Source organism: Rhinatrema bivittatum, chromosome 3, assembly GCF_901001135.1.
Source record: "Rhinatrema bivittatum chromosome 3, aRhiBiv1.1, whole genome shotgun sequence".
Classification (NCBI taxonomy): Eukaryota; Metazoa; Chordata; class Amphibia; order Gymnophiona; family Rhinatrematidae; genus Rhinatrema; species Rhinatrema bivittatum.
The window spans coordinates 260,679,455-260,823,633 of NC_042617.1; the positions used below are offsets into that span (position 1 = coordinate 260,679,455).

Below are 144,179 nucleotides of genomic sequence, written 5' to 3' on the forward strand. Positions count from 1 at the left end.
GTGCATGTTCAATGCATGTTCACTACCAGCTATGCATGTTCACTACCAGCTGTTCATGTTCAATGCATGTTCACTACCAGCTGTGCATGTTCACTACCAGCTGTGCATGTTCAATGCATGTTCACTACCAGCTGTGGCCCGTGGGAACGCATGAAATCACTACCGCAGTTTAGGGAATCTCGTGGGAAATAAAAGTGTGTTAAAGGGGTGCATTAATATGCCATTTTATCGCATTTTGGTAAATAGTGCCCTAACGGACTCAGATCAAATATCTGCTGGATGCAGACAATCTGGTCATTTTATCTCCTACCTCAGCGGGTTTGTGAATGAACCTAAACTGCTAGATAGCTATGGCAGCTCATGGGCCCTACAAATGAATACAGAGAAGACAAAAATTATGACTTTCCAGAATAAAAATATCTCCAACAAAAATAATAATTTTACTTAAATAAATAAGAACTAGAGCATACTTTAGGCTGTGTATATCTTGGCCTGACGCTGCATCTGGAAGCGTTACATTGGCTATAAAGATGCTACGACAAAAAGCAAAGAGGGCCTTATGTGCAAAAAAGAGTTCCTTGGCCAGCTTCAATCCTTTTTTTTTTTTTTTTTTAAACAAACTACTATTATTCAAAAGCATAATTTGACCAATTCTTGTATGGAAGTGAATTCTGGGCTGTCATTTACTCAGAACTGTACAGAACAGGACAGAACCTCCTCAGAAATCTTGCACCTCTAGTTCGGGAAACAGACCCTCCCCTAACAATGGGTTCAGAGGAGGCTCTTCCCCTTACTACTCACTACAGAGGCAGCTCAAGGCAATCTGCTGCTTGAGATGAGGGATGAGAAGGTGCTCCCCTTCCCGGCCAACTCTCCCTCAAGGCCCAGTACAGGTCACATTATCATGAAGGGCAAAGGGGTCTCTTTGTAGTCTGGCCCTTTTGGTGAGGTCAAATGCTGCGGAAGGGGAAAAGCAGGGGTCAGAGTTTCCAGAGGAGTGGCGGATAGAGTGCTAGTGATATTTCTAGGAAGCTGGCAACCCTCTCATACTCCCAGGAATCTTAAGACCTACCTCCCACTTTTACCCCAGCATTTTCTCGTGGAGAAGTGGAAAATGGGTGAATGGTGGGGATCTTTGTGTAGCACACTCTATCCAGGCTGGTGCAAGGGTATTAGGGCCCCCTAATTGAAAGTATAGTCTTCTGATGTAAATATATCACAAAATATCATAAATACTGTGTTCAATTTCACACACACACACACTCATTCTCTGTCATACTTAATCATATGCACGCTTGCTCTCCGCCATGCTCAATCACACACACACATGCTCTCTGCCATGCTCACAGACACACGCTTTCTGTCATGTTATATCACACACATATACACACACACACACAGACACACACACCTCTCTCTGCCCTATTCAGTCACACACTCAAATGCTCTCTCTGTGCCATGTTCAATCACACATTGCCACAGACCTCTCGCTCTCATTCCCCCCTCTGAAGCTCAAGGAGCAGCAGTAGCAGTCTCCAGTCCCAGGGCCCATAAGACCCTCTTCCTAGCCTCAAGTCGGCACTGCTCCTGCTCTTGACTGCAGTTGCATGTTTTGGCCAGCAGGCCATGCTGCTCCTCCTGCTTCTGACTTCGGGGGAAGAGTGGAAATCTTAATTCTTCTGGTGGCACTGTGGGTAATACTGCTCCTTCTGCTGCTGAGTGCCGGATGTGAGAGGCATGTGACTGAATGCAGAGGGAGGCATGTCCTGTGCAGGCCACCTCGGCTGAGTGACAGCGCTTGTATTTTTGTTCTGATTGTGTTTTCCTGCTTCTCTCTTCAAAGAGGATGCTGAAGAAAAGGGAAACACCATGAGCAGGCAGTAGTTCTGGAGCCTTCTCCCAGAATTTGGTGGATAGGATAATATTTTCCCAATTTGGGTACTTAAGTAAAATCCCATTTTTCATACCTTAGTCCAGTTGTTCAGCCCGGGAGGGTACCTCCATGCTCCTTTCTTTAACATCTTGATGATATAAATGTTGTTAACACCAGATTGGTGCTACAAATCTTCTGCACACTCGCCTCTCTCTCCAAAAATGAACCCAGACCCATTCCTCCAACAGGACTTCCAAGAGTCCACCCAGGTTCTCCGGTTGAGAGACACTGCTCCTCTAAATGGCATGCACTGAGACCCTGGTCCCTAGGGTACTCAGGCATGTGGACAAAACAAAAATCTTAATAAAGGAAACCAAAAAAATAAAGAAAGGAAGGGTGGAACAATTTCCTCCTCCAAAAATAAAAGGTTTCCAAAAGGACATACATTTATGAAAAGGCACCCTTTCTTCATGTCCTTACCCCAAGCCTCATTCTAAGAGGCCCAAAGGCCCTTTCCTATGTAAAGCAAGCAAACCCAGGAGACAGCATAGGGACATACTACCGCCCACAGGGAATAACTAAAAGGTGTGCACCCTAACAAGGTGGCAGGGGTTTATATACTCTGAGAGCCCAGCATCTCTGGCTCCCACATGAGGGAGCTAAAACCCAATAATAACACGACTTTTGTTCCCCCTCTTGTCAATGAAACAATCTTCCTTAGTAGAGATCCTTTAGGAAGCCAGCAGGAGGAAACTGTAGCAATAGGTAAGACGTGTTGCTCACCAACTCCTCTAGCCCAGCAATTCTCAACCAGCGAGTGTTGCGGCACACCAGAATGTCCCCCAAGCACTGCCAGGTGTGTTGCGCACTCCCGCTGGCCTGGCTGCTCTTCTCTCACTCTCCTTTCACACCAGCGAGAGAGGCAGACATCCTTCTATTGCTGCCGTTGCTGCCTGGGTAGTCAGCATGCTCAAGCCCAGACGGGAACGGGCACCAGTGTTAGAAGCAGCTGGCAACAGCATCATAGTCTTTTCTTCTTCCCACCCTTGCGCACCAGAAGAGGAAGTGATGTGTAGTGGGGGGCATGGGAAGAAGAAAGGGCCATGCTGCATTCAAAAGTAGTGGCAGCGTCAGCCCGAGGACTAGCGCAGGTACGGAGAAAAACAGAACATCAACTGATGATCTGCAAAGGGAGACAGCAGCTTTAGTCCCCACAGCCGATGTGATTATTTTTTGGACCATGAGGCTGGAGGAGGCGGCAGCTGCAGCTCTCATTTGTGCTTTGGGGGGGGGGGGGGTGTTGGCGGTGGGGAGAGTGATATTGAGAGTGAGCCACCATGTGTGTAAGTGAGGGAGTGAAAGAGAGAATGTGTGTGACCTAGAGCTTGAATGTAAGTGAGAGCAAGATCATGTGTGTGTGTGTGTGTGAGGGAGATAAAGCATATGTAAGAGAGAGAGTGAGCATGTGTGTGATTGAGAGTGTGTGTGTAAGTAAAAGAGAATGAACACATGTATGTGATTGAGAGAGGAAGACTGGTCAAGGAGGTGACTGCATGTGAGAGAGACAGACTGGTCATGGAGGTGAGTGTGTGTGTGTGAGAGTGTGAGTGACGGATCAGGGAGGAGACTGATGTGTGAGAGACAGAGAGATACTAGTCAGGGAGGTGACTTGTGTGTGTGAGAATGAGAGACTGGTCAGGAAGGTAACTGTGTGTGTGAGGGAGACACTGGTCAGGGAGGTGGCTGTGTGTGAGCGTGAGAGACTGGTCAGAAGGTGACTGATTTGTGAGAGACAGAGAGAGAATGGTTAGGGAGGTGACTGGTATGTGTGTGAGACAGATACTGGTCAGGGAAGTGACTGGTGGGCGTGTGTGTGTGCAAGAGTGAGAGACTATTTGGGGAGATAACTGGTATGTGAGTGACAGAAATTGGTCATGGGGGTGTGACTGGTGTGTGTGTTTGTGAAAGAGACAGAGAGACTGCTCGTGGGTCCTAAGGAAGAGGACCGTGAGGACAGAGCTTCAGCAGCCACTACTGCTTCTAGTGTGTGCTACTGGCTTGCAAGAAAAAGAAGTAGGAGAGTTGCCGGAGAGGGTAAGTTAAGGTGGCTTTTTTAAATTATTTTCTCTTGCCCAACTTTCATTTTAATTATTGGGTATTATGTAATGTCTGCTGTCTGAAATATTTTATTGGTTTTTAGAGAATTTTAAATAATTTTTATGAGTTTTTAATTACTGGATGTTCTCCTAGGACAGGCAGAATGGTAGTCCTCACACATGAGTGACATCATCGGAAGGAGCCCAGCACAGAAAACTTATGCCAAAGTTTCTAGAACTTTGACTAGGCATATTGAGCATGCCCAGCATGCCCTATACCATGCGTCCATGCGGGGTCCCTCTTCAGTCTCTTTTTTTTCTGCAGAGCTTTCGCTTCATGGTTACTGAGCTCATGAGCTTTTTCTCAGTGCGACAGTTCGGTAAGTTTTCTTTCACTTCCATCCCCCATGGCGGTGGGGGATGGAAGTGAAAGTGCCACTGGTGTCGATTGCATGCCGCCACCTCCATTGTCATTTTTGCCCCTTCAGTTCGTATCGTCATGGCCTCATTGGGTTTTCGGTGATGCCCTCAGTGCCCGAGGACTATGACCATCACAGACCCACAGGGTGTGAGTATCCTCTGCCTGAGGGCATCACACGACGTTCAGGGGTGCTGCCTGTGCGACCAGATGACCTTGAAGGGACATCGCGCTCACTTTGACAAGATGGAGAAGGTCTTTGGAGCAAGAAAGTCTGAGCCATCGACATTGGTGGCATTGACGCCGAAGGATCGTGGAGCCACACCGATGGACACCCGGAGAGCGCCTGCCACCAGAGGCAGAGCACAGGAGGAGACAGAGGCTAGCTGGAGCTTCGCCAATAGCAACCTGGGGTTTCCTCAGGTTAAGCCCTTGGTTACCTGGGCTACCTGGTCTTAGGTGAGCCTCACAGGGTCTCCTAGAGAGGAAACGCAGGGGAGTGCCCACCACAAACAAAGGTGCACGGTCAGTGTTCAGGAAGGAGTGTCCAGAGGTCGCAGGAGTCCAGAAGACAGTGTCCGAGTGGATAGCGAGGATCAAGGCCAGAGTATCAGTCTAGAATGGTCAGCCAAAGCAGGGGTCAGTACCTGTAGTCAGTCTGGGAGTAGTCAGGCCAGGCAGAGGTCAGGTTCCAGGCAGCAATCAGAAGCAGTCAGTGGACAGGCAGAGGTCGGTTCCAGGCAGCGATCAGGAGTAGTCAGAGAACAGGCAGAGGTCAGTACCGTGAGATCAGTCTGAAGGGTACTACAAGGGATGGAGAGACGAAGGAACAAGAGTCGCTGGAACAGGAGGAACAGGAGACGCTGGAACAGGAGACACCGGAATAGGCAAACTAGAGACACCAGAGTGTACGACCCGATTGCCAAGACAAGGAAGTGGTGTCTGACTACTTCCTTATATCCGGGAATCAATCAGGGCATGCGGGAAGCTGGGAGCCGCCCTTGGCCCTTTTAAGAGGCTGGGCGGTCCGTGAGCGCACGCCTAGGAGCGGTCTGACGCCACGGAGGATGCTGCGCCCTGCTGTGAGGCCTGGTGAGAGTAGAAGGCCTGGTGGGACGCCACTACGGGATGCTGCGGCCAAGCAGAGCTGGCAGCAGCAGCGGGGGAGGATAACCCGGGACCCGCCGGAGCAGGGACGAGGTGAGCAGGCTCAGGGGTGGGCCGAGTGTGGACAGGATGCACAACAGTTTAGAGTCAGTTTCAGTTGAGAAAGTTTTTGTTGTATTTCCTTCATGTATGTAGACAGAGACAACATAGGTTTTCTTTCAACTGTTTTGTCAAACGGGGTGTAGAACTGTCTGTCGTCTGCATATAGGAAGAAGTTGATACCTAGATTTGCTAGTAGTGCGCAAATAGGCAGCAAATATATGTTGAATAGAGTGTCCAAGAGTGCTGAACCTTGGGGGATACCTGCATTGATTGGGAAGGTGTCAAACATTTGGTTACCCAGCTTGACTTGGAATGTAAAAAGGAAGAGAACCATTTGTTAACATTTCCATCTATTCCAATTTCTCTTAGTTGGTGACATAGCAGGGTATGGTCAACTGTGTCAAATGCTGCTGTTAGGTCGATTATTACCAAGATATATGATTCATTGTTATTAAACCCTTGTGTTAGGTTTTGTAGGTTTCGTGGACCCTTGGCCTGAGGTGGGGGTTGACACTACCTGAGGGATTGGGTCCCACAGGTCCCCACCGTCGGGAGGCGAGGTTGACTGGAAACAAAGGCAACAGGACCAGGGCTGTGGCCCAGGAGAGAGGAGGTGTAGAAGAACTGCCTGCGTCACAGCCACATGATCACAGGCGCCTGCACGGTAGCAGTACTGCGGGGTGCCCTGCAGAGCAGGGACGGAGAGAGTCAGTTCAATGATATCGCAATGCTGAGCAGGTCCGGAGAGAGGATATACTAGAGGAAGGATCTCCAATGCAGAAGCGGGCAGGGCAGGCCCCAAGGAACAGGGAGCGTGGAGACAGGACCCCTGATGTAGTAGTGTAGAGATTGCCCGGAGGAGCAGGGAAGCGTAGAGACAGGATCTCCGGTGTAGTAACGCTGAGGTGACCCCGAGGAGCGGGAAAGTGTGGAGGCAGGATCTCTGGTGTAATAGCGCAGCAGCTACCCCGAGGAGCGGGGAAGTGCAGAGACAGAGTTCCAGGAATGGAAGCGCAGAGCAGGCCCCCGAGGAGCGCGTACCCAAAGCCAGGAAGCAGATATCCAAGGCAGGAACCACAGGTCTGGAGAACAGGAACAAGCACCAGAGGAGCTCAGGGAATTCATTCCAAGTCGGTTAGTGTAGGCCAAAGGAGGTGCTTAAATATCTCAGGCTTGTGATGTCATCAACTGGGGACGACCCTGGAGTTCCCGCCACATTAAAGGGAGGACTGATGTTGCGCGCGTGCCTAAGGAGGCCCGGAGTCGGAGCGTTGGTTGGCGGCGTCCCAGCCACCACATGGGGCATGGAGAATCAGGAAGGAATGCGGCGGGGGTAGCGGCTGGCCACAGCCGCGAGTGCACCAGGAGCGGAGAGCCAAGCATGATATGACATGAGGCTGGGTCGGCTGCGGATGGCTGCAGTCGATGTCATAACAGTATCCCCATTCCTAAGGTCCTCCCCCAGGGGTTGGGTTTCAGAGGATGTGTTGCATGAAATTGCTTGATGAGATCCTTATCAAGAATAACCTAGCAGGTTCCCAGCTGTTTTCTTCCCGGTCTGAAGCCTTCCCAAGACAGGAGGTACTCCCATTTCTTTCCATGTTTTCGCACATCAAGGATATCTTGGACTTGGTATATCACATCTGCTTCAGATGACAATGGTTGAGGATCCGGTGTCTTCCTGGAGAATCCAGACAATACTAAAGGTTTAGTAAGGATACATGAAGGCGTTGTGGATCTAGAGAGAGGAGGGAAGCCAGAGTTTGTAGGTGACTGGACCCAAACAGCGGAGCACCGGAAAGGGACCAATGTACGTGGAAGCAAAGCGAGACTAAGGACGTTTGAGACGGGTAAACTGGGTGCTGAGCCACATCTTGTCGCTTGGTTTAAACTGGGGAGCTTCACGGTGATGAGCATCAAAGAACTTTTTAGCCCTTTGGACTGCCTTCTGTAGCAACTGTACCAGAGTTGGTGTAACTCCTTGGCTGTTGACTGGGCCGCTGGTGAGGGAACAGATAATAGAAGCCGTAGTGGAGGAAGAGGCTGATGTCCGTAGACATCCGTAGACTAACTGAAACGGTGATGAACCGGTGGATGAAAATGGATGTGAATTCAAGGCGAACTCAGCCAACAGTGGCCTGGTTTGGCATGTTCTTATGTTCTTAGGGAAGGAGATTGGACCAATCATTTTGCCGGAGGTTAACACAGGCCCAAAGAAATTGTTTAAGAGTCCTGTTAATTCTCTCTACTTGCCCATTGGCTTGAGGGTGATAAGAGGAGGTGAAATCTAGAGAGATGTTTGGGACGTTTTTGCAGAGACCTCCAGAATCGGGCAGTAAACTGGACTCCGCGGTCCAAAAGGATATGTTTTGGAAGACCATGGAGCCGGATAAACAATTGTGCGAGTTGAGGTGCCGAAGACCAGGCAGAGCCACGAAGGGGCCATTTTGGAAAAGTGGTCTACTGTGACCCAAATGGTGTTGTTGCCCCTGGAGGGAGGAAGGTCCACATTAAAATCAGTCGCAATATGGGTCCACAGCTCACTAGGAATAGGCAGAGGTTGCAAGAGTCCCCAAGGGCGTCCCACTGGAGGCTTGTGGCGTGCGCAAGTGGGATAAGTCTCCACATAGGCCTGTGCATCCTTCTTCATGGTAGGCCACCAATAAAACCGTTGGAGAGTGGCGGGAGGTCCTGGACTGCCCAGGGTGTCTGCGGTAAGGGAGTCGTGAGCTAAACGGAGGACCCTCCGGCGTAGCTGACGTGGAACCACCATCTTCCCAGGTGGGACTGGAAAGGTGGCAGTCAGGATGACCTCAGCAGAGTCAATTAAATGCCGTGGAGCGTCTGGAACATCCTCTGGAACGAAGGGCTGGAGAGGGCATCAGAGCGGCAATTCTTGTTGGCCGGTTGGTAGCGCAGCAGGAAGTCAAATTGGGTAAAAAAGAGGGCCCAGCGGGCCTGATGGTGATTCAAGCATTGAGCATGGTGTAAGTACTCGAGGTTTTTGTGGCCGGTATACACTGTGATCTGATGCTGGGCTCCCTCAAGCCAGGAACGCCATTCCTCAAAGGCTAACTTATTAGCCAGCAGCTCCTTATCCCCTATAATGTAGTTCTGCTCCATGGGGGAGAAGCTTCGGGAAAAAAAGGAGCATGGATGTAGCATATGGGTAGTCGAGTACTGGCTTAGGACAGTCCCTACTCCCATGTCAGAGGCATCGACCTCAACAATGATCCAGATGACGGAGACATGGCTCGCAGAGAAAAACTGTCTTGAGGTCCTGAAAGGCAGTCATGGCCTCATGTGACCACTGAGATGGATTAGCCCCCTTGCGAGTCATGGCCATGAGGAGTGCGGTCTGAGTGGAGTAATGATGGATGAAGGACCGGTAGTAATTGACAAAGCCAAGGAATCCTTGTAAGGACCGAAGGCCCGTAGGCTGAGACCAATCTCGAATGCTTTTCAGCTTCTGAGGATCCATTCTGAAACCTTGACTGGATACTATGTAGCCAAGAAAGGGGACAATCTCCTGCTTGAAAGAACACTGTTCGAGTTTGGTATAGAGCTATTTGTCTCGGAATCGCTGGAGGACGCGAGAGACATCGTGGCGGTGGCTCTGTAGGTCTTTGGAGAACACTAAAATGTCATCGAGATACACCGCAACACATTGGTATAACATATCCCTGAAGACCTCGTTCATTAAGTTCTGGAAGACAACTGGGGCATTGTGAAGGCCAAACGGCATCACAAGGTATTCAAAGTGGCCGTCTCAAGTATTATAAGCTGTCTTTCATTCATCTCCTTTACGGATTCAAATTAAATTATAGGCTCCCCTGAGATCCAATTTGGAGATTTTAGCTCCCTGGAGCCTGTCAAAAAGTTCAGAAATTAAAGGTAGAGGATAGCAGTCTTTCAGGGTGATCTCGTTCAAACCCCAGTAGTCAATGCAGGGACGGAACGATCCATCTTTTTTCCCACAAAGAAAAAACCTGCTCCAGCGGGAGACATGGAGGGGTAGAATGAAACCCCTTAGCCGGGTTCCTCGCGGATGTACTCCAATATGGCCCGAGTCTCTGTGAGCGACAATGGATAGATTCTACCCTGAGGAGGCTCCGTGTTAGGTAACAAGTTGATTGCGCAATTGAAGGCACGAAGTAGAGGCAGAGTGTCCGCGGCGTTTTTGGAGAACACATCTGCATAAACTGAGTATTGAGGAGGAAGGCCAGGAAGTAAAAGTGAAGTACTAAGGCAAGGCAGAGGTGAGACAGGCTCCAGACAGTTGACGTGGCAGGAGGAACCCCAGCGAGAAAAGTTGTAAGGTGGCCCAGTCAAACTGAGGGGTGTGCTGTTGTAGCCATGGCAGGCCTAAGACTACAGGATGTATGGCCTTGTCCAGAATGTGGAAGGAGATGGACTCCACATGCAGGGACCCAGTGCAGAGAAGAATAGGAGCTGTGGTATGGGTAACCTGCCCAGGCAGTGGCTCTCCGTGGATGGAAGAAAGGAGTAGAGGTACCGGGGAGCGGATGGTGGGAATCCATACATGTTCCGTCAATTGTTTTAAAATAAAATTTCCCGCAGCACCAGAGTCCACAAGAGCCAGGGTATGGAACTCTTGATTGTCCAGCTTGATAGAGACAGGCAGAGTCAATGGAGGAGAAGGTGAAGTCAGGCCTAGGAGCAGTCCTCCTGCTGAACCTAGGCCTGGAAGTTTCCTGGACAGATGGGGCATGTGGCTAAGACGTGTCCGGACTTGCCACAATATAACCAGAGGCCTGTTTGCTGGCGGCGGCATCGTTGTTCCTTAGGCGAAAACTTGCTCCGACCCATTTGCATAGGTTCTTCCTCAAGCCTTGTTGTGAGCCGAGTCCAGCCTGGGGGAAGAAGAGCATTGAATGTGGGACGAGCTTGGCGTACATCTTCTGGAAGCTCGGGTCTCCTGTGAACACTCCTGGAGACGGAGGTCAATCCACCCAGTAAGAACTATTAAAGAGTCCAAGGATGCAGGCAATTTGTGGGCCGCCAACTCATCTTTGATTTGAGAGCTGAATCCCTCGAGAAAAATGGATTGAAGACAGTCAGGGTCAAAATGGAGTTCTGATGCCAGGGGCTGGAATTCTATGATGTAATCTGCCAAGGACCTGGTGCCCTATTGGAGATGGAGAAGCATGGATCCAGAAGGCAGGTTGGAAATAGGTCAGTAAATGTCCCAATCATCGAGTCTGCCAGTTTTATTTTTTAGGATTGGTTTAATCACAGCTTGTTTTACTTTATCGGGGACTAATTGGGGTTTATTATGGTTGTGAATATCGGAATTATTACGCTGTTTACTGTTTTCAGGGTACTTGTGGGAATAGGGTCCAGTGGGTGGGTAGCAGTTTTCATTTTTGTGATTATTTGGTTTATTTCAAGTTTAGATACTGGGTCGAATGAGCTCCATTTTACTTGTCCAAATTTTTCTAGTTTTACTAGCCCTCGTTGCCCTTAGGTTAAGCCCTCAGGTGCTGGGGTGGGCAGGGCTTAGGTGTGGGACTCTGACGAGATAGTAGTCTATGAAGCCGGTCGGGTCACAGGCCAGGGTCCAGGGCAGGCTGGATTCAGCCTTGGTAGGAAATGGGCAGTGGTCAAGGCAGGCAGCATTCGGGCGTGGTCCAGAATCAGGCAGATGTCAAGGCAGGCTGAATTCAGGTGTGGTTGTTAAACAGGCAGTAGTTGGAGGCAGGCGGAGTACAAGCATGGTCATAGGACAAGCTGCAGTCAGTGGCAAGTGGAGGTCAGGCATAGTCATGTCAAGCAAGCAGAGGTCAAAACCAGAGATCTGTCCGAGCAGAGACAGGAGGGAAGGTAGGCAGGGAGGCACAGAGTAGCACAGATGGGCAGGAGACACAGAAGACATCAAGACACTGAAGACTGATCAAAACGAGGACCTGACAAAAAAATGAAGACAGACTACACACTGAAGGCAAGGACCAGGATTCCAGGAACTCAGGAACACTGGAATGGACACTGGAAGACAAGAACAGATGCTGGAACACAGGAATAGATGCGGAGGCAACTCACTTTACTTAGAAAGTAGCGGACCTATTGCTGAGGCCCCTAGGAGCTGCTGAAGTGGCCTTTTATAGGCCTTAGCTGGCTGATGTCATTGATAGGAGCCACGGAGGCTCCCACAGCGGTCCCTTTAAATTTGAAGCTGAGGCACGTGTGCATGCCTAAGGGGGCCTGTGCTGTACAAGAGTCAGCAGTGGCGTTGGTTGCAAAAAGGGTAGTGATGGTGGTCGAAGGCCTGGCAGTTTCAGGCCAGCAGCCTTCCGCCTGATAGAGATGGTGGCAAACAAATAAAGAGAAAGTCTGGGCAGGAAGTGAGGATGGCGGTTCGCGGCTTTAGCCCGTGAACCTTCAAATGGAACAGTATGAATGGGAGGCTGCTGAGCAGGAGTGAGAATGGGATCCTGCCTATGAGTGGGGGGATGTGAGAATGGGAACCTGCCTGGGGGTGTATGTGTGTATATGAGAGAGAACATGTGGGAGAAGGGAAGCTGTGTGTGTTTCTAAGAGAGAGTATGTGGGTGTGAGAGCCTGTGTGTAAGAGAGAGCGCATGTGGGAGTGAAACACTGTGTGTGTGTAAGGGAGCATATGTGTGTGAAAGTGGGAACCTACATGTGAGAGAGTACATGAGAGTGGGACCTCTGTGTGAGTGTGAATGGCAGCCTACTAGTGAGAGAGCCTGTGGGTGTGGGTGTGTGTGAGCATGCATATGAGAGACACAGCATGTGAGAGCCTGTGTATGAGAGAGAATGTAAGAGTGAGAGCTTTTGTGTATATCTGTGAGGGGAAATGGGAGCGTGTGTGTGTGTGTGTGAGTGGGAATATGCATGTGAGAGAGAGAATTTGAGAATGAGAGCCTGCATGTGAGAAAGAACATATGAGAGTGGGAGCCTGATTGAGAGAGAGAGAGTATGGGAGTGGGAGCCTGTATATGTGAGTGAGAGCATGCAAGAGTGGGAGCCTGTATGAGAGAAAGTGTGTGTGTGAGAGAGCACATGTGAGAAAGAGTCTGTGTGTATGAAAGGAGGAAGGAAAGAAGCAAAAGGGGAGAGAAGAAACAGAAAGAATTAAAGAGACTCTGTAAAAGGAATTAGGAAAATATAGACAAGGTAAACAAAGAGACTGGGTCCAACTGATTAGAAAAATAAGATCAGATAAAGGTAAAAAAAAATATTTTGACTTTCAGTATGTTAGAGACCAGCTCCCCAAAGGGGAGGAGTTAGCAATCTGTTAGAGACCAGCTCCCCAGAGGGGAGGAGTTGGCAATCTGTTATAGATTTGTTCCCCCAGAGGGGAGGAGTTAATATACTGCTATGAATCTGGATGCTGGATACTTCCGTAGAAGGAGGAGTTAACAAGCTAAGGGGCGAAGTAGCATTCTGTACGGCTCTTACTAAGGAGTAGCAATCTGTTAGTGCTCTGCTCTTCCAGAGGGAAGGAGTAGCAACTATTATGCCTTGTTCCTGTAGAAGATGAACCAGCAACCTGTATGATTCCCACTGGGAGATAGCTATCTGATATGGGTCAGCTTCCGCAGAGAGAGGAGTGATGGTCTGATGAGGGTTGGCTCCCACAGAGTGGTAGATGATGATACCGCTCTTATTAGTGTAGGAATAACACTTAGTAGAAATAGTGAATCCCTGGGCCAATGGCACTTGACAGCGCCCTCAAGTGGAGATCCTGAGAGGGACCACCGGCTAGGCTGGAGTATTGAGACAAACACAGATAGTTCTTTATTAGACTGGAAGTAGAACCACCAGAGGTGGCAGTAGTGAGTTGATATGCCCGGCAGGGCTGAATTCACTCTGATATTGGAACCACGATCTCTGAGTTGTTGAGCTGAAAGGAGAGACTATAGGTAGTGAGTAGACAGGGTATGCAGGACATAACCAATGATAGATGATACACTCACAAATGTAGATCTCCATAGTGTCTTCTTTATTTATTTATTTATTTAAGGTTTTTTTATACCGGCATTCATGAACTCGTTCACATCATGTCGGTTTACAGAAAACAGGGGTGCGGATAATACAACCAAAAAACATAAATAACGTGATGAAGAGAAGCAGAGAGTCTTCAGTATTCAGGAACAGGAGCCGCAGGCGAGTACTGGTTCTTGTAAGCAGTCTGAAATAGAACTCACAATAACCTTGTATGGAATGGCTTCTGGAATAGAAGAGAGGATAGGAGAGATTTAGGAACGTAGGCCCTTGTGGAGCGAGTACTGGTTCCTATCTGTTAATCTGTAATAATAATCCATAGGATATAGGCGGCATATGATATCTTCTGAGGAAGAAGAGAGTATGTGAAAGGAATTAGGAACATAGGCCCTCATGGAGCGAGTACCGATTCCTATCTGCAATCTGTAATGATAACTCACAATCTCCGTACCTGCGACAATGTCTTAGATTGAAGGGAGCCTTAGCGATTAGGAACAATGGCCCTCGAGGAGCGCATACAGGTTCCTGTCTGCAATCGCCTCCAGGCAGCAGGAGTCTTCTGAGTCTTCGGGAATGTAGGCCCTCGAGGAGCGAGTACCCAACTCCATCCAAATCTGAAATCAAGAATAGAGAGAGCAGAGCCCCCGAGGAGCGGATACTCCTGGTAAGTTTGAAAAGGCCGAGCAGTGGAGAAGAATTCCCCTTGCTGACTCAGAACGTGGTTGCAAGTAGCGTGGACTGCCGAAGCAAGTCCCGTTGGAGTTCCTTGCTAACTCGTTTGTAGTTAGCAAACAAAGACCTTTTAAATTGAAAATGGATGACAACAGTACGAGGGGACATCCCCGAGGTTCGCGCCCTTGCTGGTACAAAGTCTGGAGTGCGCACGCCCTTACATCATCAGGAACATGGCAGATTCGTAGCGTCAAGCCAGCCCGGGGGCACCGGGACCAAGAGGCGGAGAGAAGCCGCGGCTGCATCTGTCCATCTGAGCAGAAGGGAGTCGCCACAAAGGTAGAGCGGGTGGAGCGAGGGCGAGAATAGGCACGAACACAACACAGTATTGAAATATGCCTTCTTTGGGAATGTGCATTTCTTATATATTTACATTTTGTTGTTTCTTTAGTATTCCAGAGTTCATAGAGTCTGGTTTCTTAGGCTTTCTATTTCAGTTTTGTCTGCATGTTTGTTACTAATTTGAAGTTCCTTATTCTGTATTGGGTAAGGGTCTGTCTGTGTTGTGCATGTGTGACAGAAGTGCAGTATTTTGGCTGCATATAGTTTCTCTGTAGGTATTCATATTAATTCGGCTTGTTCTGTTTGCCCACTAGGTGGTGTGTTAGTGTTCTAGGACTTGATGTAATGTTTGTCCTTGCTTCCTTTTTGTAGATAAGGTTGCTACTGTTTGAGTCCTAAGAGTTACTGCTGTTATGGTATGGCATGGCAAGTTTCTAGGCCTTTTTTTTTTTTTTTAATAGGTATTTGTCTTACTTCACAAACTGGTAGATTTAAAAGCCCTACGTGTGCCAAAGCAGAGAGATGTGTGTCTTGGGCCGGTGCATGATGAATAGATTTTAAGAAGCGCTCGTGTACGTGCATGTCTCCCGATACACACACAAATAAAAAAGTTCAAAAAGGATCAGGGTCTGGGCATATTGGGGAAGACCAAGAGATGTGTACTTAACTACTTATGCACACAAGCACATACCAGGGGTTTCCACAGCCTGACTTCAGTGCCAGGAAAAATAGTGGAAACTATTCTAAAGATCAAAATCACAGAGCATATAGAAAGACATGGTTTAATGGAACAAAGTCAGCATGGATTTACCCAAGGGAAGTCTTGCCTCACAAATCTGTTTCATTTTTGTGAAGGGGTTAATAAACATGTGGATAAAGGTGAACCAGTAGATTTGGATTTTCAGAAGGCATTTGACAATGTCCTTCATGAGAGGCTCCTAAGGAAACTAAAAAGTCATGGGATAGGAGGCGGTGTCTGTTCATGGATCACAAAATGGTTAAAAGACAAGAAACAGAGAGTAGGATAAAATGGTCAATTTTCTCAGTGGAAAAGTGTAAACAGTGGAGTGGCTCAGGGATCTGTATTTGGACCGGTGCTTTTCAATATATTTATAAATGATCTGGAAAGGAATACGATGAGTGAGGTACTCAAATTTGCAGATGATACAAAATTATTCAGAGTAGTTAAATCAGAAGTGGATTGTAATAAATTGCAAGAGGACCTTGCAAAGCTGAAAGATTGGGCATCTAAATGGCAGATGAAATTTAATGTGGATAAGTGCAAGGTGATGCATATAGGGAAAAATAACCCATGCTGTAGTTACACTATGTTAGGTTCCATATTAGGAGCCACCACCCAGGGAAGAGATCTAGGCGTCTAGATTGAAATCATCGGCTCAGTGTGCTGAGGCAGTCAAAAAAGAAAACAATGTTCGGAATTATTATGAAGGAAATGATGAATAAAACGGAAAATGTCATAATGCCTCTGTATCGCTCCATGATGAGACAGCACCTTGAGTACTGTGTAGAATTATAGTTACCGCATCTCAAAAAAGATATAGTTGCACTGGACAAGGTGCAGAGAAGGGCAACCAAAATGATAAAGGGAATGGAACAGTTCCCCTATGATGAAAGGCTGAAGAGGTTAGGACTGTTCAGCTTGGAGAAGAGACGGCTGTGGGGGGATATGATAGAGGTGTTTAAAATCATGAGAGGTCTAGAACAGGTAAATGTGAATTGGTTATTTACTCTTTCGGATAATAGAAGGTCTAGGGGGCACTCCATGAAGTTAGCAAGTAGCACGTTTAAAACTAATCGGAGACAATTATTTTTCATCCATTCACAATTAAACTCTGGAATTTATTGCCAGAGTATGTGGTTAGTGCAGTTAGTGTAGATGGGTTTAAAAAAGGTTTGGATAAGTTCTTGGAGGAGAATTCCATTAACTGTTATTAATCAAGGGGACTTAGAGAATAGCCACTGCTATTACTGGCATCAGTAGCATGGGATCTACTTAATGTTTGGGTACTTGCCAGGTACTTGTAACCTGGAATGGCCACTGTTGGTGTTAGGGTTTGTGGGTATGTGGGCCCTGGGCCAAGGTGAGAGATGGTATCGCCCACGGGGAGGAGCCCCGTAAGCCTCACCATTGGGAAGCGAAGTCTCAGTAGCTGGGTGTGTAGAACAGCAGGTACTAGTGAGAGAGAGAGAGAGCAGAGAGAAGTAGAGTGACACTGCCCACGGAGCAGGGAGTGTATCAGGAAAGTAACACAGACACAGAGGTGACATGGAGTCTGCGAAGTGGGGTATACCCAAAGAGGATTCTTCTGTAGAGATGATATGGCACTGGTCCGCAGAGCGGGGTACATCGATGAGGATTCCTCAGTAGAGATGATACGGCAGTGGTCCGCAGGGTGGGGTACACCGATGAGGATTCCTCAGTAGAGATGATATGGCAATGTTCCGCAGAGCGGGGTACACCGATGAGGATTCCTCAGTAGAGATGATACGGCAATGGTCCGCAGGGCAGGGTACAACGATGAGGATTCCTCAGTAGAGATGATACGGCAGTGGTCCGCAGGGTGGGGTACACCAATGAGGATTCCTCTGTAGAGATGATACGGTAATGGTCCGCAAGCAGAGTACTCACTGTAGAAGTAGCAATGGTTCCAGAGGAAACCCCAGGGAACAGGGCAGGCAGCGGTCCTAGGCACAAGGCCCTCCGAGGAGCGGATAGCCAGAGACGAGGAAAGGGCCCCCGAGGAGTGGGTACCCGGGACATCTCACGCCGAGGAAGCAGGGATTTCAAGAATATGGTCTAACAGGGGAGAAGGGAGTCTTTAAAATTAGGGGGGTTAGGAAGTCCTATCCCTACCCTGGGTGAACTGGGAAAAGGGTAAGTAGCCCTGGCATGCACCTCTTATAAAATTCCCCCCACTTACACAGTGGAAGTAGCATTTGTACGCACATGCACTGAGAGGAGAGGATTACCTTGCTGGTGGCTGAAAGGAATCAGTAAGTTTTTGCTTGGGACATTGTCTTTTTTAAAAGTATTGGGGCACAGTTAACTATTTGGGAATATTATTTAGTATGTTTGTGTGTTGTGCTTTTAATAGTCAGTAAGGCAGTGAATAAACAAGTTAGACTGTGTATTTTTAAATAGTCAGTCAATAAGGCAGCTAGTAAGCAGTAGGTAGTGTTTTTATTTTTAAAAGTCTGTAAGGCAGCTAGTAAGCAGAACTGAGTGTTTGTATTAAAAAAACAAAACAAAAAAAAAAACCAAAAGAAAACCCCCCCCACAAAAGTAGCCATAAGCTAGAAATAAGCTAGGCGCAGTGTATACCTAAGTAAAAAGGTTGAAAAGTTCAGCTCAGTTACTCTCCTTGGAAAGGTGTTGAGGTAGTGTGATTTGGTTTGAATAGGTACCAATATTTGTTAATCAAGAGAGCAGTGAGTCACTCTGGCTGACTAACTGAAGTTAGACTGTTTGTATTTCCCAACCCTCCCACCCCTTGCCCACCCACCCCTAGCTCATCCTTTAATTTATAGGCAGGTGCCACTTTCACAAAAAAAACAAAAAACAAAAAACCCAACAACAAAAACTTTATTGAGAGTTTGATCAGACCCCGGTAGGCCACTACCAGACATATAGTGAATTCACTAATACATTTAAAGGACGTTAGACACATTCCTACTCCCATAGCAACCTAAAACTTAACTAGGAACTGATCAAAATTGAGATGAAAGCAGCAGTCCAGCAGCAAGAGGGGGGCTTTCCAGTCTTTTGCATCGAGTGTCACGTGTATGATTTTTTACCCACCGGTGAGAAATTGTACATGTGCATGCGATGCAAAGAGCTCCTGGCTCTCAGAGAACGAGTCCAATCTCTGGAGGCTAGAGTGGCAGACCTGGAGGAGCTGAGGCAGATAGAGAGGTACATAGATAAGACCTTCAGGGACATAGTAGCCAAGTCCCAACTTCAGACTGGCAGTCCTGGTGCTGCCTTGGAGCAAGAAGGTCTCATGATTGGAGAGCATCAACCTGGTACAGCAGGAAAGGATCCTGTAGCAAGGACCTGCTCTCCAGGTGATGCATTGTCCTTTCGCACTGAGGATATCTCCCCAAGGCCTACTGCCCAGGAGGGAAAGGTTAGGTTGGCGGTCATAGTTGGTGATTCGATTATTAGGAATGTAGACAGCTGGGTGGCTGGTGGGCATGAGGATCGCCTGGTAACATGCCTACCTGGTGCGAAGGTGGCGGACCTCACGCATCACCTAGATAGGATTTTAGACAGTGCTGAGGAGGAGCTGGCTGTCGTGGTACATGTGGGCACCAACGACATAGGAAAATGTGGGAGGGAGGTTCTGGAAGCCAAATTTAGGCTCTTAAGTAGAAAGCTTAAACCCAGAACTTCCAGGGTAGCATTCTCGGACTGAATCAAATCACGGTGAACCTAGAAGATGTGGTAGTCCTGATTGACAAACTTAAGAGTAGTAAATCACCTGGACTGGATGGTATACACCCCAGAGTTCTGAAGAACTAAAAAATGAAATTTCAGACCTATTAGTAAAAATATGTAACCTATCATTAAAATCATCCATTGTACCTGAAGACTGGAGGACAGCTAATGTAACCCCAATATTTAAAAAGGGCTCCAGGGGAGATCCAGGAAACTACAGACCGGTTAGCCTGACTTCAGTGCCAGGAAAAGTAATGGAAAGTGTTCTAAACATCAAAATCACAGCACATATAGAAAGACATGGTTTAATGGAACAAAGTCAGCATGGCTTTACCCAGGGCAAGTCTTGCCTCACAAATCTGCTTCACTTTTTTGAAGGAGTTAATAAACATGTGGATAAAGGTGAACCGGTAGATGTAGTATACTTGGATTTTCAGAAGGCGTTTGACAAAGTTCCTCATGAGAGGCTTCTAGGAAAAGTAAAAAGTCATGGGATAGGTGGCGATGTCCTTTCGTGGATTGCAAACTGGCTAAAAGACAGGAAAATGAGAGTAGGATTAAATGGACAATTTTCTCAGTGGAAGGGAGTGGGATCTGTATTGGGACCCTTACTCAGTGGAGTGCCTCAGGGATCTGTATTTGGACCCTTACTTTTCAATCTTTGCGCAGTAGAGACCAGCTCTACCGCGCATGTGCGGGCGAGCACGTCGGTCTGAGCCAGCGTCAGAAAGAAAAAAAATGGCGGCGTCCAGTGGCAGCAGCGGGCGGCGACGGCGGTAGCGAGCGGCGGCGGTACCGGCAGCGGGCGGCGGCGGCGGTAGCGAGTGGCGGCGACGGCGGTAGCGGGCGGCGTCCAGTGGCAGCAGCGGGCGGCGACGGCGGTAGCGAGCGGCGGCGGTACCGGCAGCGGGCTGTAGCGAGCGGCGGCGGCGGCAGCGGGCGGCGGCGGTAGCGGGCGGCGGTAGCGGCCAGTAGCGAGGGAGGGAGAAGAGAGAGAGAGGGAGGGACGGACTGAGTGGGAGGGAGGGACGGAGAGAGAGAGTGGGAGGGAGTGACTGAGTGAGAGGGAGGGACTGAGTGGGAGGGAGGGATTGAGTGAGGGGGAGGGACTGAGGGGGAGGGACTGAGTGAGAGGGAGGGAGTGGGACTGAGTGAGAGGGAGAGGGGGACTGAGTGAGAGGGAGTGGGACTGAGGGAGGGAGTGGGACTGGGAGAGAGAGGGAGGGAGTGGGACTGAGGGAGAGTGAGTGGGACTAGGAGTGAGAGGGAGGGAGAGAGGGGGAGGGAGTGACTGAGTGGGAGGGAGGGATTGAGTGAGGGGGAGGGACTGGGGGGGAGGGACTGAGTGAGAGGGAGGGGGGACTGAGTGAGAGGGAGTGAGTGGGACTGAGGGAGGGAGAGAGAGGGAGGGAGGGAGAGGACGGAGGGAGTGGGACTGAGTGAGAGTGAGTGGGACTGAGTGAGAGGGAGGGAGAGAGGGGGGAGGGAGTGAGTGAGACTGAGTGGGAGGGAGGGACTGAGTGAGAGGAGAGGGAGGGTGGGGAGGAGTGGGTGAGGGAGGGAGGGAGGTAGGGGGTGGTAAAGAGTGAGGGGAGAGAGAATGAGGGGGAGGTGAGAGACAGAGGGATGTAGCCCGTTTTAACGGGCTTAACGGCTTGTATATTTATAAATGATCTGGAAAGAAATACGACGAGTGAGATAATCAAATTTGCAGATGATACAAAATTGTTCAGAGTAGTTAAATCACAAGCAGATTGTGAGACTGGAAAATTGGGCATCAAAATGGCAGATAAAATGTAATGTGGATAAGTGCAAGGTGATGCATATAGGGAAAAATAACCCATGCTATAGTTACACAATGTTAGGTTCCATATTAGGTGCTACAACCCAAGAAAGAGATCCAGGCGTGATAGTGGATAACACATTGAAATCGTCGGTTCAGTGTGCTGCGGCAGTCAAAAAGCAAACAATGTTGGGAATTATTAGAAAGGGAATGGTGAATAAAACAGAAAATGTCATAATGCCTCTGTATCGCTCCATGGTGAGACCGCACCTTGAATACTGTGTACAATTCTGGTCGCCGCATCTCAAAAAAGATATAATTGCGATGGAGAAGGTGCAGAGAAGGGCTACCAAAATGATAAGGGGAATGGAACAGCTTCCCTATGAGGAAAGACTAAAGAGGTTAGGACTTTTCAGCTTGGAGAAGAGACGGCTGAGGGGGGATATGATAGAGGTACTTAAAATCATGAGAGGTCTAGAATGGGTAGATGTGAATCGGTTATTTACTCTTTCGGATAATAGAAAGACTAGGGGGCACTCCATGAAGTTAGCATGTGGCACATTTAAAACTAATCGCAGAAACTTCTTTTTTACTCAACACACAATTAAACTCTGGAATTTGTATTTCTCGTCTTTGTCGCTTTTTGATGTGAGTGACATGATCATCTATGGTGATGGTGTGACGATGATCCTGTGTGGGTTCCATCTCCAGACAATGATGTCTGATTCGTCTTGACTTCACCTCTGTAGGATTAGAGTCTGAAGAGGTGGAATAAGGTACATCTGGAGATTGATGTCTTTGTTTTACCTCATGTGATATTGAATAAGGTGTTTGTTTGGACTTTTGTAGTCCACTGTGCGTCGATTTGTATGTTGTCGAGTGCAACAATGTCTTCGATGCCATGTGCGCCAATATTTGTTGTAAGCTGTGTGCATATACCGACTTGTGCGCATAAGTCATTGACGCCGTGCGCGCAGATGGTGTCGGCGCCGTTGTTTTCGGCGCTGAGCACACAGAAGTCTCCGGCGATGTGCGTTCAGACGGCTCCGGCGCCATGCGCGCAGACATCTTCGGCACAGTGCGCAGATGTCTTCGGCGCCTTATGTGCATATGTTTCCTGCGCTGTGCGCGCCAGTATCTTGTGCGCCGATGTTGATTCGGGCGCAGAAGTGTTATGCGCCAATGGTGATTTGGGCGCAGAAGGTTCTTCAGGCACACAAGTCGTCGGCGCCAAAGATTTAGGCGCCGTTGTTTCCTGCGCTGATCGCCGAGGCTCTTTCGGTCCTCTCGGATCCGCAAGCCTATGTCAGCTCGGTAAGTCCTTACCTCCAAGCCTGGAGGATTGAGGATCCCACGATGACGCTCTTTTTTGTGACGGAGCCGTCGTCGAGTGACCTGGTGAAGAATGAGCCTCCGATGGCTCGGAAAAAGTGAAAAGTTCAAATATCTTGTAGGCCCATTGTTTTTGGGTTCTTGGGGTCATCCGAGCACAAAAATCACAAATTTGTAAGTTATGCTCTGGTCCCAGGCATAGGTAACATCGGTCATGGCCATCCGTGACCGACATTACCTTGCCTCAGGCACAGAGTTTAAACCCCGGCTTTTTTGACATTTCAAGAAAATAAGAAAACGCTGAGAAGTCAGCCCTGCGTGCGATCCCGCTCGCGGAAAAAAACAGACTGAGGAGAATCTGTTACTTTCCTGCGCGGGAACACACGTGCAGCTGCAAAGAGCTAAAATCTAAATCTCTGCTTTGTAAAGCTCCGCCTCCCGGACCTGACTGACAGATCCCATGACAGCATGGCTAATTCAGCCCTGCTATTGACGGGAAAAACCATACTAACAAAAAGAACAGATTCTTTCAAAATAGCTGATGAATGGAATATCCAATAATTAAAAGCTATCAGAAATTTCTAGATTCCAATAAAATATTTCAAACTAGCAGACACAAAGACCCAATAATGAAAATAATAAGGATAAAAATAATGCTTTGCTCTGCATACCTGAGAACTTTTGATATCCAGGTGCCCTGAGATTGTTTTGAATTAGCAGGAGGAATCCTTTGCTTGCAACTTTCTCCTCTCTCTCACTCACACACAAGCTCTCTCGCTCACACTGGTTCTCAATCATACACATACACACACACATGCCTTCTCACTTACATAAGCTCTCAATCGTTCACATATACACATGCCGTTTCTCTCTTATATAATTTCTTAATCACATATTTAAACACATGCTGTCTGTCTTTTCACACTTACGCACACAGGCTTTCAGTCACACACTTACACACTTGCTCTCTCTCTCTCACTTACACACAGGCTCTCAATTACATACTCACATGCTCTTTACCTACACCAGCTCTCAATCACACACAGACACATATGCTCTCTGTTTTATTTATTCACATGGGCTCTTAATCATACATACACACACAAAGGAACTCAATCACACACACATACTCTCACACAAACAGGTTTTCAATAACACTTACACATACAGGTTCTCAATCATACATTCATTCATGCTATCTCTCTTACACACAGGCTCTCAATGACACACTTATCTACATCTGTCTCACACACACACACAATCTCAAACACATATGCTTGCTCACTCACTCTCTCCCCCCACTGAACTAGCGGCAGCAGCAGCCTCCTACACTTTCAACCCTAACAGCAGCAGCCTCCTCCTCCATTTTCATCCCTGAGAAAGGAGACTCATTGGCCGCGGGGGCTAATGTTGCTCCCCACCACGCATTCTTCAGGCCATGCTTGCTTCTCTTCTTCGGACCGATGCTGCCGGACTAGCATGGTCTCTTCTTCCCCCGCACGTGGCCGCTGCATACCACTTCCTCTTCTGGGCCGCGGGAAGAAGAGACCATGCTGGTGCCACTGACTCCATCTCTCCTTCTACATTCCGCCTAGCTATCAGCATTTAAAATGGGCGGAGGAGCAGCTGGGCCAGCAGGGGACGGGGAAGTGCGGTAACACCCCTGCGTGTGCTTGGTGACAAACTGGTGTAGTGCGACACACCGGTTGAGAACCACTGCTGTAAGGCATTATTTATTGATTAGAGTACAACTAGTAGGGCCTAGACCTGTATGTCATCTGCCCACCCATGTTAGCCTTGGGCCCCCCCCCAAAAAAAATCATTTCTCTATGTCCTGGTTTGCACTGGTTTCGAAAAGCTTAACAGAGTGTAATCCAGTTTATTTATTTATTTTTTTAATATTTAAAGTTGAAAGGGTACGTTTGGAAAGACGTTTAGCCACTGCCCATTATGCCTTGAAAGATCAAAGGACGAAACAGAGCAGCGCCCACGGGAGCTCCTCCGCCCCCTGCTACCGGCTGCCCGCGCGGACTGCGACGCACCCACGTCACGTGCGGGGTGACGCAGTGACGGCTGTGGCGTTGGCGGCGGTTCCTGGAGCTGCAGTCGCTGCTGCTGAGTGAGGGAGGAAGCGCAGCGGCGGAGACGGGAGCAGAAGCTGGGAGCAGTCGCCGCCGCCGGAGGAGAAAGGGCTCGAGGCGGCCTAGCTGGTGAGTGGGCAGGAGGCGTGCTGGATCGTGCGGCCGTTGGTGTCTTGGAGCGTTGCCCTCGGGACTGGCAGCGGCGGTCGCCGCCATGGGAGGGAAGGGGGTGTTTCGGTCGGTCCGTTCGCCCGTCTCTCTGTTTGTTGGGGGGAGGGAAAGGCCATGAGCCGTAGCTAATTCTTGTTGGACACCGTGGAGGCTTGTATTTTTTTTTCTTAGGGTATGGGGTGGGGAAAAGCTCTGTCGCTTTATGCCAGGGGGCAGGGTCCTAGGCCGGCCGGTAGGGAGGGGAGAGTGAGAGAGAGAGAGAGGTTTTCTCCCTACTGCAGGTGGTGGGGCGAGGCGTGAGTTGGCAGATCCGGCGGATGATATATGCAGATCTTGTATGAAATCTCTTTACCTAGTGCAGGATAATCCATGCGCGATATCCTGCTTCGAGTTTGGGCCCAAAGTGCCAGAGGCCTGTGTGTATGACACCTGCCCTGGGGGGGAGGCACACAGATCCTTCTCTCTCATCCGACACTGGGGAAACCTGAAATTTTGAAGTCTAAATGAGATAACGAAATATTGTTATAAAGATCAGAATGCAGGCAAAGAGCAAAAAAAAAATCAATGTAGCTTGGGCTTCAGTCTAAATGTTACATTGTCACATAACTGGGATTCATTAACCAAATTGATGGATCATGTTGGTCTTTCAGGCAAACTCCAATTTAGGGCTCATAATCAAGCTCTAGAGTTCTGTATGCCAGTTTTGTAAAATTGAGGGATAGAGGGGAGGTGAGAGAGACTAGCAGTACTAGTCTACACAACCCTGGGTCCTGATAGCTCTGGTAACCTGGTGAGATGCATTTACAGCAGGAATAATATAATGGGTATTTGTGTCCAAAAGATGCAGTTGGGCTAAAAAAATGTTTTGTAAACCCATGTAAAGACTGGTATGGGGAAAGGAAAAATAGCTGCATCTGGCTAAGATGATGCATGTTAGAAGCATTTTTCTCACCATGTTCTCACTTTTTGCTTCTGAGACTTGGAATTTTCTTGCTGGCATCTGTCTTATCCTCACTTTATTGTTGTTTTTGTGCATGATCCCCTTACTTTAAGGGTTCTCATTAGGGAGTTGAAATACTATTATTTTCACTATTTATTCAGCTTTTTATGCAGAAAGATTTTTATTTTTAGTAGAGATCAGTTTAGCTAGTAACAAATTGTCAAAATTGACAGGATGCTGTGACCAAAAGTCAGGTATATCTCTTTTCTCTCCTCTCTTCTTCCTTCTCCAAGTTCGGCTACCCTTGTTAAATGTAACTATACTTTCGGACACCACAGTTCTAGTTTTTGTTTATAATGCACTCCTGTTCGATGTAAACCAGCAAGATATGTTTTCATGATTGCCGGTATATAAAAACTCTAAATAAATAAATAAAATAAATAAATAAAAATCATAACAGTAGATGGTGTCAGAAATAGAGTAATTGGGGGGGTCTGGTTGTGGAGTGGAGGGACACTGAGCCGCCCTAGTTTGAGTCTCAGGAGAGAGAACGCCTGCTAAAATACCAGCTGCAGGGAGACGCGAGGAGCGGAAAGAAACAGCAATTAAAATTAGCTGATCCTGAGGCCTACGTCATCACCAGGTGACCGGGATAAAACCCGAGAGACGCCGGCGCGCGCAGCTTAGACCGGCTTTGACTGGGCTTTGACTGCACGACTGGACTCATTGGAAGTTTGATGGGGCGAAAAAGAAAAGCGAGGTTCACTACATCGTCGCCTACCACAACCAGAATAGGACCCATGGATGCCCACGTGAGTCGGCAGGGACCGCCTGTAATAGACATTGTGCGAGACTCATCTGAAGCCTCGCTCAGTCCAGGCAATCAGCCTACTCCCCCTCAGCCGCAAAGGAATCCGAGTGGAGCCCTACAGGATGGAAAAGTTTCGACAAACGTGAGTGCAAAAGATGCGCAAGAATCGTTGGCTGATTCTGAACTCTCTTCCAGCCTCAAAGTTTTTACAGCCGAGGCGTGTGAAGAGAACCTTGTAGTGACTATTGGTAATACTCAGATTAACTCTGTTGACCCTGCCAATGTGACTCTCTCGGACCTTTGGAGGGTTCTGGTAAAGCTAGTCATGAATCTAATCCAAGTTAATTCGTCTCTTTCATCGTTAGCGAATGCTAATAGATTATCTTTATTGGAACAGGGTAAAAGATTGAGTGCTGTTGAAGTTATGTTTAATGAAGTGTCAGAGAAAATTGGTAGCATGCAGAACTTGGAAAATGTGTTAATTAAAAACTTAAGATTGGTTAACTTTCCAATGACTAGATTATTATCCCCAACAGAAATGTTGGTAAAATATCTGAAAGAAGTTTTAATGTATGTGGATAAAGAAATTCCAGCTATTTCCAAGATTTATTATTTTACTTCTCGTTATAAGGATAGAAAGACGAATGAAGAAAATAGTATAGGGATTACCATTTTTTTAGAGGAATCAACTGACATTATTAATAGTAGAGCAACTCTCTTTGTATCCTTTATGGCAGAGAGAGACAAGGAGTATATGCTTGAGAAATTCTTTAAGAACAAAGATATTCAGTTCTGTGGCCAAAAAATTTATATATTCCCAGATGTTTCAAGAAAGACACAGGTCCATAGAAAGCAGTTCCTGAATCTGAAAAGTAAGACCCTTGAGATTGGTGCAACTTTTTATTTGCGATATCCTTCTAGATGTTTTATAAATTTCAAGGGAAAGAAATTCAGTTTCAATGAACCACTACAATTAGAGAATTTTTTGAAAGATAAAACATGTCAGGCCGTTAACCAAGATTTGATCCAAGGAGAGGCACTAGAAAATATAGAAGAAAATGTCCCTCCACTTGAGGAATAATTATATAATATGTATATGGATTTGTTTTCTTTTTGGACACAGACCCCTCTCATTATTAGATCCAACGTGGAAAATATGAGTATGTAAAAGTTTGTTTGCTGTATGATGTATAAGATTATGTATCCAACGCTGGGATTTTCCTGATTTATGAATGTAATAAGTTTATATAGAAAGTTTGAATAAGCTAATAAAGATATAATTATAAAAAAAAAAAAAAGAAATAGAGTAATTGGCCCATCCAGCCTGTCCACATTTTTAAAGATACACTCTAGGACTGGTAGCTGGAATATATGTAAGATATTTCTTTGCATTCAGGATGGTTGTGTTTTTTAAATCATCTTTCTTATCTGTAGTCTACTGTCAGGCAGATGAACATACAAAAACTTCCACTTCACACCCAGCATGTCTCCATTTCTATATCTAATCACAAAGCCTTGTAATAATCTAAATAGTCACCAGTATTCAAGCAATGGGCACATTAATATCGGTTCCCTTAGGTCCCTTGGCTCGCCTGCAGGACAGACCTGGCTACATGAGCACATACTATTCCACTAGAACTTCTAGATATTGCTGTTCTTGCAGCATACCAACCAGAATTAACTAGCAGCTGGGTCTGTCATCACATTTTAATCTATATAGCTACCCATTGTAATGTGGCTTTTGCCAGAATATCCAGACTCCTAGGTTCCCTTTGTAGCCTACCTGACAAGACCCAGCTATGTGAACATCTAATTTCCTGCTAAGACTTGTAATGTTTCATTTTATCAACTTTGCCAGTCATTCTTGCAATGCAATATGTGCTGCTAAGGGGTGTTGTACTGCTATTTCTTTACTTTTTTTGAAACTAAGTATCCTCTTTGCTTATTCCTTTCCTTAAAAGTTTGTTACCAGTTTAGTCTTCATCACCCACTCTGGAAGAGTATTCCATGAAAACAATTTCCTGGAATTGCTCCTGAGTCTGATCTCATGTTCTAGAGCAGTGGTTCCCAACCCTGTCCAGGGTACCCCCCAGCCAGTGTCAGGTTTTCAGGATATCCACAATGAATATGCATGAGACAGGGTTGGGAACCACTGTTCTAGAGCTTCCTTACCATTGAAAAAAGGTTTTCTACTTGTGCAGTATTAATACCTTTCATGTATTTGAATGTCTGTCATATCCCCTGCTTCTCTTCTAAGTTGTGTGTGTTTAGATCCTTATGACTCATCTTATGGTGCTTTAGGTGCAGATACTGCACATTTTGGTAGCCCTTCTCTGGACTGCCTTCATCCTCTCTGTCTTTTTAGAGTTATGGCTGCAAGAACTACACAGTACTGCAGGTGAGGTCTCGCCAATGACCTGTACAACAGCATAATTGCTTCCTTTTTTTTTTTTTTTTTTTTTTTTTTACACTAGTTATGCCTCTCCCTTTGCACCCTAGAATTCCTCCAGCTCTGGTCACCACTTTATCGCACGGTTTTGCTACCTTGAAATCACCCTATGGTCTCTTTCCTGCTTTGTGAAGATCAGCAGCTCACTCCCATTCTGTGCTGCTCTTGGATTGTTGCACCCCAAATGCATTACTCAAGCAGTTGACTACTAAAGCTTTCTGAGATAGCTTGTTATTCTATTTACTCTTTGATGTGTCCACTGTGTTGCTAATCTTTGTGTCCTTCACAAAAAGTCAAACTTTTTCTCCTAACTGTTCTGCTTACAAAAATATTGAACAGAATCAGCCCTGGGACTGAACCATGAGGACCCTTCACTCATTATCTTTCTTCAAAGAAAACTCCATTACCATCATTCTCGGCTGTCAGTCTCTCAAACAGTTTTCCAGGCCACCACTTTAGGACCCATTCTTAGATCATTCAGTTTATTTATCGGTTTCCTGTACAAGTAAAAATATTTTAGATGTTAGACAAGAAAAAAATTCTATTACTAACAAGTAGCTGTGTTTTTCCTATCCCTGTTTTCTAAAATCTGCATTGTCAGGAGTCCTGTGTTTCTGAAAGCCAAGGCAAGTGGTAGAGGGCAACCCAGAATTCAGAACATAGAACACGGTTTGCTTCCATTTTAAAAATTCTCTAGGAGTGTATAAAGGCTAAACAGCCACAGATATGCTCGTCAGCATAACCTAGTTATGGTTAATTCTATCTAAAACAGTGGTTCTCTTAAAACAGTGGTTCTCAACAGGTGGTCGGGACACACTAGCGTTTCACGAAGTCCTGGGAGGTGTGTTGCTGAGCAAGCAGAAGACGGATCTTTCCTCCTCAGTCTGGGTTGAAGTTGGCCGCCTTCTCTTTTATTGGGTATGACCTGCTTCGCCAAGATCAGAGCACGATATCACCAACTCCTGTTCATATGGGCCCAGCAGGACACCAGCTTAATCTCCCTCTGCCTGGCCTGGCAGTGAGGCTGCTGATGCTGCTCTCTTCACCCCATGGAGCCTGGATGTGAAAGCAGGAGCATAAGGGAGAAAAGTGATTGCTCTGTAGATTTCGCTGTTGCAGCTTCATCTTTCTCTCTTCAGTGCTTCTTGCCCTCATCTGCTGCTGATAAAGAGGGAGGGAGACTCTGGATTGGATTGAAATCTTTTCTGCTGGCTGGGAGCCAGGAGGAGGGGGAAATCTACTGGGCAGGAAGGTGTGGGAAGATAGGGTAGGGGGGAAAGGCAGTTAGGGTTGTTGGGTAGAGAGAGGCGGAGGGAGGGATTGGGGGCTGCTGGGCAAAGAAGAGATGGAGGTGGGTGGGGGTGGGGGTTGCTGAGCAGGAAGGGGTCGGAAAAGAGGTGGTCAGAGGTATTTTGGGTAGGAAAGAGAGGGAAGGGCAGAAAGTTGAACAGGGGAGAGAGGGAGCACGGGGAAGAGGATGAAGGATGGGAGTGTCAGGAATGTTGGACAGGGATATGAGCATGTGAATGGATGATTGAGTAGTTGGGACAAGTGAGGGGTGATGGGGACATGGAGGGAGTGACTGGGCACACGGGCCATACTACGTCAGTTTTGAGAATATGCATTTCTTCTCTCTGAGCTTTGCTTAGTGTAGGAGGAAATATATTTCTGTTTCTAGTCTCCAGTTTTGTACTGCATGCAGAAGGTCTTGGGTTTCCACTTCAGGTTTTTTTCCACATTTGTAATTTGTGGTCTTTTATTCTATATTTGGTGAAGGCAGGTCCGTCTTTGTGTATGTGAGTGAGATGAGGTACTTTACTAGAGTTTTGTATCAGCCTTATTGTATTTTCTCAATATTATATCGCACTGGTGGTGAACTGCTGCCTTTTCATGGGAAGGGCTATTGCTGTTTCCTTTCTTGGAGTTAGTGCTGCTGAGGTATGGCAGGTACAGAGAAGGGCTACCAAAATAAGGGGAATGGAACAACTCCCCTATGAGGAAAGACTAAAGAGGTTAGGGCTGTTCAGCTTTGAGAAGAGACAGCTGAGGGGGGATATGATAGAGATGTTTAAAATCATGAGAGGTCTAGAACGGGTAGATGTGAATCGGTTATTTACTCTTTCGCATAATAGACTAGGGGGCACTCCATGAAGTTAGCATGGGGCACATTTAAAACTAATTGGAGAAAGTTCTATTTTACTCAACGCACAATTATCCTCTGGCAACAAATTCCAGAGTTTGTGGTTAGTGCAGTTAGTATAGCTGTGTTTAAAAAAGGATTGGATAAGTTCTTGGAGGAAAAGTCCATTACCTGCTATTAAGTTCACTTAGAGAATAGCCACTGCAACATGGAATAGACTTAGTTTTTGGGTACTTGCCAGGTTCTTATGGCCTGGATTGGCCACTGTTGGAAACAGGATGCTGGGCTTGATGGACCCTTGGTCTGACCCAGTATGGCATGTTCTTATGTTCTAGAGTGGGGTTTGTTTGTATTATTTTACAATGCACCTAGTAGTAGAGGGAGTTTGTGATGCTGTTATTAAGATGACACCCGAATCAGAATATTTTTTTTTTTTTGTATGATGAGTTGTACAGGGAAACATCAGTTCTGCTCAGCACTCATTGTTAGGAAGCAGGGGACTCCTGTAGAAGAAGAGCATATGCTTATATTTAGTCCCATGATGGTCATGTGTGTGTTCAGTGTGTCACGCATGTGAGCATCATCTGTCAGGTGTGTCTTGATAGAAAAAAGGTTGAGAACCACTGCTCTCAGAGAAGCATGGAGGAGTAGCCTAATGCTTAGAGCAGTGGGCTGCAAAACAGGGAAGCCAGAATTCAAATCGCACTGCTGCTCCTTGTGACCTTGGGCAAGTCACTTCTTCTTCCATTGCCTCAGGTTCAAACTTAGATGGTCATTTGCTAGGCATTTTCCCTATAAAGATAGAATGGGGAAAAACTTTTAGTAAAGGGGAGGGAGGGAGCACGGCCTGTATAGTAAATACAGGTCTTAGATTGTAAGACCTTTGGGGGATAGGTAAATACCTAAGGTACCTATAATCTGTTTTGAAGTGCCAAAAGGCAGAATATAAATCAAATAAAGAAAGGTAAAAGGGGCATGGGGAAAGGAGTTTGGATTCAGGATTTTGAATGGTTTTAAGAACGTGCAGTGATTCCCTGTTCTACCAGTGATTTACAATCCACCAGAAGTTGGTGGCCCTGTGGCATTACAGCATAGTTTTCTATAGAGCCACCTTACATGCCATCACTCTTTCAACAGCTCTTCAAAATAAAAGGGAGCTGGGCGTTTGCTTTCTGGGCCTTTTTTTTTTTTTTCAGAGCAGTGGTACCCTTTTGTAAAATAACCTCTGTATTTTATTAACCCAAGCATACTTTTTTCTCATGAAATTTTATAAGTTGTTTGCATTTCCCAAACAAGGTTATTAGAAGTAAGTAGGCTGCTTTTAGTGTGACTCAATAAGGCTTTTCCTTTGAGACATCCAACACCCCCATTGAGTACATTTTCTATTTATCAGTTTTAGACATTTATACAAATATACATTATATGCATTAAGTCAGAAAACACAATAAGTGCCAATAAATCTCAAACAATATAAAGAAAAAATAAAAACTGACTCAAGTTCATTATAGATGGAGGAGTAGGAGAAGCCTTGATCAAAAGAGTAGATGAACACAGCATTAATCTAAAACAATAAACAAGAAAACTGGGTAGACAGTACAAACTTGTGGAACATGTCAAGGCAAATAAAAATACAAAAGCAACAAGCATTTATAATAGGTTTGTTCAAGCAAAATAGAAGATTACTGAGATGAAATATTTGAAAGAATTCTGCTGATAATCATTAACTATTAGCAGGTAGAAATGAGGATTGGAATCTTTGTAAATCATTTTGGAAACATTTTCAGTATTTTCAGCTTTTCATCACAGTACCACATTCTCTTTAACTAAAACATCAATTGTAACTTGTTGACCATGAGACATTTTTCTCCCAGATCATATTTTTCTCTGAAACAGCCTTTATTTCAACTTTATTAAATTGTATCTGTTTTTCAAGCTCATTAAGTGTAGTCCTGTTGTAGCTAATACAGCTTCTTCCAGACAAGAGCATGATGTTCATAGCATTTCCATGTTAATACTTTGATTAACAGTCTGAGATCTATATAATACTTGAAGTAGTCTTCTCAGAAAATCTGCAGTGCCAGCCAGGTACCTTGCAAGAGAACTATTTCCCAAGCCTCTAAATGGGGATAGGGAGTGGGCATGTGGCAGTATTCTGATTACTGCTGCCATGCTCTTAAAATGACGCTGCCACCGGTGTCAGTGGGACCTCTGGCTACAGCGTCTGATTTGTAGAGGCACTGAGGGCAGTGTCATCTGAAAATGTTGGGATTTCAACACTGGCAACAAAGCCCCTTTCACAGTGACCTCAGAACTAAGTTTAGCCCCTGCAGTTCTGATTCTCTGAACAGTATCTTCTATGCTCCCCTCCACTGATCTCTTCTATGTCATTGGCCTGTGTGTGCAGTCATTTGGAAAACTGTAAAGATTCTAGGCCTAAGCTCTGGTCTCTCTCTCCAACCTAAAACTAGCTGACCTGAAGCATCATCTGAAGCAGCCCAAACTATGAGGTATTACAGCAAGGTCCCTGCTTTAGGATCAGGTTCGGAGGGAAACCCCACCTTGCTTTGCCCTTGTGTTTAACCATTAAAGACAAAAAGAAAAAGTTTTTAAAACATGTCCCTTCACAGTATCTATCTTGACTCCACCTGTTGTAGAATTCTTAGTTACTGCTTGGATGGCATTCTGTGAAACTTTCATAGTGAAAGTGAAACCCTTCACTTATTTAGAAATCAAAAAGTCAGTCTTTTCATAGTAAATGTTTTCTGGGATAAAATATTTGCTTTAGAGGAGGCCTTCCACTAGTCGTGTTGGCACTGCCCTTGGTAGCATCCAGCTCCATTCTTATTCATACACCTGCATAACTCATTCTCATGTCCTCCTTTTCAACCATGTAACCTGTGAGATCAGTTGCCACGTTTCTCTTTTTGTTCTAATTGTATGCAGTTGGAACAGGAGCAACAATCCCTCAATTCCTTTCACCTTTTCAACCCCTCTACCTAAACCAACCAAAGACATAACTTTCTGCTCATATCAGCTCACCAACACACCAAACTATGCTCACTGATCCCGCTATTAAACTTTCCTTTCCCAAAATAGAATTGGACCAAACACCCCCTGTCTGCATATACTCAGCAGGTGATGATCTCTCACCCCTGCACTCCCCGATCCAGATGTCACACACTGCAAGCACACAGACGCTCTGTCGCTCACCCTCTGATGCCAGCCTGGCATACATAACTGTTCTGCCCATGCTAGGTTTATGGCCAGCCATGCACTGTCTTCTCTGCACCCTTCAACTAGCACAAATCCAGTCAGGTTAATAGTGTCTCTCTCCTCTCATGTACCAGTCCCACTGAAACATATATGGAATTGCAGTCCCAAAGTAACATTGCATTTTCAGGATGGACAGAAACTTGAGTACTGTGACAGGCAGATTTTGTCTGTGTGTGAATACAGAGCCAGGCCACAGGATAGAAATGTAGAATCAGACTGTTAGGGATTGCTTGAGCACCAGTAATGTACAGCAGGGAGAGAGTGATGCAGAAGCAGGAAGCACCAGTTATGGCAGGTTCAGCATCACCAGGAAGGATGGGCGACCAAAATGATAAATAAGACTGAATGATTTTCCTGTGAGGAAAAGCTAAAAAGGTTAGGGCTCTTCAGCTTGGAGAAGAGATGGCTGAGGGGGAGAAATGATAGAGGTGGATAAAATGAGTGGAGTAAAATGGGTAAATGTGAATCGATAGTTTACTCTTTCAAAAACACTAGTCAACCTTTTGGGATCCTGCCAACTACTTGTGACCTGGCAGGATTGGCCATTGTTGGAAACAAGATACTGTAGCTTGATGGCCCTTTGGTCTGACCCGTTTGGAAAATCTTATGGTCTTATATAAAATTCCCTCCTGGATCAGGTTGATAACAAAGATCCAACCGGATCTCTTGAAAATCCATCCTCTGTGTAGATTGTCTAACATTTATAAATCAACAGGAATGGTAAAAGACATTTTAGCCCGCCACTTTCCTGTAAATAGCTCCTCAAGTCCTCTCAAAGGAGTGGAATTATTTTTGATAGCACCGGGGACTCCCCTATAAAGGTGTTTCTGTGGTTTACAAAAACCTATTGAAAGATAAATATGGTTCTGTTACATCTCCCTGCTTGATAACATATTGGAACTCAGGCCTGGGTTTAAATTTGGGCCCACAGGCTTGGACAAGCATATGGCACTCCACCCATCGCAGTACCATTTGTGCATGTCACACAGAACTCATGATTAGACTGTTTCACAGGACATACCGTACTCCGGTATATTATGCGAGATTCTCTCCTGGTCTGAGCTCTAGGTGCTGGCGTGGATGTGGACAAGAGGGCACCTATCAGCATATGTGGTGGTCTTGCCCATTTGTAAAACAGTTTTGGTCACAAGTGACTCAAGAAATATCCAATATTGTGAATCTTTCTATTCATATCACACCATTATTGGGTCTACTAGGTAGATGGACGGGGTTTCAGAAATTTCGAAAGTTAGTGGGGCAATTGTTACTTGCGGCATGTTTTACTATAGCCACATGTTGGAAGTTTCATCCCACAATAAGCACTGGAAGGCAAAACTAAGAGAGATGGCTGCTTTAGAAAAGCTCAGATTTGACATGACAAGGGGAATCATTCAAATACCAGCAAATATGGGGAATATACCACCAATAACGTTGCCATGACATTTTGTAGCCATTTAACCAGCTATATTTCTTTCAGACGAAGAACTCTGGCACTCACCGATTAAAGCATCTTTTTGCTCTATTCCAAATTCCTTTGGATAATGCTTCTTCAATTATTTTTGACCTTTAACTTCCTTCCAGCTCTTAAGCTTCCCAAGTTTTTACTCCTTGTTAAATGTAACTTTTATCTTATTCTCTTCTCTTGTTAATTACTTTTATTTATTGCTTCTGTTATACCCTTGTTTTATGTAAACCGATCCGATATGGTTTAATTTACTATGAAGGTCGGTATAAAAAACTGTTAAATAAATAAATAAATATTTTGAATTGGCCATGACACATGAAGGGTGATATCTGAAGGCACTGAATGGACCCATCTTTCAGAGCTCAGTAAAAGTCTCAATGAATGTGCACGGTGGTTCCCATGTGTGCGTTCTGCCTGAATTTGCTTCCGCAAAGATGTGCGGAAACCCCCCCCCCCCCCCCTTATTTTTACATTGTACTTTTTCTCTGCCTCATTACAGTTCAGAATTTTTTCCTTGCCTTAGCAACCCCTTAAGTGCACAAACATGTTTGTGAGCCGGATTTGGGACTTCCCTGGTTTAGACCTACAGAAACTGGGAAGAAAGGTGCTGATTTCAAAGCACTTCCATGTGGGAGGTCACAACAGAGGTCCCAGTGCTGAGTGACTCAACCTAGTCTTTCCTTGGAGCCAAATACATCAATTCTTTAACAACAAGCTGGGGAAGAACCCACATGGGTTTATAAAGAGGATGTCTTTTTTAATTCCTGTCCAGAGAGCACAACAGTTGGGTGGACCAGTTCTCTGAGCTGGTGAAGAAGTTTTTTTTGCCTCTGACTCCTGAGGACAGAAGAGAAGCCTTGGAACCTTTCTTGACTAAAATGGGAGAGGTATTACTGCAAATTAAACTTTGCCTTGTTCCATGCATGTGCATAACCCACAAGTGTTGCCAGCCATAGTAGTTAGTCCTAAACAATTGGGTTAACCCTCTCCTTGATTGGGGAGTCCTGCCCAGAGTCAGAGGATGAGGAAAGAACCTCAGCTAGGTTGTCTTCTCTCCTGGGCATGTCCCTCCTTGGGAATGACGGAGGTCTCCTCCTTGGTTACTATCTTTATCATCTGGGTCATTGATCAGCATTCCCCCACCCTGCTTTATTGGGGTCAGAGGAAGGTTCAGTGAGTATTCTATTGGAACCCTTGCCTAACATACCGCAGCATTTCTCCTCAGATGATCTCTGGTATTTCACATTTCTGGACAATGTTGCTGGGTATCAGTGTTAGGAAAGAATGGCTCCAAGGTGGACGTTTTCAGCCTTATGCAGCTTCTGCAACCGTTAGTGGATTTGGTGATGATTCTGGTGCATAAGTTACTCCAGCACTTCCAGTTCAGAATTACCAGTACTTGCCTAAATGTTGCCAGGAAACTCGACTTAAAGTATAGGGTGCAAGCAACCCTTGGTTTTATTTATTTGATTTGTATTCTACTTTTTATGCACTTCAAAGTGGAGTCGGGGTGGTCCCGCTTTTTGACTACTCGGTTGTCGTAGAGTTGTTTATCAGGTGGACCAAGAAAACCCAGGAGATCTCTAATACTACTCCGGGAAAAGACATGAAGCTTCTGGATATATTTTTGAGAAGAAAATCTTTGAGTTCCATGCTGTGCAATAAAATAGCATCACACCAGCTGTATATGGTGCAATAAGTGCATGAATGTATGAAGAAACTAAAGCCTTTAATGGAGTTGCTAAACCCAGAGTAAACTGGCTTGTAAAGTGGTGGAGAATGTAGAGGAGTCTAAGAAACATCTAATCTGCTCGGTCTGTGAAGTGTTTGACACTATGGGCAGAACTTTTTGGCGCACCATTGGGGCACACAGGCTGGTTTAGCTATGAGCCAGTGGTCTACGGAACGATGTGTATGATGGCTTGCAGATGTTCCATGTACTGGAAACACTTGTTTGGAGACTAAATCAAGGATACTGTAGCTCAGATCAAGGAGCAATAAGTTACTATTCAGTCTGTCAGCCAGAGGAGGTGACTAGCCTCAACCCTCCTGCCCTCAGATGAGCATTCTTTCAGTGATACCCCTTCTGATCTTGCCAACATCAGACCACCCCTGTCCAGCAACAGCTTCCTGCCAGGGGATGCCAAGGTCAACCGAAGGCCCCTTAACCACAGGTGAAACCTGAGCCTGGTTTTTGATGAGCTTAAAACCAGACTCCCTGCCACCTCTGGTGGGGGGAGGGTTCAATCCTTTCAGAGTGGGAAAGATCACCAAGGACCATTGGGTCCTGAAAATTGGGAAGTATGGCTACTGCTTACATTTTTCTTGCCTGGGATAAAGCAAAATTGCTTACCTTTTAATAGGTGTTATCCCAGGACAGCAGGATTTAGTCCTCACAAAACCCACCCGCCACCCTGCGGAGTTCAGTCCGATACGTTTTATTATTTTATTTTTGCTAACGCTTCTTGCTATACACAAGACTGAAGGGAGACCCCTGTGGCTCGAGGGATCATGGCATGCTGGGCATGCTCAGTGGCCTCAGTCTGCCAGTCAAAAGTTTCTAGAAACTTTGACAGAAAGTTTTCCGTGATAGGGCTTCGTCAGTGACGTCACCATTATGTGAGGACTACATCCTGCTGTCCTGGGATAACACCTATTACAAGGTAAGCAATTTTGCTTAAGAAGTTGCCATGCTGGGTCAGACCAAGGATCCATCAAGCCTGGCATCCTGTTTCCAACAGAGGCCAAACCAGGCCACAAGAACCTGGCAATTACCCAAACACCAAGAAGATCCCATGCTACTGATGCAATTAATAGCAGTAGCTATTCCCTAAGTAAATTTGATTAATGGACTTCTCCTCCAAGAACTTATCCAAACCTTTTTTGAACCCAGCTACACTAACTGCACTAACCACATCCTCTGGCAACAAATTCCAGAGCTTAATTGTGCATTGAGTGAAAAAGAATTTTCTCCGATTAGTCTTAAATGGAATGCCCCCTAGTCCTTCTATTATCCAAAAGTGTAAATAACCGATTCACATCTACCCGTTCTAGACCTCTCATGATCTTAAAGACCTCTATCATATCCCCAGCCATCTCGTCTCCATTGACTTTAATGTTAATCAGGCCATTGTTCTTCCTACCTTTTTCCTAAGGCCTCGTGCATAAAGGTGAGAATATTTGCTTTACTCTGGATTGTAAAAGAACCCTTGCATATGATTTGAGAAGGACTGAGCCTCATTGACAGGTTCTCAGCTGTTTATTTCTTTTGATCCCAATAGACTGGCAGTTGCTGTCAGATTGATTAGTGGACTGTATTGTGCACTATTATGAATTGGTTGGCTTACAGATAGGGACCTTTTATTTTCAGTTTTTATTTTATTTTTCTAAGGAATTTATCAGTGTTTATTATAAAAAGCAAACTGGGACTAAAACATTGACTTAATTTCCACTGCTTTTCTTCCATTTTTATTCTTTATAATAAACTCTGATAAATTCCTGGGAAAAACAAAAAAAAAAACTGAAAACATAGGTCCCTCTCTACAGATTAGACTCATCAAGTGAGAGCCATGATAGCTTCAGTGGCTCACCACAGGGCCACTTCAATTAAAGTAGTCTGCATACACCTTCACATACTAATAATTATGTGGACAACATGTCAAGAGTTGCTTATTTTAGCATTGCTGCACTGTGCACTCTTCAGCTTGAGATGCTCTATGTGTCATGGCTAATTCAGCCCTGCCTGTTGATGAAGAAAGCAAACTTGCTTACCTGCAAATAGAGATCTCTGTAGACAGCAGCATGAGCTAGCCATGCTTACTACCTGCCCACTTCCCTGGGGTCAAATATCTTACTAAAAAGTTTAAGCTCTGTGAAAGACAGCACGCAGGCAGGAACTTGGTAAGAACTTTACTCAGCTTTGAGAGAGAGGTGCATTTGAAACCATCAGATGGTGTCTCTGACATGTCATGGCTAATTCATCCAGCTGTCTATAGGGAACACTGTTTACTTGCTTTATTTGGTCACATATGACTGGATACTTTTAGGACTGCTCTGAGGCAGTCTTAGAGTTGGCTGGACACTACCGAGTATCGACTAAGTTGCTCTGCCCTGGCATTCTCCCAGCCCACCTCTTTTTGTACTTCAGCTAGGTTTTAGCTGGATAATCTCTTGTTCAGCTAGAACTTGGCCAGTCAGCGGGACACCAGATTTTTATAACACTTAACTGGACAAATCCTTTTAAAAATGGACCTCCAAGTGACCTAAGTATATGAAATCTGAGAGTTGTCTTTCATTGCTAATATACTGAAAGTTCTTGCCTCAGTAATAGTTTTGGTGGTAGGAGTTTTCTGTATGAGTGCTGCATGTGCCTATAAATGGGATGTAGATAATTTATATGGGTTGTTGGAAGGGGTGAGCGAGATGGGTGCCTGACTGAGATGGTTCTATGCCACTGTCATAATAGTGATGGAAGTAAACTCCCTTGGCTTGACATTGGAGAAAGGACTCTCCTCTTTTTTTGTGGCTATGGGGTGTGTGGTTCCCTGGACCCTACATTGTTGCCTCTCTGGTTGTGACATTGATAACATCATGCATGATCATGGCTAGAGCTTGTTAATGGCTGTAATAGCTGCTGCATAGACCTTTTTTTTTTGCTCTTTTCAGTGTGAATTTTTTTTTTTTTTTAAACTATTTTTGGGCAAAACTGCAGTGTTTAGGAGACATCACAGTTTTGACTACATGGGACCAGGCCAGGGAGTACTAAAAGTTTATATCCATTTGAAAACAATAATTTGCTTCTTAATATGTAGATAAACAGAAAATTATATTAGATGGTTGTAAGCTAATTTTATCAAAGAATTGTTTTGCTCAAATTAAGCATTATTACAGAGAGTGTGCAGCACTCTCTGTAATAATGCAGTCAAGGTATCCACCCGCGGGACTGTATGAAGGGCCAGTATTAAGTAAAATGTTACATTTGTTGTGATGACGAGTGAAGAACTTCTCTTTTTAAGCTTTAGCCAAAACTTCCTTCTGTAAAGGAGTTGGAGTGAAAGAATTGCGGTCATCTCTGAAATAAGAGAACAAATGTTTCCGAGGCTTGTTTGGCATGTTGAGGAATGTATGCCAGCTGCTTTATTTTATTTTCTTGTCCATAAGCCCAATAGAAGAAAGCCAAATGCTTCTGTTATGCACCATTTTAACTATAATTGAACTGTCAGTTCTTCAGAAGGATGGAATTGAGGAAATGGCATTGCAGTGTCAGAGCAAGTAAACAGGAGACATCTAGTAGGAGAAAACTTCTTCAGTAGAATTGTTGCATCTTTTTAGCCAAGAGGGTTGTGTACAGACCCACAAAGATGCAGCTTGGAATTCAGCACTTGCAACTTTTATTATTTTATATATTTTAGGAGTGGCATATATAGGGTCCAATCCTGAGCCTTGTTATATGGCCTACTGCATAAGCAGTTGCAAAGTGAACACTGAAAATAAACTATTCTGAATCCCTGGGATTAAAATGTGCCATCTGTTTCTTCTAAACCTTCCTTGCAAATGCATTATTAAATATTAAGAAGTTAATTATGCCTTTTTTGAACTTATGCAGTTATCTGTGATTTTGGACAAAAACATTTTTCAGGAGTTTAGTTAAATTATTTCTGCATTTCCTCTTTGTCTTGCCAGGCCAGTGATTACAGTGCAAGGTTCCTTCTCTAATGTCCTTCCCAGTATATGCTGCTACAGCAGGGAAAGGAGTCGGTAGTTCTCTGCCTCTAGCAGATGGTAGATGTAGCTGGTCCAGCGGGAAGGAGGAGGAAATAAGGTACCCAGGACAAAAGCCTTCCCTAAGGTCGATTTTTCCCCTAAGAATAAACAGGGCCGGATCAGGGGAACCTCCTCAGGATGACAGTCTTCATAGGGCTAATCTTCCTTCCCCAGGGCAATTGGGCTTGTGATGCCCTCATTTCCTGCCAGAGAAGGGATACTACTACTTATTTAAAAAAAAAAAAAAAAAAAAAAAGCACATACCAGTGTGGAGGGCAGTCAGCAGATAGACAGACTTGGAGAGATGGTGCTTCATCAGTGGGAGCCCTGAGCTGCAGGTCTGGTCTGAATTGCCCCTGGAGCACCGTGGAGCAAGATGATGGAGAGGAAGAGAAAATATTTGAAATGTGGAATTCAATGTATGCTGAGCATCGCTGGCTCTGTTTGCAGAGTGTATAATGGGGACAAAAAGGATCCTGCGATGGAGGAGGGAGGAATGGAAGGCCTGTCAAATCAGTGTGGCAGGACAGCCATATTTGAGCAGGGAAACACTATATAGATGGTACCTCCAGACACTTATCCTTGGCATCACAGGAGGGAGTGAAGGCCTGCAGGAGCCTACAAGTGGCAGGCTTACCCCAGGGAGAAAAGGATATTTCAACAGAGTTTGTGCTAATTATGCAAAAGGACTACTGCCAAATGAAGGGCAGGCCAGCACAGTGAGGCGTTACCACTAGGGACAACCCCTGGTGATAAGGAACCCCAGTAAAAAGAAACAGAAGTTGACACCAGAAGTGGAAGGCACCTGGGGAGGGAAAGAGATATTACTCTGAGGATGAAGGCGATTCTTCCCAGAGGGATTCTCAAGATAAGGAGGAAAACCCTGAGCCCCACCCAGATGACTCAGCACTCAGATTGGTTACTTATCTCTGCCCACATTACATTTAAAATTGCCTGTGTAACATTCAAGGCATATCGTCATGGTACACCTTCTTATTTGGCTACTCTTATTAAACCATATCATCCCAATAGAATTCTCCATTCTGTTTACCAAGAATTACTCACTATCCCTTTACACGAAGAGATCCAGCTAGCATCCATGAGCGAAAGTTGCTCCAAGCATCTGGAATTCTCTTCCCCTAAGCTTTCACCTTGAAATTATTTGAAGTTTAGGAAATCCCTTAAAAGCTTTTATTTGTCCATGTATTTCAAGGGTCTTTATAATATCATTTTTAGTTTACTTTGTTAAAATGTATTTACTTTTATGCTCCATTTAATTTTATAGTTTTATTATCTATGACATGCTATTTATTTGTTTTATTGACTATTATGTTTTACTCTGTTTATTGTAAATTACCTTGATTTATTGTAGTAAGAAATGGTGATTTAATTAAATAATTTTGAGGGACCTGGAATGACCCAAGGGTGGGGGGGAAGTAGGTCCCCACATTCCAAAAAGGGACCCGAATGATGATGTGTAGGCCTGCTTGGAGTTCCCACCAGTAAGGGGGAGATTTCAAGGGTGGTCCAAGATTACAGGAGATCAGTAGGTTCTCAACATTATATACAAACGTTATTCCTCAGAACTAAAATTCCCAGTGAAAGAAATTTTTCTTCAGTTGCCATGCAGTGCAATTAAGAGAAGGCAGTGCAGCGCCAAAGACTTTTGATATACGTAATGATGGTGATAATGACTTCCTTGTGCAAAGAAGGAGTACATCCATACCTAGACAATTGGTTAATAAGAACAGTCTCCATTCAGGAGAAATGTCAAGCAAGAGAGAGTAATATAAATGTTGGAAGGACTAGGAAGGGTGGTGAACAGGGCCAAGAGTCACCTATGTCCGACCCAGACATTGGTCTTCCTGGGAGCACAATTCGATACAAGGATGGGAAGGCTAACTCTATGGAGGAAAGAGTCAACAAGCTGCAGTGGCATGGCAGCAGCAATCAAGACTGTTTTCTGGGCAAGAGACTACATGAGGCCGTTACAGGGGTCCTTGCTAACCAGTTGATCCCCGCAAAGCCAAGATTTCGAGAAGAAGCTGCTGATAAGTATCAAAACCAGGAAGAGCCAGGAATGGTGATTAGAGATCCAATATGTCTGTGGGCTTAAGCCTGGAACCCCTACGATGGATCACAGTAACCAGACATCAGCAAATTTGTATGGGGGGCACACTGGGAAGGGCAGATAAGGCACCTGCTCGGTGAGAGATAAATCATACCCAATGAGCTGACTAGGGACCAGGGCTGTCAAGCTAGCCCTAAGGCACTTATGAATGATGGTAGAGGGGAAAGCCATCAAGATACTGTCAGATACTGCCAAGAACAGACAAGGAGGAACAAGGAGCCCACAGGTAGCAAAGAAAGCAGCCGGGTTAATGCAGTGGGCAGAAATGCTCCTCCAGGAGATCGCACCTACCCCACATAGCAAGGAAAGACAATATACAAGTGATCTTCCTCAGTTGCCATTCGTGGGACCTGAGAGAAAGGGAATTGGCGGAAGAAGCAATAAAGCAAATAACAGACACATGGGGTCCATTCAGGAAAGAACACCAAAGCCAAAAAATTCTTCAGCCGGAAGAAGGAATGGGGGACTGTGGGGATAGATGTGCTATCTTAGAGAAGGCCCAGAGACATTCTGCTGTACGTTTTCCCTCCGTGGCCAATAATATGAAGAGTAGTGAGAAGGATATCAGATCATCAGGGGTAGATGGTCTTAGTGGCATGTGACTGGCTGAGAAGGCCATGGTACATGAACTTGGTCAGACTAAAAGAAAGAGAATTGCTCATATTCGACTGGGAGCAGGGTCTCCTGAAAAAAAAGGCCAGTCATCCTGGAGAATCCTAATCCTCTCTTACGGCATGGCTATTGAAAGGGAGAGGCTCAGAAGATACTCAGCCCAGATAATTGCGACCCTGTTGAAAGCAAGAAAGAAGTCTACTTCGCTGACTTACATTGACATTTGGAGAATCTTTGAGAATTGATGCAAGAGAAGGAAGGTATTACCACAGAGAGCGGAAGTAACTGTGATTCTACAATTCCTTCAAGAGAGGCTGGAGAAGGGCCTAGCAGCGAGTTCGCTGAGATTTCAGGTTGCGGCTATCTGTTGCTACAGGGGGGCAGGTAAATGGATCCTCTAATCTGATGTATTTTGCTTCCTAAAGGGAGAGAAGTACCTACGACCACGAAAGCTACTAGTTCTACTGTGGGACCTGAAATTGGCCCTAAGGCCTTAACAAGAACTCCATTTGAACCTCTTAATAAAACATTTTAGTGAAGGTAGTCTTTTTGGTAGCAATCTGCTCAACAAGAAGAATTTCGGAACTACAGGACCTTTCATGTAGGGATCCATATCTAGTCTTCTCAAAGGAGAAAGTAACTATCAGACCTGTTCCATCATTTGTAGCAAATATAGTTTCATCTCAACCAAGTAATCTCATTGCTTGAGGTTAGGAAAGCAAATTGTCAGAGAAAAGAAAGAGCTTTGGTTCCTGGATGTCCAGACAGTGCTGTTAAGGTATTTGAGGGTGACAAGTTTAGAAGGTCTGATAGCTTATTTATATTTACAGGGAAGCAAAAAGAAGCAGCAGCTTCGAAAGCATCCATTGCAAAATGGATTAAGGAGGTGATTTTCATAGCCTGTTTGATAAGAGGGAAAGATATCTCATGACAGTTGAGAGTGCCCAGCAACCTGGGCAGAATATGGAGCATTAGCACCTGCCGACATCTGTAAAGCAGCCACATGGGCCTCACTACACAGTTTCACAAAGCATTATGGAGTAAATCTCCAGGAAAGAAGGGCAACAAAGTTTTGTCATGGGAGTCCTGGATGCAGTTCTGGGTATCTCCTGCCCAGGATAAGTATAGTTTAGGTACATCCCTCTGTAATGACTGGTCTGGCAGGATGAAGAGGAAGGTGCAATTATTTCTTACCTGCTAATTTTCTTTCCCTAAGTCCTGACAGAACACTTCCCCCCTCCCCCCCCAACCCCTCCACTTTTGCTCTCCTCCCCCAGCCTCCTCCCTTCCCTTTTCACACTTCCACCCATCCCCCTGGTCCCTCTTCCACCTACTCTGGCCCTCTCCTTTCCCTGTCCCCTCCCATCTCTGGCTCTGACATTTTTAGCAGCTGATGAAGCCTGGAACTGCTCACCAGCCCTTCTGCTGCCTGCAGCAGTTTCTCTATTTGCTGGTGGAGTTGGGAAACTCCACTAGCCAATCTTCTGCCGGTGAGTCTTTTTTTTTTTTTTGCTTTTGCTGGTGGAGCTGGGAAACCCCCATCAGCTGATCGGCTGCCTGCATGGCTGCTCTGCTTTCGCTGGTGGAGCCCAGGAAACACCACCAGCCAGCCTTTTGCTCTTCATTATATACAAAAGAGTTGGTGCCATCTGAAAAAAAGAAAAACTCAATGCGGCACCAACAAAAAGCAGAAAAGGCATCGATGTCAGTGAAATAAATTGACAAATCTGCACTGAAAATCATACACTGCCCAGGGCATCCAAAAGCATCGATTCCAGCCAGAACGCACATCGATGCAGCACCGTATGCAGGCACAGTTGATGCACCAGTTGACTCTTGCACTGACACACCCAATGCATGGGACATTAATGCATGCCTTGATGCACACATCACTGATGCACCCGATGCAAACTGCATTAACTCCTTTGGTGTGCAAGTCGTCAAAGCATTTAAAGAAACCTGCAACTGTGTAAACCATGCACTCATCCTCCATGCATTTAACTCGTGACTCATCTATTCTATCCTTAGATGATGCACCACCCATTCTAGGCCATTCATTGCCGGAGGTCATCGCAGAATCATTCATCACCATGCAGCGCCCGATCGTTGAAAATGATCATATTATCTCTCCTACCTTTGCCTGGTTTTTCTACAAGACCAAGAGAAAAAGAACATCATCTTCCACTGCTTACGGTTTACCCAGGGGAGCAGTATGCCCACAAAATATTAAAAGCAGCACTGCCAACACAACTATACCACTTACTATGCTTCATTAGTGGAAGCTTTGCTAAAGCTGCCACCCCTCATCATTAATCTCACTACCAATGGCATGGCTTGATCCCAGAGACTTCAGTTGCAATCCCCGGACTCCCGCTGTTCTATTAGTCAACTCCTGTCTAATCCATCTTCAATCACAGAAGACCCTATTCTGGTCTCAGAGGAAGATGGTCTGCCTCTTACTCTGGCTCAAAGGTCTCAACAGGCCATGGACCAGGTCACTGGTATCATCAGACTTCTGTGCATCTTTCATCCTTCAGATGAATCCACTTTCCTGCTGGCTTATCTGATTTCTTCCTGCCTCACCAGAAAGATTCAGGCCAGGAGCTCCACCACTCACTGCCACCTCATCAGACCACAAAAAAATCGACTTCTGCGGAACTCTGTCATCTTGTTCCCTGGCAGCTCCACGGACATCACATTTGATCTGCTCTGACACTTGCTGAACCTCACAGGCCAAAAATGAAAATGGATAACCCAGGACTGCTGGGTGCTGCAAATCATCCATTGGGGCTACCATCTACACTTCAAGATGCAACCCAGTAATCCCTCATACAGCAGTCCCTCCTCCTGATCCCTCACAGTTGTCGCAATTACAGCAAGAAGTGACCCATCTCCTTTCGCAGAATGCAGTTTAGGAAATAACCCTTGCCCTACAAAATCAAGGATCCCATTCCCCATACTGTTTGATTCCAAAGAAAACGGGGGGAGTTTGCTCTATTCCAGACCTTTGAAGTCTCAACTGCCATTTCCACAGAGAGTGCAAGATGACATCTCTGGCAATGGTCCTCTCTCTCTTACAATGAAACGATTGGATATGCATATGCTCACATTCTTATTCACCCTTCATACTGGTGTTTACCTCTGTTTCAAGGTTGGGGCCCACCATTGCCACTACAAAGTCCTTCCATTTGGACTCTCTTCAACTCCGTGAGTCTTCATGAATTATATTGCGGTAGTGGTGGCTTACCTACAACTCCGGGGCATCCAGGTTTTTCCATACCTGAATGACTGACTGCTGGTAGCCCCTACCAAGGACATACTCCTTTCCCATCTGTCTTTCTATCCAGATGCTATAGTCCTTGGGATTCATACTAAATGTACAGAAATCTATACTACAGACTTCCATTCATTAGTGCAGTTATAGACATGATACAACAGGCTTTTTTGCCTCTGGAATTAGCCCAGACTCTCTTCAGAGTGGCGATGACTTTACTAAAAATGCATGTTTCCACAGCCTGAAAGGGGCTGGTCCTTCTGGGCCACTTGGCTACAGCCATTTATGTAGTTCCTTTAATCTGTCTGCATACGAGACATCTCCAGTGGGGTCTCAGATCTCAGTAGAACCAGTTTCCGCAATCCCAATTATCAAAAGTCTCCCTCACTCCTCTAATGAAAAAGTTAATATGTCAGTGACTCCACTTGTCCAGAATACAAGAAGGCTCTTAGCTCCATTCGATTCCAGATTAGATAGTCCTGATTACAGACTTGTCAGGGCTGAGTTGGGGGACACATGCTGGACTCTTCAAGACACAAGGTCTTTGGATAAGACAGCCATCATCAAATCTACTGGCGCTCAGAGTGATATGCCACACATTGCAGGCTTTTCGTCATATTCTCAGAGGAAAAAGCATGATGGTTCAAACAGATAGTCAAGTAGCCATGTTCTATGTCAAGGAGGGAGGAATGGGATCATGGACCCTCTGCCAATAATCTCTATGCATATGGCAATGGTGATTCACAATCGTGCAACCTTTTAAGCGTCTTACCGGGTATCCACAACATGTTAGCGGGTAGACTGATCAGAATTTTCATCCTGCACGAATGGCTATTACACAAGGACATGGATGACCATTTCTTCCAAACATGGGGACAGCCATGTATCAACCGATTTTGCAACAGAGCACAAATGAAAATTAAACCATTTCTGCTCTGTCTAACCGAGTCCCCTATGAGAGGCCCAAGATGCATTTCTGATACCTTGGATCACAGACCTCATACATGCTTTTCCACTTACATCTCAGACGATCCAAAAGCTACTGAGAGAACATGCTATGATGATTCTCGTAGCACTGTTCTGACTGAGACCACCATGGTATGCATTTCTCGTTCATCTATCCTCAAGACTACCAGTTCCCCGAGGGTCCAATCCCTTTCTGCTTTTCCAAGAAGGTGAGCTCTTGCACCCTGTGCTGTCTTTCCTATACTTGATGGCATGGATGTTGAATGCACAGTCATAGAGAAATGGGCTTTCTCTGAACCCATTCAACAGTGGTCTTCTCCAGAACACTTTCCATGAGATGCAGCTACTCCTTCAAATGGAAGCACTACACCTCATGGTGGTGTTCTCATCACATAGACCGATTCAGTTGTGGTCCTAGACTTTTATTATCCTATCTTTATACCCTAGTACAATCTGATCTTGCATTAGTATCAGTCTGTGTCCATCTCAATGCTCTCGCTGCTTACCACACATCGAACAATGAAAAAACAATTTCCCTGCATCCTCTCATATCTAGATTCATGAAGGATTTGCTTTGTATGCATTCTGCCAAGAAGAAGCTTCCCTTTGAACCAGAAGATTATGGCTCCTCTGAAAACTAGCTTGGAGAGACTAATTCATCCAATGCTGTCCCTCACAGATAATATCTAATTCATCCTGCTATCTAAGGAAAACACCATTTATGATGAGCAAACTTACTCTTTATTTAAGTTAATTTTTGTATTGTTTTTTTTTTTTAAAGATGTTTTTACTGGAAACCACCTTGAATCTCTGACCAGGCAGTCAAAAATCTCTTAAATAAAAGGTGGGAAAATACTGGTGTATAGTACATAGTGGTACAACAATTGTCATGGTCTCATGTCTTTGTGAATGCATGTATTTTTTTTTGCACATCAATTTTCCAAGGCTATCTGAGCAGCTTTTGTTTTCCCAGGTCCCTTTTCTGCTTCTGATTGGTTACTAAAGTTGTACTTGGTTACAAGCTGTTGGAAGTTTGGCCAGTGGTCTGGTGTTCACGTGGTCCATGTATCGGATAATTCTTTTTCCCCTTGACAGCGCCTTTTTTTGATTGATTCTGCAAGCTAAAGAGCACCATAGGACTCAAGTTATAGTCCATCAGGAATGTGGAGTGCTAGTGAGCGGGAGGTCTAGATTCAGTTACCAGACCCAGCTCTTGCGACTTGGGGATGCTGGGGCAGGAACACTGTGGAGGCAGCATTCATAATCCTTAGAAGGAAGGGAATCCTGGCTATTGCAGCTGGCTGTAAAGTCACATGCATCAGACTCTTGAAGTAGCTCAGTCTTCTTAACTGGGGACTATTGCTGTAATGTCCAGATTTAGGGGGTGGCGAGTGAGGGAGGGTGAGAGATCCCAGTAGCTGTAAGTTAAAGCTCCTAGCACCTGAAGCCCAGCAGTAATGAAGCTGTTGTACTGTACAGTAAATAAAAACAGGACATTAAGTAGTAGTAGTAAAACCTAACTTTGGTGAGTTGTTGCATCTCTTCCTGCTTTCTCTGGCTTTCATCTTCTCAGCTATTTAAATATTGTGGCATATAAGTAAGGCAACCAGAAACACTACTACTTTCATTACAAGATGGTTCCACAGAATGTTATAGATCACATTCTGATTCGTAGGTAAATGATCAGCACTCAACATCCACTGTATGATAGGCACTGATGTCGCAAGTTAATAGAGGAGGGCAAAAGGAAAATGGGTCTATGTGTTCACCATTGAACACTTTCAATGCAGAAACTATTTTGGACAGTATTGCAGATATTTTTAAGGCAAGCACACTTAAGAATATCTTCCTAGCATTTTTTGGTCAGCATGTCAAAATGCAAAAGAGGGCTAATCACTAGTTAGTGTCTGTTATCAACATTTTTATTAGTCTCTTATCAGTGTCAACAGAGTGGCCTAAGATTGTGCAGACCTGGAAAGTTAATTAACCGCTCACTCTTAATATGATGATTTTGGAGCAGAACTGAGATGTTGAGGAGGAAGCTGCTTCATTGCCTGTTCTGGATAAGTTTCTTGGATAAGCAGAGAAATAGCCTTTCAGGCTGTCAGTCTAGCATAGTTCAGAAGCATTGCATCTAATAGGAAATGGGGATCGTGCTGGCTAAGAAGGACCTAGAATAGGATCTTAGTGAAGATGGCTTCCTGAACAGATGTGGCTGTAAGAGGCTCAGCATTATTTCCTATTTTTTATTCCCAATATGCCACATACTAAACGGAAAGCCTGGGTCCGATGTGGAGAAACCTCATCCACACCAGTGGAAACATCTCAACCCCAGATTGGCAGCTTCTTTGCAACATTTCCCCCACCAACGCCGGAAGACTGGGTCGCAGAGGTGGCAGCTGAGGAGCGAGGGCTTTCATCTCAGACTGAAATATCACTAAGCCCCGGATCACAGAGGAGGCAGACACCACCGGGCCATGGTGTGAGTTTGAGGCAGCTGGATGTCGCCAAACCCTCGGGAGGTCACCGAGGGGAGATAGAGATGGCAGGGCAAATGGAAGCACCTTCTGGACTTACCATTCTGGAGAAAGTGAACACAGATCCCAGTGGAGGTAATGGAAGAAGGGGACTGCGTTGCGCTGTAATGCTTGGTGCGCCGGGAACGGGAAATGGCGTCAGCGAAGCAGCAAGTGGGGGAAGGGAAGTTGATGACCAAAAAGTTTGCAAACAAGTTTATCTGCCGCCTAAAGAATAAATAACTTTTATCTTTGATTTGGTTAGCAATTCAGTCTCTGGAGAAGGCTATTAAGGGGTTAACGAGTTAGGTGTGAGATGTTAAGAATCAAGTGAATTTCAATGCAAATGAACTGGTTCTTCAAAAAGCTAAATTGGAAAAAACTGAAAACCAGCTTTCTGCAATGGAAAAAATTCAGTTAAATCTAGTTCAGAGTGAAAGTGAAACAACAAAGAGACTGGAAAAGATTGAAAATAGCCTGAGGGCACACAATTTAAGATTTATAAACTTTCCAATATTTCAAAACATATTGCCTGTGGATATATTCAAATTATACGTGTCTCAGGTTTTGAAGATACCCGAAGAAATCAAGCCTGTCATTACCAAGGTGTACTATTTGCACCCCAGTGCAGCAGGTCAAGAAAACATGGAAGATCACAAGCAGATTATGATAAATTGCAGGAAGACCTTGTGAGACTGGAAAATTGGGCATCCAAATGGCAGATGAAATTTAATGTGGATAAGTGCAAGGTGATGCATATAGGGAAAAATAACCCATGCTATAATTACACAATGTTGGGTTCCATATTAGGTGCTACAACCCAAGAAAGAGATCTAGGTGTCATAGTGGATAACACATTGAAATAGACGGTTCAGTGTGCTGCGGCAGTCAAAAAAGCAAACAGAATGTTGGGAATTATTAGGAAGGGAATGGTGAATAAAACAGAAAATGTCATAATGCCTCTGTATCGCTCCATGGTGAGACCGCACCTTGAATACTGTGTACAATTCTGGTCGCCGCATCTCAAAAAAGATATAATTGCGATGGAGAAGGTACAGAGAAGGGCTACCAAAATGATAAGGGGAATGGAACAGCTCCCCTATGAGGAAAGACAAAAGAGGTTAGGACTTTTCAGCTTGGAGAAGAGACGGCTGAGGGGGGATATGATAGAGATTTTTAAAATTATGAGAGGTCTAGAACGGTAGATGTGAATCGGTTATTTACTCTTTCGGATAATAGAAAGACTAGGGGGCACTCCATGAAGTTAGCATGGGGCACATTTAAAACTAATCGGAGAAAGTTCTTTTTTACTCAACGCACAATTAAACTCTGGAATTTGTTGCCAGAGGATGTAGTTAGTGCAATTAGTATAGCTGTGTTTAAAAAAGGATTGGATAAGTTCTTGGAGGAGAAGTCCATTACCTGCTATTAAGTTCACTTAGAGAATAGCCACTGCCATTAGCAATGGTAACATGGAATAGACTTAGTTTTGGGGTACTTGCCAGGTTCTTATGGCCTGGATTGGCCACTGTTGGAGACCGGATGCTGGGCTTGATGGACCCTTGGTCTGACCCAGTATGGCATTTTCTTATGTTCTTACCAGATCTAACTACTTTATTGGAGTCCTCCCAAGAAATGGTAGTCTCATCGGAGACGGCTATTAGTCTCGTTTGCCTTCTTAATGGATAAGAACAATGTCTTTAAGCAATATTTCCGTAATAATCAAACTTTATTTTTTGGCCAGAAGATACGTTGTTATCCCGATATAGTTAAACAAACACAATTGAGAAGAAAATCATTTCTAGTCATGAGGGAAGAAGCTCTTCAAAAAGGAGCATTTTCAAATTACAGTTTCCTTGTAAATGCTGTATTTCTTTTGGGGAGCAGAGAGATATGTCCTTTGAACCATTACAATTAAGATCATTTTTGGATACTCACTCCAACCCTAGTTAAACTTGTTGCTCTGGTATGTATGTAGAAATTTTTGATGGGGTTTGGCCACTGTTGGAAACAGGATGCTGAGCTTGATGGACCCTTGGTCTGACCCAGTATGGCATGTTCTTATGTATTTGAAGATGATGCAATACTTACTTATCCGATTTTAAGGTCAAAGCCTTAACATAGGCTTTTACCCAGAACATGTGCAATTTTGAAGACTGCATTACACTTTAAAGAAAGAGCTCTCAACTTTATTAGTGCTTTTGAATATAAAACTGATCAGAAGATCTTGTAATGTATATAAAGGTAAGCCATAACTAAGGTATAAGTATTCAAAGTAATAAAGTTCAGAGAGGAATAAGCACAGAAATTATTTCTGCACACATCCTGGGTTGAACTAAAAGTTTTGGTACCAGGGAAATGCACAGATGGCATTATGTGGATTTTTGGCATATTAATACAATTATTAACTGAAATCCTTTACAAAATGGTACGGTGCCACTGAGCAGTGTGTGATTGTTCCAGTAGCAGCATGGACTTCTTCCTGTTAGGGAGTAGTTTGAACAGGGTTGTATGTGATGTTGGTAGAATCTCTAAAACCCCTTAGTATCCTGGCAAGAAAGCTCACTGATTATATGGCCTAGGATGAAGAGGGAGCTGAGAGGGCTGGTAGTGTCACTAATGGTTCTGTTCAATCATTCTTTGGTGACAGAAGCAGATACAGAGAACTGGAGTTGGACCGATGTAATTCTTCTTCCTAAAACTGGGAGCAAGAAAGTGGCTGGCAGTTAATAGGGAAAAGAATGGCATCGCTACTAAAAGAAAGGACTGTGGAATATTTTGAGTCCGGTGGATTATAGGATCGGAGGCAGATTCAGCAGGTGACTCTGTCAAATTTGGTTACTTTATTGGTTGATCAGGAAGAACTGGCCCTTTATAGGAGACTCAGAAACAAGCAGGGCAACTTAGAGATGTCTTAAGGAGGGAAACAAAATTAGAAACTGGTTCAGTGGCAGGGTGATGGTAAATGGCGCTCATGTCAAGGAATGTACCTGTGAACCGCCAAAGGGTTCAGCCCAGTGTTTTCATCAATGATATTGCAACAGAGAGGCTAAACTAAACTAGATGGTATAGCACTATGCTGTTGCCACTCTGAGTTGTTTATGGCCTTGACGTTTTGTGGGGTTGGGGCGAAGGCAGAGGAGGAATCAAAAATGTTCAGTGCAAAATAAAAGCCTGCCTCCTGCCCCCATCTGCAGTCTCGCTGCCACCTGTAAAAGTAGATGTTGATCCTGCTGGTGGGACACCAGGAAAGCTTCAGTTAGTTAGCAACAGTTGCTTAGCACTGCAGCCATTTCCTGGATTTAAGCTGTCAAACAAAAACAGTCCAGTTTTCCAAGTCAGAAAGCAACACCAACTTTTGGTTTCATTTTGTATTAGAGGCAGTAACTGTAAAACAGCAACAAGCAGAGAAACCTCCTGGATCATGTCAAGACGGCAAAAAAAGCATTTCCAGGCTCGGTAAACTACCTATAAACTTTGAAAATATTAAAATTAACCATGTTAAAGTGAAATCAGAGATTTGCAGCATAGATTAGATATAGATGAGGTTTGAGTGCTATAACTTAGGAACCACTTTTCCTAGCCTGTGTGTAGACAGCAAATTTACTTTTAGATATAAAAGTTATTAAATCTTATAGCAAGGTAGTTTATAAGTTGAATAATGCACTCAGGGATGTGTACTTAGTATTTAATAGCGTCTCACATGCTAAAAATACTTGTTAGTCATGCAGTGCAGCCTTTTAATTCATATTTTGTTTTCTTACCCTTATTGCACTACTTATAGTTCTTTTGTTTGTACAATATCCTAGGCCATGAAAGCAAACTTTTCTAAGAGCATTTCTACTTTTTTCCTTTGTACTGGATACAATTTGAATCTGAACATGGTGCAATACAAAAAAAATCAAAGCAACAGTTTGTCTGCTTTTTCTAGTTATGCATCTGGAAAATGTTCACTTTTTAAATGGAAGTGCAGCCTGTGTTCATTGTAAAGTATTTCAAAAGTGTACAAAATGAATTACTTGGCTTTGATTAAAATGTTTTCTACAAATTCACAGTTTCAGGGCTAGGTAACTCAAGTCCTCTTCCAGTCTACAATATATGGTTGCCATTGAAAATGTGGAAGTGCCTATCTCTGGCAGTCTTAGCAGTTTCAAAGCTGAATCTCAAATGCAGAGTTCAAATTCTCTGGGGTTTGCAGTCATCCAGATGCTGCATCACTTAGTCATTGTTGGATCTGCCCTGAATAGGGCTCCTAGACATTCTTGGCAGAGAATTCTTCCAAAACTCCATATTTCAGCCTGCATCTCTGTGCACCTGTTCCTGTGTAGGTTACTCTCCTAGCGACTGTAGTCAAAATCTGCAGGGTTTTTAATGCAATCTGCAGGTGCTTTTGTTTTTTGTTTTTTTTTTAATTACCCACAACTGCTTTTGAAGGTGGAAGCATGCATTCGTCACCATTTCAATTCTGACTATGAATTTTTCAATTCCTCTTTATCCTTCCAGACCAGTAACCTGTTGGATTGCCCTCCCACCAGCAGATGGAGGCAGAGTGCAAAAGCTTCCATTTCTGATGTCACTAACCATAAAGACTGGCCCAGCAGAAGGGAAGTCAGTCTGTGCCTCCAGCAGAGGGGACGGAGCACAGACGTTGCTGGTCCAGTAGTGTGAGGATTGGCCCTAGTGCAATGGCCTTCCTTAAGGTTGCTTTCCCTAGGAGCTGGGGTGGGGAACCCAGCAGGACAATAGCCTCCATTGGTCTGATCTTCCCTTTCCAGGGCAACCAGCTGTTTTGGTCTCCTGATTTTTCCAACAAAATTGCCTAAACTGTGTGAGTGGGGAGGTGGGGGAGGCAGAGAAGCATCCAGGCCTGAAGCATTGCAGCCTGCCCCAGGTACAGGTGCGGGTCCCTAGCATAGCCGGCTCTTTCTTCCACAGCTGAGATGGTGAGAAGCAGGCCCCGGTAGAAGGAGGTGGGCTGGGCCAATTGAGCAGCACATGTCAGGGAGTGCATCCTTTTTGCCACTTCTGGAACCAGTTTCAGGGCGGAGGGTGGGGCCAGTTTGCAGTGTCGGAGGGTGGGGCAGCCCCAGCCAAACAGCATCAGCGACTAGAGCTCCCAGGGGAGGAGCAGTCTTGAGTTTTCCTCAGACTTCATTTTGGCTATGCACCAAGCCTGTCTCCAGATGAAGGAGAAGCTGAGCAAGGCAGCTTCTCTGGGGAAAAGCCCAAGTCGCTCTCAGGCCGGGAGGATTAAAGTCCCAACGTGGAGGGGTGTGTGTGTGTGTGTGTGTGTGTATGGGGGGGGGGGGGGGGGGTGTTTAGGAGAAAGAGGGTTCTTCCCAAGAAGAGATTTTAGGTGAGGAGGTACCTGAGACTAGGGGCTCAGCTGTATGTTTGTTTAGGTCAAATGAGCTGGCAGCCCTAATTTTCAAAGATCTCACAGGTTCTAAGTTTGAAGTAAGAAATACCCAAAGTTAGAATGAAGGGAAATCCCATCTTGACAGGGATAAAGATACCATGCAAGGCGTTTTCCATCCATTCAACAATCCAGGACATGCTGACAGCTTAGAATCCATAGAACTATGCAGAGGCTGTACCTAATAGAATAGCAGGATAAGGATAGGCTTCTAAATCTGCCTAGACTGGGATGTAGCTATTGCAGCAGTAGCAAATAAATCTACGAAACCAGAGCAGTCCTGAAAGACCCTCAGGACAGGAAAGTGGAGACATTACTGAAAGGTTTTGAGTTGTCATCCTTGGCCCTCAAAGTGGCTCTTTTGTGGAGGCTATGTAGCCAGGGCCCTTCTAATCTGGTCTCAGCAAGAGAGCCAGGATCCTGAGGAAGCAGACCCCTCGGGGGTTAGGGTAGATGTGACCCTGGTGGATTTGGCAGCAGCCTTTGTGGGAGATACAATGTATGATCTCATAAGAGTTGTAGCTAAATTAGCAGCAACAGAGGTCATGGCAAGACAACTATTATGGCTGAAAAATTGGGGCTAGGGAAGCTACACTTTAAAGGAAGATTACTGTTTGGTGAGGACCTAGAAAAGATGATCAAAGACTTGGGAGGAATGAGGCCCCAGAGGTTATCGGAAGAGAAGCCCAGAGGCTTCGCAAGGGAGGGTAGTTGGGGACGGTAGAGGCCAGATCTCCTGTCCAGTTAGGATCCTGCATAGATCTCAATACTTTTGGGGCAACTGACGATTTCCAAAGGAAGGGAACATCAGAGTCCCCCTTAACGACAAAAGTGCACAAGGTCGGGGAGCAGGCCCTCCTCCATGATTCCCCAGATAGGGGGCAGATTACAGACCTTTTAATAGGAGTGGGGCAAGATAACAGAGGTCCTGGATATAATCAGAGGGTATCACCCAGAGTTCAAATTCCCCTTAAGACTCCTTCATTTCCTCCCCATGCAAGGCAAGCAGGAGAGGCTGTCAGGCAGACATTGGAAAGGTTAGTCCAGTTCCAGGCCATTATCCCGTTACCGCTGAGTCAGGAAGGCACGGAGGTATATTCCATTTATTTTCTAATACCCAAAAAGGAAGGGAGCTTTCAGCCTGTGCAGGACTTAAAGCAGGTAAACAAGGCCTTGGTAGTTCCCCATTTCCGCATGGAGTCACTAGCAACAGTAAAGGCAGCAGATGATACAAAATGATTCTGAGTAGTTAAATCTCAAGTGGATTGTAATACATTACAGGAGGACTTTGTGAGACTGGAAGATTGGGCATCCAAATGGCAGATGAAATGTAATGTGGACAAGTGCAAGGTGTTGCATATAGGAGAAAAATAACCCTTGCTGTAGTTACATGATGTTAGGTTCCATACTGGGAGCTACTACCCAGGAAAAAAAATCTAGGCATCATAGTGGATATTACTGTTGCAGCAGTCAAGAAAGCAAACAATGTTAGGAATTAGTAGGAAGGGAATGGTTAATAAAACAGAAAATGTCATAATGCCTCTGTATCGCTTCATGGTGAGACCACACCTTGAATACTGTATACAATTCTGGTCACCGCATCTCAAAAAAAGATATAGTTGCGATAGAGAAGGTACAGAGAAGGGCAACCAACATGATAAAGGGGATGAGGAAAGGCTGAAGAGGTTAGGGCTGTTCAGCTTGGAGAAGAGACGGCTGAGGGGGGTTATGATAGAGGTCTTGAACGAGTAGATGTGAATCGGTTATTTACACTTTCGGATAATAGAAGAACTAGGGGGCACGCCATAAAGTTAGCAAGTAGCACATTTAAGACTAATCAGAGAAAATTATTTTTCACTCAAGCTCTGGAATTTGTTGCCAGAGAATGTGGTTAGTGCAGTGTAGCTGGGTTCAAAAAAGGTTTGGGTAAGTTCTTGGAAGAGAAGTCCATTAACTGCTATTAATCAAGTTGACTTAGGGAATGGCCTCTGCTATTACTGGCATCAGTAGCATGGGATCTTCTTGGTGTAATTGCCAGGTTCTTGTGGCCTGGTTTGGCCTCTGTTGGAAACAGGATGCTGGGTTTTGTGGACCCTTGGTCTGACCCAGCATGGCAATTTCTTATGTTAAGAACAGGAATTCCTGGCAGCCTTAGATTTGTCAGAAGCATACTTTCACATTCCCATCAGAAAGGATTTCCAGGGGGTAAAATTGCACCTTTACCTGGACTGGTTAATAAGAACTGACTTTCTAGAGGAAGGACAGCAGGCCACATAGAGAACATTTCAGGTCCTGGAGAAATTAGGCTGGATTGTAAACAAGGCAAAGAGTCAGTTCAGACACTGGTGTACTTGGGGTGCTTTTTGACACCAAATTAGGGAGAGTGTGTGTGTGTGTGTGTGTGTGTAACAGACAGAAGGATAGGGAAGATGAAGGAACGAGTACAAACCCTGTCGCAAATCCCACTTCCATATGTATGGAGGTACTTACAGGTTCTGGGCTCCATGGCAATGATGATAAGGGTAGTGCCTTGGGTAAGAGCTCGTATGCGCCCTCTTCAGGCACACCTTTTACACAACTGGTCGCCATAAAGTCATCAGTAAGACAAGAAACTTCAGTTAACACCCCAAAGCAGGCAGCTGCTGTGGTGGCTAGACTTGAGCAATCTTTCCAGAGGAGCCCCTCTGAAACCACCACAGTGGACAATAGTGACCACAGATGCCAGTCATCTGGGATGGGGAGCACACTATCGGGGCCAAGCAGCTCAGGGTACCTGGGCCACGCCAAGTGACTTAAGCTCCACAAATGTATTAGAGTTTAGAGCAATCCAGGGTAGTCCTGGGGCACCTTCATTCTCAGTTAAAGAACAAAGCGGTTCAGGTCCGCTCAGATAACACCATGACAGTGGTTTATGTGAACAAGCAAGGGGGCAAAAGGAGTGCAGCCCTAACAAGAGGCAGACCCTCATTATGAAGATGGCAGAGATGCATTTATTGGAGCGGTTTGCAGTGCACATAGGAGTGGATAACATGGCAAGCGGAAATTGCAAATTTATTACCTCCATATGCTTTTCCCTTACAAATGAAATTGGGAATGCATATGTGCTATTGAGTGAAAGGATCTAGATGCTTTATTTACCCATCCAAGCTTCACTTCAAGATGGATTCCCATTTGCTTTATTGGAGATTCTGAGAATCTTTATCCATTGCGTACAGTGGTAGCTCCACGCCTTTGTTACCAGGGATGCATGTTCTTCCCTGTACCTGAATGATTTGCTAATCACAGCAAATATGCAAAGTGACCCATATTTTTCTATAAAATTTGGACTTTCTTGTCAATTTCCGAAAGTTAGCTCTGCTACCGGCTGGACTACTGAAATTGTCAACCATGGATAAACTCGCTGCAGGAGGGAGTTTGACATCAAATTGACCATACGCGTTGATATTGCTGACTCACAAAATTCTGACCTCTCAGAGCACAACAGCCAGAGGATTCTTATTACATCAGGACACGTAGGGACCATGTGGTCCTACTGACTCACCTTTATCTCCGTTATCTACACGAGGATCTATGCTCTTAATGGGATCAGCTTGCCCAATGATTATCCACCACAATCCAGGTTTCCATGGCAAGCGTTTTTTCTAGTAAAAATCCCTCATTTCAGGATGGGATGCTGCCTCACACTCCTCCTCACTAGCGATAGACAACACCTTGATAGTGGGGAGGCGCTCACATGGGATCATTTCAATCCCAGGGTGCTGGGTGTTGCAAATACAGCTACTAAGAGATTAATCTGCTGAATTCAAGATGATCACATACATTCATTCAATGTTCATGCATCATCTTAGAGAGAATTCAAAATACATTCCAAATTGCTCTGTTTTATGTCAAGAAACAGGGAGGTCCAGAGTTATAGCCTCTCTGCAAGGAAGCGTTCAAGATGGAGGAGTGTGCAATCAGATGTTCACCTCTCCTACAGACCTATCTTCTGGGAATATCCAGCAAGCTGGTGGATCATTTCAGCAGAGTGTTCTGACCACACAAGTGGTCTTTTCAACAATCATCAACCAATGAACTATTTATTTCAGGGGTTTGGATGCTGTTTGCATTGAGAGAAAACTGGAAACTAAATCGCTTTACTCTTGTTTCTACCCAGCAATCTCAGACTGATTTAGGGCGTTTTCCTTTTCCATGGGGGGTGGGGGTGGGATAAGTCTCATCAACCTTTTTCCCACCACTTCTGATGATTGTCAGGTCAGTGCAACTGCAGCTGCATGACCGTACTTCCTTACTACTTATAACTTCAGTGTGACTTGAACAGCTGTAGTGGCATATCTCGTACAACTTTCCAGCTTTCCCCTATATACCTGGGGACGTGCCCTATGTTAACTCTAAACAATAGAATGCTCCAACATCCAGTTTTTTTCCTTGCCTCAATTTGAGGGTTGGATGTTAAACACTCAGTACTTGCTCATCTCTCCTTGCCTAGAGTGATCGATAACATTTTGATTCCATCTGGAAAGCGACCCAACAGAGAGGGTTATCACTTCTCTTTTGGATGTTCCAAATGGAATCAACAGAAACCTTCAGTCTATTTTCTTGTGCACCCAAGGACTTGCTAATATATTTACTTCCCCTCTCTGACTTGGGCCTACCAGACTAATGATTAAATTATACTCACTGTCTTAGTGCCATCCATGTTCCAGAACACACATAATCCCTCTCTTTACTCATCCACTGATATCTGGGTTTGTGGTCAGCTTATATCACTTTTACCCTCTGAACAACTATCTCCCCTGTCAGGTAACTTGATGTCCATTTGTTGAACCTATGGGGCCCCTTTCAGTTCACTGTGAAGGGTTTTCTTGAGTTTTGCCAGGGGAATTGGTGCTTCTCAGTGGTTACGTCACCTCCAAGAATCTGCAATTTTCAAGCTAATATCAGCAAGGGCATACCACTCTTTCTGTGACCAGGTGGTCCTTCTCGCTCAACCAAAACTTTTCAGTCATAAATTCTCGACTACACATATCAATCAATTCATAGAGTTGTCTGCCCTTTCTTCTGAGATCTCATGTTTGAGGAAGAGTCCTTCAAACCTTAGATTATACTAATGTCTTCATCCAGTATAAGAAAAGACCTCATTGACATCACAAGGCTTCTCATCTATTGGTTACATGCAACAGTCCAGATGTATTCTACACATGTAAGAAAGGTGGAAGAAAGGCAAAACAATTACCGGCATGGTTAAAAGGTGAGGTGAAAGAAGCTATTTTAGCCAAAAGATCTTCATTCAAAAATTGAAAGAAGGATCCAACAGAAGAAAATAGGATAATGCATAAGCGTTGGCAAGTTAAATGTAAGACATTGGTAAGACAGGCTAAGAGAGAATTTGAAAAGAAGTTGGCCGTAGAGGCAAAAACTCACAGTAAAAACTTTTAAAAATATATCCGAAGCAGAAAGCCTGTGAAGGAGTCAGTTGGACCGTTAGATGATCGAGGGGTTAAAGGGGCACTTAGAGAAGATAAGGCTATCACGGAAAGATTAAACGATTTCTTTGTTTCGGTGTTTACTGAAGAAGATGTTGGGGAGATACTTGTACCGGAGAAGGTTTTCATGGGTAATGATTCAGATGGACTGAACCAAATCACGGTGAACCTGGAAGATGTGGTAGGCCTGATTGACAAACTGAAGAGTCGTAAATTACCTGGACTGGACAATATACACCCCAGGGTTCTGAAGGAACTAAAAAATGAAATTTCAGACCTATTAGTAAAAATGTATAACCTATCATTAAAATTATCCATTGAACCTGAAGACTGGAGGGTGGCTAATATAATGCCAATATTTAAAAAGGGCTCCAGGGGCGATCCAGGAAACTATAGACCAGTTAGCCTGACTTCAGTGCCAGGAAAAATAGTGGAAAATGTTCTAAATCAAAATCACAGAACATATAGAAAGACATGGTTTAATGGAACAAAATCAGCATGGCTTTACCCAAGGTAAGTCTTGCCTTACAAATCTGCTTCACTTTTTTGAAGGAGTTAATAAACATGTAGATAAAGGTGAACCGGTAGACGTAGTGTATTTGGATTTTCAGAAGGCGTTTTGCAAAGTTCCTCATGAGTCTTCTATGAAAAGTAAAAAGTCATGGGATAGGTGGCGATGTCCTTTCGTGGATTGCAAACTGGCTAAAATACAGGAAATAGAGAGTAGGATTAAATGGACAATTTTCTCAGTGGAAGGGAGTGCCTCAGGGATCTGTATTGGGACCCGTACTTTTCAATGTATTTATAAATGATCTGGAAAGAAATGACAAGTGAGATAATCAGATTTGCAGATGATACAAAATTAATCAGAGTAGTTAAATCACAAGCAGATTGTGATAAATTGCAGGAAGACCTTGTGAGACTGGAAAATTGGGCATCCAAATGGCAGATAAAATTTAATGTGGATAAGTGCAAGGTGATGCATATAGGGAAAAATAACCCATGCTGTAGTTACACAATGTTAGGTTCCATATTAGGAGCCACCACCCAAGAAAGAGATCTAGGCATCATAGTGGATAACACATTGAAATCATCGGTTCAGTGTGCTGCAGCAGTCAAAAAAACAAACAAACCAAAAAACAAAAAAAACCAATGTTGGGGAAATATTAGAGAATGGTGAATAAAAAGGAAAATGTCATAATGCCTCTGGCTCCATGGTAAGACCGCACCTTGAATACTGTGTACAGTTCTGGTTGCTGCCTCTCAAAAAAGATATAGTTGTGATGGAGAAGGTACAAAGAAGGGCGACCAAAATGATAAAGGGGATGGAACAGCTCCCCTATGAGGAAAGTCTGAAGAGGTTAGGACTTTTCAGCTTGAAGAAGAGACGGCTGAGGGGGGATATGATAGAGGTGTTTAAAATCATGAGAAGTCTAGAACGGGTAAATGTGAATTAGTTATTTACTCTTTTGGATAATAGAAGGCCTAGGGGGCACTCCATGAAATTGGCATGTTTAAAACTAATCTGAGAGAGTTCTTTTTCACTCAACAACTCTGGAATTTGTTGCCAGGGGATGTGGTTAGTGCAGTTAGTGCAGCTGGGTTTAAAAAAGAATTGGATAAGCTCTTGAAGGAGAAGTCCATTGCCTGCTATTATTTAAGTGACTTAGAAAATAGCCACTGCTATTACTAGCAACAGTAACATGGAATAGACTTAGTTTTTGTGAACTTGCCAGGTTCTTATGGCCTGGATTGGCCACTGTTGGAGACAGGCTGCTGGGCTTGATGGACCCTTGGTCTGACCCAGTATGGCATGTTCTTGACATCAAAGTTGTTTGTCATATGTTGCCCACTGGCTTAGCAAAATGGGTTTAGCTCTGCTCCCTCTTAGCTAGACTGCAAATAACAGCTTTGGTCCAATCTCATCAGCTCAGAGCTCTAACTTCTGTAGTGACTCATCTTAGGGTGGTAACCCTTTGAGTATGTTTGCAAAGATGCACCTTGATCATCAGTTCACACCTTTTATATTTGATTACTGCGAGACCTGTTCTTGCAATAGTCTTCTCTCCACGAAAGAGTCCGGGTTGCTTCCTATGTAAAGACACTGCTGCAACCCTCAGCTTGGGACTCCCCACAGGTCGTGTAATTCAGCCCTGCTTATCGATAGGAAAAAGCTAGTTTGCTTACTATAAACTATTTTCCATAGGTAGCAGGATGAAGTAGACATGAGATGCCATCCCGCTTCCCTGGAGAATCGATTACTTAGAGATATATGCACATATATTAATATTAGCTTTGTAATATAGACTGAAGAGGTTCTCGAGGCAGCGGTCATATGGGAACTCCCGCACATGCTCAGAATTCAAAGCTTTAATAAATTGGAGAGAAAAGATCGTTTAGTGCCACTGGATGATGTCACTCACAGATTGTCTAATTCATCCTGTTATCTTTGGAAAACACTGTTTACAGCAAACAAATTTGCTTTTTTAGCCCCTCCTGTCCTGTTCAGTGCAGGCTTCCTGGAGGGGAGGGGCTGGTGCAGTAAACAAAACAGCTGTTTGAGATTCCATTTAGGAGACCTATGTATCCATGGCTAGTGGGAGCCTTAGTCTTAGGGGCGATGCTCCAAAGCTGCTTCTGACATCCTGCAGTCGTGTTCTAAATCTGGCCACTAGGTGTTGCCATTGTGATTACTGATTCCATATCCCCTGAGAACTGTGAGCACTGTCTTCAGCAACCCGGCCGACCTGGAGAGCAGAAGACCTGAGTTGATAATTGAATTCATTTCCATCTGGATAGAAGTGTGTGGCAGTGCCACTTTATCACATGGTGGCCTAGTGACTGTTTCTTTTTTTTTTTTTTTTTGTTCAAACATTTTTATTGGGTTTTTGCATATTCAAAATAAGCAAACAATACAAGAGAGAGTGGACTCATATCTCTCCCTCTGCCAACAGACCCAACAATATGATGATAATTCCCCTCCCCCAATACCCCCCCCCGTTCGTGCCGTAAACATGTGTAATACTGGATAAAGAAAGGCAGTTAGACGAAGACTCCCCACGAGGGAGTCTGTGACAGCAATCGAAAGCTGTCAGTCGTTCAAAAACAAACTCCGTACACGGTGAGACAAAGTCTGAAGGTATAAAGTCCAAATTGAAGCAAACCGGCGTCGGCGGCTAGGCGAACCTCGTGCCGCCATGCTTTCCATGGTCATCAGGCTATGCAGTTGATTTCTCCAGGTCCAAAACGAGGGGACATCCGAAGACCTCCAAACGAGAAGAATCGTTTTCTTTCCCACCAAACTCGCCTTCTGGAACAGCTGACGAGAGCCAGGATCCCTAACACGAAGTGGAGAGATGCACCCGAATAAAAACCACATGGGGGAGACGGGCAATGCCACGTCGAGCAAGTCCATTAAATAGGCCGCTACCTTGCGCCAAAAGCCAAGTACGCCCGGACAAGTCCAAAACATGTGGGACAACGTACCCACCCGTCCAGGGCAACGGACACAAAACGGTGTAATGGCTACTGACAATTGGTGCGCCCTTTGAGGGGAGATAAACACCCGGGTTAAAAACTTGTATTGCATCTCTCTGTAGTACATATTGGTAGAGATCCTGGCTATTCGCCCAAAACAGACATGTAAAATGAAACTGGTAATGAGAAACTCGCCATCTTTATTCCAACGATCAACGAGAGAGGAACAGACCTCTACCTGTGTACGTTTTTGTAATAACTTATAATACTGAGACAAAGACGGGATCTTAGCAGCCCCAAAGTGGAACACCGCATCCAGGGCTTGGTATCGTGTGATATCCTTAGCCTCCGGTGGCAGGGACCTGAGATAGTGGCGGACTTGCATGTAGGGAAATGTGTGCTTGGAGTGTAAGCCATAAAGTTGTTGAAAGTCAGGAAACTGCATTAACACCCCCTCCTCGGTCCACACATGGCCTAAATATTCCACCCCCCGAGCCTCCCAATCCCGGAACATAACCGATTGCGTGCCAGGTTGGAATTCAGCATTCCCCCGAATAGGTAACAAATAAGCACACACCGGAGGGGCGTGTAGGAGTTTAACAAAACGTTTCCAGGATTGCCGTATGGGCCGGGTAAATGCAGAATGTAAGGTAGACCAAGGGAGATCACTTGCTTTGCCCTGTAGGGCATAAGCGGGAGCCAGCGGGTATAAAAGAGTCCGCTCCAGCGAAAGCGGGGCATAGTGCGAGGAGCCCTGTAACCAATTGCGAATAAGCCGCAAATTGCAGGCAAGGTTATAATTGGCAAGGTTAGGGACCCCCAGACCCCCCCCCCCCTTCCATGAATTTTGTAACCAACGAAGAGGTAGTCTAGACCGTCCCCCCCTCCACAGGAATCTCCGCAACTCCTCCTCGACCCGAGCTAAGTCCCGTCGTCTTAGTAGGAGCGGGAGGTTCTGCAGTAGATAAAGCCATTTAGGGAGCAGAGTCATCTTAAAAAGCGCCACCCGCCCCGTCAACGAGAGGGGGAGTGTCTTCCATGTCTGGAGAGTGTGTTGGGTTTGTCGGAGCAATCGTGGAACATTGACCTGGTAAACCAACTCGGGGTCCGATGGTAGATAAACTCCCAGGTAACAAATACTATCTCCTGCCCACTGGAGTGGAAAATGTCCCACCCAGTTAGCCTGCAGGCCAGGTGGGTAAGCCAGGGCATATGACTTAGTCTCATTTAGCTGAAAACCCGAAAAGGTCCCAAACGTCTCAATTAATTGCAACAATGGCGGCAAGGACAAGGCTGGTTTGGTGATAAATAGTAGCAAATCGTCCGCAAACGCCACGGATTTAAAGAACCCGGATTCCATGTAAATACCACGAATCTCCGGAGTGTTTCCAACTGCATGCAACAAAGGTTCCAATTGCAATATGAAGAGAAGGGGGGAGAGAGGGCACCCCTGTCTCGTACCCCTTGCCACTACAAATTCCTCCGACTTTGAGCCATTGGCCACTATACAAGCCCGAGGGTCAGTATAAAGAAGTTGTATGGCTTGTAGGAAAAACCCATCGAAACCCATACGTCGCAATACAGTGAAGAGGTAACTCCACTCCACTCTATCGAACGCCTTTGCGGCGTCAAAACTAATAGCGAGATAGGGGAGTGACAAACGCTGACTCAAGGTCATAGCTGCCAAAATTTTTCGAATATTGGATAGTGCATACCGGTGACGGACAAAACCAGCCTGCTGATCACCAATTAAATGAGGCAAACAAGTTGCCAGTCTCTCCGCCAAAATCTTAGCTAGTAGCTTATGGTCATAGTTAAGTAAAGATATGGGGCGGTAAGAGTCGGCGTGTAGGGGGTCCTTTCCGGGTTTAGGTATTAATATAATGTGTGCCAAATTATCATGAGCGGAAAAAAAACCCGTGGACACCATTTCCGCGAATGCCATCGCTAAAGGTTGGGACACCGAGTCTCGAAGAATTTTAAAGAATTCCGAGGTGAAACCGTCAGGACCCGGAGCTTTGAAATTTTTAGAAGAAGTAATGGCTGTCGACACTTCCGTCTGGGAGATCGGGGCATTAAGCAGGTCCCGATCCGCCCTGGTCAGCTGAGAAATGGGTAAGCCTTCACAGAACCGGTGACACGCCTCGGAGTTCCCCCCCTCGGAGGTATAGAGCGAGGAGTAGTAAGTCCGGAAACTGCGCAAAATAGGGGTGTCCCGTACCACCGTCCCTGTGGACACATTCAGGGCTGGAATATATCGGCTGGTTCTTGAGGATTTAATAAGATTAGACATCATCTTACCCGCCTTATTACCATATTGATACAGTTTAAATTTGTAAAATTGATAGCTTTTCCTCGCTCTCTGGTGCAGCAGAGCATTGAGAGCATGTTGTTTTGCCAAATAATCGGTCCGAGCCTGTGCCGATCTTGAGTGTATCAGAGAGACCCTAGCCTGGCGACTCAAGGTAAGAATACGGCGATCTAGTATTTTCCGACGCTGTGCAGTATAAGAAATAATTTCGCCACGCATTACCGCTTTCGCAGTGTTCCAAAAGAGAATTGGTTGGGAGACATGGGCTTGGTTATTCGCCACATAGTCATTCCATTTTAGCAGGAGAAAGTCCTTAAACTTCTCATCTTGCGCCAAGTAATAGGGATAGCGCCAATGTCGACCTGAGGTGAGTGGTGCCGCAAACTGCATCTCCACCCACACCGGGGCATGGTCCGAGACCACTATGCTCTCAATGCCCGCCGCCAGAGCCCGATGAAACGCGTGTGTGCTCAAGAGGAAGTAGTCAATCCTGGCAAAGGAAGCGTGAGCCCTAGAAAGGTGTGTGAAATCACGTTCCATGGGATGTAAGGTCCTCCAAACATCCAGCAAGTGTAGATGCGATTCCAACAGGTTCGGACCCCGCCCTGCTCCCGCATCCCAGCCCCGGTTCTGCGAAGCGTCCAACTGAGGATCTCGGACCGTGTTAAAATCCCCCCCTACAATCAGGGTATCCGACAAAAACGGCAATAGGTGTTTAAACAGAGTACGGTAAAAGCGGGGATCATAAATATTTGGTGCATATAAATTGCAAAAGACCACCTTGGTGTGAAATAGTTCAGTTACTAGAATGAGATAGCGCCCCTGGGGATCTTTTATTTCCTGTTGGATGGTAATAGGGAGTTGTTTATGAAATAGAATCGCTACCCCAGCAGACTTAGAGGAAGCAGAAGCATACCTCACCTCCCCCACCCATGCCCGACGAAGCTTCATATGCTCACTATCTGTGAGGTGGGTCTCCTGTAAGAAAGCCACCCCAGCCGACTGCCTGTTCAATAGAGAAAGTACCTTCGTGCGCTTAATTGGGGAATGTAAGCCGCAAACGTTCCATGAAAGCAGCTTTGTGGAGTTACTCATGAGGTACCACTAAGGTTACCGGGATCACTGTAGTGTTAGTAAAGATAATAGGGCAGGCCCTCCCAGCTAAGGCCCCCCGTGGCTTACAATAAGGAAAGATTGCCGTCCCTCGTCGGCCCCGCTCAGCGCTACAACCAGCATCATGTACTACCAAAAGAAACCCCCATCCCTCCCCCCGTTCCCCCCCCAACCCCCACCCACCTGTATCCCCTCCCCCCTCCACCCCTCCCCCCTACCTCATTCCCATCCCAACCCAACCCCCTGTTCTCCTCCAATTCGGGGAGTATCCTATTCCCTACCTCCCTCCGTCCCCCAAATCGCGCCTTCAGAGTGAAGACGATGAGATCCGTAGTGACATGAACAGGTCCACCCCATATAATGGGAAACTATACAAAGTTAAATTGGCAGCAACAAGCTCAAATACAATAAACAACGCATCCCTCCAACACTCCCCCCCCCCCCCCCCCCCCCCCTCCCGCCTCAGATGCACATTCGGGAATGAACAGTATAGGAACACAGGATTCCACGGTTCATTGTGAAGGACTGATAGAAAGAAAAAAAAAAAAAAACGCAAAGGCAAACAAGACCGACTAAGCATTCATACAGATGAACATCCAAATTGTACGGACTAGAAGAATAGAAGCAGAAAAAAAACTGTTCATTCAACAGTCCATGGTATGTCCGTGCAGTCATATTAACAAGGAAAAAAAATAAAAAGGTGAAGTAAAAAAAACCGTCCTGACACCACAGCCGCTCCCGCTCGGGAACAATAAAAGTCTTAGCAGCCAATCTGAGATAAATTGGAGCGTGGAGTTTCCAGTGGGGCCAAGACCCGGCACCCGGGTACAATAAAAAATTTTTAAAAGAAAAAACCCCGTGAAACAAGTCAAAAAAAAACACGGAGCAGGGAACAAGGCCCCAAGTCAAAAAAAAAAACCCACCAACTGTTGAGAAACGAACTTCTACCACCAGCCTCCAATCTGTGCAATGCCCTCTTGGGAACCAAGGCAAATACGCGCCTGATTCACACCATTTTGTCTATGTATTGTTGGGCTTGATCCGGCGAGTCAAAAGTATGTGTGGTTTCCCCGTGCCAGAAGCACAGGCGGGCCGGATACAGGAGGGAAAACTTCACCCCGCGATTATGGAGTGTCGTGCACAACGGCGAAAAACGCCGCCGAGCTTCGGAAACCGCAGCAGAGAAGTCCTGAAAAATTCGAATAGATTGTCCCTGGTAGGTAAGTGGTGTTTTGCTACGGGAAGCCCGCCAAATCTCGGCCTTATGTGCCGAATTTATTATCTTAGCTATTATCAGCCTAGGGCGGCCCTGGTTAGCCGGCCTAGACCCCAGACGATGGGCCCTCTCCACCACCAATTTGCCACTCAGTGAGGGGAGCTCCAAGGCTTCCGGAAGCCAGGTTTCCAGCAGGGAGCAGAAGGTCTTTTCGGCGATATCTTCTGAGAAGCCTAGGAACCGTAGATTATCCCTACGGGCCCGATTTTCAAGGTCTTCCACCTTCTGGGAGAGCGTTGCTATCAGTTTAGTTTGAGCCGCCGCATCACCCGCCATTTTCGCCGCGCCATCTTCTACCCCCGAGACTCGGGATTCAATTTGATCAAGACGGGGCTGCAGGGCAGCAAGGGAATCTCGGACCTCCCCCAGCTCTTCATGAATGAGCGACCACTTTTCATCTAAGGCCTCTTTAATTGCGGCCTTGATATCCGTGAGAGTAAGGGAGGGGGGATGGTCCGATACCGACTCACCCCCTCCGTTGTCCGCCATCTTGGGTTCCGGGGCCCGTGGTTTTTCCTTCTCTTTCCTCCCACCTTTGGAAGTCATGGCCGGCGATGTTTTACACCAGGTTCGAATTGATGACATGCACTTAGAGCCCGATGAACTCAAAAAGTGCCTTGGAAGCGAGTTTCGCGCTACGATGGGCCGCGATAGGCGGGGTGGGCCTGCGAGCCAGAGGTCCGTGCGTCCTCACAGCTCAGCACATCACGTGATCTCTCTGACTGTTTCTTTAAAAAAAAAAAAAAAAAATTCTTTAAGATGCTCCCTGGCAGTTTTATTTATTTTATTTAAAATATGTATATGCTGCCCACTAACTACAGCTCTGAGCGGCTTACAAGAGGAACATTCATAAAATAAGAACAAAATAAAACATGCCAAACCCCAGACAACAGTTGTTTGCAACATTATTCCAAATGAGCTTGTGTGGAGCTGCTGCTTTTTGTAATGTGTGAGACGAGCTGTGACTTCACAGTTCTGCATAGTGTCTGGGAATGTGTGATTCTCATTAGCATTTTTCAACTAAAGAACTCACACAACATTTTTTGTTAACAATAAATATCTAGAGGATTAAAAAATAAGAATCATTTGAACCTGGTAGCTAATGCAACAATAATAGTGGTTGTAATCTCCAACTCTATAAAGTTGGAGATTCCATCTTAATTACTTAAACTGAATGAGTCCCTGTTCTGATTAAAATTATCCAATGTTAGAGATTTTATTAAGTTTTGTCAATTAAAATATAGTTGATTAATATGATCATTTAGATGCAGTTTCACATTTTCAAAAGTAGCACTACAGTTTATTGAACACAAGTTCACAAATTTAATTTAATTAGTCTATCTACCCCAAACTAAAGGTAACTTCAGACCTCTTAATTAAAAATTACAATTTATTCTCTCACCACGGTGGCTAACAGCAACTGAAAGAAATGGGTGACTTGTCTCTATGAAGGCATCAGCTTCTGTATTCATTTGTTTGCAGGTCAGGAAATCTTAGCAGCTGGGCACAGGCATCTTAGATTAGCTTCTCTTCATCCCAGAGATCAAGCAGGGATGCAGGCTGGTATACTTCTGGTACCGAGGGTGTAGTTTATTGGTATTGGTGGGAGCTATCTGTTGGCACTTTCTCCCAGATGGCAGGATCTCCAGCTCATTTGTTTCACATTTATAGCAGGGAATCCACATAATACTTGCCCAGTCAATGCAAATGGATGAGGGCCAAGCTCAGTTCTCTGATTGGAAGTTTTACACTTTTTTTTTTTTTTTTTTTTTTAAATAGAAGTGAAGAGTTTGTGTTAGCAAAAAGAACAGCATAGTCTCAAAACAGCATTAGAGATAAGGGTACTCCAGTGAGTATTGAAGCTCTTTGTTTCAAGAAGAGCTAACATAGACTGGTGCTCATGACAGGATAGGTTTTACAATTTAGGATTTCTTTCTGCAAGATATACATTTCTCATTTCTGTCTCACATATGACCATAATGCTTTGCTGTCCATCTTTAATTTTCTGTGGTTTAGAGAGAACAAGCTCATTTAAGATATAAAAAATGTTGGCCTGAATTATCTCTACATTAAGATTCCCTTTTCTCATCTATTTTCTTCCTTTGCTGTTTAACTTTTTTTGAAAATTTCTAAGTACTACTGCTGCTTTGGGTCAAAAATACCAAAGAAACTCTGGTATGAGCATCTAGATTGAAGCATTGTTATAAACGACTAAGAGCGGCAGCATGACAAATCAGAGGGAGGAGCTTCCTTCCTCTGTTTCCTTTCATTTCCTGCATGTTCGTTCTATCTTTCAGCATTAAATTAACTTTTTTTTTTTTTTTTAAATGGTGTGGATTTGTGCTAGAGATCATCCTGTTTGAGTTGAAGTCCAGATTTGGTTAGACAAGAGGCAGCTCATCACTCATGATGTGCAATAATGAGAGAGCTCTGTTATTTTCAAAAGGTTTACAAACATTTTTGGCACATATTCTTTCTATAGAGTTCTCTGTTTTCACATAGATAAGCAGCTGAATTAGCCATGCTGTCTGGGTACATCTTCTGTGCCACTAGGTGGCAGAGCTCTCTAAGTATAGCAAAGTCTTTCAGCCGGGTGCTCCCTCTTATATCTTCTCTGATTCACCTCTGGCTCCTCAGTCAGTTTTTTGTTTTTTTTTTTTCACGCAGCAGTTGGCACGCAGAGCTCTGCTCTCCTGTGAGAGGAACTTTCTGAAGTAAAAAAACAAAAAATGAAAGAAATCAGTGGAAAAAACAGCAGCACTTCTTCATTTCAGTAACAGTGAGTGTTGTGGTTACATGTATTTTAGTGGATCCTTGGGTGCTATGGAGATTACCACGCCCACGGGGAGGAACCCCGTGAGGAGCCACAGCACTGGGCTAGACTCGTACTACGCAAAACACAAGATAGTTCTTTATTAGACAGCTTGAAGAGAGCCACCAGAGGTGGCAGTAGTGAGGCAGTCTGTAGTTGCAGTCTCAGGGCCCTCGGCAGAGGGAGCCCTTCTCTCCTTGATGATGTCAGGAGGTTCCGCAGCAGGTCTCCCAGCAAGGAGATACTGTGAATGAGATAGACTGAGAGTTTAGAGTACTCACTAGGTGTTTGCTGTTGATATGTGATTCCACTAGGTATGTTGTAGAAGGTACAGGCACCGAGGCAGGGAGAGCAGGTACCCAAGTTAGCAGTTACCCCGAAGGGCAGAGAGAGAGCTTCCTGCGGCAGAGTAGCGTAGACAGGAATGGATTCGAGTCCTTGCTAACTCAACGAGCTAGCAAATGAGTGAAGGTAATATACCCGGATGGAGTGATGTCAGCATGAGGGAACGCGCTCGAGGTTCGCGCCAAGGGTGGTACAAAGACGTGGGTTGCGTGTGCGCATGCACCCTAGTAGGTACCTGGGAGGAGCAATGGTGGGGAGGCTGCACCATAGCCATTCCGGGGACACCAGAGAGGTCTGCTTGTAGATGAGGCGGTAGCCATCTTTCCCAGGTAAGCGGGAGGAGCCGTGAATAAGGTGGGGCAAACGGGGCGAAGCCGTCTAGGACTGGACGCAACAGTGAGAAGAATGCCACGTCCTGGTTTCAAATTTTGCTCTTGTGGCAAAATTATGTCAGCCACTGATGGCCATACATCCTGTTACTTGTGCCTGGGTCCTTCCCATGACCAAGTAAATTGTGAGGACTGCGGACGTATGTTCCCACGAGCCCAGCGGGCAGCCAGGATACAGGATCTTCAAGCCAGGACTTCGGGTTCCTATGCCCCATCTGAGGCCTCGGTAAGGTCTTCACCAGGCCCGAAGAGAAGGAAGAGGTCTCCTTCATCGAGGAGAGCCTCCTCAATAGACCCTGCGGGGTTAGAACACCACCGTTGCTTGCCGGCGAAAAAACGGGGCATGGTGTTGGTGGTGCGTCTGTGGGATCACCGACGTACGCAGCGTATCGATGATCAACTGTCAGACGCGCCGACGCAACTCAGAAATTAAAAAGCGTCGAGGTACCAGGAGAGGTACGGTGCATCGCACCAAAGGATGTGCGACACATTGACGCACCAGAAGATGTCCAGCGCATCGGCGCAAGGATGCGTCTGCATCAAAAACGCCGATGCATCGATGCACAGACACTGCTGCATCGGTATCGTTTTTAAATGGTGCATCGTCGACGCATACCGGCGCACTGCTGACACAATTAACACAGAAACACAAAAACACCATTCAGATCATAAGAGACCAAGGGAAATATCTCTTCTGCCAATTGTGGATCCTGAACCAGAATTTTCACCTCTTCATGTTTCGCCTACATCTCTTACTTCACATAGAACCTTCTCATCTGAGTCCATAGTTTTCTATGGGTACATTGAGCCCTGGTCAACCTCAACTGGATCCAGGTCATGATTCAGAAGAGGTAATCCCATCTACTCTTCCACCAAGTATGGAGCCAATACCATCTCCGTCGACTTCAGGTCTAGTTACTCAAGCTATGACCCAAATTACCAATATTCTATCTCAGTTCCTACAATCAGTAGAAAAATCAAATATTCCACCTCAACCAGCTACCTTGCCAACGATTCCAGTGGTCCCTACTGTACCGGATCCAGTACACAAGGTCCATCCAGTACCACATTCATCTCCAATTGAATATGATACTGATTCCTCTGCAGATGATTCCACGGGTTACCCATCTGACCCTGCAGAGATACCTCCAGAACCATCTTCACCCTCAGAAGATTTCTTACTATCAATTCATCGAGAAGGTTGGCCAATTCTTTAAAGTTGAAACCAGGAAACTACCTGACCCATGTCAGGAAATGATGGGCATATTAAAAATTTTTGATGCCCCCACAGAACCGATAGCCCTACCTCAGCTGATAGAAAAATCCTGGGAGACTCCACTGTCCACAACACCAACATCCAGGAAGATAGATATGAAAAATAAAATGAAGGATTCTCCTTTTCATGCTTCCACTCAGCTTCCGCGTAACTTGATTGTCATTGAGTCGGTGATGCAGAAGGCATGCACCACCACATGAAGACCATAAGCTGTTGGATGAGTTTGCAAGGAAATCCTTTAATTCATCAATATTAAACATGCGAATTCAGAATCACCAATTCTATATTACTCAGTACCTGTTTGACAATTTACAGGCACTTAAGTCAGATCTACAGCAGAAATTTCCCGATATGCCTTTACCTCCTCAATACCACAGCATGGAAGGATTAAGGCACTTGCTCAGATCCGTTTACGAAGGATTTGATATCTCATCCAGGGGTTCAGCAAACGCTCTGGCTGCATGTCGTCTCGCATGGCTTCGTTCCAGCGCCATACGAGACTGTCCATGACAAATTACCAAATTTGCCGTGTCGTCCAGACAACCTTTTCGGGGAGAAATTCACTGAAAAGGTATCGAAGATTAAGGAGCAGAAGACGGCTGTCCTCTCTTTGACTTCACGACAATATCCTACCTCGGGTTCATATAGAAGATCCCCCCCCACCCCCCCTTAGGCCATTTAAACAATTTTCATACAATAAGCCTCAGCCCTACCAAACTTTGAGGCAACAACTGTACCGACCTCAAGTGCTTCACCAAAGGACAAGGACCCCTCACCAGCTTAGACAACAGGCGGACCCTCAACCCGCCAAACCTCAGAACGGTTTTTAAGAATTCCATCGCCACCGTCTCATCATCCCCCAGTAGGGGGCAGATTATCAAATTTTCTTCCTGCCTGGAATCATATCACATCAGATCAATGGGTGTTATCGATCATAGCCCACAGTTACAATCTTCATTGCTCATCCCTCCCAACCCTTCCACATTGGGTTCCGCAAAAACAATTAACATCTCACAAAGAACCTCTGCTGAAAGAAATTCAAAATCTTCTACAAAACAACTGCATTCAGAGGTTATCTTCCCAGCAGTTCCGTCTGGGATTCTACTCCCAGTATTTCCTAATTCTCAAGAAATCAGGAGGACTGTGTCCAATATTGGATCTCCGTTCCCTGAACCAAACATCTCTACAGGGAGAAATTCAAAATGACTTCTTTCAAATCCATCCTTTCCTTTCTTCAACCAAAGGATTGGATGTGCTCCCTGGACTTAAAGGATGCCTATGCACACATTCCAATACACCCCAGTTCCTGGTGCTACCTATGTTTCCAGGCGGACAATCAACATTACCAATACAAGGTTCTCCCATTCGGCCTCTCCTCTGCCCCCAGAGTATTCACCAAGTGTTTAGCAAATATTTCCTTATCTGGACGATTGGCTCCTAGTAGCCTCCAATCAGACCCTGCTACGGACCAATCTCCTACGAACTATTTCTTGCCTAGACAATCTAGGTCTTGCAATAAATTACGAAAAATCACATCTGCAGCCCACTCAGACTTTACAATTCATAGGGGCCGTCATCGACACGATACAGGGCAAGGCTTTCCTTCCCCATCCGAGAGCAGTGGCGCTCTCTACTCTGGCTACAGATCTCCTTCAGACTTCGATAACATCTGCTCGCCATATTCTAACTCTTCTTGGCCACATGGCAGCTGCCATATATGTAGTCTTTCTCATACACTACTCCTACATGCGTCGCCTACAATGGAAACTGAAAAACTAATGGAATCAATTTCTCCATCCATTACCCACTCTCATTACCGTGACAAACAGTATGAAAACAGACCTTCAGTGATGGATTTCTCCGTCAACACTGCAGACGGGCGCCATTGAGGCTGTTACGACATCATTTAATACTCACCACAGATGCTTCCCCCAAGGGTTGGGCAGCTCATCTAGACCAATTGACAACTTAAGGTTTATGGTCTACATTCGAGAGGACTCAACACATCAACCTACTAGAGCTCAAAGCGGTCAGAAACGCCCTTCGAGCTTTCAAAGGATCTCTTCGAGGGAAGATAGTCATGATTCACACGGAGAACAAAGTCACGATGTTTTACATAAACAAGGAAGAGGAGGGTCCAGTTCTTGGAACCTCTGCAGGGAAACAGTACAATTACTAGAATGGGCTCATCAACGAACAATATCTCTTCAAGCAACTTATCTGCCCGGTATTCAAAACTCCAGGGCAGACCAACGCAGCAGGATATTTCATCCTCATGAATGGCAGTTGGACAGCTTCAGCCTTTTTGTGGCACAGACATGTTTTATTTTCAGGATATTGACCATGAATATTCATGATACCTACCTCATTCTTTCTCAGAACCAGATTTAGTTCAAATCTGTTATTAGTAGCAAGCAGCAAAAAGTAAGGATTACAACAGCAGGAGAGCAAATAGTATAATAGGCATGTGCATTCATTTGAAACAAAAATGTAAAATGTGATAAATGAGCCTGTTTTTTTGTTTCAAATGAACTAAAGAAAAATGAAAACTTTTGTTTTTCATTTTTGGGAAATAGGGCGGCTTAACAAAAAACCCTCCCCTAAATACAAAAAAAAAATGAACAAAAATCTCCATAAAACAAACTGAAGACAAAAAACTTGTATGTACACATCTCTACAGTGTGATGTATGTCTCCAAAATTATGGTTGCATAGCATCATTCTCTTGACATTTCTATAACTTACAAATAAAACACAAACTTAATTCAGATTTACTCTGGCCTCATGAGTGGAAATGAAGTGAAACTTGAACATCAGTGTGTGAACCAGGTTTAATTAGCATACTTTTAGGTTTTGTAAAAGTCAGACTGGCTCATGAGGACCAAAACTGGGAACAATTGCTGTAAGAAGACTGCAGTGCCAGAAATGACATCAGATAGTATCGCAATTGTGAAAAAAACATCACACCACGTAATCAGGATCCTTAGTTTAATCTTTTTCCAGGATAGTTCCTGGGCTTCTTTAGCAGTCTTTACATTTTAACTGGGTCTGGAGAGATCAGGGTCTGTCTGTGAGGTTCTTGCATGTGAACACAAGACTGATGCTGTCTGGAAAGACCAAGTATATGTGACACCTCTTCTTGGTCCTATAAAAACAGTTATACCCTAAAAAAAATGTCATATGAACATAAAAAAGGTCATTTTGAGTCAGACCAATTGTCCATAGAAATCCAGCATCCTGTTTCAGACAGAAAGCAGTCCAGGTCACCTGAAAATATTGGGCAAATCCCAATATGAAAGTTTCATGTTTCTCTCCCCAAGAATTAGGAGGTAGAGAAACAAGTCTATCTGGATAATAATTTATGGACCGTTCTTCAGAAACCTTTTTGAAACTGTTATACTATGCCACCTTATCCATATTTTCTGGCAACAAGCTCCATAGCTCAATTATGCATTCTCTGAAAAAATACATTCTTGAATTTGTTTAAATCTCTTTAGTTTCAGGGAGTGCCCCTAGTCCTAGTACTATTTGACAGTAAAAATAACTGTTCCCTAGTAATCTGTTCCCTGTTAACACACAATTTTTTTTATCTTTGTGCTAGACCAGTCCTTACTTATGGGGATTTCCCTCCTCTAGAGCTGTCTGAGAAAAACACATCTTTTTCTCCCTTGTGACATCACATCTGGCTATCAGGGAGGTATGGTTTCAAGCAGTTGCCAGTAGTCTGTTTCTAGTAGCTTGGGGACTAGTGAGAATGTGTTGCTAATCTGCTCCCAGAGTTTTGGTTAGGCCTCTACCTAGTTCAGCTTTCTGGTTCCAGGAGTAACTGTCTTTAGGGACTACTATTTCCAGTGTCAGCCTGTTCCCAGAGAAGAAGTGGCAGTTTCTCTAGGTTGAGCTCTCCTCTGGCCTTTTCCCAGTACTCCTAGGGGTCTGATTGAGTGGCCCTAATAGTGGATTCCCCTCCTCTCCTTTATTTTCTCCAAGACTCGAGGAAGTGAGGACAGGAGCAGGATAGGTGCTGGACTCTTCCCCACCCTTTTTCTCTTCCTGTTCTCTCTTGTTCTCTAAAGTTTTTGAAAAAAAAAAAAAGTAAACTCATGGGAAGGAAGACTCAATTAGAGCCCTCATCCTGGCAGTTCAGTGTCTTGGAGGTGATCAGTATTCTTGCAGGGGGATATTGTCTGGGTGAGAAGCTCCTAGGATTTTGTGACCACAGGAATTCCGTAGTGGTTTTGTGGCAATTTTGGCTATTGCCACACCAGTGTCTTCAGATACGAGTTGAGCTCACTTCCAACAGTGGGCAGTTGGGGTGGCATTCTTTGGTCTGCAGCAAAGTTTAAAGGAGCTGCTCTGGCATTCTTACACTTGCAGCCGTGGGGATATCCACTAACCCACATCAAAGCTTGAAAGGAACAGCGTTGGTATTCTTTGACCAACTCGGTCAGAGTACACCTCAGTGCTAGTGGGGCCTACCATCACTTAGTTGATGGTTCACCTATCTCTATGCAACCTGTGGTGAGCCAGTTCATGCAGGGTCTGCTTCAGCTGAAGCCTCCTCTGTGGCCTCCTGTTGTGTCCTGGGTTCTCAACGTGGTACTGGCTCGTCTCATGCAAGATCCTTTCGAGCCGCTGCGATCTGAAGTACCCGACATGGAAGGCTATCTTTTTGGTTGCAGGTACTTCGGCGCATAGAGTCAGTGAGCTTCAGGTGTTGGTGATGTATCCACCTTTCAAGAAATGCTTTCACGACAGGGTGGTTCTACGCACTCACCCTAAGTTTCGGCCTGAGGTGGTGACTGATTTTCATCTCAGCCAGTCCATTGTCCTGCCTACCATTTTTCCTAGGCCACATTCTCACCAGGGCGAACGGGCTCTGCACAGCTTAGACTGCAAAAGGGCCTTGGCTCTCTACCTTGAGTGGACAGCAGGCCACAGACAGTCCACACAACTCTTCATTTGATAAGAATAGATTGGGAGTTGAAATCACCAAGCACCCATTGTCCAACTGGTTGGCAGATTGTATTTCCTTCTGCTATGCACAGGCGGGCCTTCAGCTTGGAGGCCACATCAAGGTTCATTCCGTCAGGGCCATGGCAGCATTGATAGCCCACTTACCTGCAGTCCCTGTGGCCTCTTTGCTGGGGTTGGCAGACTGTGTTTGCGCCGCGGTGCAGGATAGGAAAACTCAGTGAGGTCCAAGGTACGCCGATGGTTTGCCATTGTTTATCTGAAGCTTTTCATCCAAATTGAGCGCTCCAAGGGGATCTCCCAGTGCTGATTTTACCACTTTTATTTAGCTGCCTCGCGGAGCTCTAGAATCAAGTGGCCATTTGCTGGGGCTGATGTCACTTTCATCCTGCAGTTTCATATTTGAGTTCTGTCAGAATTCTGGGATGAATACCTGGTCATTTGTTGCTAATTAGCCTGTCATTTGGCTCTAATACATTCTCCAATTTAACAATAATTTGCTTCAGAACTGTTCTGGTGTGAGTATCCTCTTCAGTAAAAACTGACGTAAAAATTCAATTTAGTTTTTCTACAGTGACTTTCTCTTCTCGGAGTGCTCCTTTTATCCCCAGTCATCGAATGATTCAGCTGACTCCTTCAGAGACGTTTTGCATTTGATGGACTTGGAAAAAGATTTTATTAGTGTTTTTTTCATCTGTTGCAACCTTCTCATTCTTTTTTTGGCCTCTTATTAATGTTTTACATCTACCTTGTCTGTGCCTGGGGTCTCTTTCATTTTGACTTGCTTTCCATTTTTTAAAAGATACCTTTTTGGCTTTTGCCTCATCACATTATCATATAACTATGCTGACAGTTATTTGGTCTTTCTTTTAATCCGTGGAATACATTTTATCTGATGGTTGTTTTAAACAATCTCCATGCCTTATGCAAATTTGTAATCCTTGCAACTGCTCATTTTAGTTTCTTCCTGGCTAATTTTTCTCATTTTATCAAAGTCTCCCTCTTTGAAATTGAATGCTACAGTACTAGTTTTGGTTAATATTCTCTTCTCCCTTTGGTTATGATATCAAATTTGATAGCATTATGATCACTATTGCCAAACGGCCCCAGCATCTTTACTTTTATCAGGTACTGCAATTCACTGAGAACTCAAGCTAAAGTAGTTCTTACACTCATTTGTTCCAGGACAAGTAGTCATCTGTTCTATAAAAGTCATTTATTGTATCTCAAATTTTACCTCTCTTGCCTACCTACCCTAATGTGACATTCACCCAGATCTCATTGGGTAATTGAAAATACCTTATTATAGTGTTGCCAAAGTTAACAACTTTCCTAATTGTTCGCATTTCATAGTCTTTCATCCTCTTGATCAGGTAGACAATTAAATACTTCTACTTTTATACTCTTTCCTATCTTGCATGGAACTTCAATCATAGGGATTCCAGAGTACATTTTGGTTCCTGTTGAACTTTTATCCTGACTCTGTCAGCCTTAACATATAGACCCACCCTATCCCCATTTGCATCAAGGGTGCAAAGAAGTGCATACAGCTCTACGCATGCTTTTTTTTGTGTGCAAAACTCACTGCATTGGGAGTAAAGCTTTCTGAGCACACCCTATTACACTGGGCCCTAATTTGGCTTCCAGAACCTCCCTCCTGTCACAGGAATCCATATGTATCTTGACAGTGGGCTTCTCAGCATGCTCTAAAATCCTATCTAATGACATGTGACACTACCTTCAGACCAGATAGGCAAGCTAGCAAGCAATCCTCATGCCCACCAACCACCCAACTATTTACATTTCTGATGATATAATCGCCAGTAAGAACAGTTCCTATCCCTTCCCTCAGTGTCCTTCCATGATGGTGCAGCAGGAGAAACCACATACTTTGTGCGGCAACAATCACCATTCCTGACTGAAGTGTCCCCACTCCTTAATTCAGTTTTATAAAGAAAGCTCTGGGGGGCTTGCCTTCAGTCTCTATCTCTTTGCTCCTGCTCTAGCCCTGGCAAGTTGCGAATATATTCCATCGGTTGAAACCTTTATTAACTTTTGAGGACTTCTGTACTGAATTACAAACTTTGATTTTCTCAGACCTAGATTACTGCAACTCTCTATTTCTCAGTCTACCCGCATGTCTCTTAAAACCACTACAATAATTACAAAATGCCTCAGCAAGACTTTTATTAGGAAATAGGAAATTTGATCACATTACACCTTCGCTGATTTCACTGCATTGGCTACTAGTACAATCATGAATCTACTGCAAAGTATTAACGTAAATATTCAAAATCATTCATTCCAGCAATACCGGTCTGATCAGCGTGACATTACAACCACAACCACGTCAGCGAACACTAAGATCTCAAAATAAAGGACTATTGACTGTACCAACAATACGGGGTACACACTTGACTCAAGTAAGAGATCATGTGTTTTCCATAGCAGGTCCAAAGCTTTGGAGTTCCCTACCAGACATGTTAGTTTGATACCAGATAGAAAGAGATTTAAATGTGAGCTAGCTAACTTGGCTATTCAAAAATGCAAATAACAATCTAAAAACATCAGAAGGTAATGGAATTACAAAACAAGGATGAGAGATATTAATTGAAGCATGAGGAATAAAATTTAATGAGAATATAAGAATCCCAAGACAATATAAGGACTAGTATGTGATATTTATTATATTATTTTCCTGAACTACTCACCTTATGTCATAGATCTTTAGTAAGTGGTTTATTATGTATTGGAACATTTCATTTGATGTGTATTAATTCCTGTTTGACTACTACCTCTATAAACTATTAGTTAATTTATAGTTATGAATGTTATTTTGTAAACCGTTGTGATCTTTATATGGAACGACGCTATATAAAATGTGTAAATAAATGAAATAAACAACCTGCAGGCAATAGGAGGAGGAGGGTGCTGAGGCTGGAGCAGAAGAAAGAGAAATGTTCCTCTTCCTATTCCTGTTATTCCTTCACCTCCTGTCCAGGAGGGATGAAATTGGAGTGCACAGAGAAAGAAATCAGAATGTTTGATCCCTTAAAGATCTCTTAAATCAAACCAAAGATGATTTTGACATTCCTGGATGGAGAAATGTCCCTTTAAAATAATTTTATCTTTATACAAAGGTTCTTGAACCTGCGTATGTGACCAACTATATACCATGATGAAGACCTGGATATGTTTTTGGAATATCTATAATTGCAGGTGACCCACAGCTGGCAGAGAGCGCATTAATTTCAATTTATAGAAGCCTTGGATCACTGACACTACTGCTGACAAATTTCAGACTTGTGTTTAATTCAGCCCCTTTTGTCTGTTGCCATGGACCAAATATGTATGCACACACGTATCTTTCTTTGTAATTAACAGCATGACACATTGCTAATACTCAGGCCAATACAGAATGGTGCGCTCAGGCCGAGTTTAGCCCCCGTCTGGACGCGCGTTTTCGATGCGCTGTTATTACCCCTTATACAGTAAGGGATAATGGTGTGAGGAAAATGCTCGTCCAGCCCCCCAAAAACTAATAGCACCCGCAACATGCAAAGCATGTTGATGAGCCTATTTGTTATTCCCACGCCATACAGGAAGTAAAATGTGCAGCCAAGCCGCATGTTTTACTTTCAGAAATTAACACCTTCCCAAAGGCAAGATAATTTCGGCCAGCACCAGGAAAGTGCACAGAAAAGCAGAAAAAAACCGACTTTTCTGTACACCCTCTGACTTAATATCATAGCGATATTAAGTCGGAGGCCCCCCCCCCAAAAAAAATCGTAAAAAATAAAAAATCAGCTCACGGGTTGGAAGACAGACGCTCAATTTTGCCGGCGTCCTTTTTCCGAACCCGTGGCTGTCAGCGGGTTCGACAACTTGACGCTGGTAAAATTAAGCGTCTGATGTCAAACCCACTGACAGCCGCCGCTTCTTTCAATAAGGAGGTGCTAGGGACGCGCTAGTGTCCCTAGCACCTCCTTTTTACCACGGGCCCTCATTTGAATAGAAAATCGCACGCATCGGGAGAGCGGGCGCTTACCTTGGAGCACCGGCTCTCCCGCGCATTTTACTGTATCGGCCCGACAGAGCATTTTCAGTATACAGAAACTCATATATTCAAAAACAAGTATTTTCTCAAAAAAAAAAGGAAAAACTATGGTTGCACCGTATTTTAACTCAAAACGAAAGTGACAGATAAGTTTGTAAATTGTCGATTTTTATACTGGTAACTTTTGTATTTGTATATAGTTTACAAATTGTTTAAAACAAAGTGAATGGTTTTCAATAAATTACTTTTTGCATAGTTGGAGGTGTGTAACTTTATGCAAAATTATGTACATTTGCTACAGAATTGCCATAGAATTTTGGAAAATCTGCCATAAAATTTGCTAACTCTTGCCACAAAATTTTGAAAAAAATCTGCTGCGGGAAACCAGGGGCCCTGCCTAACCTCTTGGGCACAAATGTCAGGACTAGTATACTGGTGCATGCTCTTCCTGCCCAGCAGTATCTTCATTACATTTGAGTCCCAGTCATAATGGGTTCTGCCTGAAAATCAGGACCATCACCCTCCCTGCTAGGTCATTATGTTATAGCCATTTTTCTTTTTGGAAGACAGACTATACTGTGATGTTACTAGAACAAGTCATAAATAAATAGGACAGTTTAAAAGCATCTTGAGCTTTTACTGACATTTCAGAACGCTTGACCTTTGATCTCCTGTTCAGCTAAGTTATAAAAAGCTGCTTCACACATTTTTAATTACCTTTTTGTGGGTGATTTTGCTGAATTGGTTCTAGAAAAACCATAAAACACTTCCATGGAACCTAATTCTCATTGTTTTGAACTTAAGCAATCAGCACTCTGTAGGATTCAGTACATTAGACTCTAGTTATTTTTAGCATAAATTAAACTGGTTCCCAGAAACGCTGAAGAATTTTTCTTGTTAAAATGGACTAACGGGGCAGTTGATTTTTTTTTCTCGCCCTCTCTTCTCTTCTGATACAGTTTCATATTATTCTTTGCTGCCTATTGCATCCATCCATCCATACTGTTTGAAGTTGTGATCAACTACTGGAAATTGATGCTGCATAAATATAAGTAAAGTAAACCAGGCACAGCAAAAAATAAAAGGAAGAACAGCCAGACTGTAGGGTTTTATTGCAAATGTAAATGTAATATGGTTGCTATGCTAATCCATTTGAATATGTAAAAATTAAGGTCAGCAAACAAGTTGTGGGTGATTATTGGAATTCAGTACATTTTTGAGTAGCTTACTAGAGCTGTATGCCCTTCATTAGGTCAAACCAAAATGAATAGGTTATTGTCAGGGAATATTGCCTTGCAAGTAAATCATAGGCTGTATTACAATGTATAAAGAGGAGGGGAGAAGGGGAGATCAATGAGTGAGAAGACAGACCAACAGCAGAATTAGGAATGGTAATGGGTGAGGAAACCCATGTCCCCTATTAAGTCCTTTTCTGTTTGTTTTGAAGTGTCTGATCATTTAATTTCAAAATGGCTTGTGCTCTTGCATAGTGCAGAAATTACCATAAGTACCTAAAAAGTACCATGCCGATTCAGACTAAGATTCATTGTTTCATGGAGTGTCTCCTAGTTCTATTGTTTGGCAAGATAAAATGACCATTCCTATTCGTCCTGCAGACTAGTCCATACAAGTGGATTGCACCCCCTGGCCAGCAGATGGAGGCAGAGACAAAAATTCAAGAGCTGACTTCATTCCCCTATAAAAGGCCTGGTGCTGCCTCAACGCTTCAGTATGTCTCTGCCTCAGCTGATGTGCAGACGTGTGGACTAGTGCTGTAACAGATGGATTCCTGTAGTGTCTTTAGCAGCAGGAGCTGCTATCTGGGCTTTCAGGAAAACAGGCAAGAGTCCTGAAATATCCTGGGTGAAGCAAAAAGCTCAGGGAAACAATCAAAGGGTTCTGTATGTCGTGCAGGAAGCAGAAACCCAGTAAATGGGTTCTGGTGGAAGTGGGCTCCCAGGTAACAGGCAGAGGGCCTGATTTTCCCTGGTTGAGTGGGCTCCCAGGACAGTAGGCATAGGTCCTGAGTTGTCCCTGGATTGAGTAGGAATCAAAGACAAAGATGACACCAGAGGTAAGTCTGAGGAAATCAGCATCTGCTTAAATGAGGGAATGTTGGTATCTTTCACTTGGGCTATTGTAACCATTTAGCTTTGGGAGCCGGCTTCAGGTAAAGGTAGCTGTGCTCTGTAATTGAAGACAGCCGTTCTCGGCTGTGAGAAATTCCTGTGAGGGTGTTTTACCAACAGGCAGGCAAGGCCAATTAGGAGTTGCAGAAGTGCTAAGGAGAAGGCTGTGCAGCTGACTGCTGTTGGCTGATTAACTCCCAGGAGCTCTAGTAATCTCCTTGGCTGGACTCAGATGCAGAGCTGCAGATTATAATCCTGGGACCTGGTTGTGAGATCCAAGTTCTTGTGCCCTTTCTTACTCCAGCTCCTGGCCAGGTTTTGGTTTTTGGAAGGTTCAGTACCTTGTTCAGAGAAAAAAAATAAATAAAAATTCAGCGCCTATGGAAGGTTTTAATGGAGTAAGAGGAAGATAGAACCTCTGGAAAGGCAATGGTGCCCAGTCTTGAGAGGCAGGCTCAATAGCGTCTCACCTGCTGTTTGTGCCAAAAAAAAAAAAGTGTGTGTGTGTTTCATATTGAGAAATGTACCTATTTATATGTAGTCATATATCAGTGAAGAATATGTGCAAGCAAGCCCTATATTTACCTCTCTTCTTTCCGTCTCCATGAAGGAAGCTACCTGGAGAAATTGCTAAAACCAAATTAAGCTGAAGATGATGGCAGACCATTATAAAAGTGGTCCCAAAAAAAAAAAATCATCAGGTTGGATGTACCTTACTTAAAGCAATGTGAAACAGCATTGGTAACTCTTCTGGCCTGCTAGTCCACATGCAACCAAATAGCGGTCATGTTCCCACAGGAAGGAAAAATTCCTCAGGGTGGGACACTGGAGCAGATAAGCCGCCGTTGCCTTCAGCTATGAAGACTATAGCTAGTGGGGCAAAGAATGAAGCCCAAACAGCTTTCCTTTTCCCGGGCTGCTCTGTATGATTTGTTTTTCAAGACCTCCTACGCTGAGGCTAACGTCACTCAGTGCAGGCCATGCTGTGACCGATTCTTACAGGTAAAGGATCTGCAGAGAAAGGGAGGTCTGGACATGACCCAGGCAGATTCACAGCTGGTGAGTCTAGAAGAAGGGAAGGAAAGCAAAAAGGGGGTTTCCCTTTGGTGGGTGCCCCCATCTGTGCCGGTCATTGCAAGTTCAAGAGACCACAAAGTATGTGCAGGGTCCCTTGGATATTCCCTTGCAGGGGGATCAGTGCAGTCTGGGTTTTGTGGTAGGTTTTTTTTTTTTTTTTTTTCTGGATGAAAACGGTAATATGGACTAGTTCTAGTAGAGAGGAGCTTAGCAGACTTTTCTCCCCATTCAGGCCAGACAGAATCTCTGAGGCTCCTTGGCAGAACACCCAGGGTCTCAACCTTGATCTCCCGCTGACCAGGACAGCAAGTAGATCTGGCACACCTTGTAAACAGAATTTGGCATTATTGAAGTGCAGTAAAAAAAAAACAAAAACCCAAACTTTTATAAGGCTGTTCAAAGCATTGGTCTGCCTAGAAATAAATAAAGCTCAAGGTTTGCAATTCAAAGGCATTCCTGCATATTTTCTCCAAGCTCTGTGACCAGACATTGGTCAAACATCTGTCCCTGGATCCCTCAAGGACAGCAGTGAGACTCCTTGGGTTAGCAGGAGCTCTGGATACTTAGTGGGGCAAGGAGCAATAAGCCCCCCCCCCGCCCCAATACAGGGAGTTAGTTAACCAGCCCTTTCTTTTAAGCAAACAGCTTAGTGTTTGACTGAAGGGTAACCCTAAGTCAACATATGCTGTTTTTAGTTAGCATTCAGTTTCATATTTTTCCCCAGTCTTTTCTATGGGGAGGCCCTCATTCTTGTCTCTAAGGGGGGAACAGATCTTTACTGTCCCTCAGAGTTAGTCCATTGGCGAAAACCATGTAGATTGAGAGGAGAATGAGGTCAGAGCCTGCAGAAACTGGATAGGAACCCTGATGGAAGGCCAAAGGGGCCAGGTCTAGGTAGATAACAAAGGCCAGCTGGCTAAAATTCCAAATATTTGGTTGCAAATTAGGCATTCTAAGAATCAGGAACTAGTGCCTGATCTGTAGTTGTTCGGTACAAGCTTAGAAATCCAGTAGTGCCCAGGTTAACAGCAGTATCTTGCGATTGTAGGTTAGAATGAACATACCGGAGGCCTTGATTGAGCAAGGTCTCGCAGAAGGAGCTGTGACCCTGTGAGAGGGCAGGTGAGGTGACCTCAGTGAGAGGTGTATTGGGCCAAACAAGCAACTTGCTAACAAGAATAAGGGAAAGCAGGAACTAAGAGGTTCAGGTTTCCTGGGAGGACCAATGGCTGATATCCAGACTTGGGAGGATGCATCAGCTAGAAGCCCATATAGTTCCTGTACCTAGCCTGGGGGAGGGGCATGCAGGGGTTCTTCCTCATTTTAGGCAAATTATCATGCTCTTTTATTGGTAAGAATTTTGTCTGGCCAGTCTTGGTGCTGTAAGGACTAGGCTACATAGAGAAGATAGGTAAGGATGTAAGATTAGGACCACTGGTAAGGTGGAAGCGGTCCATGTAATATGTCTTAGTCTGGAGCTCGCAGAAGAATACAGTATTCCAGGAGAAGAGTCCAGGCTCTCGATCAGTCCTTCCACTAAGGGATACTAGGAGGAAGGTGAGTTGGACAAGGCCTGCAAAAGGGCAAAGTCAGCATGGGTTCAGGCCTCATATTTTGATTTAATTTCAGTTGAGTATTTCAACTACATTTCTTTCTGAAAATGTTAGTGATGTGCAGGATGGCTGTATTATATTGTAAAAGCAATACAAGGAAAATACTTCTTGTAGAATGAGGGCTTGTTACAAGGAACAGAGAAAGGAAACCTACCTCATCCTGCTTCCATATTAAGATATTATTCTTTTGCGGAATCAAGATCACAAGTTTTCCACTGAAGGAAGTCTCCTCACCTTAGTAAGGAGCTTATTATGGAAGATATCTACCCTCACTTCCTTTCAAGCACTGTAGAGGAGCATCTTATGGACATGTTGGAAGTCCATCTCCTGAGTATTTTTGAACAAGCATTTAAAAAAAAAAAAAAAGGGAACATGGTGCCCAATATGGCCCCCTGTTTTTACAATAATGGGACATGTCATTTCAAGATTTTTTTTTTTTTTTTTTTTTTTAATGGATGCGACAGATCAAGATCGGAAGCTCAGATCATGAGTTAAGTTTAAGGCTCCTCGAGGATATCTGCAGTTCACTCACGAGTGCAGGAACTCAAGCGGAAGGTTATATTTGGCTGCAGAGGCCTGCAAGAAGGAAGTGACTTCAAAAGCAGTAAGCATGTAATGGATTAAGGAAGCATTTTACGGCAGCGTGCTTACCAAAGGCAAAGACAAGGTTTGGAGCCTAAAAGTACGCTTGGCGAAGTCCAGCAGTGTCCTCTGCACCGGGCAGATCAGTGGCCCTAGGAAAAATCTGTAGGACAGCTACAAGGGCATCTCAGTATACACTGACAGAATATTAGAGGATAATACTTTTAAAGAAGGTGGGGTGGGGGGGGGGGGGAGACATGGCATCTAATATGAGAATCCTGAATATAGGCCTAAGTAACTCCCACCCAGGCTAGGAACTGCTCAGGTAATCCCATGTGGGTGGACTAGACTGCAGGATGAAAAGGAAGGTGAAATTTTATATTTACCCATTAATTTCCTTTCCTTTAGTCCTAGAAGACTAGTCCAGGACCCACCCCGAGAAAACAATTGTGGTTTACAAAAAAAAAAAAAAGGGGGGGGGGAGGTAAGTGGATATATATGAGAGAGAGATATATACATTCATGCCTGTAGACACATGGATAGAGTTTAGCAAAAAGAGGGCCTTTCTTCCAGCAGGGAAAAGGGAAGTAGAGAGTATCCTTTGGCTAAGAAAATTATTCTTAAGGAGTAATGTTCTTTTTCCTTCTCTCTTTGCAGTTCTAGGGGAACCTTACACTCAGAAGACCCAATGGTAAGTGCAACATTGTCCATGCAGACTGCAGTAGTCCTGATTGCAAACTTGGAATTAGTATTTGGGTTCTGGGGCCAGTATCCAAGAAAGAGACACTGATGATAGTAGTAGGTTCTTGTTGTAATGACAGTTGTGGAAATCAGAACCAACAGTGGCTCCTGGTTGGTTTTATGGCTTTGGCATTACACATTGAAGAGCTGAGGCAGCACCAGGCCTTTTATAGGGAGTGAAGTCATCTCTTGAATTTGTCTCTGCCTCCATCTGCTGGCCAGGGGGCGCATCCCACTTGTATGGACTAGTCTGCTAGGACTAAAGGAAAGGAAATTAATGGGTAAATATAAATTTCAACTTCCCTATTTACCTGTTCCACCCCACTCATGGTTTTAATTTCAATCATATCTCCTTGGTCGACTTTTCCAAGCTAAAAGCCTAATTCTGTTTATCTTTTCTTCATAAGGGAGGTTTTCCAACCTTGTATCAATTTTATTATTCTTCTCTACCTTTTCTGTCTGTCGGGTTTTTTTTTTTGTTTTGTTTTTTAGATGGGCAGCCAGAACTGCACACAATACTTAAGCTGCGGTTGCACCATTAATCTATATAAAGATATAATAATCTATTTGGTTCTCTGTTCATGTCCAAATAATTCTTAATGTTCTATTTGCTTTTTTCACTGCTGCTGCCCACTATTCCCCCTCCCCAGCTGAGATGTTACCTTGATCTTCTTTGAAACATTATCTTGTGTCTGTGTAACACATTACAAGGAGGAATGCCTGGCTTCTGCTCTCCAGGCTGGCTGGAGACTACATTCACAGCCATTGCTCAACAGTAACACCTACTAGCTGGACTTAGGGTTCATGAGTACTGTGTTTCAGAGAGCTGTAGTCTTTGACCCTTGGCTAAGGACCATCACTGAGGTGGTTGGGAAACGCAGGGGGATGGTGATTTTAAAATACAGTACAAATCCCTGGATAGCTTCAAATTAAGGCTTGTGGTGCTGTAGAGATGTGAAGGCCTGGTAAGTTTCTTCCTCTGTAAAGCTAGACGTTGAAAATCATTTTCTAGTCTTGGGGAAATTTTTTCTCTAAATATTTTTTTTTGTCAGGGGCTTCACATCTCTTAAGCTTAACAGAGCTTAGCTCCAATTGAGTTCAAAGGAGCAGGAGGAAACTGCTAGGCCAAAACAAGGTGGGTTTTTTTTGTTTTTTTTTTAAATAAATTGTTTGAATGAATTTGGAAATTCTATGAGCCATACCAAGAAATCAGACTCAGAAATTAGAATATAGAGATTGCTTTTCATTGCTTTGCAATTTTGAAGTGAAAGCATTAGGCTGCTTTTTTTCTGGTTAATCATAATGCATACGGGCTTTGAATATTTTCAGTTGGTTCAACAAGGTTGGCTATGAGTTGACACTTCACAATGTTTTAGTTTCAGTTGCAAAATTTAACATTTTTTCACTATTTTTTTTTTTTTTACATGATTTCCTGTAGGATGGCTGGTTGTGAAGTTGATCACTCGATAAATATGCTTCCCACGAACCGGAAAATCACTGAGTCGTGTTCCAGCACAGCACCTTGCTTGGCGGTGCCCGAATGTGCCATCTGCCTGCAGACATGCGTACATCCTGTGAGTCTGCCATGCAAACATGTCTTTTGCTACCTGTGTGTGAAGGGTGCCTCCTGGCTTGGGAAGCGATGTGCACTCTGCCGTCAGGAGATCCCGGAGGATTTCCTTGAGAAGCCCACCTTGCTGTCACCGGAAGAGCTGAAGGCAGCGAGTCGGGGGAGTGGCGATTATGCTTGGTACTATGAGGGCCGGAACGGTTGGTGGCAGTATGATGAGCGCACAAGCAGAGATCTGGAAGAAGCCTTCTCCAAGGGGAAAAAGAGCACCGAGATGCTCATTGCTGGCTTCCTCTATGTGGCTGACCTTGAAAACATGGTCCAGTACAGGCGGAATGAGCATGGCCGCCGCCGCAAAATAAAGCGGGACATTATTGACATACCAAAGAAGGGTGTGGCTGGGTTGAGGCTGGACTGGGAGGCCTCTGTTAGTTCAGCACGTGAGAACTCAGCTGATGGTGCTGACAATATGACAGCAGCTCCGGGGGCTGCATCCATGCTGCTTCCACTACCTATTGCCGCCACCCGACCCCTTACCTCCCTGGGTGGGCAGCCAACAAGTCCCGTCTCACTGTCCCCAGATGCAGCAGTCTCTCTGGAGAACTCTTTTGCCCAATTGCAGCTGAATGAAGGAGGTGTAAATGAACGAAGTCGCAGGGGAGAAGGAGAAGAGGACCGTGAGGAGGTACTCCCAAGTAGGGTCGTGGCGGTGGCGGCAGCAGCAGCTCCTGATATGTCTGCCGAGGAAACTGAATCGGACGTCAGCAGCGACAGTGATGAAGTGCCTGCCTATCCTCTGCCACATACATTGCCCACACAGCATAGACGTTTGTTTCCTGCCTTGAACCAGAGAGTAGCAGATAGAGCAGCTGCAGGTGCTGGGGCAGCTAGCAGTAGCAATGGTGTAAGATCGAGGAGGCCTGATGGACAGTGCACAGTCACGGAGGTCTAGGACCTCAGCCATCTGTTACACACCTTGCTTCTCTTTACCTGTTAATAGAAAAACCTGTACATTTCTATCCAGATTAGTATTGTATTCAGAATTAGCTATCTGTTGGTAAAACAACCACCCAGCCTGGACTTTTACCCAAACTGTCTCCTTTTTCTGCTGGAAGCCTATTTAAATGTGAGATGCAGGGGGTTACTTTTGTTAATGAATATTTGTAAAGTAATACTCAGACTTTTGGAAAATATCTCTTGTGGGGTGTGTGTGTGTGTGTGGGCTTTTATAAAATATATTTTATCCCTTCCCCATAATCATTTTTTTGGGGGGCCAGTGAATAACCTTGCATGCATCATCTTAGGTTGTCCTCATTGTCTGTTACATTAAGTGTCTTATTTCACTGTGCATGGGTAAAAAGATTATACACTAGCACTCAATATTAGCAGGCAAAAGATGGGCTACAGCAAACTTAAATGTTAGCCATGGCTATGAGTGCAAAGATGTATTTTAGTAGACAAACCACCATCATTGTCTAAATACTTCCAGCAACGAGATGTTTAAAAAATGCAACTATTCTATTCGAATTCTTACCATTCAAAAGATTTTTAGAGGCTTTACAATCTAGTCCTTGTGTAGTTTTGTTTTGAAGTTCTCTTCCCCCTCCCCCTCTTGACCTGTCTCTTGATTTTGTGTTAATCTTTATAATTTAATAAATATAACATTTTATCGGCAACATGATCTTGTCAGTTTGAAGAAATAAACTCTCAAAATGGACCTCTTTTTTTTTTTTTGGTCTTTTCTCTACCTCCTTTCTTTTCCTCCTTCAGTAGGGGCAGGGCTGGTGCTAGTATTTTTGCTGTCCTGTGTGTACAATTACTGTGCTGCCCTCCCTCCATGTGTCCCCCAGTTCATCTCTCTCTAGTAATCTAAACGTTGAATCCGATATTCCTCCCTACCCAGATGCACCCCCTCTCCTTTAGAACCCATTGCCAGTGCAAGGGTTTTAGATGCTCGAGGTGAACTTTAAAGCCCCCACCCCAGCCATCTACACACACACACTCATGCATTTATAATAGATGTTACATTAACAAGAACATTCAGAGCAAAGTAAGGTAAAAATATAACTTACAGTAACCTGTGTATTATATTTACATACACTGCTGTGGCACCAATCAGAAAACCCTGTAAAAATGCCCATATGATATTAGGCGTATATTATTCTGTTGGATGTAGAGAACACCATGAGGGAACAATTACAGTATACGAAATCAGCACTAACTGCCAGTACTCAAACAGTCTTACCTATGAAAAAGTAATGCTGTAAATATTTCACCAATTCCTAAAATACCAATACTACACCTATTAGGAAAACAGAACAAGCCAGGCTGCTATAGATCCCTACACAGAAACTACACACTAGAATACCTCACCTTGATCACATGTGCAGAACACAGACCATCACCGAATAAAGTATAAATAAAAATGTGCATACAAAAACATCAAACAATAAAATCAAGAAATCTAAAACATCAATCATAATAGTAAAACCATATTAATAATGAAAATATTTCAAGACAGCAGAAGAATAAAAATCAAATAATTAAACTCATATAAATTGATTTTTAAATTTCCCAATCATCAATCAAGTATTTCAAAACAGCAGACACATAAAATAACACCAAATTAAAACTAAGGATTTAAAAAAAAAAACAAAAACAAAAACCTCCCACTCCATACCTTTGGAAATTTCAATTTGCAGTCATCCTGAGCTTGTTATGGATTAGTAGGTGTGGGAGGGCACACAAATTCTCACCTCATATATTCACATATTTTTCTCATACATATTCATGCTTACACACTCATACTTCCTCTCTCAGATGCACACAGTCCCTCTCCCACATGTGCGCGCAAACACACACACATATATATATATACACTCCCTCTCACACACAGCTGTCTTGCTTTCACACTCCCCCACACACAAACTGCCTCTCACATGCTCCTTCTGTCTCACACATGCGCGCGCTCTCTCTCTCTCTCCCACACACACATAGACCTCACCTTCTTTTCTTCCATTTGCTCTCCCAGCAGTCCTGGTCCCACCTCTTTACTTTGGCCTCTGTTGGGTCAGGATTGCAACGTGGCCTCTGCTCCACTATGGCTGCTGGTGGGATGGGGCCATCGGGCAGCCCACAGCCTCCCTTGGCTCTTTCCCTTACTACCTCAACTCTTCCTTCTTTCCCTCACTCTCGGGCCGATTCAGTAAAGTCCACAGGAGAGCAGGCGACTCTCCCGGCGCGGACACAGGCCACTCGCCTGTGCGCATGATTCAGTATTTAAATTAGGTACGGTGGTAGAAACGGGCAAAAGGAGGCGCTAGGTACACTAGCGCCTCCTTTTGGCCCGGAGCGGCGGCTGTCAGCGGGTTTGACAGCCGACGCTCAATTTTGCTGGGAACCAGACGCCTGTAAAATTGAGCGTCCGGTTTTCAACCAGACAGCTGCCGGACGACTTAAAAAAAAATTTTTTTTTCCACTTTTTTTTTTACCCTTCAGGACCTCCAACTTAATATCACCATGATATTAAGTCGGAGGGTGCACAGAAAAGCAGTTCTTACTGCTTTTCTGTACACTTTCTCGGTGCCTGAAGAAATTAGCGCCTACCTTTTGGGTAGGCGCTAATTTCTGAAAGTAAAATGGGCGGCTTGGCTGCACATTTTACTTACTGAATCACGAGCGAATACCTAATAGCGCCCTCAACATGCATTTGCATGTTGAGGGCGCTATTAGGTTCTGCGGGTTGGAAGTGCGTTTTCCGCCCCTTACTGAATAAGGGGTAAGGGAAAACGCTCCGGAGCGCACTGTACTGTATCGGCCTGTATCTTGGCTCTTTCCCCAACTTCCCCCCACTTCCCCCCTTCTCCCCCTGCAGAGAGGTTCTTTCCTCCTGCCCTCTAGATATTCCCTGTCTTCTCACACTACCTCAATTCTTCCTTATCCTTGTCTCTCTAGTGATTCTTTTCCCTCTTCTCACTCTTTCCTCATTATCTTAGCTTCCCCCCTTCCTCTCCCCTTTCCTATGCTTTCCCCACTTTCTTCTGTCTCCTGTCTTCTTACCCAGTCACTCCTAGCCTCTTTGAAGGTGACTAGGGTAGGATCCTCTGTCATCTTGGAAGGGAATATTCCTCCATCATACGCCAGATGACAGTATTTTGGGTACCCTCTTCAGACTGGCTATACTCTGCAAGGAAGAGACTAGCACCCTGCTCTGGGACTTCTAATTGTAGCTACCATGACCTGGAGGCCAGAGCAACTCAACCTTGAGGGAACAAATCCAATATTCTTGACAAGAGGTTGAAAGTGCTGCTTTCCTCACTAGTTGCTAGTGAAGCAAAGAAAGCCTTTACCAATTCTATGTGATCTATGGGCTGCTCTGTCCTCTGACCGGGAAGTAGGAAAAGACATCTTCTTCCAATACCTGTATAAGTTCATCTTGAGAAGTTCCAACTGAATTCCCGGTGGGGTAGGGATCACCTTGGTTCATATTGGGTCTGCCATTTCCAGGTAAAGTCCTTGCTCAAGGAGCCTAGATGGAGATATGGCAGGCAGTAACTGTAGTGAATACTTTCTGGGGCCTCTTGCTGATTTTTCCTGCCTTGAATGTGTTCAGACAGCAGCCCAGAACAAGAAAGGCTCAAATGCTGAATGCATTACCAGAGCAAACACTTGCGTTGGCTAAATTGAGACCCCATGCATCGATGGCACAGAGAGCCACTGTGTCAATGACATAGGCTGCATCAAAGGGATGGAACCCAACCAGCTTTGGTCATGCTGACTATGCCCCCAGCTCTGATGCATGGTATTGCTTCTTATGTATCCGTAAGCTTCACAGGGCATGTGAAGGGATTATAGACTCTTGCTCATAGTGCTTCTATACTTGACTTGAGCTGGAGACCTGCATTGCAGAAAAGGGAGCTTTGCTTGAGGAGCTCCTGCTCAGTTCAGCATGGACGGAGCCAGAGGGGGTCCCACTCAGAAGATGAATGACTCCCGCTTTTCATTAGCCTTCAAAGTTCTTCCATCCTCAAGCTCCTGTTCCTCTGGGACCTTGGTGACATCTGGCTGCACTCGAAACAATTTGCTGTGTTGTGGTCTGGTCCAAGACACACACAAATGTCATGCTCAGTTATGGATATCTTATAGACATACATGCAGTCTTTGAAGCTGTTAGCTGCAGTCCTTTTAGAACTGGATATGGTGATGAGAGGCTGCTTAGGCAGCATAATGAATTCAGATAGAAAAAAACCCACAAAGTACCAAAACCTTAGAGAGTACATGTCTTTGCAGGAACTCAGATAAAAAAAAACAAACAAACCTGAGGGGCTCATAAGGCAGCATCCACACTAGAGCAAAGGTTCTATGAACTAAGAGAGAAGGGTCCATTCAGCATGGTCTGATGACATCACTCATGGCTAATTCAGCCCTTCTTGTTAACGGAGAACATTGGTTACACTGGTTGGGATATACTTTGATCTAGTGGGTTTTTCCATATCTACATGAGTGATGGGGATGAGTCAACAACACTAGACCTGTACTGTACACTTATATAGATATGTATATGGCTAAGACGCTCCTTAGGGGAAGAGGAATAGCCTAGTGGTTAGAGCAGTGGGCTATTCGAGTTCCACTGTTGCTCCTTTTGACCCTGGACAAATCACTTTACCCTCCATTGCCTCAGGTACAAAAAACCTGAGGATAGGGAAATACCTACAGTACCTGAATGTAAACCGATGTGATATGTCAGATCGAATGTTGGTATATAAAAAAAAAAAAGGAGCTCTACCTGCCAGTTACAAAGCTCTCTGTCCCATCCTTCTTCAGAATTGAAAACAGTTTGAATGGAGGTTTACTTATTTTTTCAGCTAGAAAATTAGAGGGTAAGGCTAATTACTATAATAATAGGCAGCAATTATTTTGTGTTGCATCTCCTTTTAATGCTGCAACTGCACTTCCCTTTTAATTTACAGTGATTAAAAAATAAAGGAAAATTTGAACATTTTAAAAAGAATCTCAAGACACATGGAATCTTTCACCTTCAGGAAAATGGTGGTTCTGCTACTGTAAGCTGGGCTAGGAAACTATATTTCTACTTTAAATGCCCTATTTTTTTCCCCCACACCTTAGTGGCCTCTTGCTTGATAAACTATTCTTATTGCCACAATCAACAATTGGTTTATCCTCTTTTCCCTGGTTTCTGGAAAAGGCTGCACCAGACCCCCTTGGGCCTGTGCCAGCTGCTGAGGTGACAATTACAGTGCCACTGATGTTTCCCAGCAGGGTGCGAGAAGAGCAGTAATCACGGAAGGGGAGATTTCCTGTGCAGTTCAGCTACTGCAACAGCACCACCCAAAAATACACAATCTACAATTTTAAATGCCATCATCTGCTATTAGCTAATGTTGTCATGTTCAAAATTGCTTAAATGTGACAGCTGTTGTGCTGTCTGCCTCCCTTCATCCCCCCAATCTCTTCCCTCTAGTAACCAAACAAAATCCATTCCTGTTTCAGATCCATTCCTGTTGCATGTACCATTTTATTATGAGGCTGTCTCTAACCAATTCCCATTTAGAAATGTTGTGCTATTGCAAATGAACATGTGGTTCAGAGCAATATATGAATGTCTTTTACAGGCTCGCTTCTAAAAGGTCAACATCATCATTCGGACTGGAAGTGACTGTTGATTATTTGTGTTTTGTTCCTCGAGCCAGTGCCTGTAAATTGGCAGGCCCACCCCACAGCCTTCCAAACATGTCCTTCTCACTCTTTAAGGCATCCACCAGCAGTAGTTCCCTTCCTGATGTGACTACCTTTTTTATGCCTTGAACTACTTCAGCTGGGCCACTGGTATACTGGGACAGCCACTGCTGTGCTTCTTCTAAAGCTCTGTCTTCAGCTGGTGGTAATATGAAATCAATCAGTCCTATATTTATTGCTTTCGAAGAATCCATTCTGAGAGTACCACTCAGCACTTTAAGGGCTTGTTGGCTACCAATTATTTGAACTAGTCTTGCACCTCCACCCCAGCCAGGCACCAAGCCCATGTGTTTTTGAACAAAACAGATTTCACTTCCTGGTGTCATTAACCTGCAAGATAAAAGCAACAAGAATTTAAAGAATGTCTTAGCGTTAACAACTTTGGTAATTTTTAATAGAAAATGTCTAGGAGCATACATTTATAATGGCCATAGCAGGGTTGCCAGTTGTTTGAAAATCTACTGAAAGCTTAAAAAAGACAGAACACAAGACACATCCATATATAATTTCATGTCAGTAAAAATATCATGAGTAATGGGGCTTGTCTCCACGGCCGTAGGCTCAGGCTGTGTGAGGCTGCACTATTTGGGAGTTGGGGAGTTGGGGATGAATCTTGGCACAATAAGTCCAGCTGTGCACAAAATGGAAATGGTAAAATGTGTGTGTGAAAAAAAAAAAAGTCAGTAAAAATCTTTTTCATGAGTTGGCAACCATGTGTCATAAAAAAGTCAGTTATTTATTAAACCTTGTTTATGGGCAGTTTTAAAGTGAAAATTATTGTTTCTCCATCCCTTATTGCTTTACAAGTGAAAGGAGAGGACAAAGTTTAAACAAAGTTGGGTGCAGGGGCAAGACCTGTGCATTAGTGGCTTTATAGTACTGAATCTGGACTAGAAGTTATGGGACACAAGCTTAACACCCCTCCTTGCCCAAAAACCTTAGCAGGCTGTGATCTCTTTTATTGGAGCAACAAGAGATGCTGCAACACACGAGTGCTGGAGACTAGACAGGAAACTGGAAGACACAACCCCTGTGGTCGCCAGAGCTCCTACAGTGTGCCATCTATTTATTACTCCAATGAAACATGTCCCAACCTGCCAAGTTTCCAGTTTTATGGCCACTAGAACTCTGCATCCTTAATTCTGTGTGATGCTGAGTAGACAAGTCATTTTTAGCTCCCAGTGTGTCCGTTATCCAGTTTCAGTAGAGTAATAATAACAGCAGCGTTCATTTTCCTTTGCCTCTTGGGAATGGTACATGCCAAAGCTGGGCGTCAGGATGGTGCCAGCAGGCCATTCACCTCACTGATGCAGACAGGCTGGTTCCCCAAGGACCACGTTATTCACTGGCATCCTATCTGAACAAAAAGTGGTCATAAACCGCTGTCATGAAATGAATTATGACAAAACATCTGCACGAGAAGATAATTTGCTTCTTGAAATCAGAAAGCCTACTGCAGGATGAAACCCTGCGATATCCCTTACTATCACAGATTGTGGTGGCGCTAGCAGAGGTTCATAGGCCCAGGTGATGGCAAGCATTATATTCCCTTCGAAAGGGAACCCAAACACAACAAGAGCAAAATTATACTAGCACAAAGCCCTAAGTAAAAAATATCCTGATTCTTGCAATATTAGTGAAGAAGAAATAAAAAGATTTTATGAATGCAGTTTATATGGCTTAAAAGTTACAATCGTGGTGTTCGCCACATAATACAGGGTCAGGGTAACAAATGAAATAAAATGGTTTATGCTGCAGAAGACTCCAGGCATTCTGCTTTACAGGCAGTCTTCTTCACGTGCAAAAGGATGGGCAACATTACCTTCATCTTTGCTATTTTTTTACCATGCCCAGCACAGTGCCAGCAAGCACAGTGGTAGCACTTCTCCTGGCATGAATGGCAATGCCATACACTCAATCTGTGAGCTACTGCCAGGGTGGATAAATGCAGTGTTGCAGTTAGTCGCCGCCTCCCCCCCAAAAAAAAACAACTTCCAGAAAAATGCTTCATCTCTAGCTCCAAGGGCACAAAGACCAAGAGAGTTCTGAGGTAAGCCAATTTCAGGGACTGACAGAACACCTTGAGGACAAATTCCCCAATGCATTTACCTAAGTAAATCGGCCTGGCTGAAAACTGCCCTTCTTAAATGCTGCTAAAAGCATGTGCGGCTTTCCGTAGCCCCTACACTTTTAGCTGCATTAAAAGGTGTTCCTGTGGGTATGTTTAGGTGGGGGAATAAAATTGTGCAGCTGCTGGTGGATTTCCAACTCTGTGTGCACAATTCCCTCCCCCCCATCACAAAAAGCAGCTGCAAAGTACACGGACTTCTTTTAGCACATGTGGTTTGCAGCTGCTAATTTTCAACAGGAAAGGATACAGGTGGTTTCCCCTTTGAACTGTTGTGAAAAATGGACTTGTTTAAAGGTGCTCATGCAGTTGCAAGGCCACAGGCTACTAGAAAATTGCCTCTCCTTATGTCCCAGTGTGGTCAGATGGGAGAGAGGCAGGCTCAGGGCAGCTGGAGGTGGGAGGCTGGGAAACATAGAAACGACGACAGAAGAAGACCAAACGGCCCATCCAGTCTGCCCTGCAAGCTACGCACTTTATCTTTTTTTTTTTTTCCTTTTTCTCTCTCCCACAGTACCCTCCATCCCTAATTCCCCTCCACCCCACCACCAATGTAGAGAGCAGCGCCGGATCTGCATCCAAGTGAACATCCAGCTCAATTAGGGATAGCAACCGCTGCAACAAGCAGGCCACACTCCTGCCCCATACTCTTACCCACCCCTGTTTTTTTTGGAGATGGCAGCCCTCCATCCTTCCGCTCCGTGAAGGTGGAACACCAACCACTGGCATCCCGCTCCGGGAATGCCTCTGTGGCTACTGCCGCTCCGTGCAGTGTTTTGCTGCCTCCTCTTTATTCACGTCCTCTAGACTTGATGGATCCACAGTGTTTATCCCACGCACATGAGGGATTCATTTTTATTTTATGAATGTTGCAGAGAATGGATAAGGTACAAAGGAAAGGGGTAAAAGCAAATCATTGTGAAGCAGAATGCACAGTCCTGGATCAGGGTGGAGGTGAATAGGAAGGGAATCTTGGCCATCATACAGCAGCGATAGCTAGTGGCCAGACTCTGAGTGCATCCGAAGTGTGTACTGGCCAAGGAGCATCTAGCCCTGGCTAGGATCAAGGCATTCCATTGTCAAGGGTGAATGGGGATCTTTCTCCTGAGCTCTGTGCTTCCGCCCTCTTCCTGTCCCCTGCGCTGTGGTCTTCTCCCGTCCCCCATTAGCAGGAGGGGAGCAGTACCTCTTAACCATGTTTGCTATCTCCTATCTGCATTCTGACTTGTGTGGGGCCCCACACATTCCCATTTTGGATTGAAGCCAGCACAGGAAGTGGAGGAAGCAGCTAAGAAGCACTGCCAGTTGCATTGATGAAAAGCATTATGTGGTGGGAGTGGTGATGACGGCACTGGATGATCTGCCCCGGGCTCCACATTCTGGTAGGGTGGGAAACCCTGAGTAGCTGTGAATGAAGAATCAGGATGCCATAGCCCTGTACAGGATGGTTGTGATTAAACTAGAACCCCCAAAGAAGCAGCAGGAAACTCATAGGTTAAAAAACTAAATACATAAATATCACCCCCCGCCCCAGGCAAATCACTGTTACTCAACCTGCATCTCAGAACACTGTGCCTAATCTACCACTGGAAGGATAGAGCTGCTACCTTAAGGGTGAAAAATGCCAAGATTTCAGTGTGGGGTACCATGACCTCTCCCTTGCTCTACTACAAAGGCCAAGTGGCAATCACGTAAAAAAATTGCTGCAAATCACACGGGACCAGAGGGCACACGGGGAACTTGCACCTGGCATGCTAACATGATCGTGGAAGAGAAACATATCAGCCTAAGGTGCTAACATGAAAAGCCCCTGTATGGAATAATACTGCCAGTGGTTTGCTGTGCTGGCTCTAGGATACTTGCCGCTCTCTGGCTGATTTGCCAGTGACCTCAGCCCTGGCTATCTGTTGATGCTGCTGTGAGATCTGGCTCTCACAAACAGAGGGATGCTATGTAATGATGCTCAATATCAACCCACAAATGATTAGTTGGTGATGAGACCTCTAACTCAACCATCAAAAATACAAGCATTCTAATTGTAGTCTAGCATAATTTTACTAGGAAAAAATACAGAAATAGTTCCAAGTGTATTTGGCACCACCAACATATATAAAAAGACCATCCAAGGGCACCTTGACATACTGCATGTATATATATTACACTCTGTGAGCTCCAGAAGGAAGCTCTCTTTCACATAATGCAAGTATTAAGCGCATTAGCAGTAAGTTTGAGAAATTGGTTCGTTTGTGTCAGGGCACATGCAAAACAAACCCATTTGGTGGCAATATCCCATTGGATAGAAAATAAAAAACAGGGAAAAGGCACCTGCCTTGGGTGAATTTTGTATTCAAAAAGGTGGAAATCCAAATAAATAAGCCAGCTCTTGGGATGTGATTTTATCTACAGTATATACTCATATATAAGTCAAGGGTAGTTTTTGGGCTCCAAAATCAAGAATTTTCTGTCACCCGTGGATAAGTTGAGGGTAAAATCTAGGGGGCTAATGAAATAGTGAAATCATACTAAGAAACAAACCAATAACTTAAGAAAATCACTTTTATTTATTTTTGAAATGCAGAATAAAGTGTCTCATAAGAAACATTATCATTTAACAACTTAAGAAAATGTCTCTGCTGTATGAATCCTTGCCTCCCTCCCCCATGTCTGTCCCTGCTGTTTGAATCCTTATTTATTCAAATCCTTCCAAGTCTGATTCTTCATTGTTGGAATGATGATACATGATTCTTCATTGTTGGAATGATGATACATAAAGCCTTGTACAACATCGCGCCTCTCAAGCTAACATTCCAAATTCAACTACACACATCCATGAAACCGACCAGAAGCACTTATCAGAACAGACTAATCACCCAACCAGCTAAATCCGCGCTGAGAAAACGCGCCCTATCCACAGCGGGCCCGTCACTCTGGAACTCACTTCCCACAGACCTTCACCTTGAACCATGCCACTCCACATTTAAAAAGAAACTTAAGACTTGGTTATTTAAACAAGCATTCCCGCAGAGCTAAGAGCAGGTAGAAAGTCAGTCACTTATCATCCATCTACCCCAGCATATTTCACATAACTTGTTATCTTATTTACTGTTATTTTTCATGGATGTTTACTGTTAGTTATCTATTTATTTTTTTATTTATTTATTAATTGTTATTTCATCTATTTATTATTACTTCTTAATTGTTAACATTATTATATATATTTTCCTGTTATCTGGATTAACCATGTTCATTGTAAACCGCTAACTTGAAGCGATAGTTACTGTTCATTGTAAACCGGGGTGATATGTATATTATACAGGAACCTCCGGTATATAAACCCTTAAATAAATAAATAAATAAATAAAATAAATAAATGTCCGAATAAATCCTGGAACTGTTCCTTGGTGATGCCATCAGCGTAAATTTGTCTTCGCTGTCTCCATCTGTTGAACCATCATTCGATGCGGAATGGTCTTTGACTTCATAGAGGGCATCATCTTCTGATCCATTCATAACATTTCTAATGCCATATTTCAGGAATTACTTCTTGGCCATTTCTTGTGGAACTGACTCCCAGGCATCCTTTACCCATTTCACTACCAAATCATTGTCTGGTTTCATCAGGATCCTTCCTTTCGTTAATTCTACTGGACCAGAACACATCCATTGTTGTCACATATGCCGCAATTGGACCTTGAAAGGCTTGTTGAGACAGACATCTAATAGCTGGAGCATTGATATCAGACCTCCTGGAATCACTGCTAATGTGATCGCCATTTTCTTTGCATCATCCTTCACATCCTCTGTTATATGTGCGTGGGACATATCCCACACCAATAGTGATGGTCATTTTCTTAGCCTGGTCACCTACCCCACACATTGCACAGCCACAATTCTGTTCCCTCCTCATCCATCCAGCCTTTAGAATGAACCCGAACCGTTACGCCTGCTGTAATTTTTAGGTTCTCCAGCATCATTTTCCTCTTGAATATTACCACCGGATGCGGTTTTGTGCCATCTGTCAGGTAAGACAGGACCACCATGAAATGGATCTTTTCATGACTAGTTGTTTTTACAAGTATGGTCTTCTCACCAACGTCAGCTATAGTGCAATTGCCAGGCATATCAAATGTCATTGGCATTTCATCCATATTACCAATGCTATTCATATCGAAATGATTATTCTCTGACGAATAATGAATTTGTGGAACGAACAGATCTTTTCATCAAGCTCTTTAGGCAGTTTCTGTGAAATTTCTGTGCGCTGACGAAGGTACAATCCATATATGTTCATGAACTGCGAACACCAAACAAACAATGCTATGAATTCTTTCAGACCTTCGGTTGCTGAATATTTTTCCATGCCCAAGCTCCCCCCCCCCCCCCCCGCTCACCCACTTCAAGCAGAACACAAGGAGGCAGTCCCAGGGTCTGCGGGGCTAAGAAAAAGCCACTAGGCTGTAGTTATCGCCCCCCTCCCCCCCCAACCAAAGTATAGGGACAGTCGAAACTAAGAGCAAACTTCACGAGGAAGAAATCCAGAAACTCTCTGCCAAGAGACAGGCCCCTATAGAAACAGGATTTCTTTACCAATCTGGCAACCCAAAAGATACCAGGGCAGAGTCAGTCTGATCTTGGAACAGACTGCCCAACCAATTGGCCTAAGTATCAATACCCACATATACTTTCTCCAAGGAATCATGTTGTCCAGGAAGTGGAACAATTGCATAAACCAGGATCCCCCCTGCCTGCAAACAGGGTTATCCCTAAAAGGGGGAAGTACAGCTTGCAAGCCACCACAAGTGTTGCACCTCTGTTGAGGAGTCCCTCATCCCTAACTAAAGCAGCCTTGCATTATGGTGAGAAATTGAAAGTTATACCTGCCAACTGGGATACAAATGGACCAGAACCCTCCTCACTGAAGTAGGGTCCTGCATGCGAGAATGACTGGAAAGAGAAATCATCCGTGAAAACCACACTTTTTGCTCAGCAGGTATCAAAGGGCAATTCTCACATGGGAGAAACCTCTAATCTTCACTAGGGTACTGCCCAGAAGGCAAGACCCTGAGTACAAAGGGGACACCAAATCCTGAATAACTTCCTCATGAAATAGACCTCTTGTGCCTTAGATTGACCTAGAAAAGAGCACTAACGCCCGACTTGCTCTCGGATCCCATAGGGGAAACAGAGACCGACTGTCAGTCAGAGGTAATGAAATCTCTTTTTTGAGAAATGAAGAACGAGAGCCACCCCTTATAAGGGTGCACTACCTGGCATCCAAGGGAGAACCCATAAAGGTCACCTCTGAAAACAGAGTCATATTTCCCCTTTCTGAAGGAACAGGAAAGCAATGGGAATCAGTGCCTCCTGATCCCGAAAAACCTTCCTATTCTCCAGGAGAGAGTGGGTTACTATCACTGAGGTTCATAAGCAACCAAATCGGCTGCAGGTGACCGTCCAGAAAATGGAGTAGGCCACCAAAGTAATCTATAGATAAGCAAGAATGGTCCAATGATCGCTGCTGCCATTCCCCCCCCCCCCCCCCCAACATCTGCAAGTTCTGACCGGCAAGGAGGTGCATCGATTCAAAAGAATCAAGGCTCCAGTTTGGTGACAGTCCTGCAAGGGACGGAGCCCCAGCAGCTTCCCCCCAAGGGGATTCAATGTAAGCTAACATGAAAAGAGTTGAAAGACATACCTCTCTTTTGTGGGAGGGAAAGACTCCCAACACTACCTTCCTGGTATCCACACCCCTAGTGGTTTGACCAGGAATATAGTCTCAGTTCAGTCTGGTGGTAGTGGTGCACAACCTGTTGTGTTCACCATGAGGGAAACAAACCCACCTACACTAAAGGGCAACTGGAAGAATAGTGCCCTCCACTTTTAAAAGCACGATGACCAGTACTCATACAGTGGTACCGTGTCCTGCGGATGGCGGTGCACATATGCACCCCATTGCCGCACATGTAGATAGAATCCCACGGCACAGCAGGGACCAAGCCTCATCTGTTAGTCACCGGCTGTGCACTGCCAAACAGCAATCCAAGAGTGTGTGATGGCGTCTTTCTTGCTAGTGTTCCATTGCACCCTAAAGTGTGAAACAGACAAACACATACCTTGACATGACAAAAGCGGTCCCACTATCTCTAGCATGGCATCAACAGAGAGAATGCCGCCTGCCAGTGCCTGAGGCATTTGGAGGAGTACTCGACCCCCACCGTATCTATTCTCACAATACACACTCCTAATAGAGTCAGCATATACAGTGTGATGATGGCATCCCTAGTGCCACTGGGATTCTATGGCCATCCTCAGTGGTGGGTGGCATTGGCCCCATGCAACCCATGGTACCTGACAAAGCTCTAAGAGGCTGATCTCAGCCCTTGAAATGGGGTCGTGAATAATCCCTTTCTGTCGCATAACAGCAGAAGGGAAGCCCACGATAACTGATAGTGCCCATGGTGCTTTGCGGTGGTGCCTTGTGGCATCCAATCACATCTACCAGTGCTCATAGCGGCAACAGCACCCCCAGTATTCACAAGCGATGGTTTGCATCTATGGCACCAATGACTTCACAGCCAGGGCTCAGATTGCACTTGACCATGTCACAGGCACCCGGCATACTTGATGGCATGTTGTGCCAGGCATGGTGCCCCAGTTGCTTGCAGATACCACATGGTGTATATAGTGCCTATGACTGAAAATGTCTGAGGGTCAGCATCACTGAAGGATACTGGTGCCTGAAGGCGAAGGCCCTGCAGCAACTACATACCACATTAGTGCCCAAAGGAACAAATAACAGCTGGCGTCCTCGATGGTTCCTCTTGGCTCAGCTATGCACCTGAGAGCTTCAATGCTGCAGACTCAACAGGGTCCTTGCCAGTGTCTATAGCTGACACTAGCCTCAAAAGCAACTCCAGTACTCGGCAGCAACGATGGTGCTCGAAGCCCCATGGGGCTTCCAATGACCCATGGCACCCGACAGCCATACATCATCAGTGGCATACCTTGATGCCCCTCAGTGTCCCTTGTGGACACCGCAAAGGGGCTTGGTGGAGCCCCCAAAGCTCAATAGCCTCGATGGCACCGGACCATGGTGCACCCTGGAGGCCTCGGCACTCCAGGGTGCCTCAGGTCGATGGAGACCCCAGCACTCGATGGTGCCACAGCCGCCCCTGGCCCAAAGCCCCCATCGACCTAGGGCTTTAATGGCGCTCAAGGACTCTCAGGACCCTCGCGCCTCAGTGGTTCTCGGTCTCTAGGGTGACCAGGCTCTCAACTGCAATCCCAGAGCCCCTGGCGGCAACGGTGCTTGACATTGTCGAGAGCAGCCACAAACAGCATCGCTGGCAAACATACCTGATAGCCTCCATGGCACTCGATGGTGGCCCTGCACCTTGATGGAGACTCCAATGGCATCAAGAGCGCCCATGGTGTACAATGGCATTCCTGGTTCCTAACGCAGGCCGGACTGTGATGCTCGAGGTCAGTGCTGCTACTACACCGAATCAAGGCCCATGGCACTCAATGACACTTGGGTCAAGGCTGTTCCTCCGGTGCATCAAGAGCCCATGGCGTTCAATGGCCTCTGCAAATACCTACGACATGGACGGACTCCTTCCCCCACCCAGGACAATTAACATGCCGCTCGATGGTCCTTACGGGTCAAGGGTGGTCACGCACCTCGATGGTATCAAGGTGACCATGGCTCTCAATGGCAGTCTTGGTCCCCAAAGCAGTCCTGACAGCAATGCGTCAGACCATCAGTGTGCTGGCATGGGCCTGAACGGGCCACTGTTACCAGGCATGGCACCAAAGGTGCAGCAGCAATGCTTTTTGCTCAGGCTCCTGCTAAAACTCTCTTACAAGGAGTCTGTACTGCCAGCACTGGCAAGCCGGAGGGAAGGCTACGTCTTCCAGGGCTCCTGCTTGTGGAACTAATTCCTTAGAATGTGGGGTAGTCTTCAATCCCTTCACTTTCCAAGCCTCCATCGATGCCCATCGATTGTGAAGTGACATGGAACTCCTACCTGGGTAGAACTCAGGTGAATCCCCAGGCTCGGAGGCCTATATGGATCACCCACTGACTGCATTCTGCCAAAGACACAGACACAAAAACAGACTCTGCCAGGCTGCACATCGAGTAAGGCCCATCCTGTGGTGGGCAGAAAGTTGAAAGGAAGAAGAAAAAATAAAATATATAAAAAAAATTAAAAAACTACCGAAAGAAAAAGAAAAAAACTGCAGTTCCAGAAAGAAAATCACAACAAAAACTGTGAGGAGAGAGCAAAGCTGAATACCATGACCACACAGCTCCATGGGGGGAGGGGGGGGAGAGGGAAGAGACTAAGGGACTCTGCCTGGGGGCAGGGTATTAACTTCAGCTGCACAGGCTCAGTAGGGCATGTTTGAAAGCTCTAGAATCTTTGAGGTCAAAGTTAAGGGCCGGGCTCCATCCAATGATATCTCCCATATGTGAGGACTGCCATCCTGCTTGTCCTCTGAGAAATATATGCAGATAACAAGCTGCCGTGCACTACGCTGGCCAGTTTTAAAATAGTGTTTACACGCATAACTGTTAGCCTCGCCCAGGAGCCTCCATGCCCTGCTCCTTTTCCACCCTCCTTTTTGTTTAGCTCGCGCACATGCGTGTAGTTAGTGGCTTTTAAAATCCGCGTCATTCATGCTTAGCCCACATGTTTAGCGCGAGCAACACTTTTAAAATAGGCCCCAAAGTCTGAATCACAATAAAGAAATCACTATCCTGAAAATGCTTGTGAATTTTTTTTTTTTTTAATAATTACTAAAAATGCCTATGAGGTGATTCATAGTGGACCTCTAAGGACTACGAATTCCACAACCTGGGTGCATTACCAGCTAAACGTTGCACGACAGTCTGGCGGGCACCCCTACAAAATTCTGTAAACTATGGTGGTCAAACAGCTAAGGTTAGATTGCAGGCAACAGTCATAATCTCACCTGAAATCACAGGCCGTGCTGAGCTCCGCTCCTCCACCCAGTGCTTTTCCTTGCACTAGCGCCACACTGATCAAGGGCAGCCTACATAGGACAATGACAAAAGAAAACCTGTCCTGAAAGCTTTCGGGTTTTACAAGCACAACAGAAAACAGTCAGCGCTACACATATATCTGGTGTGCCACCCCCAGTGGTCCTCTTTCCCATCCCCCTTCTCCTGCCAGCAGGGGACGCAGTGCCACTCCACCCTGAAGTTTGAATACACAGGGAGAGGCAGAAAAGTACTATATCAGAAGCCTGGCTAGGAGTTAGCTATCCTGTGCCTCATCTGAGTACTCATACTCTGGGGCCGATGCAATAAAAGTGCGTAGAAAATGGGCACTCGTATTGAGTGCCTGTTTTCCTAATGTGTGCCCATCCACCTCTCCTGGGTGCCGTGCTACAAAGGACTCGCTAGGGATCAACTGTGCGTCCCTTGTGCATCATTGGCATTGGGCGCCCAGGAGGCATAGCTGTGCGTGAGTTAGAAAAACGGACACTCAATTTGCGAACGTCTATTTTCCTAATCCACACACAACCACGGGTTAGGAAAATGTTTGCTGGCAAATTGAGCAGAAAAGTAGTATTTATTTATTTTTTTTGTTGTTGATGGTTTGGGGCTCGTCAAGACTTAACGCCAGCTCTAGGGCTGGTGTTAATTTTTGCGGGTTAAAAAGTGCACATTGGACATACGGTGATTTTTTGCATTGGGGGTACGAGCTGTAAGCCTCATCACCAAGGTATTTACATGTGATGAGTGGTATTAGCTACACAGTGGTTTGTACATGCATTTTTTATATGCTAATCCCATTATTGTATCGGGAGTTATTCTAGTGCGTCCAAAACGCTCGTCAAGCTGGGCGCTAGGCTGAGTGCTGCACTATATTGCATCGGCCTGTCTGTGTTAAGACCCTACCCATCATTGTACCCTAGAAAGATGTTTATTTAATTTTTTTTTTTTTACTGTTAACATGAACTAGAGGCAGAGGGAAATTTCAAGGGAAACAAGTTGCTTTTTTGTATCTCATCTTCTCAGCGTTTTGCAGTGTACTTTGCCGAGACACCCTGGCAGAACATTTTTGGATTATAAATTTATTTTTATATGCAAGTTCTTCTTCCAGATATGAAGCCTACTGCCATTCCCTCATACATTTACAGTTTTTTTGTTTGTTTTTTTACATGGCCCTCTACACCAAGGCCCCACCCTCTCACTGGCAACATCTCAGCACTAAGTTTTCAACTTTCTCATAGAACCTAGGGGAGTCTCAGGAAAGAGGACAGCAGAAAATGCTCTCTGACACACTGTACCCATGCCCAAAGTGAGTTAATTATCTGCTGTGCCATCAACTTCGTTTAGCTAGAATCTTTGCACTACGACACATTCGCTGTCCACTCTGCAAAACTCACAGAGAATCATAGAGTCTGAGGCTTGTACATTTAAAGCTACTGGTATTTTCTTTGAAAGGGGGCATTTTTAAACTTTTTTGTTCTTCTTTGAATCAAGGATTTTTTGTGAAGCAGGAGAGAAAAAAAAACCTTTCTTTTAGGTAAAAAAACCCAAAACAAACTAGGAAGCATATAAAAAAAAAAAAAGGCAGCTAAAATGACAGAAGAGAGCTGCACTGTGCCCTAGTTCGGAACACTGCATCACTTCACAAACAGCGGCACAAATAAATAAAAAACAACAACAAAAAAACCACAAGAGGCCACCAATGAAGAGTGGGTGACTCGCCAGAATGATGGCTATTGACACAATACCCTTATTAAATAAACATACACATGCTTACTGTGACTCCTACATCGCTCTAAGCTTCAACAGCAAGAGGTAATGGAAAAAAGGATTTGCACTCATAAAGAGGGGAGTAGCTGGCTTGTTACGGCGGTTACTACCCCAAACCAAATATGCCTGATACTTCACTTTCAATGCATATACAGCATAGCTCTCTGCTTCAATGACAGGGGAGAAGAATAACTGATACTTCACACATCCAGCAGAGCTCTCTGCTACAACGGCAAAGGAGAAGAAAAAGGGTTCGCACTCAAAACGCGGGGAGTAGCTGGCTTGTTACGGCAGTTACTACCCCAAACCAAATGTGCCTGATACTTCACTTTCCATGCATATCCAGCATGGTTCTCTGCTGCATCGGCATGGGAGAAAGACTGATACATCACGCATTTCCAGCATAGCTCTCTGCTTCAACGGCAGGGGAAAAAAAAAAAAAACAAAAACAAAAAACTGATGCTTCACGCATATCCTGCATAGCTTCAACGACAGGGGTGAAGAAAAAAAAGGATTCGCAATCACAAAGCGAGGAGTAGCTGGCTTGTTACGGCGGTTACTACCCCAACCAAATGTGCCTGATACTTCACTTTCAATGCATATCCAGCATGGCTCTCTGCTTCTACAGCAGGGGAGAAGAAAAAAAAAACCAACAAGAGCTGTACAACATAGTCTAGGTAAAACAAATAAGCATGGGTGTAGCTTGCTTATCGCGGCGGTTACTGCCCCTACTACCCCTAACTAATCAAGCTAGATATTTCACTTGCATGCAGCTCCATCACTGCTCTCTACATTAATGGTGGGGGTGGAAGGGGAATAGAACAAGGAGCTAAGAGTAACAGATAAGAATGAGAGAAAAAATGTGTGAGGCTTGCTGGGCAGACTGGATGGGCCATTCGGTCTTCTTCTGCCGTCATTTCTATGTTTCTATGTTTCTATATGTAAACCTTTAATTGAAAAAACAAAAGAAGCAAAGAAATTGGATGTAGCATCTTAATGTATAAGAGTTGAGAAAATAAAGAAAACCAAGAAGATTTGCAGTGGCTTTGCTCAAGTGGTACAAATCCTTTTCACTCAGACAGTTTATGCTGGGACAAGAGGTGGCAAAACAAAAGCACTGCAAAAAAGCTGGAGCCGTTTGTGTTATGTTATTCGTATGAGATTTCTGATATAAATGTTCGTGGGTTTTGCTGCAACACCTATATGATTTATTGTGGCGTTATATTTTTAAGTGCATACAAAAAACTTTGAAAAAAATCATTTACATTAGAGCACTTGATTTTGGGATGAATAATTGAGAAGATCAGGTTGTCTACTCTAGCTCCAATGTTTCCATGAGTTAGACCAAAAATTTTTCCCAGCTTGCTGATATCCCTTTACATTCATTGGTGATATTTTTGTGCAATTAGTAATTTAATGTTTACTATCTCTTCATTTTGGTTGATTATGTTATTATGAGCCTTAATATTAACCTGAAATCTTCAGTGTATACCAGGGAGTAGGCAGCTCTGGTCCTGGAGTGCCAAAAACCGGTTGGGTTTTCACAATATCCACAATGACTAATGCAGGAGATAAATGTGCAAACAATCCAGTGCAGGCAACTATACATATTCACAATGTCTAATTTAGGATTTTGTTGCCCCTGGGCACTGTTGGTTCTGTTGCCCCTGTCACTCCTCCCCCCAAGATTGGATAACGAGGAGCAGAAAGTCTAAGGCCTAGCCCCACTGCTTCCTGCACCAGCTCAGGGGTAGATTCTGTGGCAAAAATAGAAAATGCTGAAGAACGTTGGCAAACATTTTCATTTTGTACATTACATAATAAAAATAATATAGCTTTCCAATCTTGTCTGTATAATTTATTTATTTGATTTATATTCTGCTTTTCGGCACCTCAAAACGGATTACATTCAGGCACTGTGGTTATTTCTCTGTCCCTAGAGGGATTATAATCTAAGGGGGCCATTTACTAAAGGTTTTCTCCCATGTTTTGTCTATGGGAAAAATGCTTAGAAAATAACACTGTAAATTTGTATCTGAGGCAACAGAGGGTAAAATGACTTGTCCAAGGTCACAAGTCCTAGTATAGGGAGGAGATCTCAGGGATGACAGGAACAGCAATGAGAAGAGGCAAGGAAAAGGACCAGGAATGGGGTGAGGAAAAGGTGAGAGGACCAGGAATGGGAGAGGGCTTATAAGAAGGAAAGAGGTCATGGGAGATGGGGGAAGCTTAAGGATGGGGATAGAGGTTCTAGGCTTGAGGGTATAGGAGGGGTTGGGAAGTGGGTTCCAGGGTCTAGAAGAGAGAGGTAAGAAAGAAGGAAGGTTACAGGATCTGGGGTCATAATCTGAGATCAAGAGAGAGAGGATCTGAATTGCAGTGGGGAGGAGCCAGGTGTCCCTACCATGATCTTGTTCTCCTCCCACCCACTTGGAGACACACAAGCACACACACACACCCCTTTGCTATGTCTACTCCAGGCTCACCCTCTCTCCTCCTGTTCCCTGCAGGCTGCCTGGGAAGGGAGGGGCTGGATTAGGGAGAAGAAGACGACTGTTCTCTGGTGAATGAAATTCAGCACAGTTGAAAGGCAGAAAATCTTCAACCACCCTGCTGCCCCCAGACTTTTGCCACCCTAGGTACAGGCCTAGTGTGCTTACTGACAAATCTAGGCCTGCATATTCATTGTGGATGTCCTGAAAATCAGACCTCTCTGCCACTTCAGGACTGGAGTTGCCTGCCACTGGTAGGCACCATGCACACACGTCTTGCCCTTCCTAGGATGGCAGAAGGGAAACAGTACCTCTTGAGTCTCGTTAATGTGTTCTGCATAAACATGCACATCTTCAGCCCTTCCTATACATGCAAAGGAGAGAAAGGACAAACCTTATTCATTCAAATATTTAGCAAGGAGACCATGGGGAAAGGTTTCTGTAGGGGAAATCTATTAGCCAATATGCCTTAACATGCTTCATTGTTTACTAAGAAAAATACAACTCTTAAGGGATCTTAAGTATTAACCTGTATTATCCACCGATTTTGACTAAGAATGTACACATTAATGAGATCCAGGATGCAGCGGCATTAAAATGGCCATATTATAGATAAGTATCCCCTTGTTAACCAGCCCAAACAGAAAGGGCCAGATAGCATAGGGAGTCTCCAAAAGAAGTGGCCTTTAGGCACAAATATCCCACCTCACCAACCTGAGAAACGTGATGGCCTCTATGTCCTCATACACCCAATTATTCCCAAAGGCAGAAGACGGCTCCAACCATTCTTGGGCTCCTCCCCCAAGCTGAGCTGGCAGGAGGCAAGCCCTTTACCTCTTTCTGATGTCCTCTCACCGCTGACTGGCACCACACATGGTGCATGCAACATACCGTTCAAAGTTTGAAGTGCCATTATACAGCACCATTTGGAGGCAGGAGACCAAGATTGTCCAAGTGCAAGGTGTTGCATATAGGGAAAAATAACCCTTGCTGTAGTTACACGATGTTAGGTTCCATATTAGGAGCTACCACCCAGAAAAAAGATCTAGGCATCATAGTGGATAATACTTTAAAATTGTCGGCTCAGTGTGCTGCAGCAGTCAAAAAAGCAAATAGAATGTTAGGAATTATTAGGAAGTGAATGGTTAATAAAACAGAAAATGTCATAATTCCTCTGTATTGCTCCATGGTAAGGCTGCACCTTGAATACTGTGCACAATTCTGGTTGCTGCATCTCAAAAAAGATATAGTTCCTCTATGAGGAAAGGCTGAAGAGGTTAGGGCTGTTCAGCTTGGAGAAGAGATGGCTGAGGGGGGATATGATAGAGGTCTTTAAGATCCTGAGAGGTCTTGAACGAGTAGATGTGAATTGGTTATTTACACTTTCGAATAATAGAAGGGCTAGGGGGCACTCCATGAAGTTAGCAAGTAGCACATTTAAGACTAATCGGAGAAAATTATTTTTCACTCAACGCACAATAAAGCTCTGGAATTTGTTGCCAGAGGATGTGGTTAGTGCAGTTATTGTAGCTGGTTTCAAAAAAGGTTTGGATAAGTTCTTGGAGGAGAAGTCCATTAACTTCTATTAATCAATAGTAATAAAGTGTGCTATGCTGTGCACACATGTTAGCATATGGGTTGTGGCACATTTTTTGTGCACAAACTTTACTCATGATTTAACAATTTTTAACATTTTTGCACAAAATAAATGTGCATGTAAAACTGTGCAAAGATGATATTATTACTATTTGGATTTATTACCCTCCCTTCTAATAAGAAATTCACTTAAGGCAGGAAACAACAGAAACATAGAAATGATGGCAGAAAAGGACCAAACGGTCCATCCAGTCTGCCCTGCAAGCTTATGGTAGTATCTGCTGCGCCGTGTAGGTTATCCCCATGCTTATCAGTTTCCTAGACCGTAAAAGTCAGGGCCCTCGTTGGTTGATGTTGGAATCCAATTCCCTGTTATGCCTTGCCGTTGAAGCAGAGAACAATGTTGGAGTTACATCAAAATATCAGGCTTATTGGTTAAGGGTAGTAACCTCCGCACCAGCAAGTTACCCCCATGCGCTCTTTTCATTTCCATTCTCTAGCCTTTAGGGATGCACAGTGTTTATTCCATGCCTCTTTAAATTCTTTCACAGTTTTCATCTTCACCACTTCCTCTGGAAGGGCATTCCAAGCATCCACCACCTTCTCCATGAAGAAATATTTCCTGACAATGGTTCTGAGTCGTCTTCCCTGGAGTTTCATTTTGTGACCCCTAGTTCTACTGAAAAAGGTTTGTCGAATGTGCATCACTAAAACCTTTCAGGTATCTGAAGGTCTGTATCATCTCTCTCCTGCACCTCCTCTCTCTTCCAGGGTATACATATTCAGATCCTTCAGCCTCTCCTCATAGGTCTTCTCATGCAGACCGCATCTATTGCAGATTTTGGTTACTCTTTTCTAGACCGCCTCCATTCTTTCTTTGTCCCTCTTGAGATATGGACTCCAGAATTGAAATAGTGCTCCAAGTGAGGCCTCACCAAGACCTGTACAAGGGCATTATCACCTTTTTTTTTCTTACTGGTTATTCCTCTTTCTATGTAGCCCAGCATTCTTCTGGCTTTAGCTATCACTTTGTCACATTGCTTTGCCATCGTCAGATCTCCAGACACTATCACACCAAAGTCCCTCTCTTGGTCCATGCACATCAATTTTTCACTCCCCATCACATACAACTCTTTTGGATTACCATACCCCAGATGCATGACTTTGCACTTCTTGGCACTGAATCCCAGCTGCCAAATCTTCGACCACACTTCTAGCTTTCTTAAATCCCTTTTCATTCTCTCTACTCCTTCAGGCATGCCCGCTCTATTGCAGATCTTAGTATCATCCGCAAATAGACAAATTTTACCTTCCATCACTTCCGCAATATCACTCACAAATATACTGAATAGAACTGGTCCCAAAACCAAATGCTGTACCACTCCACTTAACAAGGTTTTCTCTTCAGAGTAGGTTCCATTTAAGCTTACACTCTGTCTCCTATTAGTAAACCAGTTTGTAATCCACACCTCCACCTTGGCACTCATTCTCAAGCTTCTCATTTTATTCACAAGCCTCCTGTGTAGAACCATATCAAAAGCTTTGCTGAAATCCAAGTAGATCACATTGAACACTCTTCCTCAATCCAATTCTCTAATCACCCAATCAAAAAAAAGCAATCAGTTATTTGGATGGACTATGTGACTTGCTTGCCTAGCGATGTGGCTGCCCTGCTACCCAATTTAGAAGAAAAACTGCACATGGCTGGGTCGGCAAAGCCTTCTCTTAACAACACTAACTAGCGTTTTCGAGCACTGAATGAGATTATTCTGGGTTGGGCCCCTGGCTATTACGTCTGTGTCCATGAACGGGATACGCGTGCTGACTGGAAGGGGACTATCTGAATTAATGTATATCTTTGCTGTTATTGCTCGTCTTTCTTACTATTTCTCTCATTATATGCTTCTTTCCAGACGCCTACGAGGCCTTTACCATGGTGTATGTATAGATTACCTGACTCTTTAGGGTACACAATGTCTCAATGGGCTCCTAGTAGGGGGGGATCCTGTCCTGAGGGAAAGGGGGGGGAGGGTTTACTTCTGTTAGGATGGGGGGGAAGGTTTAGTTTAGTTAAGTTTGGCTAGGGAAGGTCTTTAGATTTGGGATAGGGGAAGGGTTGGTGGATTTAAACAACAAAACCTATATCTCTTAGCCTGGGTCTCTTCATAAGAATGTTGGTAGAATTTCTTAGCTTGTTTTGAAGACTGGTGTTTTATATCTACTGTATGATGTACTACTGTTGTGCTGACTCCATGGTTAAGAATAAAAAACATTTCCAACAAAAAGCAATCAGATTTGTCTGACAGGACCTTCTCCTGGTGAATCCATGCTGCCTCAGGTCCAGCAACCCACCAATTTGTAGATAGTTCACTATCCTTTCCTTCAGAAGAGGCTAACCGGTCTGTAATTTCTAGCCTACTCTCTACTACCACCTTTGTGAAGTTGGACCACCACCACTCTTCTCCAATCTTGCAGCACCACTCCCGTTTCCAGGGATCTATTGAACAGATCCTTCAGCGGGCCAACCAGCACATCTCTGAGCTCTCTCAGTATGCTGGGTGTATCTCATCCAGCCCCATGGCCTTGTCTACTTTCACTTTGCCTAGCTCCTCCTATACATTCTCTTCTGTAAATTGAGTTTCATCTACTCCATGCCCATCTATGATCTTATTAATCAGCAACAATTCTTCTCCAGGGTCTTCTTTAGTGAATACCGAATTGAAGTATTTGTTTAATATTTTTGCCATTTCTTTGTCACTCTCTACACATTGCTCCTTGTCACCTTTCAATTTCACCATATCACTTCTGACCTCCTTTCTTTCACTGATATATCTGAAAAATGTCGCCTCTCCTCATTTTACTTCTTTGGCAAGCCTTTCTTCCACTGGACATTTTGTTTTCCTTATTTCTTTCTTCTTCTCCTTCAGTTTTGACAGACATTGTTCCCTTTGTTCTTTTTTTTTTTTTTGGAGGGGGGGGGGATCCTTTATACTTCTTGAATATTGTTCTTTTTGCCTTTATATAATTTTAGTCACCTCCTTAGAGAACCAGATCGGTTTCTTTTAACTCTTACTCTTGTTTACTTTTCTAACATATAGATTTGTTGCCTTTGTAATAGCTCCTTTTAATTTGGCCCACTGTTGTTTCGCCTCACCCATTTTCTCCCAGTCTTCCAGTTCTTCCTCCAGATACGTCCCCATTTTGACAGTCAGTATTTTTGAAATTCAAAACTCAGGTGTTTGTGTGACTTCTTTGTATCCTATTCGCAAAATCAAACCAACATCTGATGATCACTGGTGCTCATGTGAGCCCCTACCCAAACATCAGACATTACCACCATTAGTGAGCACCAGATCGAGTATTACATCCTCCCTCGTGGGTTCCATTACCCTTTGTCTGAGCAGAGCCCCTTGAAGGGCATCAACTCTCTTTCTACTTCTCGCAGATTCCGCAGAATGGATGCGCCAATCCACATCCAACAAATTAAAATCTCCAACAAGCAACACTTCGCCCTTCTTTCCCACCATTTAGATATCTTCAATGAGTTCACTGTCCAGTTCTTCTGTTTGAGTCAGTGGCCTGTAGATCACACCAATAAAAATGGAAGCACCATCTTCTTTTTTCGGACAGCCCACAATGCTTTTTTTTTCCCTATCCCACATCCCTTGCAATTCAGTTGCTTGGATATTGTTTTTGACATAAGGAGCTACTCTCCCCCTTTTCTGTCCTCTCTTAGCAAGTTATAGCCTGGAATGGCTGTATCCCGATCATGAGAATCAGTGAATCAGATCTCCATAACAGCAACAATGTCCAAGTCCACCTCCACTATTAGGGCCTGCAGGTCTGGGATTTTGTTGCCCAGACTTCGAGCATTTGTAGTTATGGCTTTCCAACTGCTCTTCACATTCACCTTTTCTGCTTTTTTTGAACTGATTGATTTCACTTCCTCTTCCCTCTTCCTGTTCTGCTAGGGGGTGACATGCCAAACTCACTGGCCACCTTCTGCCACCCCCACTCCCTAGTTTAAATGCCTGATAATGTATGTATATTAGAATGGCAGCATATAGTCGTCAAAGATCAGTAGCAGCTTAACAATTCTAGTCTGAAGAAGGAGCACAGTGAGGACTAAACTTGAAATAGATCAGCAATAATGATTAAACTTAAAATAAACAACTTCTCAGCAAAATAATGTTGTAGCAACACATTCAAAGAACTTAAAAGTGATGTAAAGCTGTTTATCGTTTGCTCTTGCATGCAAAGCCTATGTTAATAATGGCATTAGCTATTACTCCCCAGTACATATTTAGCATATTAAAGCCCAGAAGGCTTAACACAATTTTTCTTTTTTTATAATTTGAGATTTTATTGACCAATTCAACCAATACAGATAATCACAGCAAACCACTGATGCCTGTGCATAGAGTCAACAAATACAATTTTAGATATAACTTCCCCAAACCCCCTTCTTCCCAAACATAATGACTCATATAGTGAATTCTCCCCAATTAACAGTGCTCTAAAATACCTGGAAACATGTTTTGTGTATAACTTCTTGACTGTGATATGCTTCCGTTACATGCCTCCTAAGACCTGGAAACATGACTTGTGTTTAATTTTCCTCTGTTATTTGCTCTTCGTTTAATCATCCTTACTTGTTTCATAATTCAATTCTTATGCCTCTCCTCTATTCTATATGCTTTTTTTGTTCGCATCTCCCAGTTTCCTGTGCCCTTGTTTTTTGTAACTGATTCGTTCTACTTTGTTACCCCTGTTCTATGTAAACCGGCATGATGTCTCTGATGAACGTTGGTAAAGAAAACCTTAAATAAATAAATAAATAAATAAATACATAATTATTTATTTATTACAGGCCACTGACTCAGAGAATGTGAAGAAACCTGTGAGGGACTCGGTTAGACCATTAGATGACTGCGGGGTTAAAGGGGCTCTTAGGGACGGTAAGGCCATCGCAGAAAGACTAAATAAATTCTTTGCTTCCGTGTTTACTAATGAGGATGTTGGGGAGATACCAGTTCTGGAGATGGTTTTCAGCGGTGACGAGTCAAATGAACTGAACGAAATCACTGTGAACCTGGAAGATGTAGTAGGCCAGATTGACAAATTAAAGAGTAGCAAATCACCTGGACCGGATGGTATGCATCCTAGGATACTGAAGGAACTCAAAAATGAAATTTCTGATCTATTAGTTAAAATTTGTAACCTATCATTAAAATCATCCATTGTACCTGAAGACTGGAGGGTGGCTAATGTAACCCCAATATTTAAAAAAGGCTCCAGGGACAATCCGGGTAACTATAGACCAATGAGCCTGACTTCAGTGCCGGGAAAAATAGTGGAAACTATTCTCAAGATCAAAATTGTACAGCATATAGAAAGACATGATTTAATGGAACACAGTCAACATGGATTTACCCAAGGGAAGTCTTGCCTAACAAATCTTCATTTTTTTGATGGGGTTAATAAACACGTGGATAAAGGTGAACCGGTAGATGCAGTGTATTTAGATTTTCAGAAGGCGTTTGACTAAGTCCCTCATGAGAGGCTTCTACGAAAACTAAAAAGTCATGGAATAGGAGGCGATGTCCTTTTGTGGATTATAAACTGGTTAAAAGACAGGAAACAGAGAGTAAGATTAAATGATCCTTTTTCTCAGTGGACAAGGGTAAACAGTGGAGTGCTTCAGGGATCTGTACCTGGACTGGTGCTTTTCAATAGATATATATATATATATAAATGAGCTGGAAAGGAATACGACAAGTGAGGTTATCAAATTTGTGGATGATACAAAACTATTCAAAGTAGTTAAATCACAAGCAGACTGTGATACATTACAGGAGGACCTTGCAAGACTGGAAGATTGGGCATCCAAATGGCAGATGAAATTTAATGTGGACAAGTGCAAGGTGTTGCATATAGGGAAAAATAATCATTGCTGTAGTTACATGATGTTAGGTTCCATATTAGGAGCTACCACCCAGGAAAAAGATCTAGGAATCATAGTGGATAATACTTTAAAATTGTCAGCTCAGTGTGCTGCAGCAGTCAAATAAGCAAACAGAAAGTTAGGAATTATTAGGAAGGGAATGGTTAGTAGAATGGAAAATGTCATAATGCCTCTGTATCGCTCCATGGTTAGACCGCACCTTGAATACTGTGTACAATTCTGGTCGCCGCATCTCAAAAAAGATATAGTTGCGATGGAGGAGGTACAGAGAAGGGCAACCAAAATGATAAAGGGGATGGAACAGCTCCCCTATGAGGAAAGGCTGAAGAGGTTAGGGCTGTTCAGCTTGGAGAAGAGATGGCTGAGGGGGGATATGATAGAGGTGTTTAAGATCACGAGAGGTCTTGAACGAGTAGATGTGACTCGGTTATTTATACTTTCGAATAATAGAAGGACTAGGGGGCATTCCATGAAGTTAGCAAGTAGCACATTTAAGACTAATTGGAAAAAATTATTTTTCACTCAACGCACAATAAAGCTCTGGAATTTGTTGCCAGAGGATGTGGTTAGTGCAGTTAATGTAGCTAGGTTCAAAAAAGGTTTGGATAAGTTCTTGGAGAAGTCCATTAAAGGCTATTAATAAAGTTTACTTAGGGAATAGCCACTGCTATTAATTGCATCAGTAGCATGGGATCTTCTTAGTGTTTGGGTAATTGCCAGGTTCTTGTTGTCTGGTTTGGCCTCCGTTGGAAACAGGATGCTGGGCTTGATGGACCCTTGGTCTGACCCAGCATGGCATTTTCTTATGTTCTATATCAAGTCCTAATTAAATAAGATAAAATAGAATGAGGATAAGAAGAAAAGCTTGTATTCATGCCAAATACTTCTTCTTCCATCCCTTATAGAGGTCCCATATCTGGTCAAATTTATGTAAAGCATCTCCTTTATGTGCAGTGAGTCTACCCAAATGATAGACCTGCTCAAGATGAGTACATACAGAAGACACAGATGGAACTTGAACCTTTCTCCAAAGCCTCACCAGGTCACATTTGGCATCAATAAGCACTTGTCCAGCCAATAAAGCAGCACTGGAATCCAAACGTGGGAAGGGAATGTTTAATAAGAGCGCTGGTTCCTTAGACACAGTAGTCTACTCTAAGGAACCATCTTGCTGGATCAAATTTATTATCATGTCCCAATATGCAGACACCTTCGCACACACTCATCATATGTGGAAGAAGGTACCAGCAAGACCACATATGGGCCAGCAGTCTCCTGCTAATATCAGATAAAATGTATGCCAGCGATCGGGTGTAAAAAAGAAATGATATAAAATTTTATAACTGTTCTCAACTATAGCTGAGAAAACATAGCTCTTTCCCATGTATAAAAAGACATGTATCCCATTATGTCCCTTCCAACCTTTTCCCTAAATCCTGCTCCAAAGTGATGATATATATGGGTTTTGAGGTTAGCTCTACATTCAACAAAGTATGTAACTTTGAGATGGACTTGGTGAGCATATCAGCTTTTTCACAATAGGCCTCAAATAAAGTTTTCTTTATTTTGTTTTATAAAATGTAGTAATTGAATATACGAAAAGTAATCTCTCTCTGAGAGGAAAAACCCATCCCGCAGGGACACAATCAGCAATACCCACTTCCCATCACATACTTGTTCCAATCTAGTCAAACCCATATGTTTTCATTGTATACATGACCTGTTAGAGGTGCCCGGTTGGAACTCTTTATTATGATGAAAAGATGTACAAAAACAGTACTTCCTTTCTCCTGCTTCCACTTGGCCCACACCTTCAAAGTCAAAGTAGAAAAGAAAGATATCCTCTCCACTGTGTCTAACGCAATTTTTTTTTAATACTAGAAATTTAACTCCTAGGGCAGAGGTGGAGTAAAGCAAGTTTTCTCACCATAAACAATGTTCTCTTTAGACAGTAGAATGAATTAGCCATGACACATGGGCGACATCATCCAACAGCACAGAACGGACCAGTCTCTCTTAGCTCATAGAGTATTTGCTCTTCTAGGCATGCATGGGAATTCCTGTATGGGCATTGCCTCGTGAGCCCCAGTTACCTAGGAAGTTGACTCTCCAGGAAGGTGGGTGAGTATTTAGCATGGCAAATTCATCCTGCTGCCTGTGGAGAACATCATTAATCGTAAGCAAACTTGCTTTCTCTGTCGACAAGCAGGGCTGAATTAGCCATGACACACGGGAGACCCAAGTTGAGGATGGTGATAGCATTTATTGAATAAGCAACCCAGACCTTATCGTGAAGAATAAACTACTGCATGACAGGCAACACAAAACTGCTTATCCAAATTTACTGTCACTTCTTGATAGATTGTCCAGACAGTAATGAGATGTGAAAGTGTGCACTGATGACCAAGTTGCAGTTTGCAAATGTCTTCAATAGGCACTGCTCACAGATGAGCCCTTGATGCAGCCATGGCTCTCGTTTGATGAGTCTTGATAGAGTCTAAAATCTGGAGGCCTGCTGGGGGTATAACAATGTGCAGTACCATCTGTTAGCCAATTGGACAACTGTGGCAAGATGTCTTCATACTCTGAGGTCCAATTGGCTAGCAGATGTCATTGTTCGTTTGGCAACTGCTATATCCAGATGGTTAGGATCATAAGAGTTAAATAGTTGAGAGATCCAATGATGTGACTGAGTTTTTTTTCCTGTAGTAAACCAATGCTCTCTACAGTTTGAGGAATGAAGAGCCTTTTCACCTTCATGAATGTGGCCTTGGGAAGAACATGGGTGACATGATGGCTTGATTTATATGAAAAGTTGACACTACCTTTGGTAGAAACTTTGGGTGGGGCAGATCATCACTATATTGTGGAATAATTGCATATAAAGGAGAGTAATTAATCAAAGCCTGAAGCTCACTGACTCTTCTGACAGACATGATTGCAACAAGGAATAATATTTCCATATAAGAAATCTGAAAGGAGACGACTCCAGTGGCTCAAAACGTGGCTTCATAAGTTGTGCTATAACCATGTTAAGATCCCTCAGAACATGTGGTTTGACCACTGGGGGTTTAGTATATCATAAGCCTTTTGTGATGTAGTGCAGCGCTGCCGGAGGCAGGAATGGATAAGATACCATATGGCGGCTAGTAATACTAGAGCCAGCCAGCAGGAGGAGCAGGTGAAGGTGAGAACTACAAATCCCAGGTTCCTAGAACCACCACCTGACCTGTAGGGAGAGCCTGGAGGTGAGCAGGTGTCAGACTCTGACACTAATGAGTCACACAGGTGAGCCTGGGGAGCTAGAGGAAGAGGGCGTGCCTAGGTAGCGGCAGTGGCCAGAAAAAGCCAGTGCCAGGAAGCAAGAGGGGAGAAGGAAATGGAGGTAGGTTCCGGGGGAGAGGAATCCTCCAGCTGTCTCAGGGGCACAGCCTAGCCTGAAAAGGGAAACGGATAACCTGTACCCTAAGGGAAGTTAGGGCAGGGGTGTTTGCGGGTGAACTGGAGAGCTGGGGGGCTCAAACAGTACCTTTAATCCAGCACCTGTGTTAAGGGGTTAGACTGCTGGAGAGCGGGGGCAGGGTCATTTGTTCAGCTCCTGAGGGGACGGAGCCAATGTAACAGATTCAGCTACTCTGCTTTATAAAAATGCTTTGAGGAACATCTCTCTCTCTGTGTTATCTTTGGGGGTTGGGGGACTGCTTCAACCCCACGCCATACAAAGAGAACACAGAAGCCCAGCAAAACCAGGGCCAGCGGAGACCTGAACCCAGCGAGTCCTGTGAGACTGAGGGACTCCAGGGATGTCCAGGACTCGCGAGGGGCCTGAACCGGAGGCAGCGGAGCGGCACCCAGGGCAGCACGGGCGGTGAGCCTTCACACTTTCATAAACTAAAGGATGAGTAGAGCTTGGCCTACCTTTAATTTGAATATGGTAGGCCACTAGAGCACCGAGATGAACTCTCACTGATGAAATACTGTTTTGGCTATCAGCGGAATTGGTGGAAAAGCATACATGAGATCTGCATTCCAGTTGAGTAGAAATGTGTCCTGAGCGAATCCAAGTTCACTGGGAAGAATGGAACAAAACTTCCAATTTTCTGTTTTTCTCCAATGCAAAGAGGTTGAAGGAAGGATGTCCCAAAGATTGAACAGTCTGTTGACTGCTATAAAGACTATTTGTAAGGGTGAAATACCCTGCTGAGTTGGTCCATTAGTGTACTCGCGATCCTCGGGAGGTAGATTGCTTGAAGAACCATTTGGTGATTGCATGCCCATATCTTTATTGCCTCAGTCCATGACCCTGTGCCTTTTGCTTGCTGACATGGAACATGGTTACATGATTGTCAGTTTGAATGAGAATGCTCTTTCCCTTGAGCAGATGGAAGAAAGTCGTTAAGGTGTGTCTGATCACTTGCAGCTCTAGGTGGTTGACCTAAAACTGCTTTTCTGCTAATGATGAAGTCCCTTCAATTCTGAAGGGATCCATGTGGGCTCCCCATCCCTTTGCAGAGGAATCTGTAGCTAATTTCACCCGATGAGGAAGTAGATGTCTCCTCTTGAATAATGTAAGGGTCTAGCCACCAGTGAAATTCTTGTTTCATTTCTTGCAAAACATTCACTGAAGTCATCAAGGGCTGAGTTAATTGGGCCCATTGGAATGGAGCCCCATTACAGGACTGCATGGGAAGGCGGGTTAGTTATACTACATGAATTGCTGCCACCATGTGGCCAAGAACAACTAGCACTTCTATGGCTGTTGTCTGATCTGTGTTCACCAATCAATGAGCTAGGGATCTGAGTGTGTCTGTTTAATCTGTCAGAAGAAACACTCTCACCTGTAAAGTCTATCCATGCCCCAATGAATTTTATTTTCTGAGATTTGATCAGGGTTGGTTTTTCAAAATTTACCAGGAATCCTTGGGATTGTTGGAATTGAATTGACTTCTGTAGGGAGTTCAGCATTCCTTCTTGGGAAGTTGCAGTCACCAGCTAGTCATCCAGGTAAGGGAAGACACAGATGCCATGATGACAAAGATGCACTGCTACTACAGCTGGGCATTTGGTAAAGACTCTTAGTGCCACCGGTAATGAGAGGATTCCACTACAAAGTGTAGATAATGTCAATGGGAGGAATGAATAGATTTTTATTTATTTATTTATTTAACATTTTTCTATACCGAACTTCATGACAAGCTTCATATCAGGCCGGTTTACATCAAACTTAGGGGTTAACTTAACTTAGGGGTTAACTTGTTAACTTAACTTAGGGGTTAAATTTAACTTAACTTAGGGGTTAAATTAACTTAGGGTTAACTTAACAAGATATGTGAGCATAGATATGTGAGCATAGGTGACTTTCAGATCGAGGGGAGGGAACACTAATCCAGCACCCCATGATGAAGTAGATGACAGAGGAGGGGCCCTTTGTTGCCTCGGAGGGGTGCATTCCTCCGAGGCAACCATTCCGAGTGGCTGAATTGTGCTGCGAGAGAGTGGCAAGGGCTAGAACCCCCTTGCAGGTGTTCTGATGGTGTACTTCTTGGGTTGGAATAAAAAGGACTCCTTCTTGCAGGAGTAAATATGATATCCTGGAAAGGAGAGGTTGTAAAGTGTCCTCCTTGTCTTTAGCCACCAGGAAAAGTCTTCACCAGCTCTGCTACTTGGTCCAAGGGCTGATGTGCCTTCTGGCTAGGCACTAGGGGTGGAAAATCATCTTCAGAGACTAGGATGGAGTCTTCTTGCAGACTTTCTGGACTTTGTAAAATTTGTCCTGGGGCCAGTAAGAGATTAAGGGTACCAAGGAGCAATTTGGATCTGGTGTGTCTAGATATAGGCCTTGCTTCAGTTGCCTCGATGGAGATACTGTCCTTGAAATTGGCACAGGTAAGTGAAGTGTCTCTTCCTGCCCCTGATGACTTCCCTAGGTGTATGGAAGAACTGGTGATTTAGTGAATAGTTGCGTTGGAAGTAGTGCAGCCCGATGTATCAATGATGTGAAAGCTTGCTCCAAAAATTGAGGCATCGAAGGAGTGAGCATCGATGAAGCCAATGTAATGTGTCCAAGGTGCCGGGTGTCAATGTGCTGTTGAATAGTGCATTGGCTACACTGTTGGCACTGAGGCTCGATGCCTTTTCAGTGCTGATTGTGACATGGGCTCTGAGGAGTGGCGCTTTTCCTTTTTACTAAGTCTTGAACCTCGCAAAGCTCATAAAGGGCTTACCAACACGTAAGAATGGCATGTTTCCTGTTTTCTCAACCCTGAGGAGGTGAAGGGGCCTTCTTTCTTGAGGAGCTCCTTCTCAACTCCTCACCTGAGGAGTTCAACAAGGCTCCACTCCACAACCTGCTGCAGCTCTTCAGAGACTTATACAGTTCCTTCTCTTCTTCCATGCCCTGGACCTCTGAGAGTGTGGAGACATTTTGCCACAATGATAACAATGCTTGGTCATGATTCAGTTCTAGGCACTGATAACAGATGTTGTGTCCATCTATAATGGACATTTTCCTACCACATGCAGAGTTTTTGAAGCCACTGCTGGTGGGCTTCTTGCCGGACATTTCTGTAAAGAACTTTTTTTTTCAGATAGCTTTGAAAAGAGCTGTTTGGGGGGCTGCTGAGGCAGTGAAGCAATGTAGTACGGTAATTGAAAAAGTTTGAAAAATTAAGATACCAAGAGATATCAATCATGAAAAATACAGAGAGATAGGGTACATATCTATGCTCATGCTCAGATAAAAAAAAAAAAGACTGAGGGGCTCACCAGGCAACACCCATTCAAGAATTCCTGCACATGCTCAGTAGAACAAAGCCCTATGATCTAAGAGAGAAGAGTCTGTTCAGCACTGTCAGATGATGTCACCGATGTATCACGGCTAATTCAGCCCTGCTTGTCGACGGAGAAAATTAGTTCACAGTTCTGGAGTTAGTGTTAGATTATGGTGCTATGGAAGTGTGGTCCTCTTCATCCAATTTCTCAGATCCAGGTCCGGGACCACACTGGCACAATACCATATAGACTAATACTACTTCCAGAAGTGTGAGTTAACGTTCCAAACCTAAAAAAGAGAGGGCCAAGCAGTGGAATATCTGAGTCAGAGATCCTGCACTAGAGACCCTCTGCTCCAGGACCACCGAACCAGAGAGAGAGAGAATCATTGTATGTTCAACTGTCTATTGCTATGAAAGTTCTTTGGGACAGGCATATTTAAGTAGCATAATTATCACCATCATGCGCTGCTCACCACATGTGCAATGTCTGTTCTGTCGCCTCATGCTTCTCTGGATTTGTGTAAGACCCGGGAGAACAGCTGGCAGCAGAATTAATTGCCAGGCAGCAATTGCATGACAGCAGCATAACAGAGGGATAGTGGACTATAGGATGAGGCAACAGTGAGACAGTTGCACATACAGCAAGCGCTGAATGATGGTGACAACTGTGCCTTCCCCAAAGAGGATACGTAAGAATAGACAGTTAAACATACAACTGTTTTGCAAACAGTAGTGACAACTGTGCTATGTGCTGCCCCAAGAAACACTTTTTTTTTTTTTTTAAACTTTTTGCCTGTCTAATACACCTTTTCAGTTGTTTTCTGTGCATAAATCATGTTTTATACCCACTATGCATATTTTTGTGCACCCATTTTTTTAGAGCCACAGTAATCTGCATACCATTAGTTTACTGCATTGGGAGTACATTTTTTTTTTTTTTTTTTACTAAAAGCGTATAGAAAACATTTACTGAATTTCAGCGCACATTTTTTAAACACGTCTTACCACATCAGTCTGTCAGTGATCCATTCTTAAGTTGGACAGGTGTATACAAAAAGAGGAAAAAAAAACCCCTCTCCTTTCAGAGGTGCTCCAGAAAAAGAAAAAAAAAAAGCAAAAATTCTCTACTTTCACCACTGGCTAAAGGGCTTTGAGCTGGAAATACAGGGAAAGAAAATATTTTTTGCCTGGCAATCTCTAGAAACCTATTCTATGTTGTAAATGTACCGACATCCCAGGGTTCTTTTAATTGTAGCCGCAAAACCACTCTCCAGATACAGGGAAATGTGAAACATCCGACTGTGCAAGCTTTAGCAGAAGAAAGGACCCCACCGAATGCAGAATGCATAAGCACATCAGCATTGTCTGGTAAAGTACAGACCAATGTATTTGACAGAAGAGAAAAAATTAATTACAGAACATAAATACTTGGACTATTATTGCTGCTGATAGCGGAATGATCCCAATTATGCTTTCTAGTGAAATGTTCACTTTATTCTTCTCAATTAGAGCTTGAAGTGCTAGCTCCATTTATATGCCTACGCTATGTGTTGCCTCCTCGTTTTTCTGCTTCTCTCTTCTCAACCTTCTCTCTCTCTCTCTCTTACTTTCTATCCTCCTCCATTTCTGGCTCTTTCCTTGGCCAGTTTTTGAGAGTTACAATCTAAAAGCCAGGGCCAGGGATGAGCCAGTTTTTTTTTGTTTGTTTGTTTGTTTTGTATTGTCATCTGTGATTATATTTTAAGTCTCCAAAATCAAGGTAAGAATAATCCCTCGTAAATAGACAACCAACCTCTGATCAAGTCCTCACAATTCACAAATTATCCCGTTACTTTTTCTCAGGACCTCAAAAAACACTGTATATTTGGTAGTTGAAATTTATTCCAATAATTTAAGTCAGGCTGTTTGAGGTGGTGGGTCTGCTATTGTGGAATGCCTTATCTGAGGGGCTTAATGGTGAAACAACTGTTTTGCACCTCCACAAATCACTCAGAACTTACTTGTTTGAACAGGCATTCAGGGGCCGATGCAAAAAAGATGCATTGAAAGCAGGCACTGAGTGTTCACCTCTCCTGGGGGTGCAATGCAATATTTAAATTAGGGTTCACACTGTCAAGGAGGCGCTAGGGGCTATTGCGTGCCCCTAGCGCCTCCTTGACAGCGTGCGCCCGAGAGAGGTCCACTGTCATCAGCTGTCTTCTGGTTAAGAAAACAGACGCTGAATTTATCAGCGTCGGTTTTCCTAACTGGCGCACATCCACGGGTTAGGAAAACCCATGCTGAATTTATCAGCGTCAGTTTTCCTAACCAGTGCACATCCACGGGTTAGGAAAATGGACGCTGATAAATTCAGTGTCCATTTTCCGAACCTGACTGCGAGCACCCGTGTCTGACCTGCACTAAGCTCCCTTCCCCCTGAGGGAGATTATGACAGGTCAGACGAGTGAATGAATCAATATTAAAGTGTCAGGCACTTAATATTAATTTATTCACTCATTGCCGATTGGTCCGTTCACCTTTAGGCTGTCCTGAAAGGGGATTGGTCCTTTCACTGACAAATGTCAGTGAAAAGGACCAATGGGTAATACATGAAGGAGTAAATAAATTAATATTAAGTGCTCAAAACTTGAATATTGATATATTCACTCCTTACAGTGTCGGCAGTCAGGTTTGGAAAATGGACGCAGGATTTATCAGCGTCCGTTTTCCTAACCCGTGGATGTGCACCGGTTAGGAAAACGGACGCCGAATTTATCGGTGTCTGTTTTCCTAAACTATCCACAGCCAGGGGTTCAGGAAACTGACACTTGTCAACTGACTACCAGCCTTTTTTTTTTTTTTTTTTTAATTATTTTTATTTTTTAAAAGATTTCTTCCTCCTTCTTAGTATCGTAGCGATATTAAGTAGGAGGCTGTACATAAAAGCAGTTTTTTTCTGCTTTTCTGTACTACTTTTAGGAGCGCTCAGCATCTGCCCCATTGTGAGCTATTATAATGGTGACAGAATTTGGATAGATGAGTTGAGGAAGCAGAATGCTTTATTGTTTTTATTGACATACTGATGTTCTTTTACATAATTGTTTTTGTCTGTGTGTGTGCTATTGTTTATGGATATATTTGTCACATTGTATGGATGTTTTTCTGTCTATCCACCTAGAATAGCAGATAGAGTAGGCTACAAATTTTTTAAATAAATATACATACCCTTTTCCGATATCTCTTACTCCTCAGGCTGCTATTTTGCCTCCAGAATTCTCCTAATCTTTTCTGGTGTGTGTCCATTTGCTTTTGCTCACATTTCTAAGCATTTTCTTGTCACAGATGTGAGCTCTTGGGCTGCGGCGTGGTTGATGCAGCCTGGTAGGCAAACCCACTAGACCCCCGCCAACAGCTAGTGGAGATGCCCTGACTGGGACTGGAGATGGGCCTTCACCTATACCAGCCCCACTCCCCACAGGTTCCAGGGGCTGGCAGGGCTTAGGTGAGTGTCCCGTAAGAAGTGATCAGACTGAGTCAGGATATGGGCAGAGGTCAAGGCTGGCAGGGAGCTGGTAGGGTCTGGGTTCAGGCCGAGGTCAGCGCAGGCAACAAGAATCAGTATCCATGTCCAGGCCAAGGTCGGGGCAGGCAGAAGTCCAAAGAAGTAGTTTGTATCCATAGCAGAGGTCAGTACCAAGCGGCAGGAAAGAGGGTAGTCGGTGGCAAGGTCAGAACCAGGAGTCAGACAGACCACGACAAGGTATTGGGACAAGATAAAAACCGGACAACCAAGGCAGGGCAACGAAAAAGCTGGCAAGGAAACAGTAAGGCACAGCAAGGAGACAGGAAGGCAAAGCACAGAACAAACAGAAGCAACGTGCACTGCTAGGCAGGAGAATCTATTGCTGATGCAATCTGCTGATAGCGTGGCTGGGTTTAAATACCCAGCCGCATGACATCATCACTGAGCGCCGGCAGTGCTTCCTGCCACGAAACCCTTAAGTGTTGGTACGTTGCGCGAGCATGTGCCTAGGTAGGCCCAGGGGCAGATCGGCGTGGCAGCATTTCAGCCGTGTTGGTGGCTTTTGGGGGTAAGTGCAGCCGGTCGCGGGGCCATCGTGCAGCCAGCCAAACGTTACATTTCTTTTCCTGCCATTCATTGCTCTGCTTTCCCCCATTCAGAGTCTTCCTTTTTCAGTTTATCTCAGGCCCAGCGCCACCTCTTCTGACCACCCACTTGCCTGCTGTACTCCAACTTTTCTCTTTTGCTTTTCCTTCATCTCTTTTTGCCTTGCCTTTCCTGATTAGCAGTTTCTGCCTATTGCTAGCTGGCTCTTAATCAATATTGCTTAACACAGCTTCCATCTTTATTACTGTGACTGCTGCCCATTCACACAGATTTAATCCAGCATTAGCTACTACTGGAAGTAATCCAGAATAAAACTGCTTCCTGTGAGGGATTAGTAATTCCAGGATATCCTGGAACTCCCTCTTCAGTCTCTTCCTTATGCACACATAAGCAGCAGTGAGTTCAGGGTGAATGTGCATTTATTCCTCAAGCAGAGGGGGTTACTGTGGTAGACCACTTGAATATGTAGACAGAAAGATCAGCAAACAATATTGTGGACAATACCTTATCGAATCAGTCACTGAAAAAGTATCACCTAGAGTGTGTGTCTGTCTGTATTTGTGCTTAAACAGCATTTGTAACCTAGCAGCCAACTCAGCTGTCTTCATTGTCCTTCATATATTATCAACAATACATGGTCTACCTAGAATCCTGTTTGAAGCTGTGAGAAGGGAAAGATAACATAAAACTTACCCTTTTCTCAGCTCCAATGCACCCCACTGAAACATAAATGTAACACACTGCCTATTCAGGTATCAAGAAAAGCAGTTCTTGCACACTGAAAACCCAAAGTAGGCCATCATCACTCATAATTGCTTAGCAAAATGCTTTTACAAATAAATTAACTACTTTTTAGTTATTTTAATGGTCGGCATGGGACCACTAGACTACTGTTCTGACAAACCTCAAGATTTTAAAGTTGACGTCCAGTCTCTGATCTCTGCATACCAGAATAAAATTAAGCACCACATGGAGATGCGGTCAGTGAGACTCCTATATTGCAGTGAATGTACAGGTTGTTTTATCTGCCTGGTCATGGAAGCACTGCAGCACTTGCCTCTGGGCTGGATATCGCTTTGACGGTATTCAAATCAGAGCCAGAACAGAAAGTGTTGTTAGCACCATGGACAATAAGGCCTTTCCCATCTGCCCAGCCTTCCAGCTCCGTTACCCGGTCCTGAAGTTCTAGCATCATTGTACCTGCCATGAAGATACAACAGTTGAAATCCAACAGGGACAGTAAAAGTCACGTGTGGCTATTCAGTCTTTCAGAATTGGCATTTCTCTGCAATAAATCCACTTCCCACAGACCCTTATTTGTCATGTATGTTTGCCTTGACTACATTGTCAACTCCATGGAGCAGGTACTGTCTTTTATATTTATCTGTACAACACTGTGTATGCCTAGTAGCACTTAAAAAATGATAAGTAGTAGGGTATTGTTTGCACTCAGAATATAACATTCAGTGTGAGTGGGTTGTCTGGTAGGAAGATAAGTGTGTAGTGGGAGAAGGGAGAGAGTAGGAGTTAAAAAAATTCAAGCCCTAATGTGTACTTGCTTATAAGAAATGACCTTAGAGCAAACAAGCCTGATTATAAAGAGAATTTTCTATAGTAGAATGTGAATAGTATAGTGTGTATGATTTTCTGTGAGGCAGGAATTCAGTTGGTAGAACCAAGTTTTGCTACAAAGAGAAACCAAAATGCATATATGCTTGAATGCACAAAACTTCTATCCTGCAACTATTTAACAATTAGCACTGTGAAAAGTAGTTTAGGGATACTTCCAAGGGTTTACCTTGGGTCAATTTTGCCCATCTTTGTTCTATCACTCCCCACTCAGCCTTAGGTAACAGACTGATAAAATCAAGAAGAGCAGAACAATGCAAAATGGGCAGGAAATGTACACTTATGATGCATATCGTAACCAAATTACAAAAACTAGCATTGGGGGAATGTTATAGACATTAACAGACAAACAAATAGGATCATTTGTCAAATGAATGTATGCGATAACACGTTAACACAGTAATGCATGGCACAAACGCAAATTTTTGAGGGGGGGTGGGATTGGGGGAGGAGTTTGGGCAGGTTTTAGTTAAACTGGGGCCATATCGCAGGGTTTTAATGCTGGAAATAACTACACCTTTTTCCCTGGTATTAAGCTGTGTGATTAGAGAGAGAGAAAAAGAGAGACTAACTCTGGGGAGGGCCTCACTGTGTGCACCTATTTATATCTCTATAGGAGGGCCACCTGATAGTCGAGGTGAGGTGTTAGTGGTGGTTTAGGGGCCAGTTTCACATGTAGAGTGAGACGCATGAACGGCACAGTACACCTCGGTGAAAATTTGACTTCTTTTGGGGTGAGAAAAGTCTCAAAAAGATGAAAATTTGTACTATCTTCTCTCACCCTAGCTTGATGGTACCCTATTATAGAGTCCATCAAGCTAGGGTGAGAGAACTTAGTAAAAATTTCATCTTTGTGAGACTTTCCTCACTCCAAATGACGTCAAATCTTCACCAAGGTGTACTGTGCCGTTCGTACGTCTCACTCTACATGCAAAACTGGCCCCTAAACCACCATTAACACCTCACCTCAACCTATCAGGTGGCCCTCCTATAGCGATATAAATACTTAACTACTATGAGGGCCTTGTAGATGGTCTCAGTCTCTCTCTCTCTCTCTCCCTCTCCTCAGCGGTGATGGGGAAAAACAGAAAATTCAATAATGGCTAAACCACTGCATTGCAACTGTAGCACGCATGCTTTTCTCCAACATCCCACAATTATAGGAAAAACAGGTGGTGGTTAGAATTTTTTTCTACTGAGACATAATAAACCAGAAGATTTAAGAATCACCTCTGTGAATCTCTCTACTCCTGTACATCTCTCTCTCTCTGGTCTGTCATGTTCCCTGCTAAGGATAGTAGCCTTGCTGCAGCACTCACAATGACACCCTTATCTCACAAACCCAAGACCTCAGGATATGAACTTCTGAGCTTCTGTTTCCAAATCAGAGAGTCTCTATCTAAGTTCGAAGGAGCAGCTCATCAGCCTAACCTACTGTCTCTGCCCCAGCATTCCATACCTCTTCCCATCTTGCTACTGCCCTTCCATATTTCTGGCTTGAATGGTGTAAATCTGATTTGCTGTTGCCTGTGTCACAGTTTGTAAAGCATACAGTGAGCAACCAGACTGTGTAGGACAATAAGTGTGAAACAAAGAAAAAGAAGCGGGTGTACCTGTAAATGCATTCATACGACAAGGATTGTTTACAGTAAGGACTGCGATGCCATTATTTCCTTTAGAAAGGTCAATGGATCCACCATGAAAGCATCGGAGCTTCTCCTTAATTTCGTTTTCATCAAACCCATGGGTTCCACTATAAATCGATGCACTGCGTTGGTGAAACGTGCTGCTTTTCACGTGTCGCCACAATAAATGCCTCCAAATACAGGCTGCCATTTCTGGAAAGAAACAAATGGCATGACAAACCTCTGAGATTTGCCAATAGAAGTTGGGGAGAGTGCTGGGAACATGCACTAAACATTTTTCATGTTAGGGAGACACCTCCTTAGGGAAGCTATAAAGAATAAATGTTTTATAATGCAAAGCATAAAAATAAAAATAAAATAGATGTTATGCAGGTTTTAGGTGATGATGCATGTACATGATGAATTATTTTTGCAAAGGACAATAACCTCTTTGCAGGTACTCCCTAGTCTATAGTCGGTACCCAACTTGGATATGGATTTTAGAGTTGATTACCGTATTATTCGCTCCATAAGACGCACCTAGGATTCAGAGAGGGAAATTTTTTAAAAAAATGATGTGCTAAACCGGCTCCATTCCCGAGCATCTGTGCGTCTCATGGAGCGTCCGTTTCCGGCATAGGGATGTGCGTCGCGCGCTGAAGGCGCACAACAAAGGGGCCACCCCCTTTGTGCACCCCTTCATGCAACACGAGGTGCCACCAATTCATAATAGCCAAATATTCCACGAACTGAAAAAAAAAATGGCAATCCATCAACCTTCATCATCCTGCAAGGACAACAGAGATAGTACAAACACTAACAACAACTGGAAAGAAAAAGGTATGAAATCTAAAACAAAACTTAAATATCAACATACAACTATTAATCACAACAACAACACATCACTCTGTAACTATCTAACACTGTCCTTCCTACTCTTTAATGCTCAATCAATAATCAAAAAAATTCCAATCATCAATGACCTTCGCCAAGATGAAAAACCAGACTTTATAGCCATCACAGAAACTTGGGCAAAAACCACAGACACAGTAATAATCAACCAAATCAACAACTCCTCTTACAGAACTTTTTCTTTACCCAGAACAAAAAAGAAAGGCGGAGGCCTAATGCTCATCTCCAAAAAAAACCTACAGATGAAACTAATTCCAACAAGCAATTGCTCTCCACTCAAAATTGCGCTATTTGATTGTCCACACTTACAAATTTGCCTAGCATACTGCCCCCCAATACTCTAAAAAAAACCTGCTCACCACTCATTAACTTTTTCCTGACCAAATTATCTATCATCAAACCTATAATTATTCTAGGTGACTTCAACCTACACATTGACTCCACCCCCTTATCACCTGCTTGCATCTCAATCATTGATTCACTTTCATCTCTGTGTCTGAATCAAATTATCACTGGCCCTACACACAAGGCAGGTCATACACTAGACCTAATCTTCATCAATACCAAGTTTTGGTCTAATCACCAAACAACGATTTCAAAAATTCCATGGTCAGACCATTCTATCATCCACACAAATCTATTCTCACTTCATAAACACTCCACAAGAAAAAACACAACCAAATCCTTCTCCTATCATCCACCTTTCTGCATAGAAACCCTTCAAGCAAATCTACAGTCTGAAATAACAAACATTGATCTATCAAGCATAGAAAATGCAACATCTTCATGGTTCAACATGACGAAAACAATAGCAGACAAGATAAACCCCATAATAACAAAAACTATAAAAGAAACAAAAAATCAGAATCCTTGGTACAACAAAAACATCAGAGCAGCCAAACGGAAACTCAGAAAAATAGAGAGATCCTGGAGAAAAAACAAAACAACCGCACTACTAAACATATACAGAACACAACTCGCCGAATACAAAAAACTCATCCATAAAACAAAAAAAAAAAAGACTTCTACTCCAAAAAAATTACAAAATACCAACAAAACCCGAAGATGCTCTTCAACATAGTAAAAAGCTTAACAAAATCCTCTCAAGATGAACAACCACTTTCATCATCAAAGATCAACTGCGATGACTTCACTAACTTCTTTAACGAAAAAATCAAATTACTCATAAAAAACAACCTAAAAAATGAATCTCAAGACCAGAAATTACTGAACATTCAATCAAAAACCTGGTCCAACTTTGAAACAGCATCTTCCTTAGAAATCCAAATGTGCATCAAAAAAAAATGAACCCAGCTAAACACCCCATTGACGCCATTCCCATCACAACAATAAAAAATCTCGATCCATCAATCACCAAAACACTAACTAAAATTGTAAACATTTCCTTCACTGAAGGAAACTACCCAGAATGCCTAAAATCGGCTATCATTAAACCCATTCTAAAAAAGAATAATCTAGATCCAGAAAATCCAATTAATTGCAGACCCATATCAAACCTCCCATTCATTGCCAAAATCATTGAGAAAATTGTCCACAGTCGACGCACTGACCATAGATGATAATAACATCCTCCTACCTTCTCAATTTGGCTTCAGAAAGCAACTTAATACAGAAACACTACTACTTGCTATGAATGTCGTACTCAAAGGATTCGAAAAAGGCCAAAGTTACCTTCTAAACATGCTCGACCTAGCGGCAGCATTTGATACTGTAAACCACTCTATACTGATAAATCATCTATCTGAAATTGGTGCTAACAAAACAATCCTTCAATGGTTCTCCTCTTACTTGTCACAAAGATCCTACCAAGTACTACTTAATGATTCCCTATCAAAGAAAATCAACTTAGTCACTGGAGTTCCCCAAGGATCCACCCTTTCAGCAACGCTCTTTAACATAAATCTTCTCCCACTATGCCACTTCCTTGCAAATCTGAATTTAACCCACTTCATCTATGCTGATGATATTCAAATATTAATTCCAATAAAAAAAATCGATTGAAGAAACATACAAATTAACTGCCAATTACCTAATCAGCATTAAGGAAATACTAGCCAACATAAAACTCATTCTCAACTTTGACAAAACTGAATTAATATTACTTGACAGAAAGAACAACTCTCTACAAACACCGCTACTCAATCTCATAGACCAAAATTCAATCTTATCTCCAATCAACAATACCCACAACCTCAGAGTAATAATCAAAGAACTTACATTCAAAAATCATATATCAACAAAAATCAAAGACGGTTATCATAAACTACTCACACTTCGCCATCTAAAACATTTTCTCCCAAATAATGACTTCAGAACAGTCCTACAATTACTAATTTTCTCCAATATAGACTACTGCAACTCTCTACTTCTCAACTTACCTCTAAACACCATTTGCCCACTCCAGATCCTGCAGAATGCAGCTGCAAGAATCCTCACAGGAGCCAAAAAGCATGACCACATCACCCCAACCCTTATTTCACTTCATTGGCTACCAATAAAATACAGGATTGAATACAAGTTCCTTTCCATCCTACATAAAATTATATATGAAGAACAAAATAATTGGCTAAGCCCCTACATACATCTGCATACCTCAAGTAGAAACCTGAGGTCAGCAAATAAAGGACTCCTAAAAACACCACCAATTCACTCAAATCAACTCACCTCCACCCAAAATAGAGCAATCTTCCTTTGTAGCCCAAAACTTTGGAACTCCCTCCCAACTAAGCTAAGAATTCAAGAAACTTAAAAACCTTTAAAAAAGAGTTAAAAACTTGGTTGTTCAACAAAGCATACCAATCCATCCAAAGGATCATCTAAACATCACCGCCCTCCAATACAACCTCATGTCTAATCGAAATTCATCACATCTATGCTTTTCTTAAATAAGAAAGAACTTATAAACTGAACTTAATCATTACTTATGTTATCTCCTAAGCCTAATAATAGTTTGTACTTTACAACCATTGTTAACCCCCCATTTACCTTTAACCTATTTTGTAAACCTTTATGATGGCGTTATTTTGATGTTTCCGAATGACGGTATATAAAACTCATTAAATAAATAAATACGTAAATACAAACAATGTAGTTTTGTCCCCGTTTCATTTTTGGCTCTGGGGAGGGCCATTTTGGTTCACTCCCCGGATCAGAAAACTTTTATTGTGCTATTTTGTGGAAAAAAACAACAACAAAAAAAACCCCACCCCAACCCTTCAAATTTAATTAACTACAACCCCCCACCCTCCTGACCCCCCAAGACTTGCCAAAAGTCCCTGGTGGTCCAGCGGGGGTCCCGGGAGCGATCTCCTGCTCTCAGGCCGTCGGCTGCCAGTAATCAAAATGGCGCCGGTGGCCCTTTGCCCTTACTATGTGATAGGGACTACCGGTGCCATTGGTCGGCCCCTGTCACATGGTAGGAGCAATGGATGGCCGGCACGCAACAAGCAGATTTTATAAGCTGCCTATGTTTGCCAGTATCTCTCACTACACACACAAGTCAAAAGCTTAAAAAAAAAAAAGAGCAGGGCATGGGCTTAGGCATAGTCTGGACGGGGCATGGCCATGTCAGGGAAGACCAAGAGATGTGTGCACTGGGGTCCCTTGCTGCATAACGTTACTACTGCTATGGATGGCGTAACATAAAAAAAATCTAGGCTAGTCAGCGGGGTTTTAAGGGTCGGGGTTAACAGAGGAAAAGGGAGACTATTAAACTGGGGGGGGGGGGGGGGGGGGGGGGGAGTGTGTGAAATCCTATCCCTTAACTAGGCATCGGCATGCGTCCCTTATAAAATTCCCCAATTTACGCAGTAGAAGCAGCATTTGCGCGCATCCATTTAAAATTGCGCACACACATATGCACCTCCAGGCTGTTTTATAACATGCGCGCATATATGCATGTATGTTATAAAATGGCCGTGTCTCTGGACGCGAGCCAGCAAACATACGCACACGTGCGCCCGTTTCAGTTACCGTCCCTGTTGGTACTTGAAGCAATGGTGGGTGAAGTGACTTGCCCAAGGTACAAGAAGCGTTAGCAGGATTTGAATCCTGGTTCTCAGCCCGCTGCTCTGACCACTAGGCCCGACACCTGTATTCTCCACCCTGCTCAACTCTCCAGAATGTTCAGCACCTGAAAATTAATTTACTATATAGGCAAAAACAGCAACAGATCTTCAGGAAATATCCTGAAACTCACCAGCACAACCCTGGTGAAAGCATCTGGCAGCTAAAATGTAATGCTAAAAAATACAATTATGCATTTGGGGTGGAAAAACCCAAGGTAAAGGTACATTATTGGGAATGAAATTCTTCTAAGCATGAAAGAAGAGTGGGATCCAGGGGTGATTGTTTCTGATGATCTTAAAGTAGTCAAACAGATGGATAAAGCAACAGTAAAAGCCAGAAAGATGCTTAGCTGCATAAGAAGAGGAAAGGTCAGCAGAAAAAGGGAAGTGATCTTGCCCCTGTATAGATCCCTGGTGAGACCTCATCTGGAATACTGTGTATAAATTGGGAGAACACCTCTTCAAAAAGATATAAACTGGTTGAAGTTGGTCCAGAGGGTGGCTACTAAAATGGTCAATGGTCTTTGCTCTAAAGTTTATGGGGATAGACAAAGATCTAAACATGTACACCCTAGACCAGTGATGGCAAACTCCAGTCCTCGAGTGCCACAAACAGGCCAGGTTTGCAGGATATCTACAATGAATGTGCATGAGAAAGATTTGAATATAATGGAAGCAGTGCATACAAATCTTTCTCATGCACATTCATTGTAGATATCCTGCAAACCTGGCCTGTTTGTGGCACTCGAGGACTGGCGTTCGCCATCACTGCCCAGACAATTCCTAGAGCTTTGCTAGATTCCTCCTCATGTTTTCCATACCTTTCTGGTGTGGCTCCTGCCAGATTCTATTGGACAGTGCCCCAATTCTCTTGCTAGCTGCTCCAGGCCCTCCCTCTTGTCCTCACAGCATCGCAGAAGACTGAAGGGAAGGGGCAGAAGCAGGGAGCCCACACGGAAATAGTGAATAGCAGTGAAGAATCTCTACTCCATCCCCTCCCCACTCCCACTCCCACCTCCACCTGCTGCCTGGAACATAAGGGCTCTTCTCTGCTGTGCTCTGGTTTTTGGAAAGTCACTGCCCCAAGCCTTAGATGTCTGAGCTTCAGGGGCTGGAAACTCAGCTGACAGCAGAGGAGGAAGTCACCTGGAGCTCTAGTCAGGTGAGAATGATTTGTGGGAAGGAAGGAAAGGGGGTGAATGCTAAAATGGAATGAAGAGAGAAGGGGGTGAATGCTCGAAGGGGGCTGTGCAAAATTTGGCAGAGGTGAGGAGAGGGTGTGAATTCTTGGGGGAGGATGTGATATTATGCACTGATGCGCCTGCTGGCCAGGGGCAGGGAGAAGATTGGGAAGACAACAGTGGCCAGGGGAGGAAAACAGAGAGGGGGGGGAGATCAAATAGCAGGGAGAAAAAAAACAGGAGAGAGGGAGAGAGGGAGAGGGAGGAACCTTGGATATGGGTGGTGGATAGGGAACCCAGGATAGAGAGAGAGGACTCGGTATTATGAAGATGGCTAAATGGCTCGGGAATGTTGCGTCTGTCACTGCTCGATGCCCTCACTCTGCCCTCTTTACTTCTGTGGCATCTCCCTCTGGGTCTGATGGACGGCTGGCTACCGCGGCGTCTCCATGCCGTCTCCTTCCGGCGTCCCCAGACCGGCTCGACGCTGCAACTCCATCTTGTCCTGATGCCTAGGGCGCACGCGCGTCCCGACTCTTGTACCAGCAAGGGTGCGAACCTCAGGGGCATCCCCCTGAGATGACGTCATCTGCTTCCAATATTTAAAGGTCTTTGAAAACGCTAACAAACTGAGTTTACTCCCAAGCTACTCTGCCTCTTCGGACTTACCAGAGGTACCCGTTCCTCGGGGGCCTCGCTCTTTTCTTTATTTTCAGATTGCAGACAGGAACCGGTACTCGCTCCTCGAGGGCCCATGTTCCTGGACACTCTGAAGATTCTCTACTGCCTGGAAGCTATCACTGCTACAAACAATTGTGAGTTACCATCGCTCTCTCAGAGCTTTCCCTGGAACCAGGTACTCGCTCCTCGAGGGCCTAAACCTTTCCAGCTCCTGAGCTTCCTTGAGACCTTACGTGAGTTTTGTCATCTAGTTCTGTTCATGAACTCTGCCTACTCACTTTCTACAGTTTCTCAACAGCTCAGCCATCCTGGGATCATTGCTCCAGTACCTGAGGGACTACAGCCCTGCCGGGCATATCAGCTCACTACTGCCACCTCTGGTGGTTTCTAATAACCTGTTTAATAAAAGAACTAATGTGTGTCTGTCTCCATACTCTAGCCTAGCCGGTGGTCCCTCTCGGGGTATCCTCCCGAGGGCATAGTCATCTGCCATCGGCCCAGGGATCCACCCACAACTATATCAGGTTGCTAACTCCGTAGCAAATCCAGAACAGATTGCTACTCCTCAGTCTAACTAACATCAGAGATATATCAGATTGCTCCTCCTATCTGACAGCTCCTCCCAAGCAGCATCAGATTTCCAACAGATTGCTAACTCCGCAGTCTAACCCTCAACAAGGAATAAGGAGAGAAAGAGGGACCTGGAATAGATGGAGAGATTCGAGGGACAAGGAGAAGGAGAAAAAAATGGATGGAGAAGAGACCCAAGAAGGAGAAAGAGGGAAAGAGGTCTCGGTATTGGATGGACAGAGAGAGAGAGAGAAAAGACCTATGATGGGGGAGAGAAAGATGACTGGAAAAGGAGAGCGCTGCGGATGGTGGCAGAGGGAGACTTCGGATTTGGAAGTTGGGGGATTCTAGGAGATAAAAGAGCAGAACGGGAATGAGGAATGGAGGAGAAAGAGAATGAGGAGAGGAGAGAGCAGAAAGATTGATGGAAGAGAAAGTCTGAAAATATCCATTCTAAAGAAAAAATACAGAGAAGAAGGAAAGAGAACACCAGAGAGAAACAGGAAACCAAAAAAAGGAGAGAAAAGACCAGTGAATGCGAACAGAAAGACACCAAAAGTTAGAAATTTATTGCCTGATAGAGCATATTAATAACTCATCATTATAAAATATCAGAGGACATGTGCCTGACCTGGACACGTTTCCCCCACACAGACTGATGCAATAAAGTGCGTTCAGCTGAACATACGGTTTTAACCACACTTGGGTACACATTTTGTGCAGGTAAGCATTACTCCCAATACAGGAAGGAGTTTTACCTGCATAAAATATGTATTCAGCTCAGCGCCCTCCCACAGACATGCAAATGAAGGCACAAACCATTCTCCCCCAATGCAGAGAGGTGCGCTGGCTGAGTTCACGATTTCTTAGCACTAGAAACTTTGCTCCTGGTCAGAAGTGGAATAAAGTTTTTAAACCTGGATCCGCTTCCAGGGCTCTACCACTGCCCATGAGGACAAGCAGTGACGGCTCAACAGTGTGTTTATGTTTGTAAGCTAACTGCGACAGCCAGCTAGGAGCACAATAAAAAATGGGCTCCTAAGTTGGGGGTACAGTAAAAGATGTGCCCCTAAATTAGGAGCACAAGAAAATATGTCCTCCTCTACGCATATTGACTTGGTGTACGTACATTTTAACTCCCAATGCATTACTACATTGGGAGTTAAAAAAAATGTAACCTGTGCGATAAAATCATGCTCTGAAATTCAGCACAGTCTCTTAATGCACAAGTTATAGCATTGGCCTGACAGAACGTACATAACGGGAATAACTGGATTTTGTTAGCAAATTTTGACTTTTTCTGGTGTATAGTTAATTTTCTTATATGCAGGACATAGCCACTAGCACAAAGGCTTTAAAACTGGACTAAAAAATATTTTGTGGTAACTAAATTTAAAGACTTCCCCTCTCTCATCAATATAAACTGCTCACGTGCTACTAGCACTACAGAGAACAATTTTCCCAAATTCACCCCCCCC

At 44.2% G+C, this 144,179-nt stretch overlaps 2 protein-coding genes across 7 annotated transcripts in view; one reads left to right on the forward strand and one right to left on the reverse strand.

Moving 5' to 3' along the window:
* The first annotated feature begins 23,835 nt into the window (after positions 1 to 23,835).
* RNF146 (ring finger protein 146) lies at positions 23,836 to 93,122 on the forward strand. Of its 4 annotated transcripts, XM_029594531.1 has the most exons (4): positions 23,836 to 24,383; positions 88,977 to 89,116; positions 89,752 to 89,785; positions 91,274 to 93,122. In XM_029594531.1, exon 4 carries the CDS (start codon positions 91,275 to 91,277, stop codon positions 92,355 to 92,357), a length of 1,083 nt encoding a protein of 360 aa, XP_029450391.1. In that variant the 5' UTR covers positions 23,836 to 24,383; positions 88,977 to 89,116; positions 89,752 to 89,785; position 91,274; the 3' UTR covers positions 92,358 to 93,122. The 4 variants fall into 4 exon arrangements, with proteins under 4 accessions (XP_029450391.1, XP_029450392.1, XP_029450390.1 ...); XM_029594532.1 differs by lacking the exon at positions 88,977 to 89,116; XM_029594530.1 differs by lacking the exons at positions 88,977 to 89,116; positions 89,752 to 89,785 and having other exon boundaries at positions 23,840 to 24,383.
* Positions 93,123 to 97,182: 4,060 nt separating this feature from the next.
* The window catches only part of ECHDC1 (ethylmalonyl-CoA decarboxylase 1), a 48,578-nt gene continuing 1,581 nt past the window's right edge, over positions 97,183 to 144,179 (reverse strand). For 2 of the 3 annotated variants that reach the window (XM_029594534.1, XM_029594535.1), the window contains 5 exons: positions 135,258 to 135,482; positions 133,073 to 133,215; positions 113,885 to 113,937; positions 109,266 to 109,346; positions 97,183 to 98,491 (listed from right to left, as the gene is read on the reverse strand). In XM_029594534.1, coding sequence (XP_029450394.1) covers positions 98,089 to 98,491; positions 109,266 to 109,346; positions 113,885 to 113,937; positions 133,073 to 133,215; positions 135,258 to 135,480 — 903 coding nt within the window. In that variant the 5' untranslated portion in view covers positions 135,481 to 135,482 and the 3' untranslated portion in view covers positions 97,183 to 98,088. The remainder of the gene's footprint in view (positions 98,492 to 109,265; positions 109,347 to 113,884; positions 113,938 to 133,072; positions 133,216 to 135,257; positions 135,483 to 144,179) is intronic. The other variant, XM_029594533.1, reaches the window with a different exon arrangement.

What these genes read in the sequence shown, in the direction of transcription:
- RNF146 (XM_029594529.1), top strand. Translation starts at nt 54,190, where the DNA reads ATGTCAAGACGGCAAAAAAAGCATTTCCAGGCTCG. An exon ending in AAAAAGCATTTCCAGGCTCG is followed by an intron (nt 54,225 to 91,273) that starts GTAAACTACCTA and finishes GATTTCCTGTAG; the next exon opens with GATGGCTGGTTGTGAAGTTG.